At 33.7% G+C, this 144,179-nt stretch overlaps 1 protein-coding gene and 1 long non-coding RNA gene across 2 annotated transcripts; one reads left to right on the top strand and one right to left on the bottom strand.

The window, feature by feature from the left end:
* Nucleotides 1-37,342: 37,342 nt before the first annotated feature.
* On the top strand, nt 37,343-133,670 carry Dll (Distal-less). The gene is made up of 5 exons (XM_065360184.1): nt 37,343-38,085; nt 65,082-65,523; nt 118,994-119,178; nt 131,402-131,615; nt 131,742-133,670. The coding sequence occupies exons 2-5, from the start codon at nt 65,142-65,144 to the stop codon at nt 131,981-131,983; spliced, it is 1,023 nt and encodes a 340-aa protein (XP_065216256.1). The 5' UTR covers nt 37,343-38,085; nt 65,082-65,141; the 3' UTR covers nt 131,984-133,670.
* LOC135842636 (uncharacterized) lies at nt 41,027-129,366 on the bottom strand. Its single transcript, XR_010558162.1, has 3 exons — nt 128,864-129,366; nt 64,519-64,576; nt 41,027-41,595 (listed from the first exon to the last, which is right to left on the bottom strand). It is a non-coding gene; the product is annotated as an uncharacterized LOC135842636 (long non-coding RNA).
* Nucleotides 133,671-144,179: the final 10,509 nt, after the last annotated feature.

Here is a 144,179-nt window from a genome sequence, read left to right as displayed (position 1 = left end):
AAGAGTAAAAAATATATCTAGTCAGCAAATTGACGTAGAAAAATAATGTACAATTTTCCATTTTCTTTCAATTTTATGAATAGGTGTCTGAAGTCCTAAAGGATGATGAGATAACATAAGAAATTGCGAAAGATAATAAACAGCATAAATATAGGAACACTAGAATAAGAGTGCGAATTGGAAATAAACTCTCAATTAAAACAAGTAGAAATGAACAGAGGAGTTCGCCAGGGATGCCCACTGTCTTGTGTTTTATTCAACATGTACATGGGGGTCATTCCGCGTAAAGTGAGAAAATTCGATCCAAAATTTTTTGGAAATTTTTTTGGCCAAAATTGTTAATGTTGGGTAGGTGGAGACCACTGAGCATGTTTCCGGAGCAGGAGCCTCACTATTAGGGGCGAGGGGGCACTTTTTTCTACACGACGATGGACATGATTGACACTTTTTCAAATTTTCAAATTATTTTTTGGAAATTTTTTTGGCAAGAATTGTTAATGTTGGTTTGGTGGAGACCATTGAGCATGTTTCCGGAGCAGGAGCTCCATGGACATGCTTGACACGACAATGGACATGTTTGACACGACGAGAGCCTGTGATAACAGATAAAACAAGCAATCAACATCATGAGAATACTGGATGACTGTCAATGTCAAAAATGTCCGTCATTATGTCAATTCGGTCTTTTTTTGTGCCTAATTGCTTATTTAAAAAGTGGAAACACGACAATGGACAAAAAATGTTGGGCATGCCTATGGACAAAATTTCTCTTTTTCAGTAGAAAAGGGAGGGGATTAACTTTTTTTTGCAAACGTTGGTAGCTTATTAAACTTAGTGTACTTGAATACACTTCTGGTGTAAGTTATCAAAATTCTCAAATTAGGGAAGAAGGGGAAAAAATAACACATGACCAAGGACATTCAGAGTTGAAATTTCTGGTTTTAGAAAAATTTATTGCTGTGGCGTGAGTCCCTCTCACAATGACATTAAAAAAATACCTGGATCATGTAGGTATGATGAAATGTCATCAGGATTGCCATTTTAGAATTTCAAAAAATTCATATAAATACACCTCACGGCCAAAACAAAATCAAGCAAGACGACGGACAAATAAAAATAAAAACCATGTGACCGTTTTCTTAATTGGTTTTACTCAGACTGAGGAACCTCAAAAAAAATTTATGATTCATTAAGCGAATATTCAACTTATATCACATAGAATATTTCATTCATTCAAGTTGAACTTCAAATCAGTGGTCCAAAAACCCATAACAAGGCAACAGAAACATGACCTGGGACACACACGACGATGGATATTTCAGCTATAAGTATGTATTTTTGATTGGTATGGGAAAATGACCCACCCCCACCTGCCCGACCGGTACTAAAATGTAGGGGACAATGTCCCCTAACCACAGGCCCCCAAAAAATTATTGTCCCCCTTACAGTTTTGGAGATTTCCCATCTGGACACGACATTCTCACTTTACGCGGAATGACCCATGGATCACATGGTAAAAGAATGGCAGAAAACAAAGCCAAAAGGAATCAAAACAGACAGAAGCCAGGAAATATCAACAGTACTATTTGCAGATGATCAAGCAGTACTAGCCGAAACAGAAGATGACCTACAGAGATCAATGTACAATCTAACAAACACATCGGAAAAGTATGATATGAAAATATTGTCAGAGAAAACAAAAACAATGGCTTTCAAAGGAAAAGAACCAATAAGAAGCGAGATTGTAATAAATGGAAAAATCATTGAACAGTTCAATAATTTCACATACCTGGGAAACACGATATCATACCAGGGAGAAGTAGATATTGGTGGAAAGATTGCAAAGTTCCTGAGAGTCACTGGACTGATAAATAGGACCCTGAGAAGCAGTAAGGTGCGAAAAGAAACAAGATTGAAGGTGTACAATACTGTTGCAATACCGATGATGACTTATGGAAGCGAGTTATGAGCACTGAAGAAATCTGATAAAAGAAGAATAACGGCAGCGGAGATGAAATTCATGAGGAAAACGGCAGGGATGACTCAGAGACAGAGTCCCATCCGAGAAAATAACAGCAGATCTCGGAGTGAAGCCAGTTATGAAGAAGATAAAAAAGTATAGGAAAGATTGGAGAAATCATGCCGAAAGGATGGAGGAAATAAGATCGCCAAAACAGGCCCTCCAATATACACCAACAGGGAAAAGATGCAGAGGGAGACCAAGGAAGAAACTCACTGATACCTCAGGCTCATCCTCAGCAAGTTCCACACCATAGCAGACAGGCCAACAGGTCTACCACTTATAAGGAAACGACGACAACGACGACGAAATGAACATTCAACTTGGCCTAAAAAGTTAATCTGCATCGAAAAATTTCCAATTTTCAAACTTGTGCATCAAAAACGACATTTAAAAAATTACCGGCGATGAATCTGCGCGAAAAATTTACGATTTTTCCATCGATTTTATCTACTCAAGTTGAACTTCCAACTACAGAATAATGTTAGTAATCTGAAACAAAAAATTCGTGATTTTTCATCTCATGGATGGATGAAAAGTAAGTGCAATTGTAAAAATATCTATGATAAATGACGTAGAAAAATTTACAGTTTCTGATCGATTTCACGGGAGTTGAACTTTCGACTTCTTTTGTAAGTGAATTGCATCGAAAAATGCTCAATTGTTAATCGTAATGTAGGTAAAATTAGTCACACGTAAATATTCATTGATATACCACCGATGATTAAAAATTTTCAAAAAATACCCCCTCCCCACCCCACAAGGTTATCTTTGGTCTACGAGGAAAATGGTAGGTGAAATTGAAATCAGCGTTCTCAAAAACCTAAATTCGAGACCCATACATACTGCACTTTTCAACACTTTACTTTCAGGCCATTTTTTTGGGGGCAACCCTCTCCATAATATTTTCGAAAACGGGTAAAAACGAGCAAAAAACGACAATTGGAGGTGAGAGTACCCACATGCTTCATGCACAGCATTTCCGAGTCCTTTTTTTGAAGAATTTTAGAGAACTTTCTGATCTCCAGCTAAATTTTTCATCCAAATCATTGCGGGATTCCTCCAGCGATATGGAATCATTTCCTTTCCTTTCCAGGAGCTTGATTTTGTACAAAGCTCTCGACAAATGAGTGATCTGACTAGCATCGATGAAATTATAAATCACACAGGTACCAAATTTTCAAAATACAGGCCGACTGGCCGAATGATTTCAACTTTGATATTTTTAAAAATAAAAAATTATAATTGAATAAAACATTTCTTCATAGGAATGAATTTTTTCATGGAAAGAGAGAAAGAGCAAGATGACATTTTCTGCGGCTTGAATCTGGTTATTGACGGTTGCATTCACTTATTCAAACTAACGTGAATAGTTCAACTTCATTGGAATAAGAATCAAAGTATAAGAAAAATTGAAAGAGAATACGAAGTAACTACACAATGGACAATGATTGGTCAATTTGAGAAAATTTCTACGAAAAATACCCAACTTTGATCACACGAAGAACTCACAATAATCTCTTAATACGCCCACACATGTACTCAAGACACTCCAACCTCCTTAACCTAAAATTTAAACACCATTCCTGAATAGGACGCAGTTGGATAATAATCCCAGAAATCTAAAAATCTGAACATTTATCAAAAAAAAAAAAAATACCTACACCTGTTAAGGAAATTTTGATGCTAAATGAAAAAAAAAATGATATTGAAAAGGGTTAATTTTCTTCCATCAACTTGTATAATTTACTATTGAAACAGGATCTCAAAATTCACGGACAATTACGTTTTTAAATTCTAAAGCATTTCCAAAAATCTAAAAATAAACTGTAGCATTTGAAGTGAGGATTTTTAGTGCTTTTTTGGCATACTATTTTTTTTTATTTCGCACAGTTTTTTTCTTCTGTAGTTTTTTCAAGTAAGTGTCTACTTTATTCGTAGGTATAAACATAAAATAAACTTTGAAATGTAATTCAAAACAGAACAAATCAGATCACGTCCAACACACAAGTCATGTAATTTCCTTCAAAACACCTCTTCAAATTAAAAACACATAAAAGCTAAAAAAAAAAAAAAACACACATACACCCAAAAAAACCTACACCCTTCTCCAGCAAAACCAACCCATACAAAATCGATAATCGACCACTGTCTAGTATAGAACCTACACACCACCTATAATACGAATACAAGTAAACTATATCCATTCGTTTGATTTTCAGACATTCTCATCGGTACTCGTAAATCTATACATACTAATTCCATCATCGAACCACATAAATATTTTTCTCATGCGTCCATAAAAACGTAAAATTAAAAAAAAAAAACGAAAATATAAAACGAAAACGATAGATTTGTAGCTCAACACATAGGATTATTTCATGTTGGCGCTTTATAATGAATCATACGTCGTTGTTGGTTGAAAAAAAAAACACATTTTCCACGCGAACGTGTCAGGTATAAAGGTAAAATGTATGGCGCGTGATTCGTCCAACTGGGCGGAGTTATTCAACTTTATCCTTGTGAAAAAGAAGCAAGAAAATTTCACGTTTTGGTCTCGTATGTATCCAGTCTACGTACGAGTATACTGCCAGCGCATAGGTATAGAAAGATGCTGATGCTGTATAGCAACGTAGTACGTACCTATACTCTGACGTCGGCTGGCTAATTCAACTTTCAGATGATAGACGAAAAAAATTTCCACATTGTTTGATCTAAATTAGTGTGTGTGATGATGCTGCAGATGTACATAACTGAAGGTTATCTTATTCATGATATGGAACATCGTATGCACGTAACTCATCTGTTCATATAGGTATACCTAGGATTAGGTGCATCATCTTCCAAAATGAATTATTGTGGCGACCAAAAACACTACAGTCACACAAATGGACAGCATTTCCATTCCATATGAATGGAACATCAATGACACATCGTTCATTTATATCCGCTTTCGCATCGTCACAGCATCGCAGCAAAAAGCCATCGATGTAACACATGCGATAGGCCATGTAAGGTCCCCCGAATGCTATGTGTACCATGTAGATTTGCCACGATATCACGATCGCACCGTCAAATTATACGTTTATCACGTAAACTCGACGTATTGTGAAAATTATCACCTTCGAAGATCCCAACTATACGATCCATTAAATTCTATGTATAATCTGGCGTATGCGGCTAGTGGAATGGACCAACTGCAAAAACTGCCTACGTTTTATGCTGATACAGGAAATAGGTATACCTAATCCTAACTAGTACCTATTTGAGACTGTTGGAAGCCCTTCGATAACTCTAATACAGCTTCAAGAGCCACAGGAGGCTGGGCTTTTGAGGAATTATCAATCCCATTTTTTTTTTTAAATTCAAACGAAAGAATCTTGGTAGTATGACTAGGTAGGTACATATGAACATCAAAATATCTATAACCAAAAAAAAAAGCTATAACTGAAATTCGAAATACCTCACTTCCAGCCTTTTATGTATTTTTAAAAAAAGATTCTAGCCAAAAAGCCATTTTTTCCTGCTGAATTTGCGTTTGGAGCTAATAAATAGGAAACTGTTTACAGAAATAATCCAGAAAAATATCAGGTGAGAAAATGTTCACAAATTCTTTTTTGAGATGTAATATTATGACAATTCCATTGCAAAAGAGCACCTAATCATTTCCTGAAATTTACCACTCACTACTACGTAGAAAATGATCAGGGAAGCATGCACCGAAACTAACCTACTTCTTTTTAAGGGGGGGGACGCATTCCGAAAATTTACCAGCTGAATTTCGTGTTACCTACACGTAAAAAGTTTCACTTTTCCTTTTGCCCGACATTTTATAAAACTACGAGAAGTTTATTCTTTATTAATACTCTTTAGCATTTCATTTGATCCTGAATTTTTTATAAATCAGTAAATCTTTCTGAATTTTTGATAAATCAATTAATTTTTCTATCTTTGAAATTATGAAAGTTTGAACAATACTTGAGCATTGCTGAAAAATTGCCTTAAACGATGAGAAAGCAAAAGATCTTGAAAATTCATAATTCGAGAAGGTGAAAAATACTTTTTTTTTGACGATTGGACTTCCCTACCTAAGCTTTGGCATTTTCAAAAATTTGAATACCTACCTAAATGTTTTCAAAGGCTAGTAAATTTTTAAAAAGGAAAAATAATTTAGTTAAGAGGAAGCGAGGAAAAAAGGCTTTCAAAAATGTAGCTATTATGCTTTACTGACCACGACATTTTTCAAATTTTAACAATCGTTTTTCAGAAGTCTTAGTTCGGTTTTTTAATGGTTAAACGGGTTTCATGTGCTATTTTTGCAGAAAAAAAGAACTTGATTAACCAAAAAAGTTTCAAATAATTTTTAAAAAATCATCTGTACGAAAAATTCTTTTGAAAAAGTTACTGTAGAATTAAGTAAACAAATTATCAACTTATTAAAATAGGTATTAAAAAAAATGAAAATAAAATTCCTCAAAATAAAATACTAAATTGGAATATTGATATTATGTAATTAATTCAAAAAATATTTTCATTTAAAAATAAATAGAAGAAAATTATTCTGGTATAAAATTATTAAATTAGGGTAGGACATTTTATTTTCAATTTCACAAATTAATTTTTTTCTCAAGTAAGCAAAAATCAACTGAAAGCCATTAAAACAATTGAAAAAAGCGAGAGAAACATTTTGATGCAAAAATATCCCAAAAATTTAGAACATTTCAATTAAATTTGAGGTAAAAAATTCAAAGATTGGAACAATAATAAACACCTACTACTCAGAAATCACCTCTAATTTAAATCATGGTTCAAATTTTACTCAAGTAGAGAAGATGAAAATTACAAAATAAAACATTTAAGTAAATTAAAAATAATCTAATAACGAAACTCTGTCAAGATTTTGGTATGTACCTAATTCTTTACAAAAAAAAAGGTGAGAATTTTTAGCAATTTATGGTAAAAAAGCGGAACGTTTGGGTTAAATTTTAAAGAAGAAAGTGAAACTTGATGAAATTTTTTGCAGTTTTTGGCTAGAAATGAGATTTTTTGACAATTCGGTGAAAATGCAGGATTTTTGCGTTGTAAGTATAATTTTTGGCAGAAAAGCGAAACATTGACAGTTTTAGCAAAAGGCAGGTCTTTTAGAAATTTTTGGCAGGAAAGCAAAGGTTTTCAAGTAATTTTAAGTAAAAAAATGAAACTTCTTTTCAGTAATTTTTGGGTGAAATGCGAGCATTTTTGCCATCGCTAAAATAGCGAGACCTTTCAGCAAAAAATCACTACTTTTTCACTATTATTTTTCAACCAAATTTTCAGAAAACTATCCACTCAACCCCTCTCCCCCCACACACAAAAAATCGACAAAGTTTGATTTTTCACATGAAAATTTTCACAATTATTGAAAGAAAATTTGTATAGGCTACAATGTATTTTTCAATTTCAATCAAAATTATAAAAAAAAAACTGACATCACATATTCCAACACTGTTGCCAATTTCATCAAAAATAAACTTTTTTTTCAATGATTTGAAGTTTTTTGTGGCGCGTTTGAATTTTTTCATTTTTTTACTACCTACCTTTTTGACTAAATTCACTACGTTTTCACTACCCGTTAGCTCTCGGTACATAAAAAGAGAAAATTTTGTTATTTGGTAATTTTTCGGGAAAAAACGAGACTTTTTGTCAACTTTTGGTGAAAAAGTGACAGGTGCTTTGTGGCAGTTTTTGACGATAAAGTGAGACTTTTAGGTAACTGTTTGGTAAAAAAGCGAGACTTTTTGGTAATTTTCAGCAGAATGCAAAAAGGCTACAATTAAAGAGAATTTCTGGCAAAAACGCAAGACTTCTTGTAAATTTTCGGCAAAAAAGCCAAATTTGGATAATTTTAGCGAAAGGCACGGCTTTTTGATGTAAGAAAAATAAATAAATAGAAATGAAAAAACAATTTGGCGATAGGAGAATTTTACCCCGGGAAGAATTTTTCTGTTCGCCCTGAAAATGAATGCAACAGTGAAATTGTCGATTAAGTTTCTCAAAAGCGTGAGAGAACAAGTTCTTCTACGTAAATTTCCAAAAATCAATGCCTTTCCAGAAGTTTCCAAACGACTAAATGACGAGAAATGCTCATGTATTGAGGTTTCTAAAAAAAGGGGAAAGAAAACGAATCACGATTGTACTAGAGGGGAATTCTATGCATTTTTTTTCAATATATTTTTTTTTGAAAAAAAACTTGAAATTCTAGAAAAATTTCTTCATCATAAGAAACCCATTTTTAAAAAAAAATTAAAGGTTCAATCCACGAAAAAAATGAAAAAAAATTTATAGCATGAAATTTCTTATTTTAGATATTTTGAGTAAAAATTGGAAAGTTCAGTTTTATTGAACAATTGTTTTTACATGACTTTTTGAATGAGCCATTCAGAACATCTGCGTTAAAATGAAAAATTTAAATAGGTAAATTCAACAATACCTAATTTGGAAACAGTTTTAAATTTTAATAAACCATTTCACTTAACTTTTTTTTTTGCATCATCAAGCATGACTTTTTTTTTTCAAATTTTACCATTAGGATTTGAAAAATATCGATTCTCCTCCTCTCCTCCAGAATTCTTACCAACCATTAATAATTTTCACGAATACGAGTTTCTTTTTAAATATACAAGCAGTATGAGCACAGCACGTCATAATTATGTTCATCGTGACCTTGTTGGCTACTTTTCGTTCATCATCATCAGGAGCAAAAATCTTCGGCTTCGGTTGCCATTTACGCGGATAAAAATCGCATCTCTCCCACGCCGGCGGACAATTAGTATAGATACACGATCGTAAAATGTAAAAAAGAATATAATATCACGTCTTCAGAGGTGAAAAATTCTCGCATCTAGTCGCAGATGCAACGTCGCTGTTGTTATAATATGTAATAATATCGACGTCGCTGCTGAGGAGACTAGTAGAAGAACTGGCTACTGTGTTGAAATTTTTTCACTTCTCGGTGTACCACGATGACTATGAAGATAAGCGAAGCGCGATGTACTTTACCGCGTTGCATTAATGACCGCCTGGCGGCGTTTAAAATAAAGAAGCACAGACAACAAAGTGATAGAGAGAGAGCGAGATGGAGAAAAAAAGCGTTGAAGCATAAAATGCTTATCAAGGCTGATTGTTATAAGAGCTGCGTCCAGGGCACGTGTTGTTTCTTGGAACATTGTAACCTGCGAACGGTCTACGCTTCATACAACCATCCCCCTGTAGACCCCCATAGTTTCATTTGTGCTGCCCTGCTCTGTTCTCAAGTTCACGCTTTTAGGGGGGGTGTATATGGCTAATGTAGGGGTTGGTAGATTCGTCGCAGCGTACTGTGTATGTTCGCAGTGTAGACTGGATCGTTACGTGGATTGGATACCACTGCGCTAATGAAGTTCGTTTCATGAAGACTGGTGAAAAAAATTTCCCAAAGAAAACGTATTTGTACGTAGAGCAGTGACGAGCAAAAAAAGGCGTTTGGGCGTTTTCGAGTGAAAAATTAAATGTCTTGTGTTGGCGGCGATAATTTAAGTATTTAATTCGGGGCCCTGAATCGAATACCACGTTATCTCTAATTTGTGATTATTGTAACTGAGAATTCACCCTTAAAATGATTTACACACTTCAGTGCCAATATACAATATTGACTCGAGTCGAGCGTCTCTCTCTCTCCCTCTTTTTATTTCGTATACCTTCCTTTTCAAATCGAGGAATCGAATTCGCGATGCTGGTGACATTTTTTTTAACCAATACAGTATACAGACGAAAGGTTTTGAGGTTTTTCGTTCAGTATTCAGCATACAACTCTCCTGCAGCCTCAACTCTCATGGAAACTACATAAACCTCCATAAACTTGCAAGTTAAAAAAGGCCTAACGCGAGTTAAACGACCTCATGGTAGCAATCGAAATAAAAAAATTCCCAATCTTTCAACCATATAGCAGCCAGAACCTCGAACTTGGGTTTGTTTACTTTTGACGAAGGTACAGTTATTCGCGCGCATTCTCCATCGGCGCTTTAAATTACTATCATTATAAGCTACATATTACGCGTACCCTTTATCGTGTATGCACAGCGAAACCAGAAATGCTCATTTGCGCTCTTTTTTTCAATTCAAAAATTGCGTTTTATATTTCACTTTCTTTTAATTATCGTCCGCCATGGAAAATACTCGTACTATACCCATAGCGAAGAACGTACCGTTGTCGACGACCTGTTTATTCGTTTCATTTTTCTTATGTAGGTAGGTAGTAGGTACCTACATTTCTTAAATATTTATAGTAATACGAATTTTCGAGAAAATACCGCCATCATCGGGCAGTTTTTTTTTTCAACACACGATTTGGCTTTTTTCCCCAGTAGTACCTACACAACAGTTCAACGTAAAAAATATGGAAAAAATACGTTCGTGCTAGGCGAGCTGTTAAGCTGCAAATAACTAACTCTTCGATCACGCAACGTCAAGGACAATATTACTCCCTTGGTTAAACCATTTTTTTTCTCTCTATTTCTGTGTATGGTATTTTTTTTTAAACGCGTGCAAAAATTTTTATACATAATTTAACCGAGCGCGATACCTTGAAAAATGTTATCTCGTCGAATCCTACGAAACGTGGATCAGCAGAGAGATTCGTTTTTTTGTACGATTTTTACAAATGGCTGATCATTTTTTGGGAATTGAAAAATCATTAATTCGATCGTGATTTGATTCGAAGATCGGTTCCAATCAATTCGGGAAGATCTATTCGATGAAAATTCGTAACATATACCAGAGAATCCAACCGATAAGCACTGAACACCGATAATGAAAACGCATGGAATCTCGAAGGTGATGAAATGTTAATAAAATTGCATACCTGAACGCCGTGAATACGGTACTCTGCGTTTTCGCTCGTCGTTGCTACATTGCCCGGAAATTAGTCATTCCTAAATGTTTTTTTTTCATGTTCTCCAAGATAAAATTTTTCGAATGAATGTATTAATCGAAGATTTGAGGTATTTATTCCTGGAACACAGAGAAATAAATAAAACATAAAACGAGAGAAGTTATAACAAGGCAATTACAGAGTAAGTACATGAGTGATCCGGTGCTGGTCATTCGGATTTGACCAACAGTGGCCATTTTCAATTTAAATTCAATGACTCGGTGATATTCTGAGTTTTTAATTTTTAAAAATTCAAACCATTCTATTACCTCTTCGGTGAGTTGAAAAGCTTGATTTTTAAATTCACGATCGACTGATCACGCTAGTGTTTTTTTATAACACGTCAAAAAAGTCCTCAAGCTCAAAAAAAATATCCAAATACACATTTTGACTGAAAATGTCTAATTCAGGAACCTCAAGGAAAGCATATGAGAGAAGGGAACATGGAAGAGATTCAAATTTTGGGAGTAAAATCGCAGTTTTCGAAACATTCAAAAGCTAACCTCAAAATTTAAAAAACATGGAATTAATTATCACTTTCTTAATCCGTATTTATACCCATCAGAAGCACCTCTCCCCTTCACTACTTTGACCCCAATGACCCCAGAACACAAAAATAAATTCATAATTTTTGAAAAGTTGGCACTTTTTTGGCTAAAAGAATCGTCTGAAAAAATCCTTAAAAACTGAGAATACAATTTTTTTTGGCTTAATTTAAAATCAATTAAAAATTTAAATAGGTAAATAATGAAAATTCACAATCAAACCACAAAACCTTCTTCAACAATACTTACATGAAACAATTTCCAGTAAAATCGAGTATACCTATTACGTAAGTATAATATAGTCTTCTCTGTATTTGATTTAGTTCACAAAAAAAATCATATCATACATAGGTAAGAATTATATCATTCATTAAAACCGGATCATTACACAAATTACAGATTAACGAGTAAGACGCAAATCTTAACACTTCTCAGCGCCTAAGGTACCTTACCTATCCTACTATTTCATTTTCTGTTTGCGTGCTGCGTCGAATTTCTGCGCAGAAAACGAACGTGTACGAATTTTTTAATTAATCTAAAAGAGTAAATGAAATATAATAAATTATAGGCAAAAATTAAAATGATCAAAAATACAGTATTTTTATAATGTAATTTTTGGATTGGCGAATTCTTCAAAAATTCCGTCTTTGCTTCGTTCAAACAATTTATGGTTATTTTCGTTTATATCCTTTTCCTTTTTCTTCAAAATACATACAATGTACTGATTTTACTGGTATAAAAAATGAGGCGAATTCAATAAGTTTCTGGTTATTTTTCTCAATTTTTTGATTTTTTAGGCAGTTCAAACTTTTGAAATGTAAAATAATATTCACCAAAAAAAATTGTACCTAACACTGTAGCCTATTATGTACAAAAAATTCCGACCATAAATCTCAGAAATGATATATTTCGGTGGTTTGTTACGTACCTATAACGCGAGACTGATACAAAAAAAATTAAAAAAATAAAATGAACAATTTGCAAATTTTCAGAGCCCTGGCTTAAAAAGTGGTGTTCGATTTTGATGACAATGGCCTAAATCGAGTGGTCGACAGATTAAACAGTGATTAAAAGTGAGAACGCCAAGATTTTTATTGAAAAAAAAATGATGAATTCTAGTAAATTTTAAACATTAGGTAAGTGTGATACCTATTTAAGAATTTGGAAAAAATTCTAATGAATTTTTGACATTATGTCAGATTTTTAAAAACATTGAAAAAATGGTGAAATTTCTTTTTACATTAATTTAGACTTTTGGATATCAAATATGCCTTTTGAGAACTTCAAAAAAGAAAACACTAAATTAAAATTACGTCAAACTCTTAAAAATGACTTCATGTCATGACATTTTGTCAGACATTTTCTTTTTAGTTTGGAATTGTGTTTGGAAATTTTCCTTGGAAAACAGACAACCTAACCCAACCTAACCTAAATTGATTTCATCAAAATATTATTGTTCATTTTTTCAATTTGATAAGTAGATGCAATAATTTAGAGGTGGCAAAGTGCCTTATTCCTCAATCATCTCATTACAAGTAATAATTGGTTCTACGATTGAGTACGTCGTCGTTCGGAAACGATTTTTTTAAAACTGAGGCTTCAGTCGTTCGCGAACGATTCGTTTGAAAAGTAACTTGAGCATGGATGAGCACAAGGAATCATTATTTGTTTGATCAATGAGTCACTCATCTGTGAACGGTTTTTTTTCCTAAATGGTGATTCAGTCGTTCACGAACGATTGGTTCAAAAAGTGATTTGAGCTGGCTTGAGAATGATTCAGTCTCTTTCCAACTCTGTTCTTACAAAAGGATTGATGAGTTCTTCTCAATCGAGGATTATTTTTTCCATAAAAACGATACGATTCTTTTCAAGAGCTACGTATTCGGTCACTGATGAAAATCAAGAAATCATTATTTTGCCTTTTCCTGAAATGATTGATTCAAGAAGTGATTCGAACGGCTCATCATCAATAGATATAAATATCAAAATTTGTCAAAAAAAACTACCCCATTTTTGAATAGAAATTTCAAAAAAAAAAAATAATTACAATATTATTATTCAAATTTTGACTGATTCCTTTTTTAAAAAATCATATTCTTTGAACGTTGATCAGATTTGGTGAGCAATAATTTACACCAACAGTTTAAAATTTTCACACCTCAAATTTGATTAAAATAACTTGAGCCCACTTTATTTTGGTTTCTAATAAAATTTGATTTTCTCAATATTGTTGATTTTTCAAATTGATCTCCTAATTTTTCATTTGGGTACCTATACTTTGGATATTTTTCGGTATCAAAAAAAAGTTGATATGGAGAATAAAAGGTTAAATTAGTAGTTACTTAATCCAAGAATCATTCAAGATCATTAAAAACACTTCAGAATTTTCATAAATTATTCGGAGGCAATTCGAACAAATTCTTGGAGAGGTGGAAAGGGGGAGGGGATTTTGAAAACAGAAATTCAAAAAATTAAAATCGAACACAAAAAAACCGATAAATTTCGAACGACTTTAATAAATTTTTAAAAACGATGATGTTATACAAAAAAAATTTATTCGGTTAGGTTTAGCCTTAGCCCTAATATGAAATTTTTCAAGTCAGTTTTCCCATTTTTTGGAAATTTTCGAAAATTTGTATGTACTAGCTTAGATATAGCAAACAAAATTCAAGCACAAACATTCTTCATTTTAGTTTACAGGAGATTCTAATCCCTATTTTCAAAAATTCGCAATTCCCCACCATTGATACGAGAATATTTTGGATGTGGGAAATCAATTTTTTCTATTCTCAACATTTTTGAAAGTTTAAGCAAATATTTTTCAAATGTACAATACTTCGGTGAGAGAAAGGAGTACAACTCAAGGAGTAAAAAAGAATTGTTTTTGTGTTGCAAAATGGCTGGGGCTTTGCCGAATTCTACAAAATTTGTCTCGAGGGAATTCCGCCCAATCTTCCCGTTCATCCACCCCCCCCCCCCCCCGAAATCATTGAATAAAAATTCCACACCATGATTAGCGAATGTTGAGTTCATTTTGAAGTTTGAAAACCATTTTGACATGCTGACGGTTACAACGTTCAATTGCATGCGTACAACAGCTTTCATTTAAAACAGTAATTTTAAAATGTTTCAAATATTATTTTTTTAAAAAATGTTCTAAACATTTCAAACATGTTTCTTTCGACCAAAAAACTCCCCCTCTTTTTTTAGAAGAAAACCACTTAATTAATAGGTAACTAAACTTTCATAACGCGATTTAGTGACTTTGCTTTTTTCCTCGCTGATTCTCAATTCCATTTGATACTGTTCATGAGCAACACTGAACGAAAATTAGAATTAAGTAAAAATGTAGAAAGATTATTCAAGAATCATGAAAATTAAAAAAGAAGAAAATTGAATGAACGTGATGATGCATTTGAGGTTCGTTAACAGCGTTTTTTTTTTTTTTTTTTTGCAATGCTGGAAAATGCTTTCAATCTTCTTTTTTAATGTACTTACATACGTAAGTAAATAATACCAGGAAAGTTCCAATATGGGTACGAATAAACATATTTTTCTGATGTTTCAGCGAGGCATGACTTCATTTGGTAGCATTTTTTCAATTTTTATACCTACGTCGAAATTTACTCAAGTAGCCATAATTAAAGATACCTAGGCTATTATTTGTGATTAGCATGAATTACGTATAAGTCTGTTTAGCTTAATTGATCAGAATGTAATTACATTGAACCCATAACTGCTTATCCTAATCACCGAAAAAAAAAGGCTAATTTGTAGCCTATACAGAAGAATGCCATTTGGGCACAAATTTGAACCTCTAGACTTTATGTCGGGTTTCACAACTTATCGATGATATTAACCCAACATACCGAATACTTCGACCATCATTCCATCGTTTGAAATTTCTCCACATTCGTATAGTTTTTAGGTACCTATCCACCTATTCCTCCAAGCTATCTATGTCTCCTTTTCGGACAAAAATTTCCATACCGATCGAATTCGAATCCGTATCGTATGTTTTTTTCTCAATTTTCGAAATAAATTCGAATTTCGTTTGATTTATTATAGGCACGTAGAGAATTATGCTATACGTACGTCTCTATACTTTTAGGAGTGTAAACGTACACAGTACTATAGATTTTTCACAGAAAGGATGAAATACGGGCGAACCTGTTTCAGCTCCGGGGTAAAATGGGCTGCGCGTTGAGTTACCAACGCGCAGATGAACATTTTCTTGACGGCGGCGGGAATTTTCAGTAATATGAAACGCGGTACTACTTCTCTCTATAATTTAAGGCAGTTTATCGATACGATGGCGCCATATCAATTCCGACAGAAGACGTGTGGTTTAAAAAACTTCTCCAGATATTATTATTATTACTATTATTATTATTACTTTTATCATCATCATTATTGTTGTATGTAGTACGTATACACACATATAACCAATCCGAATGTACTACGGGGTCCTGGCTCTCGGATTGTACACACCATCGTCTCCACCTCGACGACGACTACAACGACGGCTGCCGCCACCAGAGAATCTCTTGGTTCTTCGGCACATCTTAGTTAATGCGATGAAGAGACTATACGTAAATGCGGTAATCACTAATTTGTGGGTCAGTAAGGAGAATAAAATGAACGTATTGTTATGTAATTATTATAACTTTGGGTGTTTTTTTTTTTGGTTTTTGTTTTACCAAAATGATACGAACGAAAAAAAAAACCAACCACTTTGTTTGCCTAACTGATACACACGATTTAAAATCTGATAGAATTTCAATACTTATGGGAAATGTTTCAACGCCCTTTGCTGGCTACTCCCTATATAGTCTGCCTCTCTGCCTATCTCGACTCTCGTAATGCATGATTTTCGTGATTTCGTCGAATCGTTCGTCTTATAGGTACGGTTGTATAGACGTAGGTATTTTTTTGATTGAATATGAAATTTTTATACATCTACGTGCATACCTATAGAAAAACGAGCCTATGCTATGGGTATAGGTATAACCTATACGATCTTGCGTAAATTTTTTCAACCTCTCAAAACCATATTAATTACGAACTCGTCTGTTGGAAACAACCTTCATTTTTCTCAGCTCATATAATACGTGTACGAAGCATTCTCGTCCAATTGGAACTTGTATTTATAAATAGAATTCATGACGAAATACTTATAACCTATAAACAAAATGGCCATCGAGGCCATCATTCGTTTCGAAGATGTTTGAATATTTTACCAGAATCGTATAAGTATCTCCGAATATCAGAGATTCTGTAAGAAAAAAAATGGCCTTTAGAAGCTCTAGCTGTAGCTCTAGGTAATAATCTTGTTTTTAGTTGATATTGGTATAGGTATGGTTGCTGCAGGTATTAGCTAGGAATAGGTAGGTGAAGTATAGGTACGTTCGAATGTGTTTTTTTGATTTTGGCAAAAAAAATACTTCAAAATTTTGACAGAAAAAAAAAGAAAATAAAGAACCAATATTTTGATCAATTTTTAACTACTTTTTAAAAAAATCATTTAAAATTACAAAAAAATTGATATCAAGAAGCAAAATTTGGTTTTTATAATTTTATTCAGACAAATTTGCTCAAAATCAAATCAGCCTTCTCTTGAAATATTTTTAGGGCTGAATCACTCATGAAAGTAAATTTATTGACGCCATTAGTTTTTTTTTTTTTAGGAAAACTTGAGGTCTCCTCTAACTGAGGCAATTCAATCTGATTTAAAAATATGCACATCTTTCAATTGCTATATGATGATGAATGAGAATAGTGGCTCCCTCAGATAATCAGTGTAGATATTTTTTGTAATAAAATGTGATTCTGTGTCACACTCGAAATATTTTCATCTCCACATCGTTTTCGCTTAATAAAGTCTCGATGTACTTGGGCAATTCCTTTTTCGAATATCACATATTTCTCAACCACACCGTATCCCATATCACCGTACAACTGACTCGTAAAATCCCATTATTTCATTTCTTAATCGTATAACGCCATTCGTATCAAAACAAAAATTCCATCTCAGAGAGACCGGAAATTTTTGCAAATTAGCCGCACATCTTCTAACACCACACCGCACGTGACCTGTGTCGATATATCGACGCGGTGCGGAAATATGTATAATTAGGGAAAAATTACCCAACGCATGATGAGGGCGCAATGTGGCGTACATTTTGAAATATGTAAATGAACATCTCCGCTATACGAGTAGAAAAAAAGATTATTATACGACCAACTCTATACCGCACGTAGCTTGCGCCGGGTATATTCAATTAAAGCGAAAAGAATACTATATACATTCGTCCTTGAGGATTTCCTCTTATAGTATTCTCTGATTCACGTATATAATGAAAAATTTTGAAATTTTATCACATGGCGGAATCAAATTGAAACCAGAGGCGAGAAAATGCAAATTAATTGACACGATTGCCGCCATGATGGTATATTTATGAAATTCAAACGTCAGAGAAAAGCTATACAGAAGGATATGAGGGAAAAATGAAAATCATATTAATGGAGTAGGTAACTCGTGTGGTGTTTTTTTTGCGATTATCGCACGCAGAGGTAGGTGTGTGCGCCAAAAAAATTATCTAATGGGTGAAAGGGTTAAATAGGTGGGTTTTGCGTGTTCAATACTATAGCGTATGTATATGGCTGGGCTGATAATAAAAAAGACCATCTGTTGAATGAAGCTCGTCAAATAAAGTACACGCGAATAGATAAAAAATTGATATCGTCATAAAAATAATTCGTTTTACGTGACATCTATTCCTTTCCTCCTAATACGTTTCATGAAAAAGCAGAGAGGTAGGGTGGAATTTTTCAGCAAACTAGATACACGAAGGAATGCCAATTTTAATGTAAAAGGGTATTCCCAGGTAGAATAGGTGAAATGAACCTGTTCCCAGATTTGGAAAATTATGACGGATTATTGTTGCGGGTATCCAAAAAAAAATTTCGAGCAGGATTTCCGTCCCTCAACCCACCTCCCTGGGACAGTATAGGCAAAAAGTGAGTTTTTTGTGGAAAAAAACCGATATCCAAGAGTAGTGAGGAGAAAATTCTGATACCACGGGGAATGTGTAGGGGAAGCATAGGCCTTTCAACACGATTTTTTTCAAAATTTTTTATCATAATGATAGGGGTAAAATTGACAAAAGAAAACTTTGAGCTGCCACAGCTCCGGATTTAGTGGTTGGACACAAAAACTGTTTTGCCAAAATGTGTCTTCTTACAAGTGCTTTCTTCCTACCAATCTATAAAATTAAAATTTTGTTTGCAATTGCAAAAGGTTCATACTCTTAGCAAAATTCAAAAACGTTGAAGAAAATCCCAAAGTTGTATTAAAAAGTCATCTAAAATTCGTTCTAGATCATAGATTGGTTCAGAATCAGATCATTGTCCCAAAATACAGAAGTTATCAGATCAACGTCTCATCAAAGTGAATGATTGTCAAATTTTTTTGAACATCATGAGCTTCAAATATCATTAATAGATGTACAGTTGTGCCCTTTTTTCCCAAGCATGACAGTGTGCTCAATAAGGTGGCCCTTATTTAAACTTGGTGGGAATTTTTTTTTTTGGTTTTTTAGTGAAAAAAATCAATGTTTTAACGTGCTGAACTCAATCGATGGTATCAAAATTTTTAAAAAGAGAGGCGTTCTGTTAAAAGAACAAAAATTGTATTAATAATTTGCATTCAAGCATAGACACAATGGAGGAACATCATTTTTCAAAAACTAACAAAGTCAAGTCTGTCAGAGTAGATTTTGCTCTGCGAAAGCATAGCTACTGCCCCACAACTATTGAAGGAAACCCAGTTCCTCTCACCTCTAGTGTGAGGTACCTTGGACTACATCTTGACTCCAAGCGAAACTGGCAGGAACACGTCAGAAAAAAGAGAACTCAACTAAACCTTCTTTTAAAGAACTTCCAGTGGCTCATTGGCAGGCGCTCCCCAGTGAGCCTGGCCAAAAAGAAACTCACCTACACATCTACATTCCTACCTATGTGGACCTATAGGTGTGAAATCTGGGGTACTACAAAGAAGTCCAACAGACTGGTCATTGAACGGTTCCAAAATATGTAAAATTATGAGAGAAATTACAAGTGCCCCATGGTACATTGCCAATGAGGATCTCCGTAGAGACCTTTGCCTGGACCCTGTGGACAGAATCATTGAAAGGAAAACTGAGGCATATTCAAAATGGCTGCACAACCACCCTGAAATAGAGGCCATTGTCCTGCTTGATGTTGCAGAGAACACTTGTCGCCTTAAAAGGCAACAAATTTTTGACATGTGAAGTTATTATATGAGTTACTGGTGATTAATTTGTTGCAAACTTATATGTATTGACGCAAGCCAGATAATATATCTAATAAATAATTTTTATTTCAACTCTCAAATATCTTTTATTAGAACTTGAAACGAATGATGAACTGGACAGAATACTGAACTGAAAACTGAACTGAACTGAATGCTAAACTAAATACATGTCTTTCCGTCTTTCCATCTGTCCATCTTTTTGTCTTTTTATCTTTTCATCTGTCCATTTTTTTTGTCATTTTGTCCTTTTGTCTTTTCGATTAGATGTTGAATGGCCCAAGCAAAGCGAGGGCAAAAGCTCTGGAAAATTTACAATTCCAAAAAAATCAAAATCAACAGTTTTTTGAAAATCCAGAGCTTCTACTTTTTTTTTTTTTTTGTGAAAAAAGTGACTTCAGTAACCTAAAGCGCTCAAAAAAGTAACCAAAAAGTAACCAAAAAAGTGACAAAACATAGACAATACATTTTTAATGCAAAAAAAGTTATTAAAAAAAACAGAACTTTTCATTTTTAATTAAAATCTAAAAATGAAACTGGATAGAAACCTGTTTAATTTCATCAAAAATCAGGACATTTTGGCAATTCCTTTTTCTAATTTTTGCAGAAAAAGTTGAACTACAAAATATTTGTCAAAAAAAAATTTAGGGATTTCTGGCAATGAATACGAGACTTTTGACAATTTCAGCAAAAGAAAAGTTTTTTTTTTTTTAGCAATTTCTGGCAAAAAAAACGGCACATTAGAACTATTAAGTATTGGAAAAGAGTGGGAGTTTTCGGATGCAGAAAACAACACAATTGAAGGACTTGGTGGAAGAAGGGCTCCCTCAGAAAAACATAGTTTTGAGAAAAACGTGTTTAAAGTTTTACTTTTGTTGCCAATTAAAAACTACTCAACGTATTGATTTGAGGTTGGTGTTTTTTTAAATTTGAAGTGTCAGCATTGACCATCACCTGCCAAATAATTTATCCAAATCTTTGAAAAAAATGAGATTTAAAAACTCGCGTAGGAGGCCCTTCTTCCATAAGTTGATTTTGATTTTCATCAACTTCATCTTTTAACATGATATAAATCAAAAACTAAGCATTTTAGGAAAAAAGTAACGACAGTATGTCGATTAGAAATTTAATTCTCTACAACTTTGTTCACTTGAAATTTTTGTAGGATGCTTCCTTTCGCCTCCAGATCAATTTTTATGAAACTGTAACATGTACCTACAGTATGGTGGAACGCTGATTGAGATGTTTTATTCAAAGAGATATGAATAAAACATCATGTAGTTTGCTCTAGGAACAAGATCATGAACTGAAACTCACACCTAAGGTAGCTAAGACTTCAAGGAACTCAAATCACCAAAGTGCGGAAAAAGGTCCTCCGGCTGAGGAGGCCCCTTTTCCATCAGGCCCTTCAATTCTTAGCATCTTTTTTGCAAAAAAAAAATCCTTGACAATTTAGGCTAAACGCAAGACTTCATACAATAATTTCAGTAAAAGGCAGGGCTTCTTAACAATTTTTATCAAAAAAGCGAAACATTTTAGCGCTAAAGAGCGAGATTTATTAATGATACTCATAACTCATAAGTTGATAAAATGCAAAACTTCAACAATTTTTGGAAAAAACAAGACTTTCTAGGAATTTGGCAATTCATGACAAAATCGACCAGCAAAAAAATTGCCTGAGCAAAGCGAAGGTGAATTTTTTCAATTATGAAAAATGGAAAAATCTGTTTGAAGTAACTTTTTACAAAATTCCCTGACTTTTAAGTAAAAAATGCTGTAAATTTCCAAAATTACCTGACTTTTCCCTGACTTTCCCAGACCGACCAAATTCCCTGACTTTTCCAGGTTTCCCAGGCTTTCCAGGCTTGTGGAACACCCTGTTTTTTGATAACGTCAGAAAAAAAATGTATTTTTCAACGACAATTAGGAGCAAAAACAGTAGGTGCTTCTTTGACAATTTCGACAAAAGTTGGGATTTTTTTATAATTTTGACAAAAATGAAACTTTTTTGATAATTTTGGCAAAAGCAGGAATTTTTGACAAGTTTGAAGTAGCGATTTTTCTTGCTGCAAAGACTCAGTGTGTGCGCACGCTTAGCTCAGTAGATGAGTGTTTTGACAACCATTTGAACACGTTTTCTAGAGTGAAATTCGACGTTCAACATTTTTTGTTCTGTACATTTTTCGCATATTTTGCATAATTTTGCAACAAACAAAAAAAAAATACGAAAACGCGTATTTTTCAGTTGTTTTTTTTTTTTGCAAATATGAGCCTTTTGCAGACGAAGATACTTTTCTGTCAATTTTACCCTCAGCACTATGATAAACTTTGGGAGGCTCCAAATGGATAAAAATGGCTTGTTGTGCCGGGGGAGGTTTTTTCTTCAAATGGGAATTATTTCAAAGAATTTTGACGAAGGACGTAGAAGTAGACAATCTTCAATAATAAATTCCATTTTCATTTTTTTTTTCAACTTAGTGGGCTTCTTAAGACAACTTGAACCTGTAAGTATGATTTTTCATAAAAAACAAAGACTAAGGGCAAAGGTGGGGTGAAAAAAAATTGAACAAGTTTTCATAATAATGCATAAATAAAAGAATCCCTAATAAACTCGATACAAGCAAATATTGAGCATTGACATGCAGTTTGTTTTCAAGGACCTTTTGATACCCTGGGTAAAGACGGATGAAATTTGAAAATCTAATCACATTTCTATTAGATTACAATTAACACAATAGAATCGCATGTGCTGCTGAGTCAACAATTTCGCTCATTTTTTTTTTTGAACCATAAAAGGGAGCTCGGCACAACCTTCTTCGAACTTACTGCAGGAACATTAAAAAATAGGGAATTACTTTCTCATTAAATTAAATGCAAGAACTCGAGGGAGTGAGAAAGCAAAAAAGTGAAACTTCTGAATGAAAACCATTCTGAAGTTTACTCGTATAGTCTCAACAAGGGATCCGAAAAAATCTTCAAAATAAACCACTGTGAGGTCATTCACTCATTTTCAACCGCAACTTTAAAATATATTGAAAAAAACACCACATTTGTATCAATTTGCGAAAAATTAAACAATTATGTAGGTGCCCAACTTCAGACCATCAAACCACACCTACATCAAATTTTGAAAAAATTTTTCTCTCGACTCTCGTCAACGTATAAGCTCATAAAATCTCCCCGAAAACTCGTCCATTAAACCAAACCATTACAGGTAGAAAAAAAACAACACCAAAGAAAAGAACAGCGCGCGGAAAAAATAGGCAGTTAGAGGTACTTGAGTCAACACTCCACAAGTGGTAATTAATTTCCTATAAAATCGATTCACCGATGGCACGCATTAAAGTATACGCTACACAGCCAGAAATATGATGGAATGCCGATAAAAATCGTTTGTTGATTATTGACACGATAATAAGCACCCGAAAACCGATAATTACTGTTTTGACGCGATATTTAATTATTTCACGGATACCTACTCTTATAAGCACGACCGGCTCGGCTTAATCACATAATTTGTCATATCGTTTAGTAGATTTTCCATATTATTTTTTTTTTAATCGAACCCCTGGCACGCTTCTCGTCAATCTCCAGGACCTCGTAATCGAGTAGATTTTCTTATACAGGCTGCACATGATGATGCACGTGGTTCTTTGTACGTAATTTTTCCCCTTTGGATGAGGATTTTCATTTCAAATTCGACGTATTCGTGCGAGGGTATACGTACGTAGAGACGTACAGACTTCGGCGTATTTCGCTCTTTCGTTTAATTTATTCCGAAGAAATATATATTTGGGGGCGCCGCTGTATGTAAATGAAGAACGGCGCGGTTGTCGATTATTCGTCGAGTTAATTCTAATAAAAGGAACAATTACGTGACATGGAACTCTAACAGCAGAAAAGTTACTTCAACTTGTCGTGACGGGATGTCGATGTCGATGTCGAAATAGTTGTACGTATATATAAAGCGCGCAGCGCGTTTCTGTTTCTACCCAACTTCCATCCAACTTGCCACGGTATAATAATTTTCAGAAGCGCTCCATCTTTCCATCTCATATACCAATTTAATGGCATCTCTGAGAAAAATTTTACCAAACACACCTCCTTTACCGCGACCCAACGCAAAAAAACATCTAATTACTATGAAAAATTGATCGAAATAGCCAACCGTATAATATTATGACGAATGAACGCATTGAATATGCCCGCGGAGAAACGAAGAGCCAAGATTTTTTTTGAGGGGGAAACCTTGAAGGGTACTAATTATCAGCCAATACTCGCATATCGAGAAAAAAAGAATAAGGTAACCGGGTTCCTATATGTCATACGATTCGCTTCGCTCCCTTTTTTCCTATTTTGCATTTTTCAATTCTCGATTCGAATCTCATCGTGAGTTGTATGGGTACGTTTACTTAATCGGTTTTTCAATTCATCGCATAGTAATGGTAAGTAGATAGATATGCTGATGTAGTTTCGTTTTCAAACTGGTTTCAGGTATTTTATTCGGTTTCGCCGAGAACAAAATGGAGACTCGATTGATAGGTATGTACAAAAACATTGGGTGTGATCAAAATGAAAATATTGATCATTTTTGTCCGAGTACCTGTTGTGGATAACGTTGTGGAAGGGATTGTTATATAATTTCATTCGCAATAACTGGTTTACTATTTCGATATTTTGGCGGGAAAAATAAATTGAGTGTATACGTTTGAAAGACTTTATTCGACGTAATTGAAAAATTAGTTCAAAATACTTTCATACTGCCGAACTCGAGAAACCTTTCAATTTTACCAAATATTTGATGGCAAATCCTTCAAGGAAACTGAAAAGGTCGATAAATAATAAAGGTCTGCTTTTGTGCTCTTTCTTATCTTGAGTAATGACATCTTATACAAGACTTTAAAATCAGACTCTTAATTTAGATTAAAACTTGATTACATAGCAAAAAGTCTTTAAAATTGATCAAAATTGGGTTTTTATACAGGAAAAAAAATTAATTTTGAAAAACAAAAATTTTTCAAATTTTATTTTTTGATAATAAAAAAAATCACACGCAATTCAAAAGAAATAATTCACTATACCTTTTACTTCATATTATGCAATAAGAATTGAGATGAAAGGGGAAGCTATATGGGGAAGGGGAGAGGGGATAAATTTTAGCTGCCAATTTTAAGTTTCAAGGCCAACAATAGAACAAGCATATACTTGATACGTTGAAAATTTTTAAAAACTGTGAAATGCAAAAATTTTTATTTTTAAGAGACTTGTAAAGAAAATTTTGGATTCCTCAAATTTGAATATTCAAAAAATGTTGCATCAATATTTTGCCAATCATCAAAATTGAAAGAGACAATAAAAGTATTATTTTATTTTCAACGCTCAGGGTAGTCAGGGTAGTGCCAAAATTTCCATCTTTTTTGTAATTTTCAGTTTCAAAATCCAAACCATAATTGAACTGGGCCACTTTTCATCAAAATCTCCAAAGAAATGTTCATAAATAAGTTTCCTAATTAATTTCCATATTGTTTATGGAAAGGAATTTAATTTTGGGTAGGGAAACGAATGAAAGAGTACAGAGTACTGGTTTATAAATTCGATTCCCAACACAAAAATGATTAAAAATTTTTAAAAAGTCAACACCAACCCCCTTATCTTTTCCCTTTTTTTTCGATAAGGTATTCCCAGTTGATTCTCTCAGCCTCGAATTAAATGTTCGTCGAAAATTTTGAAAACTAAAATTATTTAATTTTTGAAAAAAATAAAACGTGGCAATTTTGAAGAGCAGCAGATTTTTTTGAAAGGCTTAGCGAGCTGAGATTGTATTTTGGGAGTTTTCGGAACAAATGAATGACATTTCTAATGAAATGACAGCAAATTTTCAGCAGAAAAAGACCTTTTGTTGAATCATATATGAATGGGAATGCCTTTGAAATATCAAAGATTCACTTTCTAATCAATAAACAAATGAACTTTTCTCAATAAAGATTAGATAATGAAGTAGTGTAAATTGAAAATAAACAAAGAAGCAAAAGTTTGAAAACATGCAATCAGATATTAAAATATTGAAAAACTACGAAACAAAAATTAAGAATAAAAATAAAATCAGACTGACCATGACTCAAAATTCTTGTTAATAAAAAAAATGTGGCATAAGTAGGTACCTATTGACTTTTTGTTGGTAGGTTTTTTCCAATCTAGAACGAGAGAAAAAAATTACTGAAATTCACCGAATATTTCTGTTCACCAAAATTCAGAGAAACACTAAAAAAAAATTAATATTGTGAATAGTGAACATTGATGATTATGTACTTTTGTATTTTTTTCTTTTTTTTAGAAAACTGATTTTCCAGTAGTAATTTTGGCAAGCAATTCTATTTTACATGGTAAAATGTTTTTCATTCATTGATTTTTCTTATTTTTCTTTGCAAATCTTAGGAGGAAGAGATGAGGGAGGTTCACAATGTTCACTAATCTGTATTTTTTCTTACTATAAACTCCAAAAATCTGTCATCTCAGATCTTAAAGACTGGATAAATTTGGAACTAATCTGTTCCTGGAGTTTTCAAGTACATACCTACATTAAGTATACCTACTAAAATAAAATCAGTAATTTAAAATTTGAAAAACTTGATTTCGAACTTATTTAACTACGAGTAATTTGAAAAAAATCAGTGTGAAGACATATTTTCATCTTCTTCGGGGCAAGTCAAGGGATTTCAATACTCCTAATAGGCCTTAATGACACCAATTTAGGTCCAAATCTGAAAAAATTTTAAAAATGAAGTGAAATGTAAATTATTGTTAGAAACTTCAAGACTGCGAATTCGAATATCGACTCATTTTTTCGATCCAATTTCTCTGAGCCTTCTTCCCACTCTTCCCAAATTCAGGTCCCAATTTGAAAAAATTTCTATCGGCTCATATTTTTGATCCAATTTCTCTGAACCTTCTCCTCACTCTTCCCAAATTTAGGCCCAAATTTGAAATAGTTTCAAAAATGAAGTGAACATATAAATCTTTGGACATTTTTAGGCTCTGAGTTCAAATATCGGCTTATTTTTTCGATCCATTAACTTTTCTGAGCCTTCTGCCCACTCCGCCCTTAAATGTGGTCAATTGTTCAATTTTCAAGCATTGCCTTATTACTTTGACATGACCAATCAATACCCCCCCCCCCCATTTCAAATTTCGAAAAAATTCAAAAAATTATGAAAATATTGTACCAAGTACCATGTTTTGATTTTCATTAATTCTAGATCGCCGAGTTTGAATGTTACCTATTTTATTCATTTGAAAAAAAAATGAATTTACTCCTCGGAATCTATACCCAATCTCATATTTTTTTAACTTCAAAATTGTATCAGGAAAGTAAGAAATTTATAAATTTACCTAATTCAACAACTTTCTCTAGCAATGAGTGATACTGAAAGTCATTCCAATAACTGGAAACAATAATATGCATGATTGAAATATTATTAGGTAGGTTAGGTATCTAAAATTTATCAAGAAGTAGACGAAAAATGGAGTTCAATTTACAAATCATTTCAAAAGTTTTCAGTATTTCATCCAAAGCCATCAAGAGCTAAAATAGATCCAAAGTACACAGAATTTACTCCCCTCCTCTCCCTCTACTGGCGTTAAAACTTCTGAAGTCCCCAAAAAAATTATCTTGAATAAACATTAAATTAATAAACACTTTTAATGTTTTGAAATTTCATTGATTAATATTTTTTTTAATTTTTTAATTAGTTTAGGTAACTATAAGGTTTAAGTGATTTTCAGCAATTTTCATGACAACGAAGTAAACATTTGACGCTACACTCAACAAATTTCATCTTCCATTCAGAACTCATTATCTATCTAGCTGTTATTTTCTACATTAAATATTATCAAAGTAGGTGCTCTAGATAGTGCATACTTAAATGAAAATTATTTTTCCTCAAATTGCTCTCTCAACAAATTTTAAAATCTATCAAATAGTAATTAGGTGATCGAAATTCTCTTTCAAATACGAGAAAATATTCGTACCTTGAAGTACCTAATATCGAGTATTACTTATTATACAATTTATTTCTAGCAAAAGTTTTAAAAATTGTGACGATATCCTGACCTCATTTAATATCGAGTAATTAATCACGAAAAGTGAAAAAAAAAAAATACAATTCAAAGCAATTAACTCAGAAAAAAAACATTAAATTAATACAAAACATAAATGCATTATTTCAATTTTTTCTTTTCTATTCGTAATTTGTATCTACTAGGACAGTTGGAAAAAACTTTTTGAAACACATTAACTTCAATCAATAAGCATGAATTTTAAATGAAAAAAAAACTAGTTTTTTTCAGCGTTATTCAATTTCTTATAATTTTTATGACCCAGAAGTACCTACTTGTATAAGTACAAGTGTCGACAAGTAAGTAAGTATACTAATACATTCAATATTCATGATTTGAAACCTTTCTCCCCCTCCCCTCTCCTTCCACTTAATTACCCAAAATATTGATTTTTTACATTTCAAAAAACATCTCAAACATATACCAATATTCACTTCGAATATTTCCCTTTGAAATTGATTCGAATGTGAAAATAAAGAATTTTCCATCGCGACCTTTTTCCAAGCAACTTCAGCAACTCGATTAAATAACTCTCAGCAATCTTAATAAGATCAAAACGAACCGGAAATCGATGAGTAGTCAAGTCGGAAGCCCTCATAGAAAAAAAAATACATAAACCAGCCACCAGCTCGCGGATCAATTAAGAAAAAAGCCCGAGACTGGGCTACGCCCTATACTCGAATAACGCCACCTCGTATACGCCTGCAGCGGCTTAAAATGCTCAAGATGGTTCATTCATCTTTCCATCCGATTTATAATCAGTTTTATTACGATTTCACGCTGGAGAATGATAAAATTATGGAGCACATTTGCCATCGCAATGAGCAGCGGCAGGTATTACAAATGAGTGCGGATTTCCAATTAGTATCCCAAGTCGAATGGTACGCACACCAATGATGAGATCCTGCCACACGGAAGGATACCACCAACCGAATTAGCCAGTGTCTTTTTCGATCTTATCTACCCTGCTTGAAATTGGGACAATCATTTATGTATAGTTGGCAGATCTTTTACAGCAGCTGATTCCAATAGTTTGAAATTACACTTTCGCACATCAGCCATAACACTTCATCATAGGCCCAATAAGAGCATAAAATGCCACAGGATATCTGTATACAGATTCGTGAACTGCACCGTTTCCAATTACACCATCATCGCTACAGTGGCACGCCATTATAAGCTACACTGCTGCAGTGATGCCTTGTGCTTGTAAAGATGGGTACCTCGAAGTGTACTCGAAGGTACCCTGCACGTGGGATTTTATAAAATGAATTTTTCAACCGAGTCAATCTCAAGAAGGAGGATTGAATTTTAACATGCATCGCTACCCCGTACCACAAATCGTTCCGGTTCAGAGATTAGTTTTTAATTAGTTTCTATATACTCGTACTGGAAAATATGCTATTTGTAGAAGGAATAAAAAATCTCCGCGTATCATATGATGATGTGTCTTTGAGATGAGAAACAGAAAATGTTAATTTATCTAACACATATATAGGCACCTACGAGTTACGAGTCCGAGGTTAGTTAAAAATTTCAGCCTTTACCAATGGCAACATATTATACGAGTACGATACGCGTAATATGAATTTATAAATTTCCAGATTAAATTTACCAGCTGTATAATTGTCTCTGCGCTCACATACCTACACTAGTAATTCACTCCAACGAACGCACATACGTATATATACGTACGACTAGACGAATAATGGAATTGTAATTACCGAGAATCAGATACCATACCCTTGAATTTAGCTAATATGGAAATCGTGTCTACCTTTTTCCATGGATATTATAATTTACCTGACCGTATACTGTACCACTACTCTACAACACTCGAGTATTACAATGCAAGACGACGACGACGACGTAGTAAAACCAATGTAGATATATCATACACCTCACAATACACTTGCATAGATAATACATAACCATGCCAACATTTTTTTTTTTTAATTTTTACTTCTTTTATTATTATTTTAACGCAAGGATGAATCTCGTCGTATACTGTTGAAAACATCAATATAGCGGTTAACTAGCTTCTGACAGGTTGCAGTTCATGGGTAAAATAGGAAAATTGTTTCTCGAGTTTGGATGCATAATGTAATTACCTGTAGCGAGGTGTGCATGAGAGATGATGAAAGAGAAGATTAGACCATTTTGTGTGCATTTTCCTGGTAATGCAAAAGATGATATAGGTACGAGATTAAATACAGTTTTGAATGAGGAAAAGGGTGAATTAAAATTGACCATGGAATATCAATTGAAGGATGATATTTACCACTATACATCAAGAAGGTATAGATGGATTCTCCTTTCTCCATATATTGCTTGGGGGGGGGAAGAGCTATATAGATCTATGGGTGTCAAATGCTGATCACTTTACCAAAGTCCAAATGTTTCGAGTACATTTTCGGTCAATAATGAAAGATGATTAAATTTGGCATCCCTTGATCAAGATTTGGCACTTTGTTTTAACTGTCATCAAATTTGTCAATGCAACCAATTTTTGTCATGTTCCAAGTGAAACGCTGGGGAGTTGTTATCCGGGTCCAAGATTTTATCCTACTCACTTCCCTTTTCAAAAAGATGAAAATGATCTTGCTACAAAATTGCAGACATCTCAAATTCTAAAAAACAATAATCAACACATTGAAATAGAACTTCAAATTCTGACTCTCACGCCCTTATTTACTCTTCTCCCTTCCTAGTCTTATTATATTTCAATTTCTTCGATCAATTCTGGAGCATTCAAAGCAAGGAGCTTTCAATTTAAAAAAATATATATATAAAAATTCCGAAATCAAAAGGCAACGTTTCTTTAAAATTTTTCAAATGACTTTTGGCAAAATGCTACTCAAACCCTCCTCCCCCTTCAAAAAAATCCTTTCCAAAATTTACAGTATTTTCAAGCACCCCTTCCCCTCCTATTTCAGATTTCATGTACCACGAAATCCGAAATTTGGTTCCTTCGAGGAATGAATTAGAAAAAAAGTTAATTTGAAATGAATTTTTGTAAAAAATGAAGGACTGGATCATTAAGAAATCGACTTCAATTTCAGCAAATTTCAGTCAGAAAGCAGGAAAGTATTTTGTTGAAATATTTCCAAATTTTGTTGAGCATCAAAAATTTAAGAATCAAGCCTGTTCCGGATAGATTTGAAAATTTTTAGAAAAAAATAATCTCAAGTGGAGGCGCTAGAGTGAGCTGACTGTTGAAAATGTTGAAAAATTGCTTCAAAAGCCACATTGGAATTACCTAAGCAAGTTAGCTGTTCAAATTAATTTTTCATCATTTTCAGTTTTCTACAGAATGGTATAAAAATACATAAAAAGAAATTAAAATTTAGAGGAATGCTTCAGAACAATTGAAAAAATTAAAATGACGGGAACAGGATGAATTTAGAAGAGGAATCAAATTTTTGACATTTTTGGGTGAGAGGCATTCACTTTCCAAAATTTATTTTCGTCAGTAATTTCTAAGTACTTGATAAATTCAAAACTTGGAGAAAGGTCCAAGAATTAGTGGATTAGAGGAGCTGGAATTGAGATTCTAAAAGCCTATTTTTTTTTTTTTTTTTTTTTTTTTTTTGAAAACCCAACTGACAAGAAAATTTTTGAACCGACAAAGCTAAATCGGAAGAGCATGCAAAAATTCAAGGCTAGTCAAACATTTAGGTGCAAAGTACATTTTTTGATTTTCGGTGAATTTTTGAAAATCAAATTTCGGTCAAAAAAGAGAGAGAAATCAAAATTTGTAAATAGTAGGTACGCTGTAAATTGGCATGTGCTCTATTTTCGACCCTTTTTCTTCCTTTGAATCGATTGGAAACAGTTTCAAAGTGTTTTAAGCAGTTCTGATGTCTCTATACCAGATTTTCGAAAATTGAAATTTTCATAAATTTTACCCAAGGAAATTATAAATCTGAAATTTACTTCCACTTCGTACCTTGGAGACGGTTTCAAGCCGTTTAGGAGCCTCCAGTCATATTTTGGAAATTTCAAATTTTCAAAAAAAAAACATAAAAACTGTCCAAATTAATTTCAGCATTCATACCTTTGTGAATTTTACTCAACTAAAATCTCAATTTTCCACTCGTTTATAAATTTTATTATAATAATATCACAACTTTGAGCTCTATCCCTGATTTTTATCATTCGAACTTCTGTAACTTTGAATACATAAATAATTAATATAAAGCACACATTTTTTCAAAAATTTGTCCCATTTAGGCTATGTACATTGTGCATACATATTTACATAAACTTGGTTTTGTTTTAAGTACCTAACTAAATTCTTAAAATTTCGAGCTTCATGAAAATTGATGTTTTTCCCAAACTGATCAGCAAATACTTATGCTCGAAGAATTCATATCTCAAGTTATTTCATCACATTCCTATTTTTTTTTTTTTTTTTAAGAAAAAAATATTTATGTAAGTATTATAAGTATTTTATTTGGAAAATCAATTGCAAATCCATTACGACTGCAAAAGCTGACCTTTTTTTCACGTAGCCTGATAAAAAAGGTCACAAAGTTTATACCCAAGTATGCAAAATACATACAATTTCTAATTCTAACCATTCCATTTCCACGAAAAAAAATTCAACTCAAACCCACGACAGGAAAAATGAAAAATAAAACCATCGCAAGAGTATATAAAGCTTCGTGAAAAAAATGGCTGAATTGTGTAGTACGTAGGTAGGTAGTCTAGGTACTCGTATTATTCGTAGTAGTACATACCAACTTGTACAACACGTAAGCACGAGAAACCAAGGGGGTAATGTCGCGTTTACCGCAGTCGTGCCTTTTTACTATAATTTATACTCTGTTGATACCTGAATGGTCAGTTTGTGCCCAGTTGAATTCGTGTGGTGCAGTAAAAATAAAAATGGGTGAAGAGATATTTTCACGAAAGATCATACAAAGACTATGTAGGGTTTAATTCAAAGAGTTAAAGTGCTATTGTCACGAATCTACTCCCTTTAATGAATTCAACATGGCTCGACGCTGTTTGGTGGGTCATTTTTTTTCTCTCGACTCATACACCACACTAAATGAAGAGGGAGAATATATCGTACTTATGTATAGCCGCGTATATTGAAGGGTGCAAAAATAATGCACCGAATAACATGAGCTTTTATGTAGCCTATGCAACGAGTTCTCGTGAGTTGGGTGAATAAAAAATGGCTGCTTTTTGAGCCTAGTCACTCGTGCTGAGTGAGCGTTTAGTGAGTTTAATTTTTTTTTATACGAGTGCAGAGAGAGGGGTTTTCGAAAAAGGTGTTGTTGGTGATGGAGGATTTTCATTCAAAAAGGAAATTATGAAATGGGTTGATGAGAGGGATTTTTCGTCACATACCTACCTACCTACGTACGTAGAGAAAGCATGCTGGGTTCATTATGCGGAGGAGGGAGGAGGGGGGATGGATTGTCAGAACGTATCGATGAAGAAGCACAAAAGCATACAGAGTATTTTCAAATCTAATTCTCAACGTAGGTATAGTAGGGAAAGTTAACGTAATTTTCCATTTATTGTAACATTTGTTTATTTTTTTACCAAAGTTTGATTTCAGTGCACAAATTTTGGCGTTTTTTCCAACGAAAATTGATACGTTAACTTTTACCACCTACCCACCTGCCTATTAAATAATTCAAGTACCTATACCAGCTATACTACGTTCTTTTTTAGCCCTTCTGAAATATTTACAAGTACTATGCATCATGAATTATTTTTTTCCAAAACATTACTATAAGCACGATGGAAAAAAAGCACTAATAAATTTATAACATTCCTCATTGCTCTTCATTTTTTCAAGGTCGCAGCTAAAAATGTTGGGGAAGGAGAGAGAACATTACAGCAAGGAAGGAAGGAAGAGAAAAAGAAAGGAGCGAGGCGAAAAAAATTATGTAAGTTATATACGTACTCGTACTTACTCGTAAAACTCTCAGATTTCGATTTGATCAACTATATACCTATAGTTTTAGATTTTGGAAAAGTTATCCACGAGACTTTCTAGATCACTTGTTTTCCTTTTCGGATCGTTTTTTTTTAATAATCAAAAAAATTGGCTTTTGCAGACCGTCTAAATACTATCATCCACTAAAAATTCTTCAAAATCTAACGTAAGATCCACATTTTTTTTTGGATTTTTTCACTGTCAGCCTTCGAGAGAAATTTTTAAATTCAACATATTTTATTGGTAAGCAGCTCATTTTGGAAAGTAAGAGGTTACCAACGAATAGGAACATTTAAAATTTTATTTCTACGTAATACATCCCTCCCCCCCACCATCTCGATTCCTCTAGTCGTATGGACTCTACAGAAAAATTCAATTCCCATGCAATGTAGGTAGTTACGTTACATATTTTTAGAATTTTCAAAAAAGTTTTTTTTGTACCTACCTACCTAGTACCTACCTAACTATCCAAACATTCTAAAGTTGTAATTTTGGTAGAAGAGAAATGAGAGGGGTTGAAGTGAGCAATCTAAAAAAAATTTCAATATAATTTATGTAAGTAGGTATTATTTGAATGATTTTCAAGTTCAGCTATCGTGTTGATTTTTGTATGTATCACTGATTTTTTTATTTGAGCATTTGTAGAAGTACCAAAATCACTTTCAGAGCTACCCAAACAAGGCAGAACTGCCAATCAGAATATGCCCCAGAAATGGAGAAATGAAAAAAAATTTAATTATGCACCAAGTACATACATGCAAAAAGAAGTAAGTACAATGTACATATTTATTATGTTTAGCATGGCATAGAAAAATCCAATTGTGGCAGAAAAGTCATACATCACACCTCAAAATTCGCTTTCTTCAAAAAAAATCAAAGCCTTTTTTCTGACAATAACAATGAATCAAAGGTAACAATTCTTCAAGGTAAACAAAATTTACCCTTTAAAAATCAAAAAAAAATCAAAAAAAAATTGAAATAGCTACCAGTGTGTCTAACAGAACTCCCAAACAAAAAATCATGACTTTTTTATGACATATTTTTCACACTTTTACCGCATGAAAATACCCCCCCCCCCCCACAAAAAATTAAATAACTTGAAATGCGAGAACATTTCCGTTCATCGACGCAAACTGTCTATTTTTCGTATGGGTAATTGTCGTGTCTCTCAAACTCAGTAAATCAAATGAACTTTTGGAAGGCCACTTTCAAAATTGAAAATGTACTAATCCCCCCCCTCAATCATTTATTTTCACAAAATCGCCAAAAAAGGCTTCACAAAAAAATAATCAGGCCAACAGGCCTACCGCTTATAAGGAAACGACGACGACGAAAAAAATAATCAAGAAAATACATCAAACAATGGAAATTGTTAATCAATCGGTTTCCATTAACGAAATAGGTACATATTTAATTTTTTGCTCAGCATAAGTATTATATTTGATTATCATTTTCACGTATAAAAAAGGGGAAAATTCTGAAAAATCAAGTTTTCATTTTTCGCTCAATATTGATTGAAAGGTAGAATTATTTGAAAATTCGGAAAAAAGAAGCACCTTCGGATAAAAAGAATGACTTTTTCTGACTTTTTTCAATAGAAAGACCCATCGGCAAAATGACGAAACTTTTTCTGACTTTCTGGATCGGAAGGACCTGATACAGGGTGCCCAGAAATATCGAGTACCCCAAAGAAAGTTTTTCATTAAAAATATATAGGTTGACAACCTGAAATAGATGCATATGATTGGTGGAATGTTATCTCTCCAGTCCAACAACCAATCATGTGCTATCATTATTATCATTCACTGTGACCAACCAAAGTATTTAGTAGAAAACTTTTTTAGGTGTACTCGATATTTCTGAGCACCCTGTATGTAATGTATCTAGGTATAATAACACCTAGTTTACTTGTCGAACAGGGTTGCCAATTGCCATTTCTACAGGATCAAAAATCTGGTATTTCAGTTTTTTCATCTTTCTAATTTTTTAAACAAATTTCTTCTTTTTTAATTTTTTTTGATTTTATGGGCTTTCTAAAAAATTTTAAAGTGTGTTTCGAGCAAAATTCATGACTTATTTTCATGACTTTTATGACCATTATACGCCCAAAATTCCTGGATGACAAAATAATTTAATTGAATGAAAATGATATTTTGACAACTTTTCTGACAAATTGAAGAAAATTACCTACTCTGAAAAAAAAAAAAAAAAAAAAAATAGAAAATAAAATAGAAAAAATAAGGCAAAAAATAAAAAAACTTAAGGTAACTGAAAAATGAATTGATGGATATTATGACAAAAGTAATTTTATATTTCATATTGAAAAGTTGAAAAATTGAAAACGTTTTCTACAAAAATTTTTTAAAAATGAACAAAAAATTGAAAAAAATCATCAACAATAGAAACTTATTAATCAAAACATTTTTGTTAGAATGTTGAAGAATAAGCTAAATTCAATCATCCTAAATAAATTTTGCTATGGGATCATACTCACTTATTCTAAGATCAAAGTGGCCCTGTCTATCTGCAATTTTGCAACAAATTTCTGAAAATTTTGATTTTTTTTCACAAATATTTCTATGTACAAACGACAAAAATGGACTTGAATTTCTGAAATTCATTTTCATTAGCAAAAGTTAACCCGTGGCAACCACTTTTTAGGGAATTTTGTGGTTCTAGATTATCATCACACATCAGAGGACATGTACCTATTCTTTGGTGGGATTCTGATATCACAAACAACCCTCAGACAGAAATAAAAAGAAAAGGAAAGGCCTACATGAGCAATTACTGAGGTCTGAATGAATGAACCTTTCTCCAATCTCATTCATCTGCCCCTCCACGAACGTTTCCCCCAATTTTCCCTCTTCAGTTTCGGAAAAACTCCACATACCCCAGAATTTCCCAGCACAACCCCAAATTTCGACCTTTTTTTCCAATTTTTCTCACAAAAAACTACAAAACGCACCATACACGAACTATACCGTACTTCAGAAGACTGCTGCACACTGCATCACCATTCAATCCACACAGATTTCCTCTCCTTTCGATAACCTATTCCCATCGTGTTGGAAATCTTGGTCGGTATAGAGTAGCGAGGAAAAGAGCAGGAAAACTGTCGGAATATCGGGAAAAAACAGCTAAAAGCGGCACATTGCTCGTGTTTAAAGTAAGAATGGAGTTGATGCCATCGAGAGAGGAAAAAAAGGAGGAGTTTTTGTTTCGGCACATCCTTCCAAGTCGACCAATAATCGTCATCGATGTAGAGAACCGTACGAAGGCGTGTGTATCCACATAGGAAGGTTGGAAACACCATTACTTGAATTTGTTATGAGCATGAGAACCTGAACTGGGACGAGGTGACGAGGGGAGGGGGCGATCGCCGCGCAACTGCTCTCTTCGCTCTGCTCACGCTACGTCGAAAAGCGCGATCCGCGTTTTAGTATACGATTGTTTCGTGAACGCGGTTGGATTCGGCGAATGGTCGCGGGCGATACGTTTTTTTATCATAATATTGTTGTTGTTATTGTTATTGTTGTTTTTTGAACCCCCCCGAAAGAAATTTCGCATTACCCGCGGTGAAAATTTTCACAAATTTACTCGATCGCCTCGCGATTCACTAATACCACATTCGCTGAACCTATTTATAGTACGAATATCGATACCTATACCTTTTACGCGAAATTTTGCGATACATGGAATATGCGCCGGCGTGATTTGCGGCTTTTTGCGACGTTTCATCGGGTGAACTGTGCGAGTTTTCGGGTGAAATATTTGTAATCTTTGAAAAAAATAAAAGTTTTTGGTTCACCGAATCTATCTACCAATCCCAACGACGATAAAACAGCATCGAAGAAGGCCAATTTGCGCGGCGTTTATATAGTGTGGTTTTTTTCAATTTGTTTTTCTCAATACTTAATATCTAATTGATCGATTTCTTTTTGATAATATTCATAAAAGTAATACCATAGTTGCAACGACGACCGGATTTTAATACCTTTAATATAAGATATTAAACGTATAAATAGTTCTTTTATTATCATTTATTCGGTTTAAAAGTTTTTATAATATTTTAAAGTTGAAATCTATATGTGCGACCAGTGTTTTATACGGATATTGCTTGGATACATGACCTAACAGAGATTATAACACTTCAACTATTCGCAGGTAATTTGATATTTTAATTTTTAAATCATATTTATGAAACAATTCTAAGGTCTCTTCGTTCCTCATCCTGAGCTGTCATATGCTTGCCTACTCATTCAAACAAATGAATAAATCACCATGAAAAAGCTTTAAAGATATCAAACCTGAGATGTATTATTCTCATAATTCATCTCAAGATAGGTATACCTATAGGTACATTAGGTATCCCTTTTCCTCTAAATGTGTTTTCACTCAAACTGAACACGTTTTTAAATGAAAATGGGTTCAAGAGTACCAAGACATTTTCTATTTTAAAAATACCATACTCAAAAGCGTCTACGATTACCTATTCAGGCAATCACCTCAAATTTTACTCGTGGAAGAATTTCTTTATCACAAGAAGTAAAAAAATAGGTTATCAAAGAGAAAAATGATCAATTTATTCAAAAATCTGATAAATTGGAAATAAATCCTCAAAATCAAAAGCCCTTATTGAAAATTGAACTCTAATCAAGGCAACAAGGAAATCATTTCAGGATCAGGATGGATAAATTTCGATTTTTGTGATAATTTTTGAACAGCTGTCCAAAATGTTGGGAGAAGAACAACATGAAGGTCTTGATTTTGTATTCTTTTGATTGATCCCTGATAAATTTACAAGCTATTGTCTTATCTCTATGCTTTGCTCAAAAACATGCAGCTTTGAATTTCAATTTTTAGTGGTCTTTCTTTTATTCGTCTTGAGTCTTGGTAGAGGGTTCAATTCATTGATTTCATCCTCTACAATCTACATGCATGTCATTGTCATCTTTTACTCTCATTAATTATGCCTAATGCCTATGAATAGCCTAAATCACAGATTAAGTTATTGAGAGCCAAATTAGGCTCAAATTGATCATAAATTTGCACCCCCCCCTTCCAAAAATGCACTCGAGAAAAAATTATCAAATTATTATTCGTTTTTAACAATTCTTGGGGAGGAGGGGGACAACATTTTTCAATGAATTTCGAACTTGGACACTTCTACTTTTGAATTTTTTTTTTCATTACTCCGGCCCTACATTTATTTAGTCCTTTAAGAAATCAGGACCTGGAGCAAATGGCCCCTCTACTTCATTCTATGACTCTGATTGAAGATAGATATTTTACACATTCGCATGCAAATTATTACAGAATGACTTGAGCAACATTTATAGATACCAACAGATGGGAAGGTTTTCTGAAAATAACTCAGGAACCGTCAGATAAAATGTATTTGCATCAGAAGTGATTATTTATTTACCAATAAAGTAAAGATCTAAACTAAATCTTGATCAACATAAATATTGGTACCTGATCACCTTACCAACTGTTCCATATGGATCTCATAAGAGAATAATGAAGGGTGATCAACATTTTTGTCACCATACAATCAATCGAGATCAACTTATAGCACTTTGTCTTACTTAGTTATTGTTAAGATATACATACCTCGTATTTATTTACAGTCTATTCATCCAAAGAGGTATTTAATTACACTCTATTCATTTGAACAACAGCCCTATAGCATACTCAATATAAACAAAACGTTCATTAGCCAACGAGAAGTTTAGGACATCTTGCAATATACTTAACCACTTTTTTTTGAATTATTAGTAAACAAACATTGACAATTTCATATCAACACGATAAATTTGACAAAATTATAAAATTTTGAGGGTTCGAGTTGAAATGAATAGGCTGCAATTTTTTTCAGTGTCTGTCTATTTAAAAAATTATTTTTCAAACCAATTTTCTTAATTTACAAGATTGTAGATTTTTTTTCAAAAAAAATTTTTTGAATTTGCTTTCAAATTACTCAGTTTACTGCAACTCTTGGAATTTTTGGATACGAATGAAAAATTGATATAAGCTTTTTTATGGCATCAAACAATTTTTTGAATGATAAATATTTTCCTTATTGGCTCGCAGCCTTGCAGGGGGTTCTTCTGATTAGATTACCTTGCCATTTCCCTAATGTAGGAGGCCACAAGCAATTTTTCATTTCTGTTTTTTTTTTCAAAATGAGTTGGTTAAAGTTTTACCCATAGGCCTTTTTTTCACTGATAAATTTAATCAGCCCTTCAACTGCAGTTGTGCACATCGAAAACAATATACGTGGCATTTTGCCAGCAAAGGGCCCAAGTCGTCGAATCGAATAGAAGTGATTCGAGCTCGAAAGATGCACAAATTGCTGAGAAAGATCATTTTCAATTTCAAAAATGCAAAAATTTCATATTCAAAAACTTTGAAAAAAATGACGTCCAAGTTTTTTTAAACTAAAAATTTTTAAAATTCAGTATCTTTCTCAATTCACTCGAAAACCGCTACTGGAGACCCACAAAGAATTAAAAACCTCATTAGAAATGTTCATAGGAGAATTTTTCAATTGACTTTACCTAATATGTAACTACCTGCAGAGTTAAATAGATGATTTTAAATACCAGCAGGTGAAAGATTCAACACCTAATTAAGATTTCTAAACAGCAATCAGCGGGATATCGAGATAACCAGCATGGGAGCCGAAAAAGCTCACCATGCTACGTTTCTGCAACACCCTACAACATTAAAGACCACAACAAACCAATATCACCACATAGTGATTATTTGGATGCCGACGGCGTTTCGCTAAAATGCATTACAAAGAAGTTAAACGATTTAGGGAATTCCTTTTTTTTTTCTAAATTCGATCTAATTTTATTTTTATTCTTTATCTATGCAGTTTTTAATGAAGTTGGTGCGGTGTATAGAAGTCAAGATGATATAGTATCATAAAAATATTCACAACTTCGTACACTTTGAAAAACTCCAAAGTATACCTAGATAATTTTTCAATTCCAAAAATAGTCAAGTGTAGCTTCGTAATCGTAAGCATAGTCTCAAGTAGGTAAAAACCTCCTGCGAGTGTTTATTAAAAATTGTGGTTGATTGCGATGGATATTTGTTCACAATTTATAGGCGTATCTAGTTATTTTTCTTCCTAAAACCACATTTTGTACGTTTTAAATATCGCAAACTTGAGTAAAAATGTGCAGTCTTAATTTTGAAAAAACACCTGACAAATGTTCTTTCGTCTTCGAAGTTGATTTTCTATTAACTGAGACCATTTGTTTATTACAGGTAATTTTTGTTTTGAAAGAAGTTCGTAGTGAATGTCAAATGGAAGTTATTGTACAAAAATAACTTGAGTCTTAAACGTAGGAAAAATTTTCAAAAAATGTTCCACAATGACTAAAAAAAAGAAAAGAAGACGTCGTCGTGGATTCAAAATGAAGAGTTTGGTGTAATAAGATCACTCTTAAATGGTGAAGAGGGTCCTTAAAATTGATTAAAAAAATCAAAAATTGGTGTCTTCAAAAATAGAATCTTGATTTCAAAATACTGGCATATTTCATAAATCAAGATACTTGAGCATGACCCAAAAAATATGTATTTTTTCAACTTACCAAAAATCAAAATTGACAAGATCACTTCGATTGGAAACATCATCGTGAAAATCATCTCGAATGAATCCTGAAAGAAAAAAAATTCTACGGTTACAAATAAACATAAATATAACAGGGTAATTTTCTCACTCAATTCAGAATATAAATCGGACCCAATATAAAATCACCACCAGTTACCCACCCCACAAAACCTTCCAAACGAACACAATCGTGCCAAAAACATCAAAACCGCAACCAACCCAGCACACAAGAGACGAATTCATACATATGTGACTCAAGTTCGTTCATTCATACATGGTTAATTTTAAAATAAAAGAATACACAGACGAAACACAGGCATGGTATTCGTTGACCCTTTTATATACGTTTGAGAAAAAAAAATTCCCAATCCAGCTGCCCCATACCCCTGCCATTTCTCGATCACGTAACGGCAGTTCGTCGGCGTTCTGTTCAACTTCCCGAGTATACCCGAGACTCTTGTCACAGACAACTTTCCTTGTACTATGACCAACCTTTATACCATACGCACGAATCGTACGGAAAAAAAATGCAATAACCATTGGTAACATCGAATGAACGTGAATTAATAAAAGATTAACCAGACCCTATTACACGACCGGAAGAAACTCCCACTTTATTTCAAATACCTAATGTGAATTCAAACATACGTTCTGGAGTCCTTTATGTACACAATAAAAGGGTACATTTTCGTGAAATTTTCAACCCTCCGTATCTTACAACTTATACACATTTACCTACATCGACGCTTTACGTTCGGGTTATTCAAATGTATACAGAGAGCTAAGTGTACGTAGGTAAGTATACGAATGTAGGTGAAAGTGCTTATACTTGTAGATATTCGAAATTTTTACAACGGTTCGATTTTTTTCGGCATTTTAACCTTTTACGATTTTCTTAACATTATACAAAGTGCTAAGTATAAAAATCAAACCGTGAAAAAGATAATCTTTATATCGCGATTACATTCTTTAAACTAAACTAACACTTACAATAGACCATTAATCGATTTTTTTCATAACACTATGGTTGAAAATCGAACAATACAAATTAAGGTACTTTTGTGTAATGAAATGATACCTTGACCATCGATTAAAAATAATATACTTTTTGGTGCTTTATCTACCCCCCTCCCTCCCCCATCTTGTGGAATGTTGACTGAATAAGTCATGATGGTGCAAAGTTGATGCAGATGTTACATGTAAAATTGACGCAGATCATTTGAAGTAAGATTTTGAGATCACTGATATCGATTTTGAATCAATGAAAAATCATTGAATTTCACATGACTGCAGCGCAGAAGAAACAACAAAAATTTTATTCCTTCAATTTTTCAATCGTTGTTGAATTTTATTAGATTTTCCTTCTTCAATTTGAGGATATCAGTAAATAATTGAAAGAAGGGTATTTCAATCCAAAATGATCAATAGACCATCTGGACTCCAGTTTTTTGTCGCTGGAATTCTCTGGTATTCGATCAGCTTGAAGAAATGCAAACATTGCTAACTCTGGCTTTCAATTGATAAGGATTTTCAAAGTTTCAATAATACTACTGGCAAAGAATGAAATTATCAGTCTGTGAACAAAGTAAGCTCTACGTACACAACAAACAGCCAAAGTTTGATCATATTGACATTTTACATCAGTTACAAAGTCAATCTTCTAATGCTGAATTAGATTAGGTTTTCAATTACGAAGCTGGAGAATGATCATTAGGGTTTGGATCATCTGTGCTTTCATCATATTTATTCAAGTGATCAAGTGACAGATATTTTTTCGAATGATGTAGCCAGGTTTATTGACGTCTCCGAGCTCATAAACAATAAACATTCACAAACTTCTATTTGATGATCATGTATGGTCCTTTCCATTGGTTTGCCAATTTAGCAAAGATTCCTTTCCCTTTACTTGAGATCACACAATTCTTCACAAAGACGAGGTCATCAACCTTTAATCAAACAGGTTTGTGGAATCTGCTGAAGTACTCAATTTTTCGATCTCAATTTTTTCAATGATTTTTGGAGATGATTTGATTGAGATTTCAGGAAGTTTTCTTTTCATTACAATATCGACCAAACTGTCAGGAACCAATTTTTTTGAACTACTTCGTATGGTTTGCAGCCAGCAACTAAACTCACTGTAAAGTTGAGCTTTTCCCCTATATCAGGTAAGATTCGACACCAAGACTTCTGCTTATTACTTGCATACTTTCGAATACTGGAACCAATTGCTGAGATGATCCTTTCAGCAGGATTGGAATTCGGAGCATATCTCGAGGTATAACAAACAATTATGTTTTTCTCCTTCCAAAAAGAGGAGCTGGAAAATTTTCACATGAACATAAGTATTGTCTCATTTTCAAAAATTGATTTGCACGATGAAGCCAGGACCCTGTCGATTAAAAAAATACGTTTCAACCCTTTCAGATAAAATGCCTTTGCGACCTATCAGAAATTCAGAATAGATTAAAATTTAGCGTGGAATTCAAAAATAATGATTCAAAATATTGGCCCCTAAAACTGCGATTTTTAACCTCAGAATTAAAATTTTAAGCTCTAAAAATGGATTTTTTTTTGTGAATTTCTGCAACGCCGGCTAAAACTTATTTTATGACCCATTGAAATGTAATCAAAATTTGGCACACAAAACTCAAAAACAACAATCATTTTTATGTTGACAAACATAGGGTGTCCTGTTCACATCTGAAAAACCTGGAAAAGTCAAGGAATTTCGTAATTTTCACCCAAAATCTTTGGAATTTTGAAAAAAAAACGATCAATTGCAAATTTTGGATAAGGACCTGTGATGAAATGAGAACAATAAATTCAGAATTTGATCACAGGTGACAGATTGTTTAACATTTGAAAATTCAATTCATTGTTTTTTTGTTTTGTTTTGTTTTTTTTAATTGCATGAGTGAAGTACTCAGTGACAACCTATACTGATGAGCTGCAAGATGCCAAAACTGCACTCAAATTGAGTACCTAAATTAGCTTCGAGTCAAATTATGTTCCTCATTTTCAAATACTGTAAAACTTTTTTATGTAATTTTTTTCTTGTTATGTTTGCATGCTTCGTTTACTGTTCAGTACTCTCTTCTCCTTTCCTCTCCCAAGAAAATTCTAAGAGTTGAAAAACTATCTTGCCACTGATGGATAAAAGCTGAAAAAAGTGACTAGCATTATATAAATTCATTAATAAAATTTCAAGAGAAAATCCCCCTCCCCCTCCCAGAGAAAAAATTGGTGACAAATCTCCTCTTGAAGGGATAAGTTTTAAATCACGAATAATTGTTTTTTGCTTGAAACTGGATCAAGTTCTGAATTTTTGACATTTTGTTTGACTTTTGAAAAAAGAAAAAAATTCTTAGTAGGTATGAATTTCTGATATCATATTAATTTCTAAGAAAATTTTATTTTGTATGAAACTTTCCAAATTATGGCTGTCTTTTAAGAGAAAAAAAATCACGATTGGGCGATAAATTCTTAAAATCATGTCAGACTAATAAAAACTTAGGAAAAATTCACAATGAATTCTGACATTTTGTCAGACTTTTGAAACTTGGAAAAAATTGTGCATAATTCTCAATATCGAGTTATCAAAAATGCACACACATACTATGCTTCCCCGCAACTCTGCACAAATTGTGCCATTAAAATTGTAAAAAAACGATTAATAATATTCTTGCATAAACTTTCGTCCTTTACGGCTCATAAATCAACATTATTTCAGAATATTAAAAAAAATCTCAATGCATAGTAGCTTCTCATAATTTACCAAACTCCGCGGTGGGTCCAGATATAGAAAAAAAAATGCTTAAGGTGATGCAAAATTATTACGCATAATATGGGTACCATGTATAATGCATTCTGAATACACGAGAAGATATTTCAATGGAGAAGATACATTACATACACAATATATTGGAAAGTAAATAGTGAATATAGTCTTCGATATACCTACTATAGTTGTATACCGGAGCTATGAATGGTGTGCGGCGCATGACAGATACACATGTACCTATGGCATTTATGTGCGTATAGTCGAGTTAATGAGCCTAACAAGAATTCCACTAAGTGGATATAATTCACGATGATTGATACGTTTAAAAATGATTAATTATATACCGCTTCGGAATCATCCCTTTTTAACAACTATTCGACGATAACAAGTTTTTAATTCGTTTGTACTACTAATACAAATATTATTAACTCGCTATATGTACTCTTATACCATACGTATAGTATACATAGTTGAATGATGTATTTTACCATACGATATCTATTTATTTTCAATATTTATCCACGTGTGATCGCCTAGGTGGCGGGTAGGGTACCTACGTTTAAAAATCACGAAGTATTTTCCTGCACGTCTTCCTCTTGTTCATTGAAATATAGGCGATTTTCACATTGAAACAAATCGATGTTTTGTGCGAGGGCGTTTATGTATATGATTCGAGTATCCACTATATGTGCCACAGAGTGGGTATTATCGTAATCAAATATAAAATCCTGTTGCCTCCGCCACCACGTTATATTCAGTTTGAGGGATAGATATACGAGGTTTTTAGGTACCCATACGAAACGTGGTTTTTCGAAACATAAACTTTATAGCTTTTGTAGCTCCCTTTTTATTGGAAAGGAAACTGAAATATGCATGCGACCGTATGTGCATGTTTAGCTAAGTTAATCAATATTTTAGCGTCGTCCTCTGTTTGTTTTTATTTCCTGGTAACTGGTATAGGTTTAGGTATAAAGGCTCTACATTTACGTACGTATACGTATTATCTTGGTGATCGTTTTTCGGCCACGAGAACCACGACTATATATCTATGAACTATCGTGATGCCGTGTTGTCCATGTGTGATGGATCGATGCATCATCGTCGCTGGCTGGATTTGGATATTTCATGTGCTGTTTTTTTATTTCAACGAGTCAATTGAAAAATTGTACGTATGTATTATAATAAGGGTATTCGAGCAGGTAAAAGGAGTGCATCGATTTCAGAATGAATAATGGCTCAATTTTTATGTGTAATTGTGGCGTGATCGTTTTTCATTTTTTCACTTCTATATGGGCGAATAAAACGCGAATTTTTTTTTATTCCTATGTAGAATGGAAAAAAAGAATAGTCATGGGGTTGAATTTCTCGGCGAAAATAGGTTTATGTTGCTTGTGCTTTTGGTCAGTTGTGCACGCTATTTTGGATATGAGAAATAAGGTGCTGAAAAAATATCCAATGCAGTGGTATATGGTCCAGAGTTTGGATTAGTTGGGAAGTGTGGTCAGTTTAGATGATTAATAGGAAGTTGAAAGATTCAGAAATTGAGTATTTTATTTCAGATTTCTGTGATAGAGGAATTTAAGAAAATTTCAGCTAAAGGTGATCGTAAAAAGCATCTTTGGTATCTAGCTTTTTTTTCTGAGTGAAGTGATCTGTTTCCAAAATTTTGTTGCAAAAAACTTCATTATTGGCCTGAACCCAACTCGAGCCAGTCTAGAGACATGAATTTTGGCTCGAAGGGGTGATAGGAGGGGGTGGGCAGAGATTCTCAAAAAGACTCGAATAAATTTTTAAAACAAAATTATCAAAAATTGAAAAAATTGACTTTGGGCTGAATTCGTGTCAAAATGAGGCAGTTCAGCTCTTTTATGATAAATTATAGCAAGAAAAAAAATTGTTGACCTACAAAATTGACCATTTTTGGTTGGAAAAAATTGTTAATAAAATCAGATTTTTTTAATTCTGAAGGTCTTCCACCACTAAAATAAATTCTTAAACTTTAGGTAGCTTCTAATATCCCTTGTTTAAAAAAATTTGGTTGGAAGTTGTCAGGGAGAGAAATTTTCAGTGTTGATTCCGCAATTTCGCCTCTTTTGGAGAGGCTATATGGGCAATTGGGCAAGGTACAGCGATCTATCAAATCGACGCACAAAACAGGAAGCCTCCGACAATTTTCGATAAGAAAGATCTCATCATCGTTGCGAAATGGTTCAACGAAGGGAAGCTCGTATAGTACATGGTGAAATAATTCTCCCATCATTGTATTGTACAATCGCTACATTCAATCAGGCGCGATGTGGCTCGGTAGCGTCGGCATAAATCTAAACTGCAATTCAAAATTCAACAAAGGCTCGCAGCTCGGCCCGGGCTGCTCGTAAAATGACCTGAAAACTCACTATAGGTGTACCTACTACCTAGCTACGAGTAGTAGATCTACGAACGCAACATAGCGTTTTAAAGTTTTCAAGTTTTATCACCATTCCGCATCAACACTTTCACAAAATACGCCAAAGAACAATAACAAGCTAACAAGAATTTTGCATAACACGATAACTGCTGATAGAGCACCAAGCCCAACGTACTATAAGGTAGGCTACACTACAGCTTTTCGAAGTATTAAGTACTCACCTAGTGCTTATTCTAATCTAAACATAGGACACCTTTTACCTTCTTATGGTCTACCTGTGCTGTGCATTATTTTTGATGTCGATGTCTTATCTCTGAGATGTCTGAATTCAACATTCAATGACAACAAAAATGATACAACAGCTTGGATTGAGTTTTCATGTGGTATACCAACAGACAGATAGGTACAGTTGCGCAAAAGGGAGCTAAATTCTGATTTTTTTTCTCCTATAAAGCCATCGTCGGTCGTGCTCTGGAGTTTAATTCGTGATCGAGTTCGGATTACTTATGGATATCGTGCCAGGATCATAGAGCAAGTTGTAACAGTTCATTAGTTAATTACGTTACGCGGTATTGAATATTGACGCAATCGATGTCTGTATAAAGGTAATATGATGTAGGTTTATGGGTAGTACAGTATGCTCCAAAAGTCACGAAAAAATTATGAGATGATTTGAGCAACGATATTTTCAACGGAGGTGTCAAAAGTATGGTTCCATGAATTCACAATGGGTCTCTAAAGAGTACAAATCGCGTTAATTTGTAATAAAATTTAATTTGAACGGTTCTAATAGCGTTTTTTAAAAATCTAGAATTTTTGAAATGAGGCCGAAGGCTCCAGAACTGTTTAGAAACGCCCCAAATCGCCTCAGTATGTCGAAATTAGAGTTCAAAACCAATTCCAATTGATTCCAGTAGTCAAAAATAAGGCACATAGCAAATTTCAGCTTTCTACGTCATTTTTTTTTTGCTCAAATGTGATATTCAAAAATTCATCAAAAATCGAAAAATGCACTTCAGCACTTGAAATTTTAGCTGAATATGTATTTTTGCATAATTTTTTGATTTAGCTTCAATTTAAAATTTCTTAGCCGATTGGGATGCCTCCCAGGTTACTTTGAAGTAGATGGAACTTTTCTTTTACTATTTTAATTGCATGAGAATTTTTAATTTTAAAATGCAGACCAGCAAATAAATCACACTTAATGTGGTGAAAACTTTTTAAAAATTTTTTTTCATTTCCATCTTTATCAAGAATTTTCAAAAAGAATTATGACAGAAATCGAGCACATTCGTAAAATCGTAGAAAATCAGCATTTTTTGGAACCTATTTTTGAAAAATCTATCACCGAAGAGGAATAAAATTTATTGGTGGGGATGAAAACATAATTTTTTGAAACTTTTACTTTGCTTCCAATTCTTTATTCTTTTCAAATTCAAGGCATGAAAAAATCAAACAGACAAATAATGTTCATTTTTTGCTTAGAATTTATGCAGGGTTGGGTAAAATCTTTTTGAAAAGGAATTGGCTCTTCTGTCAATTCAACTCTTTTAAAAAAGAATCAAACTCGAAACTGATGACTTTTTTAAAGAGTTAGATTCATTTTTCAACTCTTTTGCCCAATTTCATAGCATACAAATGCATTTCTTAACCCTACTGTGAAGCATCATCTAAAAAAAGAGTCATCGAATTCGAAAATAAATTCAAAACTGTTGACGCTCGACGCTCTCAATGAAGTTTAAACGATTGAAAAAGAAAATTTGAATTTTTGAATTTTTTTTTTTTGACAACTTTGGCTATACTGATTAGGAAAAATTTTCACTTAAGAATTTTTGGAATTTGATTCTGAAAATTCCAAACTCTTAGCCTACACTGAAAAGAGATGCTTACCTACATCTCATTTTTCACTTCGAATTCCAAAATGAAATGAATAAATTTTCAAAATTTTTACGACTGCTCTCTACACAAATTTTTATTTTATCCAGAATGGAAATTTTTTGCAACTTAAAGACATGAGAATTTTCCTTTTTGTCAAAATTTTTAAAAAATATCAGTGTTTATCAATTTTTACTAATTAAGTAGCCTAATTTAAAATTCTTAATGAAATTTTTGAAACCTGAAACTCCTACAATATGGCCCGAAATGAGCAGTCGAAATTGTCAAAAAAAAATAATGCGTTCAATTTTTCCTTATAGTTAATGAGTCCCAAAAAATTTTTAAGAAAGAATTTGGAAAATTTTCTAGGTGATTTGGCTTTGAAGAAGAACAAAATATTTTAAGGAAATTGAGGGAATCCTCGATTTCCAAAAAAAGTGACGAATTGAATTCATTATTCATTTATTTTTTTTCAAAAATCATACCTATAGCACAATTATTTGATTCAACTTCTCGATTGGAAATTTTCGAAATCCATTTGCTGAGTTGAATAAGTATTTTTCTGATGATCAAATGCAAAAATATGAAATAGGTAACTATACCTTTGAAAAAAGAATTGAGAGGAGTTCAAGGAGTTTGACCAAACTTTTCGAAAAAAGACTGTGATTCATCAACGTTCTTTTCAATTCAATTTTGAAAAGAATCAAACGAAGAGTTCACACAGAGTTGAAGTTGAAAAAAAGTCTTTTGCCCAACCCTACCTAAATGAGCTCAGATGGTAGCCACCTTCACCTCACCAAAAGCACGAATGGATTTTATCTTCAGTGAAAGAAAATTTACATGGCTCTGACCTTTTCAAATCACCGGATTTCTTTTTATTTAGGATATATTTTTTTCTTCAAATTTTTGTTTCCTCACAAATCAACTCGAAAAATGTCAAAATTTCTGCACTCCAATTCACAAATGCAGCTGTGGTCCATATTAAGGAAATTTGTAGAAATTCTACTGCATTAACTGAGCTTGAAAATGGTGAATCATTTACTCAAGAACGTCTACGTACCTTTAGGTACCTATAGAAAAAATCCGAGCAAAACACGAAACTCATAAACATCTTTTCACACTTTAATTTCAGTTTTTTCAATTTTTTTGGGTTTTTTCGTCCAAGATGAAATTGTTTTGCACAAATGTTTTCTCTGTTACAAGACATTCATCTTACTTTTTTTCCCACCAGAAAGCACTGCAAATCATCGGGGAATGGTTTGTGGCCCATATTAGGCTACTGAACGTAATTTATTTCTTTCTAAATTCCTTGAAAAAATTACAATTTGTGATTTTCACAAACTGGCCCATTTACCAAATCACCTCAACTACATTAACAATATTCAGAAACCATTATCTATTTTCCATAGCACTTTAGGGACACACTGTACAAATAGATCTGCATAAAAACACACGTATAACGAGTACGTCTTATTCGCGAATTAATTATTTTTCCACATTCGAGACGAAGAAAAATTTCAAAACTGCATGCTTTAGAGATTTTCAACACACGTACAGGTCTCCAGGTAGGATGCTCGAGTGAGTCCAGTATACCTACTCTTACTTATCTCATTCAAGATATATCATACAATCTGTCACCTGCTTCTAGTCTATATAGGTATACTCGACGATTCCATAACTAGGTTGAAGCTGGCTGGCGGCGCTTAGTAGGATGATAAAATACCGACATACAGTATATATGTACTATGGTACTACAAAATTACTAGGTACGAGTTAACTCTTCCATGATTTATCGATATCGTTATACGACGTCTTGTTTATAGACATCGCACAAGACACGGCTTTGCTGCGACTATTTATGCTATTATAAGGTAGGTATAGGTAAACCTAGGCAAGCACCTCTACAAACTTTCAGACCTACGTATAGTATAGGCCATAGACTAGATTTCAATATCCACACAGACTTCTCTCGAAGACCAGTCGTGCGTTCGATTTACATCATGTCCCAGCGTCGCTGTTGCCTGTTGGAGTTGGGTTGTCGTTACACGTGAATTTATCACGCTGTAGTCCAGAATAAAATGGCGACTGTCGCGCCAACCGTACGATATTCGATTTTAAATACGGTGCTGTGGCATATCGCTCTAACTGCAGTTGGAGATTCTGTTACGCCCATGTTTTCTACAATTATACACCGTGTGCGATCTCTGGATGCGTTATTGTTGTTGTTGTTTCAGTTCATGGACTCGTAGCACACATACTGATATGCTCTGTCTATATCTCTATTCTATTCCCTATGTTTGTGTATATTGTTATAGGCTTAATGATTAATAAGTACATCGCATCAGCAGCGGTGCAGCAGCAGATACAATATAATGACATTATCCGCATCCCGTTACCGCGTCCTATGTGTGTATTTTTCGCTGCTCTGCTACCATCGGCGTCGTCGCAGTCGTCCTCATCGCTGGCTGTGGTCACCTTCTCCTCTTCGCCACCAACCCTGGCCTAGCTGCGTGTAACTTGTTATGCATCCAAGCGTAATTTGTTCTTGGCTCATGTCCTATATCGTGTACTATGAATGTACCTTCATGTACCTAACCCTTCCCATCACCTCTCATCTTCACATATAGGTACCTATACGCGCATACAAACACACCTATCCATCTATATGTATTATGATGCGAATATCCATCCATCGTTCTAGTACTCGTACATGGTACAATGCTCGTGGTCTATGTCTTTCTCTGTAGTCTTGTACAGTTTCTCGCGCACCCATCTTCTTCGTTCGTCTTCAATGTACTCGTATATGTATTCTTCTTCCACATACATTACATACGCACATAATAATATTATACGTGTCATTGTCGTTGAAGAAAGTAAACCTATATAAGCTCTCCAATACATAGTATAATACACGTATACGAGCCATTTTCTTGTCCAAAGCGAATAACAATGGTTGCTAAAAACCTACACCATCGCGAGTCGAATAACGTTATTTTGAGGGATTTGCCATCACCGCTGCAGAGAGGGGGGGGGTGTACGTGGACGAACACCGCACTCGAGGTACTTTTCGAATTAACATGTATTATCGATCAGTCGACGTACATTGTGAATTATTTAACATTTCGTGCGATTAAATAGACGACATATAAGTTGTAACGATTTGAGCTGTGCTTCCTCCTACAGCGGCCGTGCGAGTGCGGTGGGCGCTCATGAATTTTATATGTCTACCCTTCGGCTCACCCCACAGTCTCGGCTGCTGTCACCGATGTAATTGATACGTGTCATATTTCAACTCAGATTTTCCAACTTTTGCATATTAAATGGCGTCTCATATACCTACTAATATACGTGAAACGTGCGCGGATAAAACTCCAAGCCCGATGAATTCTTTTACAGCGAAATTCACTGTCTTGGTCGCCGTGCAAATGCCATTAATAATACACAACTTCCCGCCTACCTGAGAGATGCCCACTTCTCGTGGCACGATAAGTGTATAAATTTTTCATTATGGTCGTACTTTTTGGCATACTCGTATATCTGCCTGATGATGGGACCAGACTAGCCCAGCCTGACTTGAGCATAGGAAAAATGAGAAGAAAATCGTACACCTAATACGACATTACATATAGGTACCAGTGTACTATCTGGTATGGATAGTATGTAGGTGTGGGTACACTCTTATATGTGTATGTTGGACAGTCTGCGATAATATTTCAAAACTTTATTACTTGTTGAGATTTGTGTTCACTAGACCAAAGTAATTGGAACATTAAATATAATTGAGCTACGTGTTCCCTTTGCCCCTGGCTCGCTCCGTCTTCTCTATCTCTCTCAATTATACCCTCTCGTATTATATTGGCACTGTCCCAGCCCATGTATACCTTCATGGCACTATATACCTGTGTACATATACATAAGCTCTTGTGTAATTACAACCTGTAGCTCGCCGCTTTACCAGTATACATTCGCGCCAGTCTGTCGTTGTACAGCCATTTGGTTATGTATTATTTTTTTTTGCCAGCATGGTCCACATCGATACACAAGTGAAATAGGTGTAGGGTATAATAGGTAGGTATGTGTTACATTGTACTTCAAGTCGAGGGCGTCCATAAAAATGAAGCAAGTGTCTCTATTTTAACGAGCTTTTTTAGATGGCCAGTTTTCTGTACTTTTTCAGTCAGTTCTGAGTCCTGACTAAGCAACCTATAGGTATATAGGGCTCGTACTCCATTTCTTCAACAAAAAATAATAATAATAATAATAATAATAATAATTTTAGTGGCTATAAAAAGCACGAAAAAGTAACCAAAGACGTTAAAGGCCAAGATGCCGGACGTCATAAAATAAAACTTTTGATGATGACACTGACAAAACTCAATCAAACCATTTTGATGGGGGGAGGGGAGGCCAGAACATTCAAATTGAAATATTTGTAATGTTCTAGTTTTTGATTTTAAAAGGTTGAACTATTTTGACATTTGCATCTAGATTTTTAGATAATTTTTGGCGGCAATGCAAAAATGCATTTTTTGGCAACAAGGTGAAAACTTTTGAAATTTCTGTCAAAAAAAAAATAGAAGAAATAAAGCGAGCCCATGGCAATTCTAACCAAAAAAGGGGGTTTTGACAGTTTTTAGCAAAAAAACAACATATATTTATTTGAACAATTTTTGAAAAAAAGAAACTTTTTGGAATTTTTTGAAAGAACAACGATTTTTAGCAATTTTATTATAAAGCGAGGATTTTTTACAATTCTTGGCAAAAAGCATGACTTTGTGCAATTTTTAGAAAAAAGTGAGACTTTCTGAGGAATTATTGGTAAAAATTGACAATCTACTTTTTGGAAATTTCTGGCAAAAAAAAGAGACTATACCTAATTAAGTACTAAATAATTTTCAAAAAAAAAAAAAAAAAAAAAAACGGAAGTAAAATTTTTTAGCAGTTGCGTGAATTTTTTTAAAAAGAAAAAATTTGACAATTGAAAGGAAAAAATCAGCAAGAAATTATTGATAAAAAAAATTAATTTTTTCGTATTTTTTCCCCGATGCGAAGAGTAAGCCTTTTTTTGAATTTTTTAAGCAGAAGAACGACACTTTTTTGTAATTTTTGACAATTTTAAGGGGAAAAAACAAAAAACCAAGTGAATTTTTAGCAATTTTTATCCAAAAATAAGGCTGACAATTTAAGCAAAAAGCAAAACCTTTTTGGCAATTATTAACAAAAAAATGATACTTTTTCACAACTTTTATTGAAAATGAGAGAATATTTTCCAATTTTTTGGTTAAAAAGGGAAACTTTCAGCATTTTTTTTTGCGAAAAACCGGGACTCTCGAGTAATTTGTAAAAATCATGACTTTTCGAAATTTTTTTGTGAAAAAACGGCAACTTCTATAGCAAGAAATGAGACTATTTGGCAATTTTGACTATGAAAGGTAAATTTCTTTTGCTATTTTGGCAGAGAGCGAGAATTGAAAAGTTTTACCAAAAGGCAGGGCTTTTTAACGTAACTTTGAAAATGTACTGTAGCCAGTTATGAATAGAATAAAGTAGTGTAGGTATAGGTACACTTAATCGCAAATTATTCACTCATTGCTATTATAAATATTTTTTCCCTCGATGTGCTTGAAAAAGAAAATAAGGGACATGGCAAAGAAATAGTTCAATTGGAAGAGGGGGTGGGGTGGAGAGGGAGGAAATCAGAAAATTCTCAACTGACTAATCCAGGAATTTCCGAGTATCAGAAAAATGTTTATGAGAGGCACATTTGACATTTCAGAAATTTTAATGGCGAATTGCAATCATCTACTCGACTCGAAAGGTAAAATTTCAATTTTAGAAAAGGAAAGCAAATTGTTCCGAACGAAACAAAGGCAAAAGCTTTTAAAATTTCATAATTAAAGAAGTAGGTACCTATTAAAACAACTTTTTTTATATGAATTAATTTTTATATGGTTGAAATTTTTGAGAAAAATTTGTATGAATATTTACAAAATAAAATCCCAAGGCAATTAAAAAAATTTCGACAATTTAAAAAAATGTGAGTTTTAAAAGTTTTGACAATTTTGAAAAATTCAACTAAAAATATTCTAAAATAATTGTATAAGTAAAAATTGACAATTTTGAAAAAATTGAACAGTTTTGGAAAATTTAAATTTTGAAAAATTTGAAAATTTCAGAATACTTTTCAAAAACTTTGAAAATTTTGGAAAATTCTACCCCTAATTTTTTTTTAAAGGAGGAAGTTAGGTATTCTATTGATTCAAAACGTGAAAGGAAATTGTTTTTTTATACATGACAGGAAAATCTAATTCAACGTCCCATACCTAGTTACATTTTTAATAATATAGAGTTGAAAAATCTTCGAAAAATTAACGATTCAGATTGAGAAAAATCATGAATTCAGCTGTCAAAGCTGTTTCAAAATCCCGAATTAGAAAAGAATTCAGGTTTTTTGAACTATTCCACTTCTTCTCACTTATACGTAATTGAACAATCGAAGGCATCTGGTCCAGACTTTGGTAGGTAGACCAAAGTTACCAATTAGGACATCCTCCACCTAACATCGAGATTGTCCAAAAAAAAAAAAAGTTACTGCACCATGCACTTTAGTATGTACATACATCTACATACATACTCGTACATATAGTATTCTCGAAGTCTCCAAGAATACATCATCATTTGTATCGCAGGAAGGTGGCGGAGATTGCTCTCGTACAACCGGGAATGGTACATGTCGATGTCGGTCTCTGTATACTGCGGAAAATAAACTGGAGTAGGCAGGTTGCAAGTTGTTAAAATAAATGAGACATGAGAACGCCGCCAACCAAATGATAAAAGCAAACACGCCCAAATTTTTTAATTCTCATCATCGTATGGCGCCAATCATATATAACACTTTTGACGAGCTGTAGTAACACGCGGATATACGTTTGTTAAAAAAGTAATATAATATTCCGACTGTACCGTACACATTATACCTGCATGTATACTTGTACGTGGTGTGTCCAGCAGGTTGAATGAAAGGATTTTGGAAGATTGGTACTTACATTAATAGGCTACGCGGAATGGAAAACAAAATGCAAATTTTGATTCGATTTTTGGCTTAAATTGTTGGAAATTGTTTTCAGGATGGCTCCAATTTGTAGCCAGGGTGGAAACAGGGGGCCAATTAGTCTTGAGGACGTATTGGAACTTCTCTTCTTCCCTTTTCCTTCCCAAAGGTCAAGAATTTTTCACATTTTAACCCTCAAAAGCAAATCTTCTTTTCGAATCTTTTTTTATTCAATTCATAAATTATCATTTTTTGTAGGCATATCCAACAAAATTGTATGGAATTTTAAAGCCTTTGAGAAGATTTTGAAACAAAAATGCCAGTTTTCTCTATATTTCTCTGATTTATTGATCAATTTCAATTCTTACTCTAACGTTAGGTTGATCTTTTCTCGAACTCAAAAATTTTTCGTGAAAGCACAAAATTCTAAGAATTTTTTATCAATTTCTCCATCATTATGATAATACGTATTTCGAAAAAATTGTTTACCCCATTTCATCACAATGTTTCAAATATTCCCTTTAAATTCTGAAAAATGATCAAAGTTCAGAATTCTGAATTAAAATTCCAATCAACAGAATATCCTATTTTGGACCCTACCTCGTGTCAATTTCATAACCTCATTTCAACTCTACACACCGCATACAAAACCTCTTCCAAAATTTCAATCCACATACTTCCTACTCCTGAACACATTTTTATACTCGTACAATATCACACATGTGCCTAAATTTTAGAACCATTTTTCATGCCATGTAAAACCTCATTTCAGTCCAACAAACCCCTCGATAATGACAAGCGACCTAATACCGAGAGCTGCGTTCGTGGTGCGCGACCATAATATTTTTTAATTTCGAAAAAAATATACCTACGTACTCGGTTCAGCAATCACGATGTAATCTACGCGTATTACGGTACAAAATATTATTTATGCCACTTGTCGACGTGTATATACAAATTTACATATTAATTTATTTCGCCCAGCCTATGTAGTTAGTTATACTGGTGTAATTTTTAATTTAACACTAGTTTTGACATAACCTTATTACAAAAACCATACCTACACTTTTGTGGAAGAAAAGAGAGAAAAGTATTCGTGAACAGCAGCAAAATATATACCTACTCTCTATAGTCTATACGCATATGTAGTGTACTGCAGTGATCACCAAATTTGAGCCAAATTTTTCAAATCGAGTGAATTTTCAAGTCAGAAACCAACTGTTCATCTTTTTCCTACCAAAATGATCGATTTTATAATCTCTTATTCAGCTTATCATAACAAAACACGTGGATCATTCCACGTCAATTCGAACAAGAAGTGGTAAGAGGGGTCGGAGATTTTTGTGAAATGTTTCCTGTGAAACGACCTTTTGAAGGGGTGACCAATGGCGCAAATCGGAGCCCTCTAGCCCTTTTTTAAAAGCTGCTAGGGGATGTCAAAGTTTTCAGTGAACATAAAATACCATCCATTTCAGCAGTGGATAACTCGATAACCGCGATACCTACCAAAATGGAACTTTTTCCAACAGTTAGAAGTTTTGAGAGGCTTTTTGGTGATATCATAAAAATCAGTGTTGCCACTTTTTTTTCGTACGAAAAATTAGCTCGAAAAGTTTCAAAACGTAGTTTTCATATCGTCCCGACTCTCAAAAAATCTGAGAAAAATATATTATGGACAACTTTTCATGCTGAACAACATATTAAAAAATTGGGATGGCATTATTCCGTAAAATCGATTTAAAAAAATTGAAGAATTGCGAAAAAATGCGATTTTTTGATTTAAAACATGAAAAAAGTTCTGATTGGTCAAGTTGACTCATTTGGCCTCTATTTTTACGTATCCGTTGAAAAAGTTGAAAAACCCCCTTTCACTCGATAAAATGAACTCATCACAAAAAAATCAAAATTTGAAAAGATTCAAAAAATGAACAAATTTTAAATTTTTTTCCTATGATTGTAATTTTTATCAACTTTTTCATGAAATACGTCAGAAAAAAGTCAAAATAAGACAACTGCATGAATTTAAACTTTTTTTGATGTTTGGAATTGAAAATTGAATTTTTTTCGGATTTTGATTTTTTTGTGATGAGTTCATTTTATTGAGTGAAAGGGAGTTTTCGGTTTTTTCAATGGATACGTAAAAATAGGGGTCAAAAAAGTCAACTTCACCAATCAAAACTTTTTTTCATGTTTTAAATCAAAAAATCGCATTTTTTCGCAATTTTTCAATTTTTTTAAATCGAATTTACGAATCAATGCCATCCCAATTTTTTAATAATGTTGTTCAGCATGAAAAGTTATCCATAATATATTTTTTTCAGAATTTTTGACAGACGAAACGATATGAAAACTACGTTTTGAAACTTTTCGAGCTAATTTTTCGTACGAAAAAAAGTGGCAACACTGATTTTTATGATATCACCAAAAAGCCTTTCAAAACCTCTAACTATTGGGAAAAGTTCCATTTTGGTAGGTATCGCGATTATCGAGTAATGCACTGCTGAAATGGATGATATTTCAAGTTTACTGAAAACTTTGACACCCCCTAGCAGCTTTTAAAAAAGGGTTAGAGGGCTGCGATTTGCGCCATTGGTCATCCCTTCGGAAGGTCTTTCCGCAGGGAAAATTTCAGAAAAATAGCCGACCCCCTAACCACTTCTTGGTCGAATTGACGTGGAATCACTCACCTCATGGAAAGAAAACTATGAAGTTAAAGAAACAAGTTTCACTTTCAGATTTTCATTCAAAATTATAAACAAACTCACAGCAATAAATAAACTCAAAGTTTCTAAAATCCCCTCAATTTTTTTCGCTCTTCACGTCTTCAGAGATGAATTTTTAAAAAAAGCCAAAGATGATCTTTTACGAGTACACTAATTTTTTTGGTGATTTTGTTCGATTCTCCCAACAACCTAATCAATCACACAGTACCAAAAAAAAATCCAACTTCAACTTCAACAATAGGATACGAACAAAACCTCCCTATCGAGCTAGAAAATTTCAATTTACAGACTTCTTCAGAGACGCGGAATAAGCAAAGAGACTTGAAAATCCCCAGGATTGAATTCGTTTCGGTGGTGTACTCGAAAACTGGGTGATCCGAATGTCGATCCCTTTTATTTATCACGTATGGTGCATTATACACAGATACATAGGTAATGCTCATCTATAGGACTAAATATATAGGTACTTAACAAATAACTGGGCCAGACTGTAAACCTTTTCATGCGGCATCGTCGTCGGCATTTGTATAGTATACCACCTAGAGAGTTATTATTTCAGTGATAAATTGAACAACAGTAGGTATAGAGATAGGTGGTAGTAAACGTGTTAAGTGGTTAAGGGTCTTTCCTCGTATACGTATTATTGTAAATTAACTTCACACTTTTATCAAAAATATAAATACGACTACGTGGATCGGATATATAGAGCATTATGCATTTGACATTTTCCAAAATATGCGGCCAGAACGTTTCTCTAAATTAATTAATAATTCACCTTTCGAGGTTCCAGCAGGGATAGGGTTAGTGAAAATTAAATCTTTAATAAGAATCAGCCGGTTAATTACCTACATCGCAACGAACGACGGCGTATTAAATAATTACTCGTCGGTTTGTGTAAATATAGTGAATTTTACCAAGTAAGCCTATAAGGTGCAGATTATGACGTTGGTTACCATGTGTGCGGTATAATCGTAATTTACAATTTACACACGGTCATTTCTTCCATGTATACCGGGGTAATTTTCATATTAGCGATATAGGCTCTCGATTAAACGTTGCAAACTTCGGCGACATGGTCCACTTCTCTCCTCCTTCTCACTACCGTTCCTCACAATCAATTCATCTATTAAACTGTGAAAAGTGCTACTTTGTGTACCGGTACAAAAATTACTATTTAAAATTCACAATCGATCCGCAGCATAATATTTAGCTCAACACAGGCCACCTCTACCGGTGTAATTACGCTGCTTCCATCAATTTACAAATTACGTGACCATCTTTCGCGGGTCCATTCGCGTCCAGCAGCAAAAATACCTCTATAGGATGGCGAATTATACGCCACCGCCGTCGAATATTTAATATATAAACGATAAATTTACTCTCGTATAGTACGCGTTATCACCACCGTTATATCATATACAAAAAGGTAAAAAAATATATATAAAAATAAATAAATAAAAAAAAATTAAACGAACCACAGCTAGAGAGAAAAAAAAAGGGAAACCTATCGCATTCTTTCATCAATTATTGCTATTATTATCAGATTATGCGTTACTAATAACATTAGTACCATTACAATTAATATTTTCAACCTTGCACGCTACTCCACATATAACAATACAACAAGATACCTAACCCTACTCGTAAATATCCAACAAAAACGAGTTTCCCTTCCTTACGCACACACAAAAGGATCTAAACAACATTAACTTATGTATACCTGTTGCCATTGCCACCGTTCTTAATGCTGTTGTGGTGGCCCGCGTGTACCGTATGTACCTCTGTCTATCTATACTGAAAGAGTCGCTGTACTATAATTATTAATTATCACTTATAACTTATATAGTGTTAATATGGTATCTTCATATGTGTAAGACGTAAGAGTGCTTCACTAGTTACTCCTTCTTGGCGATGAAATAAATTTTTTCCCCATGTCATCGCAGCATCCCTCGGTCCCTTCTTATTCGTATTCAATGATTCCTTCAACACCGAACAACATCATTGAAGATTATCAAAACGGCACATCAATAATTGCGAATAGAGCTTCTGTGGCACGTACGAAAGACACGTGATTGATAATTGCGAAAATTGAAAAATAATTCGATCGAGGTGCTGATTTGATGACGATTTCATCATCTTGGGAGGTTTGATCCACTTTTTCAACCAAGGCGATCATTTTGTACGCATTGAAAAATAAACGGGCGTGTGAATCAGGACTAAGCCAAATGCGTACGAATTTCAATTTTGAGATTTGAAAATCCTTAAAAGCTGCATGATCTTTTGGATTCAAACTCATTAGTTATTACCAACATTAGAGTAATCGTAAGATATTGCACTCATTTTTTGAAAGGTGGCAAAATTTGAAAATCATTTGTTCTTCTTTACTTAAAAATTTCAAAAATTTCAAAAAAATGTTATAATCAAGAAAATGTAGCCCACTTTCTGTTTTTCATCAGTTAAGAAATTGAAAAAGATCTGATTAATGATGACTATGGGAAACTGGATTGATGAACTCTAACCCTTCAACTTTACCACTGCCATCCCAGATTTTCAAAATAAATTTAATCCCAATTTTTTTTGTGAGACAGATTTTTGAAAAAATGTATCATTCTTAAAGGCTTTAATTTTTGAGTTCTTTAAAAGAAATCATCATTTTTTTTAAACTTTTGAGTAGGAAAAATGTTAGATAATTGCAGAAAAGAGCTGAAAAATTGATCTGAAAATTCATTAGAAATGAATGATGAATCCAAAAATAATTCAATTATAATACTTTTCTGATAATTTCCATTTTCAAAAAATCGTATTTTTGATGACATTATAGAAGTGGTTCGTTTTAGTCACCCACTGATAGTCCAAATTTCATATTTTGAGAGAGAAAAATTCCAATTTTTGGAGTAAATTTTTTTCTACTTCAAGTAAATAATTTTTTCATTAAAATGTGATATACTTATTTTTTTTTTTGAATGATTTCAATACATTAAATACATTCCACAACATTTTTATTACCACGCAATTTCGAGTAAACGACTTTTTTACCAATTTTATTTAGTGATGGTACAAAATAAATATCGATAATTTTTCCCATCGATAATTTTGAGGTCAAGGAGGAAAAGGTGGAGGGGGGGCTTCCAAAATTTTTCTATTCACATCTGCTATCAACAGCTAAGAATTCTAAAAGCAAAACTTTTTAGCAATTATTTTTAGAAGAAACTTTTTTTGACAATTTTTTTTTGGAGGGGGGGTGAGATTTTCAAGAAATTTGAAATTTGGTAAGAAGCGAACATTTTTTTAAATTTTTGGAAAAAAGCAAGACTTTCTGGAAATTACTGACAAAAAGTGATACTTTTTTGCAGATTTTGTGAAAAAAGTGAGACTTTTACTCCAGCAAAAAAGTAAAGTTTTTGGAAATTTTGATAATGAATCGAAATTTTTGAGGATTTTTTTTGGAGTGGGGGGAGGATGAGGTCACGGAGGAAAAGGTGGAGGATGGTTTCCAAAATTTTTCTAGTCACATCTGCTATCAACAGCTAAAGAATTCTAAAAGTGAAACTTTTTAGCAATTATTTTTAGAAGAAAGAAACTCTTTTTGACAATTTTTTTTTGGGAGGGGGACGAGATTTTCAAGAAATTTGGTAAGAAGCGAACATTTTTTAAAATTTTTGGAAAAAAGCAAGACTTTCTGGAAATTATTGACAAAAAGTGATACTTTTTTGCAGATTTTGTAAAAAAAAGTGAGACTTTTACTCCAGCAAAAAAGTAACGTTTTTGGAAATTTTGATAATAAATCGAGATTTTTGAGGATTTTTTTGGAGTGGGGGGGGAGAGGAAGTAGGACATTTGGAACCTTTGGCAAGAAACAACACTTTTTGGAAATTCTGACAGAATTCTGAGCTATTTTGCTATTTTTAGCAGTAAGCGAGACTTCGTCGATTTTATACTCAAAGGCAGGGCTTTGTAACCGTAAAGTTGAAAAGGTAGTGTAATAAGTTGGAAAATGATACGAAAGTGAATATTTATGTAGGTACTTTCAAAATATAACGCCAAGATTGGGAAAAATTGAATTTTCAAATATTTAAAAAAAGTCCCTATACATTTGGTAACCAAAATTTTGAAAAAGTAACCTAAGTTACTTTTAATAGTAAGTATGTAGATGTACTTATCTAACTTTGATGGCTTGAAAAGTAACCGAGTACGAGTTCTGTATAGGCTTTACAGGACTTTTCACAAAAAGTCCACATCCCTCCTCCGACGGTTCTTTCCTCCTCAAATATTAAATTTGAATTTTTAAAATTATTTCATATTATGTACCCATGAAGATACGAATTCACAATTTTGGCTTTCAAAAGGGTTCGTACTCCATTGAAATCTAAAATATGGCATTTTAATGATTTTTTGATAATTTTTTTGAATTTTTCCTAGCTGTGGATTTTAGGAAAAGTTTTCTTCGTTTTGGAACATAAGTTTTCCAGGAAAATTCAAAAAATTCAATTAAAAAAAACAGCCTAAAAAAAGGGTTTTTTTCAACTTTTCAATTTTTTTTTACTATTTATGGGGAAAAAATTGAGAAAAATTAACGATTTTAGACGAATTGTTCATCTTTATCACAACTTCAGCAAACGACTTTTGAATAGGTAGGTACGTGAAAAGTTGCAGAAATTTTGCGATTTCAAAAGCGTGTTGCTGAAGTTGCGGAAAAAATGCACAATGCATCCAAAATGGCGAATTTCCTCCCAACCTGGACATCATAATAGCAGCTTTGATAATGGCTTCAATTTTTTTTTAAACTTTTGTACTTTTTGAAGAAATTTCGCTAGCATTTTGGACTATTTTCGTACCAAATTGCAATGAATAACCTAAAACATCCCCTCCCATCTTTAATCATTGTATCCCTCCCTCACCAGTTTCAATTTTACGAACCACAAGTTCATAAATTGTTAATTTTTCAGCATTTTTTGAATTAAATTGCATGAAAATTTTCAAGAGTTTCTTGACCCATCTAGTAGGTACCTTTGAAAAATAAGGCGTAACTGTAAACTGCAGGAGCCTGCTTTCATCAAATCATCGTTTTTATATTGTTTGTGCATCATTAATTTTCATTGATGTCATTTTAGTGAATTTGAATCAAATACTTACAGCATGAGCCATATCTACGTTAAGTTGGGATGCATTTCGAACAATTCTTTATGAAATCCTGAAAAAATAAAAATAAAAATCGGGATTAGCAAAACAGCTACATAAAAAATCCTTTCCCCATACTCATAAGCTCTTAGATTTTGAGATTTTACAACAAGGAGTTGCTTTGTTAATCCATCAAATTCAGTTTCATTGACTGTTCTGCATATACATAGCACATCATCCATTGATGTCAAATAATATAAATAGCTCATATTAGGAGTTGTATGTGCCTTTCATTCAATTCGCTTGCAACTTCAATGCAGATTGCGCACATCATTTTTATACCCATTCAAATTTCAATTTTAATTTCGATTTCGCAGCGTAGACTTATGTAGCTAAATGTACAATCAACATATGACAGCGAAGGCTCATCAACTAGCTCAATGAAACCGTACATCAGTACATATAATATAGAATATTCATACCTGATACATGCATGAGATATAGATATAGGCCTACACATGTAATACTGTTGTAGATTTCGACATGTAGATAACCCAATGTGTCTATTTTTATTACAGGAAAGCCTTGTGAAAAAAGGCAAACCACCGGCGAATATAAATCGAAATTGAAAAAATACAATGGCGGCCGGCGATTCGCTAGACGGTCAGCATGCTCATCATCAGCAACACCTCAGCGTTAACGGACCTCCGACCTCGCTGCATCAAGACGTCGATGGCAGCGGTTCGGTGGTAAATACTTCTAAGTCTGCATTCATAGAATTACAACACAATCCGTACAACACGAGTAGCGGAATAAGAACAGCATACCATCCGCATCACTTTAGCCACCAAAGTTTACAGCAGAACACAGCTTCCATACCTCATCATCATTCAGTCGATACGGGGGGATTTGTTAGTTCGAGAACGCCGCTGACAGCGTATTCGTTTTCGACGATGCACCAAAATTCGCAATCTGGTTATTTAGGTTCCTATACTCCGAATTGTCCGTCTCCCAAAGAAGGTGAGTTTTTTTTTACCATACTAGATATGTATTTAAGCATTACAGTTATATGTAGTTTCAAAGCAGAAGTAATATCTGCACATCGCGGTTTAGATATACGTATTATTACAGCTTAAGGGCACATACTATGTAGTATGTATCTCCCTATGCACTCTGTAAAGTTAGTATTCTCAGTTCTTTCTTCAATCGCAACCTATAAATCAACGAATTTTACGAAGTTGTTCTTATTTACGACCTGATATTAGAGTCGATATTCGATATCATTACTCGGAAATTATAGCCATTTCGTATCAATCATAATAATCATTGGAAAACACTTAAAAATTAATGGCAACATTCGAGAACTAGAAAAAAATTAACAGCAATAAATACCACACCACTATATTTTTAGACCTCCCTTCATTCTGACGTAGTGACGAGCAATTTACCTATTTTTTTTTGTTGCAAAGCTGCAGCTCGATTATTAGAAGTGATACAAATTAAACCATCTGGCTGAAACCAAATAGAAAATTGACACAGATACTGATAAAATTTCGGCAATTGCGACCGGGAATTTGAGCAATTAACGTACGAGGAAAATTAAAAATTGTTCGTAGAAGTTTTCAAAAAAATTTGTAAAATACCAAAGACCTCGTAATTTATTATCAGGTTTTTGAATGTTCATCTTTCTTTGAGGCATATGAAGCAGTAAAAATTACACAAAAAAGCAGAAAATCACAGCAGAATAAAATTATCAAAAAAAAAATTAATTAATAAAAACATTTTATTGATGTACTCATGCAAGGCTCACACTCAATTTTTTCAAAAAAAAAAGGTATCACTGAGAAAAATTTATGTTGGAATTTATACTATAAATCATGAGATTTTGGATGGAGTCTGAAAATTTGACAATTTTTACTATAAATCATAGTAATTTTTGCAATGCTTTTTGAGAAAAATTACTATATTTTATTAAAAAAAATCAAAAATTACCATAATTTATAGTAAAAATTGTCAAATTTTCAGACTCCATCCAAAATCTCATGATTTATAGTATAAATTCCAACATAAATTTTTCTCAGTGAGGTATAACTTTGGTAAGCAAAGAAGCTCGAAAAAGTAAACCAAAAAAATAGAAAAAGGGGAGCAAAACAATATTAATTTAATGCAGAAAAAAATCCTCAAACAAAAACAGAACATCACAAATTGAAATGTTCTGGTTTCCCATTATTTAAAAATTTGAAATATTTTGAAACTTTCTGGTGAAAAAGCAATACTTTTAATTGATTTCATTATTGCAATTTCTGGCAAAAAAAAAACACAATTTTTGACGAAAAGTCACAAAAAGTAGGACTATTTAGAATTTCTGGTAAAAAAAACAATGAGAAACATTTGTACATTTTTTAGAAAAAAGTATAACTTTTGTTTTTTTTGTGAAAAAAAAACGACAATTTTCAACAATTTTACCAAAAAGCGAGAATTTTTCACATTTTTTAGGCAAAAAGCAGGACTTTTGGAAGTCACTGACAACTTTTGAACAATTTTCGAAAAAAAAATCCTCAGCAATACAAACACGAGAATTTAAATTTTTTTCAATAAGCAAAAATCTGACAATTTTAGCGAAAAGCAGCAATTTCAGAGAATTATTGTCAAAGAAATATTAATATAGCAAGACATTTTTTGTATTTTTTAGGTAAAAAAAACTATTTGGTAATTTTTGGCAAAATGCAATACTTGGGATATTTGTGGAAAAAAGGTGATGCTTTCAAAATATTTTTTTAGCAAGAAACGAAAATTTCAGTGAATTTATAAAAAAGCGAGTATTTTTAACATTTTAAAAAGCAGCAATTTTTGGGAATTATTGTAGGAAAAACTGTAGCAAAACAGTTTTTTTTTGCATTTTTTAGGTTGAAAAAAAAACATTCGGGGAGTAAATTTTGGCAAAAAGCAATACTTTGGGATGTTTGTGGAAAAAAGTGAGACTTTCAAGAATTTTCTCGTAAGAAACGAAAATTTCGGTCAATTTATAAAAAAGCGAGTATTTTTTACATTTTTTGGCAAAAAGCAGCAATTTTTGGGAATTATTGTAAAAGAAATTATACCAAGACATTTTTTCACTTTTTAGGTAAAAAAAAAAACTATTTTTGGTAATTTTTGGCAAAAAGCAATACTTCGGGATATTTGTGGGAAAAGGTGAGACTTTCAAAAACATTATAGCAAGAAACGAAAATTTCGGTCAAATTTTGAAAAAGCGGGTATTTATGACAATTTTTGGAAAAAAGCAAGCCCAACAATTTTAACAAAAAGTAGGACTTCTTGTCGATTATTGAAAAAAAATGATATTCTTTCGCAATCTTTGTTGTAAAAGCGATACTTTTTTCAATTTTTCAGTTAAAATGCAAAACTTCATGGGTAATTTTTAGGAAAAAATTGAGACTTTTTGTAATTTTTAGCGAAAAAACGAGAATTTTTAGCAAGAAGCGAGACTACTCATACTTGGAAATTTTGACGAAAGGAGGAATTTTTTGTGTACTTTCACAAATTTTTAAACCAGCATTTTTTGAATTTTTGAAAATTTGAGGGAAAAAGTAATTTGAGAAACCAAAACATTAAAAAAGGAACCAATTAAAAAATGACTAAGAACAAGGTCTGCTCATGATGAGGGAATGAAGAAGGACAATAAAATCATCGAAAAAAGGAATCGAGTGAATCGAATACCTTATGCATGATTATCACATCTGTCTTCTTAAATCACGACAATGAATTTAGGTACTTTTGAAAATGATCATTTGAAATTGAACGAACCTCATTTTTCGACTCAACATGAAGGAAGAGGAAAGGAGACAAAAAATTGTAAAGAGAAATAAATTACCTGAAATTACCAAAATCCTGACAAGTGGCAGCTGATAATCAAAAATTGTATATCCAGTGTTATTTTTTATCACAACGAAGAGTCGAAGGGTCAAGGGAGGGGAGATGAGGAGATGACCAGAAAAATCATCAGGAAATGATTGAGTAGTAGTTGAAGATTAAGTTTTATTCTATTACTTCGGTTTCATTTGAAATCTTTCAAACGTAAAACGAATCAAGTTCAAATGGAGGATTTTCAATTTTTTGGGCTCAAAAAAATCAATTTTTTTGTCGTGACAATTTCTTCCTTTTCTTGATGAGTAGGTTAATAAGGTTTGGTTTGAACTTCGAGGTTCTCCAGTCCATCTTAATGATTGAAAATTTCAATTTCAATGCATAATTTTTCAATCCACACACTTTCTGTTCTCAATCTTTCCCAATCACAAAACCATATACATACAAACATTTCCCCTAAAATAAGTGCACAAATAACACAAACATTCTCTGCAATCACTTCAAACACGTACCTAAAATCACTTCTAACCCCTCTCCTCTCCTCTTATCTTTCATTCTTATGCACTTTTCACCATCGATCTGGTGGCCAGTTCACACAAAAGCAACTAAAACGTCACGTCTGTATAAAAATTGTTTAAAATCGCGAAGAAAATAGTCGATAATTGTATTGTGACCAAAACCTCCGGCAAGAATATTGACACTGCGAACGCCCCAGTCTAAATCTACTTATAATACACACCAAACGTACAGCTCGACTATTCGATAATTATACGAATTCGTGGCGCGAAAAAATACCATTTTTCCAGCCACGTAGGTATAAGGTACCTAGACGTATATAACCTGGACGAAATTACCAAACGGTTTACAGGGATAATTACCTGCAAAGCGAGAGGAAATATCAAATGAATACATCTTATTACAGCGTCGTCGTCGTAAAAAAAATCAGTAACCGTTCAATTGAAAAAAAAAAATACTAAATAATATTTGCGAATGGTGGCGAAAAATTATATTAAATTCGAATCGACACGCGTACTAATAATTTTCCGCCTTTTAGAGGGTTTTCCAAGCTGAGAAAAATTACAAATCGTTATCAGATTTAGAATCTAGCAAATTCGTCGAGATGGTAAAATCTTCTTCTAACGAATTAATCCCATCTTCGATATATTTTTTTTTTACCTCGATTCTAAAATTTATAAAAAAAACCTTCGCGATCAAGCAGGCATGGGAGAGTGGCTATGACTTTATATACCTTTAATTCATTTTTTTTTCATTTTATTTATTACTCGTACATACATAACGGATCTGTTCATTTTCTGTCCCTTGTTGTTGTGTATACCATGTTCACGCGTATAGCTCTATTATATTGTTGTGAGGTATTTTACGCCTACATAACTTCGTTATATTCCCACTATATTTCATCGCTTATTTCGTCACGTTCATTGTCAGAGTTAATTGTTCACTCGGTACACCTAGATTCATGTATCTTGGAAGAAAAAAAAAGGCAGAGAGAGGGGAAAAAACACGTATAGAATATCCTATAATACCTTTCTCCACGTACTTATAGCCTGGAATATTGATAGGTATGCTTTTAAAGTTGCGAAATTTCACGTCTCTAGCTAACTGAAAGGGCAAAGGGAGGAGTATTGGCTGGACGAAAATTCCAAAACATAAATTTTCCATCGTTTGTATATTGGATGGCTTCAGTTGGTTCGTCACATAAAAAAATGGAAATCCACCATGATGAAAGCACCTCGATCGTCGTCGTGTTAATATATTCAAGGCACACGATAACTACACCGTCGTCGGTCGCGAAACATCGAAACATAAATATTCATGTCATAAAGGGACAGCCCATGTTACTTAAAATTAGGTTGCCATATACATAAGATTAAAAATTCACAAGTAGGTTTACATTCGGATTTATGAAAACGTCGTCGCCAACTCATCATTATATGATCATCACCATTGCAAATATCAGATACTTTAAAATCTACACACACGTACAAATCTACCAGTCCAAAAATCTCTCTGCCAGAGAACTTAATTTTCATCTCGGTGTAGTCTACAGGTCTACACAGACAGATAAACCGGTTTCCATCAAATACACGTATAGGCAAAAGAAACACACCGAAAGGGATGTTCTTGAATCTAAATTACTGGTAACTAATCGGTTATCCGCGTGTAACTTATAAACTCGCAGTATTTCGATAAGGTAATAAGCCTTGTCTTTACAACAATATAAAAATATTACACGGAACCGATCGCGACCCAATGGAAGGATAAAAAGAAAGAAAAACTTGCCAGTGAACCAGAACGCCACCGAAAACATCTGTAGTAAAGGTATCGAGATCGAAGAAATACAACAAACCAAGAAGACAAGACCCGCGTACAACAAATCGTAGAAATTTGATCGGCGAGTTCCTTTGTACGTCTCTTTGTCTTCGATACATACACGCTGAGAGAGCATAATACATAATAAAATGTCGTACACATAACGTATGTGAGTGTATGTTTTGAATTCGTGGCAAAAAAAAAATACTGCGGAATGATGTGGAAAAAAACTCCTGCTCGAACACCTTTCGGTATTTCGTAGGTTTTTTTTCGCCAATCTATCGTCGTAGTATATATTGACGTCCTCTGTATTGAGTTCTTAGCCACAATTCATCGCCTGCGAACGTCTACAGCGTAAGTTAAAGTTCTACTAGAGGTATTTAGCGAAAAGTATGGGTTATAAGAGGATGCTGTGCGAATGAATTTACGACTAGATACCGGTTTTAAATTGTACGTATTGTATATATTTACAGGGTACTGGTAATAATACTACAAAGAGGTATATCGAAATTCACCATTATTCTTTATGACCATCAAAACACATCATTATTAACCTAAACTTGACCAATAAATAACGAATTTGCGGATAAATTACTGCGTACGAATCAAAACGAGATCTCGTACATGAAAATGCTGAAACCAAAACCTAAAATACCAATTTGATGGGTTGGTTTCTGGTTTAATGGTATTTAGATATAGTAAAATGGATATTTTTTCGTTTTGAAGTAAATTATGGGGCACGAAGAATATTTTTTGTATCTCATCAGGTTCGATTGTGAGCCCAAATTTTGCTCACTGAAAGAGCATTTAACACACACCTTGGAATCAAATTTTGAAAAACTGAAATTGATATCTCTATTTTTGACGAATTTTTAAAAATGGCAAAAATGACCTCTTGGTAAATTTTTTTCCCAAAAAAAGCAAATCTTGAGATGACATTTTTTAGAGCAAGTTTGGGATCCATAAAATACCTCTTTTTTGCCATCGAATACAGAAAATCTTCATCTCAAAAAATTACCAATTTAAACTTGAAAAAATTGAAGAAAAAAAATCGAGTAAAATACACCCATAAAATCAATCCCATCATTAAAACTCATCGTTATTCCGCAAAATATCACATCAAATCTCAAGAATACGATTCGTAAACTTGACGCCATGTCGTATATCGTCAATCGCCATGCAGTCAAGGCCCCAGGATATCTAGGCTATAATTAAAGTACGCACTGCAATACACAACTTTTCAGACTTCAGCGTACCATAACCTCCTTCATCAAGAATATATAAGGTAGAGAGGTACACTCGAGCGACGAGTTTTCCCAACTCATTCGCGTAACAAAGCTTAATACATACGATACGATATCAAATATCACTTAATAGCCCAGTAATGTGTCGTCTGAGAGCCTCTCTGAGCCATAGCCAACTGCCAAGCCATGTAGTGTGTGTGTGAGGAAAAACACCGGGGCGAAAAACTCTTCTTGCCTTCGTCAAGGCTTCAACGACGACGATAAATTAACCGTAGGTAGCATATCATGTTTGAAAAGCTTTAATTGAAGCAACAACAAACTTAATTGTCACATCGTATCGCATTGTTTCGCGCTTCTCGGAAGAGCATTAAAATTTTTTATAATTTTTAATTAAAGTATGAAAATGGTGCGTGCTGTGTGCGCATTGCATCGTATCTCTTACACTCTACATAATATTATAAGTGAGATGGCGATATATCGCTACAGTGCTTACTCATTCTATTTGCAGTGCAGTTATATTGCGACGTGTGAGTAATTTGTCGTTAAGGCGACGATATAAGGTACTTATCTTGGATTAATTTGAGCTCATTTGACAGCTCAAAGCCTTATCAGATCTAAAAAAAAGAGGCTTCTGGCTCTAATTACAAAACATTTTTTGAAAAGAGCACATTGTATTTTGAAACCTCTATAGCCAAACTTACAGCTGTGCAAATTTTGACGAATTTTTGAAAATAATGACCATCCCAGACAACTATATTGAAATCCAAAAATTCATAACCCCACTAAAAAACATCAATCTAATAAACCAAATCTAAAACGCTCTCTTCGCGGGTGTAATAATCCTGCAAATTATAACCCCCCCCCCTCCCTCCAATTGATCTCACAAAACGAGCCATCAAAGAAATTTTCATTTTCGATATAAATTTTCAAAATTTCTTTGAAGATGTAAAATTTCAAAAAGGCAGTTGAAAATATGATTTCCAGCAATTTTTGAGTACCTCAACTCAAAATTCAGTTGTTCTATAGCTAAATTCAATGAAAATTAAGAAATCAATCCTGCGAGTGGATGAAATCAAAAATCCACTCTTTGTTGAAAATCAGAAGCAGATTATCTCGACTGATTCTCTTGGGAGCATTTTCCCTCTAAACTAATTTTATATGCACTTGGAACTTTTTTGGATTACTTCTCACTTCAAGCCATTTTTTTCTAATTTCATTTTTTTTTGGCAAATTTCAAATTATTCCCCGAAGTTTTGTTTTATGGGAGGGAGGAGAGAGAGCCAGAGAGGTAAAATTTAGTACAGCATTTCCCTTTTTGAAAAAAACTCACCAAAAAATTAATTAAAATTTTTTCTTTCAAGTTGTGTGCGATCATCAACAAATCAGTAAAAATTGCTTTGCTTACATTTTTAGATATTCAAAAGTATTGCATTGAGTTGCTTTTCCTGTGCTGTAGCCTTCGTCAAAAATGTCAATTTCTGGTTAAAAAGCTTCAAAACTTTCGCTATTCTCTTCCCCTTCAAGTTGGCATGAATCAATCCCATTTTTACAACAGATTGTACACTACATACGTAGATGGATAATGGATATAATAATTATGATCATCAATTTTTTCCGAGAAAAATTACAAAAATGATTTATTTCAATAATGTGTTTTGAACATGTTTTAAAAGTTAAAGTGGGTGCAAAATTAGAGAATTGCCCATCAGAGAAAATTTGGACCCCCAACATCAAAAGAGGCAGAATAATGGAGTCTTTAAAGTTTTGTCATTTTCGAAAAAAAAGTGTTTTCAAATCTTTTACAACCTTAACCGCAGAGAAAATTTCTGAAACCATTCTAAAAAGGTGCGATTTGAGTTATTCGACCACCTGAACCATTTCTGGTTCGCTTCGAGACCAGTTTCTGTTTCCAAAAGAGGTTTCAAAAGTTGGGAAATCGAGAAATGTGCAATTTCTCATTGTTTTTTAAAACGTGGGAAAATGGATCGAACTATCAGCCAAACATTTTTATAAAAAATTCTGAAAAAAAATTGCCAAAAATTTTCAACTGCAGTGCTGTCAACATTTGAAAATTTCTATGAAAAAAAAAGTTGTTTTGTACTATTCAAAAATTGCAAGAATATAATATTTGTAAGCATTAATAAAAAAAAGTTGAAAAAGTAACCAAAAAAAGTCACAAGATGTAAGGAAAACATTTCAACACAGAAAAAAAATACCAATAAAAAATCTGAAAATTAATTTCAATAAAAATAATGTGAAAAAAATTGAAACAATACTGAACTTGAACATTCTGATTAAAATCAAATAATGAAGCTTGATTGAGACTTTGACATCTTTAGCAAAAAGCAAAAACATGATTCTTTCTCTAAATTTTTGTAAAAAAAGTGAGACTTTTTCGCAAGGCTTTTTGGTAATGACGTACTTAAAAGTGAGAATTTTTGACAGTTTCTGGCAAAAAAAAAGACATTTTGATAATTTTTACAAAAGGCAGAGCTTCGTAAGCAATTTTTAGAAAAAAAATGAGCTTTCTGGAACTTTTTGCAAAAAAAAAACTATTCAGTAATTTTTGGCATTTTTAGATTTAAAAAACGATTTTTTAGCAATTTAGTAAAAAGCAAGCATTTTTGGCAATTTTTGGCAAAATCAATACTTTTTAAATACTACTGGAAAAATCGAAAAAGTGAGACTTTTTTTTGCATTTTTAAAAAAATAAAATACTTGATACATTTAAAAAAAATTGACAAAATGTGAGACTTTGACAATGTTAGGTATTAAAAAGGTGAGACTTTTTGGAAATTTTTGGCAGCAAAACAAAAATTTCGGGCAATTTTTGAAAAAAATGCCATATTGGAATTTTTTGCCCACAGACGACAATTTTTCAGAAATTTTGGGCAAGAAACAACACCAACTTTCGAAACTTGGTTAGTGAGAGAGATTACATTGAAGAGTAAATACACGGAAAGAACCAGACGAGTCACTTTCTTAAGCATTTAAAAGTATCAAAATAATGTTCTAATTTTGTAGTGAATTTGAATTTCATAAAAGTAATGACTGGAAATATATCACATCACACAACATCCCACAAACACAACTCGAGGCGAAATATAAAAAAAATGAAGAGATACCAACTTGTGAGTTGAAAAATCACCCTTTTCGTAAAAAAATCAAGCAAAATACCGAAAAATTAGTATTTTGCAATAACTTGAATTCGATGAAAATCGATTATCATGATGACATGATGAAAAATTTCCGCATTCTAAATACTAATTAATGTTGAAATTTTCTTCCTTTTGCCTTAGATTTATTGGTCTCGGCTCATTTCTCATTCCTCCTCTTTTTTCTAAATGCCATTTTTACTACAAAAAATCAAATTTCTTCAAAATCCAAATGGACTACATTTTTTTTACTAGGTAGGTACTCAGTGTAAATTTAATTCAACCCTAAATTCATTTTTGAAAATTTTTGACTTGTCTGGTTCTTCCCATGTGGTCTTCACATTCCCTGAGTAGATGTGGATTGAACTGTTCAGATGAGTGGACAAATAATAAGATCTGCTTATTTACCTCAGATACATTCTATTTCCTGATCTGATCAGATCCGATCATTTCCCCTTTCAAGATCATCACGAATTTACTCTACTTCATACCTTGTTTATTGCAGTCATAATTTTCATACATGAAAATAAACACTCGACTTTTGAAATAGAAGACGTATGCCCTATATATAAACCAAATAATGAAAATTTCCAAACTATATCCGTTAGACTTTTCCTGTCCATAAAACTATGTTAATAATGTTTTGGGAAAAGATACACGACGATGTACAAAAGTACAGTAGATTTCATCAAGATACCATACTCTTGAGAAGGTCGATCTACGAGGTACGAGCTCAAGCTTCTGTTCCGTGGCACCCGAGTCAACATACATATTCCATATTATGTATATTAAAACCCAAGATACAGTTTCTACGCGCGCTTATCTCATACTCATACATGTAATTATAACATGGCATCGTATCGCATCGCGTATACAGCATCATCATCAACGCGCGATCATTTTTTCTTTCAATTTTAGCTCCTCTTAAGTGAAACTTTAAATGAGCTACGAACTTACACCGGTTAATATACTTGAGAAAAATGCTTGACAATTTACATAACTCGTTTTTTTTCCTCGACATTTGCATATTAAAACTATTCGAAAGAAAAATATGTTGCATATAATATGCATCACTAATTTGCATTGTTCGGTCCGACGAAACAATTCCTACGCAAAGGGGACGGCGAACAAGCTCGGAAGTCGACGGCGATCCGTTTCCTGCACTAAATTACGATCGTATAGTACCTACATTTACTCGCATCATACCGTGTGTACATAGTGTATGTGCGGCTTGTAGTCGTCGCTAGTTGCCTAAAATACTTACAAAATGTTTTATAGTCGTGCACACGTGTAGCTATTACATTTTTATCTATCCATACACTCGCCTATATCTCTATCGAATAAAAAATTCTATCGAACTTACGGTTAGGGAGAAAATTTCCTCCTCAGTCGGTTATATTTTCCGCTTTGAGTATTGCGGTGTGGTTGGCCATTAGATAATTCGACCTTCGCCGTTACACCGAGCTCTCGAGTTGTATTTTGTGGCTTACGAATTGCGCAAAATTGTGGGAGTATACGAAATTTCGTCTCACATACACATTCACACCAGTCTTGTAAAATGTACATAATCATTCGTCGTCGGCTGGTTCCACCACCAGTATCATGTTATTCTCAGAACGACTCCGATACAGTTCAATTGTCATCTGAAAGAAACCGCCGCCATCATCATGCCGACATCTCAATGAATCATACTCGTATACATGGAAACCTCTCTCGATCTCGCTGGAACCTACTGAGAAACTCGCGTCATCTTATAGGTCATTAGCTCTTCTAACAGTTCGAGGGGGTTCTCCATACACCATACACACATAAACACATACCATGCTAGTGAGTATAGTGATGGTGTTCGTGTAATTCACCGTGTAAATACAACATTATACCAAATTTATCGTCGTCTATCCCTTTTTCGGCTTTCCCCCTTCTTTTTTCACCGGCTGCTTGCTAGATTTTATCGGATGATTTTTATGATGTGTCTTTTGTAAACCTCGAAAACATGCTACTTAACCGGGTGCTATTGCCTTGTCCGTACCTTCTTACTCTGCTGCCGCATACCTGCGTCTATATACTCGACACGCGGCCACAAGCGTTTTATTTACTCGTTTATGCCACCTATATTATTCGTATTAATTAGCATTTTTTTTCCTTCTTTCATTTTTCTTATTTCTGCTTTACTTTCGATACGCTGATTTTTTTTTCAACACGATGCGAGCGCATGAATGGAAAAGTACCGAAGAGTGATGAGAGAGAGGAATTTATTTCAAGGCGATTTAGGTATGCAATTTTATAGGGAGGTTCTTCCAGCATGTTGGAATTATTGCATAATTAAAATGCCGTTAATCGGAAATGCGACGAGAGGTATTTTTCAGCTCGTGAAGAGAAGGGGTATTCCCCCCTCCTTCAGGAAACAGAAATGGAAAACGATAATTTTTCCAATTGGATTCTGAAGCTTGAGGTGTTGAACTCTGAGCTTTTTGTGGAACTTTTCCCCCTTATTTATTTTAGATTTTGAAAAACAGATCTTCTAGCAGACATTTTATCGAATACCTGTATTCAAGGAAGAGGGGGAGGGGGGGTCAAATATTTTTTAGGTGAAAAAATTTATTTAAAAATTTACAATTTTCAAACGAAAGCGAGAAAATGAAAAAAAAATACTGCAAAAGTGAGAACATGATAACATTAAAATTTTTTAATTTATCAATAAGTAAATTATTTAAAATTTTTTGGAAAAAACTAGTAAAAAGTTGTTACAGTTCGTCAGCCTCTGCTACACCAATTTCAATAATTTTTTATAATGTTCAATAATTATTTGTCCCCTATCTGAGCTAAAAAGTTGATTTTGTTCAAATCAAACGCTCTCAACGAGTCTTCAAAGGATTCATTTTGATTTGAAGGACCCAACATTGAAGGGAGAGAAGGCCGAAAATCAATACAAAAAGTTGAAAAAAAATTTCTCTAAATTGTATTTAAACCTCAAATTAAAAATTTGAACCGATTTAACGCCAAAAAGACCAACATATGCCTAAAAACCCAAACTTTTAAAATTTCTGAACTTTTCTTATCAAAATTGAAAAATAATTGAAATGTCGAAGTCCCCTAGTTTGATTTAAAAATAGAAAAAGCAGAACTTTTTGGGGATTTTAGCAAGAAAGCAAAATATAAGTAGGTAAGTAAAATAGTTGCAGTACACAAAAATCTAAAATAATAGAAGCAGAACTGTTCAACATTCTGTTGAAATAAAAATCGTTTGAATAAACAATACAGTCTTTGAAAAAAGACTTGAAAAATAAAAAACATTAAAAAACACCACAAATCACTAAAAAAATGAAGAAATTTCAGTAAAATTTGCAAAAAATCTATCAAAAAATGTTAACAATAAACACTCGAAAAGCATTAAAAACGCTGTAAAAACCCATAAAATTTTCATAAAAAATGTACCAAAACGTAATAAAATAGGGTGAAAATTTGAAAAAGTATTGAAACCACTTAAAATGGCCCATAAGAATGAAATGTTGCCAAAAATGCATCAGAACCTCGTCAAATTGATGCAAAAACACTGTAAAATATGTCAAAAAAATGTTTTGATAAAATTTGTCAAAAATCTAAAAATAGGTGTGATAGAATTTCAGCCAAATTGGACCAAAATACACGAAAAAAGTGTAGAAATCATGTTAAAATAATGTAAAAACACTAAAAAAAATATTTAAAAAATAGCTAAAAACACATCCATTCGAAAAGCCCAAAAAATTATTTTAAAATTTTAAAAAAACACTGTGGATTTTTACAAAATGATGAAACTTTGGTGAAATTTGTCGAAAGTGCTCAAAACAAGTGTTTGAATGATGCAAAAAATCAGAACAAAATGCAGCAGACACTAAAAATTACCAAAAAGTAATGAACTTCAACAAAATTTGCCCAAAATGCATGAATATTTGGATAAAAATAAAAACATTCAAAATCTGAACATTTTATTTAAAATATTGAAAAATTAGGAATAATAAAATTTCTAAAAGATTATTTTGTGAATGAATTTGAAAAAAAAATTTAGACCTGTGGATGCATCACAGAACGTGGTGAAGAAAGTTGAATGAAAATTAAAAAAAAAAAAAAAAAAAAACAATAATAATTGGAGTTTGATAAGATAGGTGAATTAGCCTAAGTTGATTTTTTCAGAAAGATGATTCCTGGGAGGGTCATGGCCTCAAAATATAGGATTTTGAGCTCATCCCGGAGATATGTTGATCGAAGGGTACGAAAATGGGCATGCAGGTAAATAAAAATTCTTCCAATCAGTACAAATGCTACCAAAACTTTTGAAATTTTTTCTAGCATTTTCAACAAATATAATCGATTTTGACATTTTGAAAATGAACGTATTGCCAGCGAGCATAATTTGATAAAAATATCACGTTTTGCGATAGAATTTTACACCCTAAGAATATCTCCTTTTCATCGCCAAATTTGAATTCAGAGAGTCTAACTATCTCAATTTTCACTTTCTTGTGATAATTCATAAAACATGTTTTTTAATGCTAGGTATACTCATCGAACAAATTTCAAATTCAGTCTCACAGACTGTTCGATTGTCCTCGTCTGGAATTACTCACTGGAACATACCGAGCCGTAAAACAATGCGAAAAAAAATCCACAAAAACTACGTCTCTCTTCTTCTTCATTCGCATATCTTATAAGTTATAATTCATAAACCTCAAATATCCCAAATCCCAATTGAGAAAGCCGTCGTCGCGTCGTCGCCACCCACCTGAAAAAAATCCCAGCAACTACGATCCAGTCGAATACTTGGTAAAAATATCAATCATATTTCACGCTAACTCGATCAGGATGTGATGAACTGATGATCTATGTATACTAGATACCTACAAGATCGATGGTCCGTTTCGTATAGGCAAATTTCCACGAAGAATAAGATCGAGATCTCTCGAGCTGCCCCATAAATCATCGTCATTCATCAGACAGAAGAAAAAACCCCGCCAAAATTGAAAAAATTCGGAAAAAACAAAACAACGTCACAGCACACAGAAGGAAACATCATCGAGTGTAACATATTTTTGAAATAGATAGTTATACTGTCTATCCTGAAGCAGCTGCAATGGGCGTGTATTACGTATGTTTACCGTTTGCTAATAGCAAAGAAGCTTTCATTTTTTCGTTCGTTTTTTTTTCGCTATTTTTTTTCTTCTTTTGTGTCGAAACCTTGTATTTGTGTGTGTCTTCTGCAGTGTACGCACGCGGGCACGAAGACTAAACAAGGATGGAGAATAGGTAATTACTAGTTGCGTTGTCGCTACGCCAGATCAACTTCCTACGGCTTTATAAATTTTTTCAATTCGCTCTAAATTAAAGTTGGATACAAATTTCTCGGTTGGTAACTTCCAAGAAAACGTGTGCGAGATGATGAAAAGCTCGAGTCTTTTTGATCTGGGATGGGCTGAGTATGGGCAGGGGGAAGCTTGCTGACTATATACGAGTAGAAGAGTAAATTTTCAAGCATGGAAAAATTGAATTCTAGTGAAAAAAACTTCAAAACTGACGAACTGAGCAGAAAATTGGCAATTTCATAGGAAAAATTGAGATAAATATTGTTTTCGAGTTGGAAACGAATTTATTGGAAAGGCATGAGAAAAAATTGCCGATCGAGTTCAAAAAATTGGAACAAAAATAAATTTTGTGCTGCAAAAATTGAAAATTGACGTTTCAGTTGCAAAAAATTCAAACTCACAAGGATTAATTTTCAGTAAAGAACCCCTTCTATGATTCTCCTTCGATTCGTCCTCGTCTACGATGGACATAGAGTTAACAGAGCAAGATACTCGGGATCAAGATTGGGAAAAGACTAACTCGAGAATACACACGATGCCAACTTCCGATGAGTAGTGTCCTTCGCTTCGTACAGCTCTCCGATAAGCGACTCTCGAGCCGAAAAAAAAATACTAAAAACAATGGCAATGCTATAATACCCAGCATTCTATACCATGGGAAGACATGCTCGGTAATGGTAATACAGAAAGGTTAGATTTTAACATTACGATAAACTGGAAGTGACGCCTTCCTCAGCGACGGACGCGTTGCTAGTAACGTTTTATTATCAATCGCGCCCTTTTCCTCTTTTTATTTTTTCATTTTATTTATTCCGCCGTAAAATGTGAAAACACGTGATAACGCCCCCTCGCCTTCCTTCTGCACCCATCCACACAGACCAATCGACACCAGCATTCGTACATACATATGTGTAGGTCTAGAGATGAGGTATATAAATTTTAATTAAATGTCGAATATGAGTAGATATGTGAACCACGTTTGCTATAGCCCATGTGAGTCCAAGTTCTCTATAGTGTATGTACGGGTACGCAGCTCCAGCACATAGGCTACACAACGACAGCCAGCAAGTTACATCGTAAAGAAGTCTAAAATGGGAACGCCTTTTTTTCCTTAAACAAAACGTTAATAAATAATCAAAATGAATTATTGGAAATTAGCCACGTTGAATTAGTCTCATCAAGCGAAACAGCCTTGTTAACGGATTAGCTCGCCGAATGCCGTGCAAATTAATTAATTTTCGGGTACCGATCGCGGTCTTTTGGCTTGAAAAGATGCCGATCGGTTCCAGTTTCAGGGAAATTGGTGTAGATAGGTTTAGGTACAGAGGTGACTACCTGTGTCAAGATTTCTTATATTTCTGAATCGCATTGATTTTCAATTTTTCAACGAATCGTTCTTGGGTCTATTTTTTTTTGGAGTAAAAGTTTTCAAAAGTTGGAATTTAAAGGAAGGAAAATGGTCAGAGGAGATTTTAATTTCGTTATAGAATTCTCAAACAGTGAGATCGATCAAATGTAAGATCAATGGCCATATTAATCAGTACATTGAGGTGAATCGAAAAAAAAACTTACTTGGATTTTGACCAAATTCAAGAAAGATAGTTTTTAGCTTGACTTATTGAAAATATCCATAAAAAATTTAATTTTCAGTTTAAAAAGATGTGGAGTTACTGGTCCTCAAAAATTCAAATTTTTGCAATTTCATCAAATATATATTCATGTGGGAAAACCTCCCTTTGAAAAATATGATTTGAATTTCTACATCTCCCCGATGCAAAAAAAAAATCCGAATGAGACCACTTAGAAAGGGAGGGAGGGAGGGGGGGGGGTCAAGCATCTTGCTGGGGAACCTCTCGAGGTGTTCCCTTTTGATTTGAAAAAGACTGCGATTTTTAGAAAGAGCATGATCCGAAACTCCCATCACCAAAATTTCAGCTGCCAAGTTTATTTTCTGATTTTGGGTGAATTTTTGAAAATTCAATATTGACCATTTTTGGCGATTCATACTTACTTTGAATAAGGCTCGAGTTGATTTTCAGATAGAAAAATTGCTTTCCACGCTCCTGAAGTAATTAATAGTCAAGTTGGAGGCTTCAGAATATCTCGAAAATGGAATGTCAAACCTAATATTTTCAAAACCACACGAACAGATTTGCTCCCAGCTCAATTAGTGTCGAGATGAGCCAGCGAAGTTCAACAGTTTTGCAAAAAATCACCAATACGTGAAAATTACACACCTTCCCTCGTCATAATGATTAGGACGAAAATAATGATTATTTTACAAAACCATCGAGGAGAATTTGAGACGAAAAAATTAGGCAAAATTGAAGGATCCTATGGAATTAAACCAATGCAAATTTTTCACTAAAAATTTCTGAATAATCCAAAGTAAAATCATTTTAAATTTTTACATTGATCAGTACTCTCAATGTGATCAACATATTCAAATTTCAGCTCCCTAGGTCATCCCCACTCCTTTTAAGGTGGAAAAACCTCATTTTTTCCTATTTTAATTACCCCTTAGGAGTGGAAATGACCTAAGATGCTGAAATTTGAATATCTTCATCACAATGTGGGTACTGACCAATGGTATGATTTTGGACCATTTTCATCCATTTGAGGCCGTATTATGACCCTCCCCAAAAATGACTTTTATGTAATTTTCAACTTCGACCCTCCCCACTCCAGGGGTCAACTATAGCTCCCAAAAGAATCCCATTCCCCAAGTTTGACTTCATTTCATCAATTAGAACTGGTTTCAAGTCCCAATTCATAAAACATAAATTTACTTAAAATCATGTCACTTTGAGGGGGTTGTAGCGCAGTCCCTCCCCCCTCCTTGGAGCCACGGAGTTGGTCAATAACATATTTGATAGGTATATGAGAGGAGATGAAATGATCACTAAGCTCATTCTACTCAAAAGTTGATATTTTTGGAGTTTTTGACAATAAACTGATTTTTTTTTTATTTAAAAAAAAAAGGGTATTTATGTTTTTGAATATTCTTTACATCTTATAGGTAGAGGTACCTAATTACTTATTCCTGCGAACATCATAATCTAATATTTCAGCACAACTTTTCTGATAAGATTTTTTTACAATTGAAAGATTTGGAAGAAAAATATGATCGGTGCAAAATTTAGTATCATACACTTGGCCACGTGGCAAAATTTTCCAAGCTCAAACAAAAACCATTTCTGACTACCTAATTTTCGAATAAAAATTTTCAACATGACCATTGAGTATTTGGCTTGACTTTTAGTCGACTTCTCTTCGGATCTCTTCGTCTTCCTCTTACAACACCCTCCAGCAGAAATCGACAATGACGTCAAACTTTTCCAAAATGACTCACATTTTTTCATCATTTTGACTCTAAATTTTGAAAAAGTGGAAAAAATTAGAGTCCAGTCCAAGTTCACAAAATAAACTTCTGATTTTTTCAATGAACTTTTGAAAGAGACAATCACCTTTATCACCTTTCCTCATCTCTTCTGTTAGCATGCACATCGCCAATAGCTCTACATTTGTCCACATCCACTCAGCAATATCAAAATCAGTGCGATACTCAAGCAAAATGCTAGGTCCACATCAAGACGAAACAGAAATAGGCCAATATTAGGCACTGAATCAGCCAAACATTGATTTAAATCATGCGACATTTTCATTATCCATTTCCATGGCTTAATCCGGCATCACTCATTCGTCCATTTCCTTGCAAGTGACAAACAGTTTAACCCAAATCAATCCAGCATGAATCTTCAATCCACCTGCCATAACCAAAACGTATTTCTTCAAAACAAGAATAAGGCAGAATTCCATCATCAACTCTTAGCTCTTCCCACAATCACCTTTCAGATTCGTCTTCGCCGACATCGTGGATCGCTTCGAGCCGGATTAATCGATCGCATTTGCGTGAAATTTCTCAAACGCGACATACACACCGAGACGAAGTACGAAGCGTAAAAATTCGCTTATTTTGCAGAATAGTATAGATACGCGTATCCGAGCATAGGCAGTTCGAATCTGGCCATATTAAAAGTCAGCATCGACGTGACCGAGCAGTAGCATTAAACGCGATATTGTTCACTCGACTAAACATCCATTTAGACATGCACAAGCAGCACAAGGTACCTGAGAGTACATTGACAGTTGGCTGCTAGAGCGTACTATGTACAAGAGACGCGACACGACGTTTTCCAAACATTCAGCATGGCCGGGGCTGGACGAATCACAGAGGTGGAAAACTCGTCCACCATGATTTATAGCAATACCTACCTAGTATTATTTTCCTTTCTGATTACAAATCCTACTTTAGTAAGTACTTCGATGCCGATAAGTTTCACTTTCGCTTTGAGAGACTGATGATGATGGCAATGGCGATGGCGACGAAGACATCGTGCGCAAAAATTATTGGGGTGTGAACGATCGTCTAGCTCGGTCTTATTTTTTGTTACGTTTTCGATATTTTATGCAAATTCTCCCGCATTTAGTTTAGTTTCCTTCCTCTTTCGTCGTATATATTGTAAATAGGTTAGCTAAGCCTGCATCGTTCGTTGAGAAAATTTTTACGCATATTTTGACGCAAAATTTCACGTATTCTGGTTCCCGAAATCACGATGACGATGATATCACATGTTCCTGTATTTTACCGCGAAAAAACACCGCTGCGGGATTTTATGGGGAAGTCTTATACCATCTCGTATAGGAACTTCATGCACTAACACAAACTTCTGTATTAGGATACATCTACATGTATAGAAACGATCTCCGCCTTGAGCGTACTTTCGACATGAAATTAATTACTCGCGTTGACCAAAACTATACCGGTATCCGGCGCAGCTACCCAGAAAAAAACTTATACATTTTTAATTAGAAATGAACTTTTTTTAATCAACAACATTTAAATAAAATGGGAGGATAACGAAGGGTGCCTTAAATGCCTCTGCGTATCGTCCACACCACGCAGCATCATCATCCACTTCCAGCACACAGAAGATCTCGCAGGTTCGAAAACTAATTTACTCATTTGTTAGTAAATCAACCATCTATACCTGAGTAGTGCGTTTTACAAGACGTAATATCGATAGGAAAATTGCTCGATAGGAAACTGTAAAAATCTTGAGATGTGTTCAAGATATTCAACAGGTATACGCTGAATTTTTAGATGCGCAGATCATATCGACGTAATCGATGGAGAATGTGAAACCTTAAGCGTACTTTTCGATAATCCCGCGATAACTTTTCAATTTTTTTCTGTTAATTCATTGCCTTGCCATATTTTACTCATTCACGATGAATAGGTAGATGACTTTTCAACTTGAAATCCATATCTAAAGAAACCAACTACTCGTAAAATTGTGGAGTGCTTAAAAGAACTGTTCATAATCACGAAAAATTGATCAAATATTATCGAAATGGAATAAAATAAAGGAAAAAAATCAAATAAATTACAACAAAACACACACAATTGGCATAAAAATGATTTGAAAATTACCAAAAATTGGCGAAATTTCGGTGGACAGAAAACATCCAAAAACGACCGAAACTGACCAAAACTTGATAAAATGCTTCGAAATTTACAAGTTCAAAATCGATCACAAATGGTCACTGCTTGGTGAATCTGTCAAGAAGTCACCAGATAGTCAATTATGAATTTTCAGTGTTTTGGTGACTTTTTGGTGACTGAGTCGCTAAGATTCACCAAAATTCACCAAATAAGTACAAAATCGATGAAAAATGGCCACTGCTTGATGAATTGGTCACCAAGAAGTCACCAGATATTCAATTATGAATTTTCTGTATTTCGGTGACTTTTTGGTGACTGATACGACAAGAATCACCAAGCACAAAATCGATTAAAACAGAACCACTGCTTGGTGAATCTATCACCAAGAAGTCACTAGATGGTAATATTATGAATTTTCTGTGCTCAGGTTACTTTTTGGTGACTGATTCACCAAACATTCACCAGAAACCACAAAGTTCAAAATTGATCACATGGTCACTTTTTGGCGAATTCGTCACCAAGAAGTCACCAGATTGACAAATATGAATTTTCTACGTTTTGGTGACTTTCTGGTGACTGATTCGACAAGAGTCACCAAGATTCACCAGAACTCACCAAGCACAAAATCGATTAAAAATGACCACTGCTTGATGAATTGGTCACCAAGAAGTCACTAGATAGTAAATTATGAATTTTCTGTGCTCAGGTGACTTTTTGGTGACTGATTCACCAAGAATCACCAAGATTCACCAGAAGCCACAAAGTTCAAAATCGATCACAAAGTCAGCAGACGGCCAAATATGAATTTTCTATGTTTCGGTGACTTTTTGGTGACTGATTCACCAAAAAGAGTCACCAAAATTACCCAGTACAAAATCGATTAAAAATGCTCACTGCTTGGCGAATCTGTCACCAAGAGTAACCAAGATTCACCAAAAATCACTCAGTACAAAATCGATCAGAAATGGTCACTGCTTGGTGAATGTCACCAAGAAGTCACCAGATAGTCAATTATGAATTTTTTGTGCTCAGGTGACTTTTTGGTGACTGATTCACCAAGAGTCGCCAAGATTCACCAAGTCACCATATGAGTGAAATCTGGCAAAAGTCATCTAGATTACTGAATTATTAATGAATATTGTCAAAATTGCAATTTTTACAAATTCAGAAAAAATTGCATAATATAAACGTTAAAACTTCTTGATTACGAAAACAATTGAAAAATTACCAAAAATTGATAAAATATCTCAGAATTTGAAAACGTCTGAAAATGGCCAAATTAGATATTTCAGTAAAATTGAGGTGACTTGACGACAATTTCTTGAATTCGTTTACTTAATTCTGATAAAATATCTCAAACTTTGAATAAGATCGTCTGATGAAGAGAACGAGTCGCAAGAAAAAGATTTGTGAACGAGCTTCATTGTCATGATTCTCGTGAATCATGAATCACAAGTCACAGCTAAAAAAACTTATTCAAATCACGATCCATGAGTTCCCATTCCCAACCCTGAATCTTCCAGCTTCTCGTCATTCATGAAGAACAAAACTGCTCTTGAATAATTTATGAGCTTCAGAAAAGAGTTGACATCAAAAATTTTCAATTGAAATATTTTCCAAAAAATTATGTTTGAATTTAAAAGTACCTATTTTTCAATTTCATTTCTTCATTGCTGAATCACTTTATTCTACGAAAAACCAACCAAGTGGGAAATTGTTCTCATCCTCGGCCATTTTTTTTACCCAGCTTTGGATGGTGACAGATTCCATGGTCTCTGCGACCTCTGATCATCGCAAACAGCCTCTCATCAACACCTATTTCCCAATTTGGTCTTCCTCTCCAACCAAGAGACTCTGAGCAACACCTCGATGAGCACTAAATGTTATTTCGTCGAGTAAATTGTAATCCATCAAGAATTCTCTCATGATTCGAGCCTCTTCACACCGACTAGAGTTGAATAAAAAATCATAATATTCTGTCGAGCTAACAAACAACACTGTAGAAAAAGCCTACATGTTGTTAGTAGCAATTTACATACGATATCTATCGATACACGTGAACTTTTTTCATTCATTTTTTATGAAACACTTCATCCTCATGTTTTCTGTCGACAAGGAAGAAAAAAATTATTTATCGAGGCGTGTATGTGTATTTTCCAACGCAAATAGTCTACAACAATTTACCAGGAACAACGTCGTTAGATCGTTATCAGTTTTCTTCCACATTTTTTTCACTCGAAAAAAAAATTACGTTGTAGAATGATTTTCACGATGTTTTTTACGTTGAAAAAAAAACCTAATCCGCGATTAGGTATTTTCACGTTTTACCAAAGTCTTCGATTATTGGCAAATAAAATTAGCGGTAGCTGCTTCTAATGAGACTATTTTAATGGTTGATTTCATGGGCAAAGCACGTCTTATCTACTGTAATGGGCCAAGAAAGAGGACCATTTTACATATTAGCAGATCGGATTACCCAGTGTATCTGAAGATTTTTAGATATTATAAAGGATACGTGCGCTTATAATCAAATGTCCAGTAGAGGAGTCTACAACATGTAGCTGTATAGAAAGGCGCTGATCAGTGTAATGTGTAATTGCAGCATGCAACAGTGCAATAACAACAACGGTGGCGCGATTAAACGCGTCGTTTGATGGAATACCGACATAAAAGGTTGTAGCAATCGTTGTGTAGAGCTGCGACTACGGTGGCAGTTGCAGCATCAAGCAAGCAAGCAAGCAAGCGTACGCCGTATCAAAGTTCATTTACACAGTGTAGCATATAATATACAAGTATCTGTAGCATAGGAAAAAAAATTTTCTCCTGTGTAAAAATGGCGGCCGTTATATGGTGTAACAGCTTACACATTTAGAGGCAGTAAAAAGCTTCATCGGATCGAAACGTTGCGCGTTATGCATGACTTGCTCGTATTAGTTTCGGTTACCGATTCGGATTGACTGGATGTCAGGTTCGATGTCTGCTTTCACGCAGCACCGTTGCCCGCCTTGTACCCCATTGGTGTGATTTCATCCCACGATTTACAATGAAAATTCACGGTTAATCGTTTTACGTTTTCGACACGAAAATATGGTAGGTAGGTAGGTAGGTAAGGAAGGAAAAAAAACGAAGAAAAAATCCAAGAAGAAAGAAAAATAACGTGAATACGACGACTAGCATAAATACCAATGCTGCGTCGCTGCATCATCGTCGTCCTCGTAGCCGCCAATGTACCATTGAAGTCGACCGAATCTTCTTGCAGAGTCTGACTGTGGTAGTGAAGCTGTAACGGAAGACGACGCACTGTGCACTGTGCACTGTGCAGTGCTGCAGTTCGATGAAAAATTTTCTAAACCGACGATTAAACGATATGTAGTCTGTTGCCGAACCGTACATCTATATCTGACTCTTGTTCACCTGCGCGTAAATCCGCCTTGTCTGCGAATTTTTCATTATTACAGACTTGAAATACGGGCTGAGCTGCCGAATAGCAGATGTACCCACGCTTGCGCCTTTCTTTTGCGCCACTTTTGCCCACCAACCTCGATGGGTTCAGTTGAATTTTAGTGTCATAGTACTCGAAAAACCATATTGAGCAGGCTGGACCAGGTATAGTACAACTGGCCCGCATATTTTTCGCCAATAACCAATGATTGTACATGGGGCACCACAGGTTGGTGAAGCGAAGAGTTGATGAATATGTATTCAAATACCTGGGTGCCTCAATAAAAATGGAATCAAACGAGACTCTCATCAGTGGATAGATAGGGAGGTATGGAGTATGAGTATATGACAGAATAATCGAGCAATTTTCGAAAGTTGAAATTGACGAAAAATTGAATACGATGAACTGTCAAGATGCCCCGAATATTTATAGAAAAATCTAGAGTTTACCAATCGAGATGCTTTCTAAGCTCAAATCAGTTCAGTTTATTCCTGAAGGATCTGGGAAATTTGATCATTACAATAATGAAATAAGTTTTTATTTAAAAAATCACTGAATCGGTCAGATAAGTGTAATTGGAGTGAGAGATTCAAGGTTCAGAGTCCATGTAGTTTTCAAACTTCTTCATTAAGAAAAGCTCCAATAATTTTCAAAAAAAAAAATCAAATTTCCAAATAAAAGGAGTTTAGTGGCTCTTTAGCAGCAACATGAGACTGAGCGGAGCTTTCTAGCATAAATTTGAAGTCGAGAATTTGCTCAAAATGTAGTGGCATATTTTTGTATTCCGATCAAAATTCTGATTGTCTGACCGTCCGGCCAATTATATGGGAACAGATCTAATCCAATGAAATCTCTGATTAGAAGGGATGTCTGAATTTGATCAGATCAGATCTGCTCAGATCTAATCAGGTTTCCTTTTTTGGATCCTATCAAGTCTGAACAGATCTAATTCTACTTATCAACGCTTTCATCCAACAGATCTGACCAGGTGCGATTAAGTCAAATTAGATCCTTGAGAATGTCCAAATCTGATGAGATCCGATTTTTTCGGATTACTTACTAACAAATCAGAGACATTTTACTGCTGAAAAAACAACCACTGCATCTTTTTCGATCATTTGTATTAATCACAGTCAAAAATAACTGATTTAGCAAACCAAAATATGGTGAGAGGCTCAGAATAAGATTGCCAATGTCAGTATTGGCAGATTTGCTCAGACCAGATCAGATCTAACCAGATCCAAACATTGCCCAAATCCAATTAGATCTGATCTGATCTAATCAAATCAGAGTTAGATGCATAGGGAAGACCTGATAAGATTTGAGCAGATCTGCATACCGAAATCTGATTAGACCAGACCGATTCTGATCACATCCGGAAATTCTCAGACCCAATCAAATTGGATGGGAATTTAGATCGGATTAGATTTGTTTCGATCTGATTATATCCAATTTTAGGGACCTGATGGGACCTGACCATATCAGATCTGATCAAATCCTGACATCCTCTATACATGGTATCCAACGGAATTTTTGTTGTTGAAAAAAATCACTACTTTTTCACTAATTTTTTCAACGAAATTTTCAGAAAGCTCTCTACTTGACCCCCCCCCCTCCACCCCCTACACACAAAAAAATTAACAAAGTCAAATTTTTCACAGGAAAACTTTCAAAAAAATTGAAATTAGAAGAAAAGTATACAAAGTATTTTTAAATCTCAATCAAAATTATTAAAAAAAAAACAATACAAATGAACGCATTAATGAATCTTTTCATTTTTTTCACTACTTTTTTGACCAAATTCACCACTTTTTCACTACTTTCATTACCTGTTAGATATCCTGCTAGACATTTGATCCGAAAGGGTGTCTAAAAAAACTACCAGACAAAAAGCCATGACTTTCTTATGACCTATTTTTTCACACGTTTACCGCATGAAAAAATCCCTCCCTCTACTCCTTAAAAAAGGAAATCGCACAGGGTTGCTCTTTTTTACAGGATCAAAAATTATGTATTTCAGTTTTTTTTTATTTTTCTGATTTTTTGAACAATTTTTTTTTCATTTTATGGGCTTTTAAAAAAAGTTTCAAGTGTGTTTCGAGCAAAATTCATACCTTTTTCAAGACTTTCATGACCACCTACCAAATAATTCATGACTTTTTCATGACTTTCATGACTTTTATGACCGTTAGACACCCTGTCCAATCTGCTCTGAAGTCTGAACAGATGTAATCAGATCAAAAATTTTGACGTGATTGGATGTATTCTGACGTGATCAGATGAAATCATTTTTCACCGGGTAGGAATAATTTTGTCAATTAAATGGGCTAAAATTCTATAATTCAAGTTCAGAGAATGTCAACACATCATCAATCGAAGCACCATCATCATCATGGAACTCTGGCCCAGTAAGTACTTCAGCCTTTCAGGGAGGGGTATGAAAAGATGAGGCTAAGGGGGAGCCGGAATCTCTAGCTCAGCTATCCATCAGCTTCTTCATAAATCTACCTCTTTCTTTTCTGCATACCTATTAGAAAAAGGCTTCAGATTCTTTGAGGCAACCTCTCGTTTGACATTCTACATAATTTATAAGTTTTTTCAAGTTTTTTAGTAGTTTTCGACTCGCATTTGGTGATTAGCTCGACTCCCACGCGTTGAATACAACTGTCTTACTATTCTGTCCGATGTTGATATTTTGATCTAAGTATAGGGACGCCAGAAAGTAATTCAAAAACCTATTTCTCTGATTTTTGTATTTTATGAACACCGAATTGTCAAAAGCTGAACCAACTTCATCAATAGAGGAATCTCTTATCACTGTCTCTGTCTGAATGAAATGAAAACATAATAATTTTTCAATGCTACGTATAAAAAATAAAAATCCAATATACATGTATCATACAACAACATCGTGGAATGTACATAGTACACACATATTTTTTTACATCAAAATGTACGTATAGTATATCGATAAACCGCCAGCAGCGTTGATCAACATCACTCTCAACATATCAACGCCTTGATACCGAACAACCCTGATTCATACCTGTCTGAAAGATAAGTTTGAATTTCGCAATATGTCGAATACCTTCGAAAAAAATGAAAAAAAGAACGCGCTTCTCATGAATAAATTAACAGCTCGATGAGATATTGCGATGAAAAAAAAAGTCAGATTTTAATCTGCACTTCATCGAAGAAGTACACTCGTATGATCGACGATCGCTAGTAACGAATTTCAACGTAATACGATACGAGGTCGATTTATTAATATATCGTGAATTACAGCACAGGCCCAAGCACAAGACAAGCACATACTACATATTATACACTGCATATGATACTATAAAACGTATGTATGTACCTACAGTGTATTCTGTACATGTAGGCATGAATGGGAAACGGTGTATACTACGATGAATGGAGAAAGGGACACGAAGGGCGGTGGGTCGAAAACGGACGAATTTAACGTTGCAATTACACGTGCACCGTGTACACTTTAAAAATATGAGCACATAGTATTATACTTGTGCCTATACGATCAACACTATAATATAGAGACTGAATAGTGAATGGCTATGGCGAGAGGCGAAATAATGCGTGTATACCATCGTGTATTAATTTCTTGTTTTTTAAATGAATATCTCTACGTCATAGAGTACAAGTACTAGTATACAGTAGGCACGTATTACACTTATGTTACTCGCAGCACACATGTAAAGCCATAATACATAAGCATGGGCGCTACATAGACAGACATACTCACTCCCTGTCCACTCACACAAATACTTATTACAACATAGCACAATAAGCTTACCTATACTGCGAGTAGATATACATAGCAATATCCGTAACCACCAGTCATGTATTGGTTGCTTTGCCACTAACGGTTAACTCTAAATATTCACCTCACTCTCTGTCTCTACGTATTTAGTTTTCATTACTCTTTTTTTTTTTAACCAATAACTATTGTACTCTGGGATATAAAGCATCACCTGAGTGACGAGCTGATGATGAAACATGATGTGTAGGATCATACTGTAACAGGAATCCGAATCCGTGTGGACAGCAGCGAACGGATATCGGACGGTGGTTTTTGAAACGTTTACCCACGGCGTGTCAGTCAAGTTTTCATTATTTTGACGAGATCGTTTTATTGTTTGTTGAAACGGGCTGTACGTAATACATGTATAGCCGAAAGGATACCCAGATACGATGTGAATTTGGTGACGGACTAGACATTGAATGATCGTTTTTCTTGTCTTGGGGTTTCTTTATTTCTTTTTTTTTCTGGAGCTCGACTGGCGCTCTGTTTTGTTGCTAGAGATCTGAATGGGTGCTCGTATTTCCTCAGGCTAATAACGAGATGAGTTCCATTGAGTGGAGTGTGATTGCGCGAATTTGAATGATTTTTAACGTCGAGTGCTCGTTGGGGTATCCTTGAGATGACCTTTTGACTGAAAATGAGCTTTTTATGCTGAATAGTTGAAATGTACCAACGATGGATAGGGGTAAAACTGGTTGAATTTTTTGGGATCAATGAGTTGTACATCATTGAATCGTCTCCTTTGAACTTCACTGTAATTTTGATACTTTTTGAGAGGGGGAAGGGAGGGAGTCAGAAGAAAAAAATGCTTCCTAACTGTAATGATTCAACATTTACAAACTCGTCATAAAATTTAAGCAATTTTTGATGTTTTTAGCAGAATTTTGTGATAGAAAAATTCTGGTTCAAACAGACCAGAGATGTGTAGATCAAAGAAGTACTTATGTAAGAATGCCCCACCACTCAAAAATTTCGATTCTCGAGTCTTTTTTTTTGAAAACTGAATTTGAATTGGCGATTAAAAAATTGAAGAATTTCCAAAAATGTGCTGGAAGACTCAAAATGAACCGAATTTTGGCAGAGTTGTAATTTCCAAAAATTTGTCAAGAAATTCAAAACTACTCTGCTGATTTCTGCTGATTTCGAGGATAAAAAAATAAGATACTTGATACGTACAAATTAAATTTCAGCTCTGCACCTACCTCAATAGTGAATTTTTTTTCACTTTCGACCTTTCAATTTCTAAAAATTTACCAAAATTTAAGAAATCAACAAAGGGCTAGATTTTTTGGGAGGGAGGGAGGGAGGGATGGATGGATGGAGGGAGAGGTAGCTTATTTAAAAAATGCTTTTTCGATCTTATTTTGTTTGTACCTACCCGAGATTTTTCTGCTGCTTTCAATACCTCCTTTATTTACATATTTGTCATCTTTTCAGCGAGATCTGAAATCTATACTCCAGAACAAAAGAGATGGAAGTTCATTTTTTTTTTCAATTTTTAGATTTTCACATCATTAGACAGCTTTTTAAAATCTCTTTCTAATGATGTAAAAATCTCAGAATCGAAAAAAATTGACTCCCATGGACACTTTTTGTTTGGGCACACTGTAAAGATAATTTTTTCTCATTTCTAGCACGATACTTTTTCAAGGGATTTTGAAAAAAATTAAATTGATACGTTCTCTTGAACTTTCATGAAAATTATCAACAAGCTCCAAAAATTTTAAAAAGTTGAAATGGGCAACACTTCATCAGATGAGATTAGTAATTTCAAAAAATTAAGAAAAAATATTATTCGTGCAAAAATATTGTGAAATTTATGAGAATTTCCAATAAAAAAATTAATAAAAAATTACTTTTAAGATCATAACAAAAAATTTTCATTTTTTCAAAACAAAAAGTATTTACCATCGGGAGTTTTTTCAGCTGCTCACAAATACCAACTTCTGATTAAAATGTCGACAAGATTCTGCATTTTTATTTTACATTTTTTATTACGTCTTGAGTAGATAACTTGAAAATGAGACTATTTATAATTTTCAAATTCAAACCACAATTTAAAAAAAAATAATCTGAAAGGAGAAAATTACTTTTAACCCTTAAAGACCCAGGCTAATCCTGAGATGTTGTGTGAAAATGCTTTCAATTTCCTGAATTAGATCATCACAAGCATCACTTTAACCCACAGTTTGCCCCCCAGCCCCTAAAAGCCGTCTCGTAAAAGCCGTACCGATTTATTTAATTTTCCTTGAAAACCGAGAAAGCAAAAACCCCAATGAGGTCAATCATGGAACTGAATGATATAGTATCATTAGGTGTACTGAATGAGTGAAAGCATATCCCCAAAGAACACCCCACCCCTTTTTGGGGGGCAAATTTTCAAAAAAGTTGGGATAAAAAAATTGGACCCATGCTCCATTTTTGGATAAACATATTGATGGTAGACCCTTCACAAAATGAAATCATGAAAGGTGTGAAAATGGTGGACCAGAGCGATTTTTTGAAAATTTGATTCGCTTGTCTCGATAAAAACCCGAAAAAACAGAGCATGAATACGCAAAGTACATAATATGGGAAATATTATCAAGTAGGCTTGAAATGACAGAAACAAGAATTGAAAGGAATACAGATGCTTTTAACAGCACATAAGTTCAGATAATATACAATCCACCCATCAAATCTGTTTATCACTCCGTGGATATTCTTTCTCGATATTTGTCACCAAATAGTTACATCCTACAAAGGTTAGCAGTACGATTGTTTTTCTGCAGAAATATCGAAATAGGTTTATCAACCACTTTGAAAAGCTTTACACAGTCAAATTGCAGCACTCCCTGGCATTTCATAATGTTCAAGCATTCATGAAGAAGTCACTATCCCTTCTCGATCATAGATAATGTAGTTCTACATCATGAAAATTGCACGAGCAGAAGTCGAGGTTTACAATCATGAAATTGTGTCCAGCTTATGACTACAGGATTCAGGGGATTTGAGATTCAGTAAAAAGCTTTCAACTGTTGTTCAACCACAACTCTGAACTTTTGAATGTTTTGAGAAATTCCTGCTGAAGTTGATATTCTTTCTCGATATTTGTCAACAAATAGTTACATCCCGCAAAAGGTTAGTGGTACGATTGTTTTTCTGCAGAAGTATCGAAATAGGCTTATCAACCACTTTGAAAAGCTTTACACTGTCAAATTGCAGCTGTCTCTGGCATTTCATAATGTTGAAGCATTCATGAAGAAGTCACTATCCCTCCTCGATCATTGATAGTGTAGTTCAACATCATGAAATATTATGATTGGAAACAACGAATTCTGCTCAAGCAATTTTCAAGATGTACAACTTCACTATCAATGATCGGGGAAGGATAGTGACTTCTTCATGAATGCTTCAACATTATGAAATGCCAGAGACAGCTGCAATTTGACAGTGTAAAGCTTTTCAAAGTGGTAGATAAGCCTATTTTGATACTTCTGCAGAAAAACAATCGTACCACTAACCTTTTGCGGGATGTAACTATTTGTTGACAAATATCGAGAAAGAATATCAACTTCAGCAGGAATTTCTCAAAACATTCAAAAGTTCAGAGTTGTGGTTGAACAACAGTTGAAAGCTTTTTACTGAATCTCAAATCCCCTGAATCCTGTAGTCATAAGCTGGACACAATTTCATGATTGTAAACCTCGACTTCTGCTCGTGCAATTTTCATGATGTAGAACTACATTATCTATGATCGAGAAGGGATAGTGACTTCTTCATGAATGCTTGAACATTATGAAATGCCAGGGAGTGCTGCAATTTGACTGTGTAAAGCTTTTCAAAGTGGTTGATAAACCTATTTCGATATTTCTGCAGAAAAACAATCGTACTGCTAACCTTTGTAGGATGTAACTATTTGGTGACAAATATCGAGAAAGAATATCCACGGAGTGATAAACAGATTTGATGGGTGGATTGTATATTATCTGAACTTATGTGCTGTTAAAAGCATCTGTATTCCTTTCAATTCTTGTTTCTGTCATTTCAAGCCTACTTGATAATATTTCCCATATTATGTACTTTGCGTATTCATGCTCTGTTTTTTCGGGTTTTTATCGAGACAAGCGAATCAAATTTTCAAAAAATCGCTCTGGTCCACCATTTTCACACCTTTCATGATTTCATTTTGTGAAGGGTCTACCATCAATATGTTTATCCAAAAATGGAGCATGGGTCCAATTTTTTTATCCCAACTTTTTTGAAAATTTGCCCCCCAAAAAGGGGTGGGGTGTTCTTTGGGGATATGCTTTCACTCATTCAGTACACCTAATGATACTATATCATTCAGTTCCATGATTGACCTCATTCGGGTTTTTGCTTTCTCGGTTTTCAAGGAAAATTAAATAAATCGGTACGGCTTTTACGAGACGGCTTTTAGGGGCTGGGGGGCAAACTGTGGGTTAAAGTGATGCTTGTGATGATCTAATTCAGGAAATTGAAAGCATTTTCACACAACATCTCAGGATTAGCCTGGGTCTTTAAGGGTTAAAGAAAACATGAACAAATTTGATCAATCTAGAAAAAAATTTCTTTTACAGGGGACACCAAAAAACCTATCTCACAAAGTTTCTCAATTTTGAGCATAATCTAAAAAAAAAATCAAAAATATACAAAACCCAAAAAAAACGAAAAAACATAAAAAAGATACTATTTTTGGAAATATCAAGTACCTAATGTCATAAAGATCCAAAAGATGAAAGTTATAACCAAAAAAATGTTGAAGAAAAGTAAAAAAAAAACGCAAAAAAAAGTTTTTCAACGAAATATTGTTTTCAGAGTCTTTGTAATAAATTCAAGGCCAGAGAGAAGGGGGATGGTTGGCATCAGGGGATAAAAAAATCTTGAGAGACTTTGCTGCTATAGAATTTTTTTCGAGATTTTCAACTGTAAAATGGTATTTTATCCTACTAGTAAAATAAAGTGATTTTTGACGATTTTTGAGGTTTATTTCCCGAGCAAAGCGAGGGAAGTAATTAGAAATCGTCGAAAATCACTTTATTTGACTAGTTGAATAACATATTTTATCCAAACGTGGGAAGAAAACGCACATTTGATCACTCGAGCGACTAGCGAGAGTGAATGAAGTAGCGTTTTATTGTACTAGTGGGATAAAATACTTTAGCTCGTAACCAGGGATCCATGCTTCCCTTTTTTCCAGAAAGTGTTCCCCATCGACTCGAAGGGGGCGGGGGAGGGATCAACTTTCGTGCAGAAACCAAATTTACAGATTTTTACCTCAATACCTTTATTAAAATTAGCCCTGATTAGATGCCATTTTGTTGAATTCCAAAAACTAATCCAAGTCCACTGCTTGTCATTAAAAGTCATTTCAAGGTACATTTGGCACATGTAAAATTTAGAAAGGGTGAAAATATTTTTTTAGAAAACAATCATTAAAAAAATAGGAAGAAAAGAGGGGAAGACACCTGAAAAGTCTTTTAGAATCTCACGGGGCTCTTATAATGGAGCAAACACAAGAAAAAACCAACCAAAACTATACCTTCCTTATCCACCATCCAACTTCATTATTCACAACTCCGCAGTTACATTGAGAACCATTTAGGCCTAGATCAATTTCAAGAAAGGCATCGGCACTCTCGGCATCGGCAATCGACAAACCAGAAAGAAACGACATGTTAACTTGAAAATAACAAGAACAGAAGCTTCGAACGTCAATTTGCATTTTCCATGCTTTATAAATCGTAAATTAATAAATGAACCAGCTTCCAGGTATTCTTATTACATATGAACTACATGTTCATAACCCGCGGACACGTCGACCTTACTAATGTTTATTTTATGAAATTTGATTTGTTTTTTATGTAAATGCCGGTCGCGTAATTTCGTCGCAGCGCGATGATTTAAAAAATGTTTTTAAATTGAAAATTATAGTAATAAAAGTGCATCGGTATGATATTATTTTCTACAGCGCCTTTCGTACAATCGCCCCCGTCGATACATTAGTTGTAATAATCCAATTCCCCTTTCCGCATTCTCTTCACACTGTCGCCATCGTGTACCATAAACACGAGTACCTAGTCTACATAGGTAGGTACTCAAGTATTAAAATGTTGTCGAGTCTTTTTGACCACCTTCAAGCGCCAGAAAAATTATACATTGGTTCAAAGATGGAGTAATTTTGCAAATGGGTGGGGGAGGGGAGGTATTTATTACATAAATTTCAATCCTATTCCGTCATGATTATGGAGTACTTTACATCGAAATATGCACAACGTACTACATGAATAACGTGCGATGAATAAAATATTCATTTAGAAGTTTCCTACACTTGGCTGATTTTCTCTCTCTTGAAAAAAAAAAGAAAAATCAACGCACGCGTTTGAAAATCTGTTTGACCTAATAAAAGGTTTCGACTTTCGACTGACGAAAATCAGAACGTTGACCTAAAACTCAAAGTACTAAGAAGCAAATAATTTAATATTAAATGATCAAATGTCAAATATCTTCATTCCGAACAAATAATTTAGATTTTGTCAGCAGATGAATCAGAAAGTTGAAAGTCACGTGGATGACTAAATCCTCGCAACAAAAAAATTTATTCCTTTTTATTTGGTCTTTCTCATTCTTAAACTAAAATTCTGCTCCATCATACTCAATTTTTGAGATCAATAAACTTCAAAGCTTCACAAAAACTTTATCCACTTGTTTCATTTCAACCCAAAAAAAAATCAATAAACGTTTCGTGCAAACATGAAAAAGAAAACAACAGCTGAATAAATTCAAATACAAAATTACCAAAATTCGACAATTCCCACTCAAAATACGAGCACATATTTTCAAGTATAAAATTCAACATTTCTGTCCCTCCTTTCTTTTGCGAATCGCAACGGAACCCTTTAAAAATGGAATTGGAAATCTGACATGTTTATCGAACTATTTTTGTGCTCCGTTAGACATATTATTAACTTGTTGAATAAGTAGCGTAGGATAAGTTACACTTGTGTAATTAATTATTTATGAAGTCTGCGGGCAATATTTCAAGCAGTTGGTCACGAATGTAAATATATTCTTCACTTGTATATACAAATACGTACATAGGTACGCTGGGACGTACGCTATAAAATATTTATAATTCATTTTTTTTTTTTTTTACCTCAAGCCCACATTTGATGTGAATTTTTGAATAGTGAAAATGACACATGCTTGCTCGAATCATTTCATCTAATGGGGAGATTCGTTCGCTAGAAATTCTTGAGATTTTTTTTTCAAAGTGTTTAACAAGCTGAACTTCAATGCAGGAGTAGGACTTTCTTTAGTGGCCGAGAGGGTAGTAGGAGAGGGGCAAAATTGTCTACCAAGTAAGATGATGAAAAAAAATTCTAAATTCTAAAAAAGTGAGAGTGATGAGACAATGAATGGAAAGGTTCAAAAATTTAATTGAAAAAAGGGGGAAAATTCAACCTTTTCAGAATTTTGTTAAATAATCGGGGGGAGGGGGAAGGGGAAGGGGATAGGGATACAAACCCAATTAGATTTTGGTCTTGACTTTCCCCTCTCTTCAAACTGAAAAATATGTTCTGAAGGCAGAAAAGTTCTAATTTTTTCAAAAACAGATGCAAAATGAGCAATTACTGCAAAAAAATGATGAAAAATGCATTGTTTTTTGTTTTGAATTTCGATTGAAATTGAAAAATCCTTTATATACAAACTTTCTTCCAATTTCATTTTTTTTTTACAGAAAAATTTCACTTCGTAAATTTTTTTCATGTGTGTCATGTGTGGGGAGAGGGGGTCGAAAAAAGAGCTTTCTGAAAATTAGGTTGAAAAAAGGTATAATTATAGTGATTTTTTCAACAAAAAAAAATCCGTTAGATAGCATGATCAACTTCTGGTAATTTTTAATTGGGAGGGGGGGGAGTCAATTCGACAAATTTTATGACACTTTCTGCAGTTTTGTCAAATCATTATTCAATTTTGAGAATTTCCGATCAATTTTTGGTACCTATTTTTCAATAATCCAAGCACTTGAATGAGACATTTTTTCAAATTTTGGTCGTTTTTTGATGGTTCATCAATTTTTGATATTTTTGAGTGATTTTCACAATCAATTTTACAATTATTTTTATGATACTTTCTATGTGAATATTCATTTCTGGCTCTTTATTGAACGTCGAGAGAGTCAGAATTTATTCTTTGGCGTTCGACCATTATTACCTATTTCATATATTTATCTGTTGATTGATCAATAATTTTATAGCTAATCCACCTTCATTTTTCTTTGTTTCAGGTGAGTACAAATTTTCTTCCAAAAATGATAGAATACGAACTCGAGTACGAGAATAAGTAAGTAATTTTATAATCCTTATGAAAAAAGTTACATAAGTTACTTCTACACCAGATTTTCAATGGCAAATCGAGAAAAAAATTCTAAAATCACGGAATTTGGAAATCAGCTGAAATAAATTGTCCGTCAGACTTGAATCCGGGTGATCTCATTTTCTGAATACGAATTTAGAAACAGTAGTTCAAATTTTTGAGTTCACAAACGATTTTGATTTTTAATGAATTTTAAAGAAATGAAACTTGGGTCAAAAATGAAAAAAAAATCAAAATTTTACCAAATGGATCAAAAAAGCTGAAATTTGGCGTGTGCTCTGTTTTTGACCCTCCAAATCGATTGGAAACGGCTTCGGACCATTCTGAGAGAGTAGTTTCTGAGCACCCTAGCAGATTTTTGAAAATTGAAATTTCCACAATATTTTACACGCAATTGAATTGTTGAAATGAAATTTACTTATAGTACCCCATTTTCAATATGCTTAGTCGATTGGAGGTGATTTCAGGCTGTTCTGGAGACTTCGGGTATATTTTGGAAATTTTAGATTTTCTAAAAAGTGGTCTAAGAACTGTCTAAATTAACTTTGGCGTCATTTTTTTTGTCCAAAATTACGAGGTATCTAACAGGTAGTAAAAAGTAGTGATTTTAAAAATGGGTAGTGAGAGTAATAAAAAAGTAGTGAATTTGGTCAAAAAGGCAGTAAAAAAATGAAAAAATTGAAAAAAACAACAAAAATCTTCAAATTTTTGAAAAATTGATTATTGTTTTCCCAATTTCAATTTTTTGAAAATTATTACATTGATAGATTTTGATGTCATCTTGAAAGATGATCAAACTAGGTTTTCCAACAAAGTTCCAGAGAGCCATAAAATTTCAATATTTTTACTGTTCATGCTTTTTTCAATATTTAAAGTTCAAAATTTAAAAAAAAACATCTTCCTATTATCAAAATTCAACGAGTTGAAATTTTTTTCTATGCATAATTTTTCAATTTCAACTATTTGTAATTTTAATAATTTTGAAGATAGAAAGGTCGTTTTCGAGGAGAAATTTTTTTTCTTTCTTTAAAAAGCCAAGTGAGGACTCATTTTGGTTTTTACCTCCCCCCCCCCGTGGCGAAGCCAGGATTTTCTCAAGGAGGGGGCAAAACCAGATTTTTAGCCACGAAAAATCGAAATGAGGGGTAATTTTCTGGAAACCTATCGTAATGTGTGGTGATTTCACGAAAAGGAAGGCAAAATTACTGCTCGAGCGAAAATTTGTAGAAAAAATTGGTTCAAACAACACAAAAACGTCCACATTTTTGCATGTTTTCTTTCAAATTTTCGCTCGCAAGGGGGGAATGGCCCCCTTCGCCCCCCTTGACTACGCCACTACCCCCCCCCCCCCACACAATTTTGCTCAAGAATTATCTCTCTGCGTTTTGGTTAACAACAGAAAAACCAAACCAAACCAAGAAATTGACATTTCAGTGATTCTCAAATAATTTTTTCAAATTGACAGGAGAACCTAAATTCGTCACTTTCATATTTCCATATTTTGAGAAATTCTGTAAGATACAAATTTTCTCTCCACTGCAGGAACCAAAAAATTATTTTCAAACAGAACTGGTAAATACTCAATAGGTATAGGTATTCATTAAAATTTTTCAAACAGTTTTGCTCATTTTTTTTCTTTCTTATAACTAACAATAACGTAAGTTCATAAGTTCAAAACATTATTATGTTGGTTGTCGGCATTTTGGTTTTGTTTCAACTTTACCCCCTAACTCGAATATTTTTAAAACCACTACACCGCCTCCTTCGTCGAGACATTTATGACAACAAAAAACTCGACATTCGACATTTCCGAGCCAATGCTCATTTTAAAATCCACCCCATTCGATACCAAACTGCTATTTCGCAACGATGACGACTGACGAGGAACTCGATACACGCCATATGTTCCACGAGGACAGTAGGGTATAAAAAATTCCCATGTAAGAAGAAATGCGATGACAGTACGACATGGACGAAAGGCTTGCTTGGTAGCTGGTACATCGACACAGTTGTACCTTTAATGTACGAAGTAAGTCTAAGTATACTTCATACTCTTCGTAAATCGAATATAAAGTATACCGACACGTAAAGGTAAGGTAGTAATTCGTGCACGTAGCACGTAACTTTAGTAATACCGCATTGGCGCGTTCTTCTTCGATACTTCGCGATGAGCAGCTTTTTTCCACGAGTCGAGTTCTCCGGACCAAAATGTTAATTACGCCGGGTCTCTTGCTTTTTCTTTAGCGTTAGCGCGTCAAACGGCGGGCGAATAGAGAAAAAAATACACAGAGAAAGCGCGCTTGCGTCGATTCAATCCAATCAAATATCTTCTTCTCACAAGTCGTCGGCGGCATCCGATGTGATAGAGCTCGCGACACGTGAGAATATTCCCGCATCTTCTTCTTACGATATATCGGCATCGCCTTTTGCTCGTCGGTCTCAGAAGGTACCTTATGGGATTTTTTTCTTTTCGGAAATAGGGAGGGTTTTTCCACTCTGCAGCTGTATAAAAATCACTTCGTGTTCGGGTTCGCCTTTGCCTACCAGTAGTTTGGTCACTTGGACTATTTCGTAATTCGTTAAAGTTGTAAACTTTTACATATACAACACATTCTACAACATTATAATAACATAGTCGGCAGCTTTTTCCAACAAACACAACTCTATAGCACAGGTACATACATATACAGCCATTATAGAAGGCAACAACAACATTAGTTAATAAAAGTAAAATTAATAGTTTCCGGGCACGCTACGACGAATTAACGTCGTCAAAATGCCCTGCCTTTTCTGTATACTCTCTTACCCTTATTTAATAAAATAACCTTATAGCTTCCTTTTCTTCAATGTACTAATTACCCAACATCTATAAATCTGACCACCCTCCATGTACTATATGAGCAACAATTTTTCCACGCTGTGCGTTCCCTGCCCTCTTTCCCCTGCTGCCTTAAAACGTACTTTTCCTATTTAGCGTAAAATTATGTGTTTTAAGATTATCGTATGGTTGTGTGCGAATACTATAGGTTCTGTGAACGAACAAATGATGTGTGCATAATATAATGTTTGTATAAACATCATTATTCAGATTGCAGAGTAATTAAAAGGCTAATAAGCATACAAAGAACCAAATCAATAGAACAATTGAAATAACTCGGGAAGTTATTTTTGAAAAGTTGTATTTTCACGCGAATTGATTTATTTACGTTCAGAAAAACTATTATAGTTGTATTATTGAAAGGTAAGAGTATTGGTGCCCCATAAAGCTCATGCGAGTGATGCTTGAAAATTGGGGTTTTCACACTTCCAATTTCTTCACCCCCCCCCCCCACAATAATCTCAAGAACTCTGTATGAAAGTCAAGTATGATTAGTATTTTTTTGATTCCCTGAGAAGCACTCAAATAAATCCAAAAAAATCGTAATTTTTGCCTGGTTCAATCAAACAGTTCTGGTTTGAACATGATAGTGAAATTTTTGTTAATTTTTGGCCAAAAAATTAGATTTTGGAGCAATTTTGGAAAAAATTGACGTCTGGATTTTTTTTTTCGTAAAAAAAAAAATTTTTTTTAGTAATTTCTAGCATGACAAAAAAGCGAAACTATTTAGTAAATTTTAGCAAAAATGTGAGGCTTTTTGGCATTTGTGGACAAAAAAGCAAAATTTTTAGCAATTTGGTTGGAAGTGAAAATTTTTGATAATTTTTAGCAAAAAGCAAATTTTTTGGAGATTATTGACAAAAAAGTGATACTTTTTGAATCTTTTTGATAAAAAAGTGACTGTTTAAAAAAAATGATAACCAAAAAGTGAGGCATCGAGAATTTTAGCGTAAAAGCAAGTATTTTTGGCAATTTTTGGGAAATAGGACAATGAATTTTTGAAAAATTAAAAAATAAAGTAACTTTAGTAACCAAAACAGTTCAACAAAGTAACCAAAATGTAGCCCAAAAAGTTACAAGACGTGAGAAAAACGTTTTAACATACGAAAAAAAAAACAAAAAAAGCCAGAACATTTCATTAAAAATATAATTCACAATACCTATACATAAAAGGATGTTTTAGCAACTACTGGCAAAAAATGATAGTTTTCCAGAATTTTCGTCAGAAAAGTAACACTATCTATTTCACAACTCTTTTTAATGACAATAAAGTAAAACTTTTTCTGCAATTTTTGACATAAAAGTTGAATTTTTGTTAATTTTTGGCCAAAAAACTAGATTTTGGAGCAGCTTTTGGAAAAAATTGACGTCTTGGAATTTTTTTTGTAAAAATAAAACAACTTTTAGTAAATTTCTGGCAAACACAAAAGACGAAACTATTTAGTAAATTTTAGCAAAAATTTGAAGCTTTTCGACCATTTTTGGCATTTGTAGAAAAAAAGCAAAATTTTTAGCAATTTGGTAGGAATCAAAAATTTTTGATGATTTTTAGCAAATAGCAAATTTTTTGGAGATTACTGACCGAAAAGTGATACTTTTTTAAATCTTTGTGATAAAAACGTAACCTTTTTTTTTGGAAAAATATTAAAAGCAAGTATTTTAAGCAATTTTTGGGAAAAAATTAGATTTGTAAAACTTTTTGCATACTTATACAAATTTTTAATAATTATTAACATCTTGTTTCTTTTTTTTCAAAAAATAGGAGTAATATTTGGAAAAATCGAATTTTTGAAAATTAAAAAAAAAATAGCTTTAGTAACCAAAATTTGTGGGAAGTAACCAAAAGTTACTTTTTTAGCAATTTTATCAACTAGGTACTTGAAAAGTAATAAAAATAACCGATTACGAGCCCTACAAGACTTGAAATGTTGGGAAAATCACTGATGGATAATTTTGTAGCTCTGTGAATAAATTTTGGATTTTTTTTCACTATCAACTGAATTTTGACGATTTCGAGAAATTATCACCGGATTCGGAGGAAAAGCCTGAAAATTTCTCAGGAAATTTTCCATATTCAAATAAAAGAAAAACCATGCAGATTCATCTGATTTTACGAAATCAGATCCAGCCAATTTTTTTGAGTCATGCCTGTATTGTAAAAGCTTCAAACAAAAATTTCTGGAAATTGCACAAATTATTTGCAAAAACATACATAATGAGTTCAGCATTGCACCTCTCCCTCTCCACCAGAACCAAAACGTGCCCGAAGAAAATAAATTTTAGTCCCCCTCCAGGCCTTCATCTCTCTTCCTCAAAAAATCAAATTGTGAAAAAATTGGTTTGATCAATTGTTAATCTATCAGAAGCATAAAAATTGCAACTTGTAAGGAAATTTTTGTAAGTCCAAAATCTATATAAAATATGATCGATCAAGTATTAATTATTTATCTCAGTCTCTTTAATTTTTCAGGCCTGCTAGAAAATCAAAGCTCGAGGCGAATTTCTGACATAGATCTCCCTCTCGATGGCCTTACTCATCCAATTCTTATCATTTCTGATAAGTCTTGCTGTACATAAAAGGATGTGTAGCTCCTTTAATTTCTTGAATGGACATTTTTTTGCAAAGACCTACTTAGAGGTTTTTATTTGTTCTGAAGAACCAACTCAGAGTTATTTTAAAACCAATAAATCAGCTTATAAAATATTAAATAAAATTCATTGAAAAAGTTACCATTCAAGATGTCATCGAGTGAAGGAAAAAACACGATTTGAAAGCTTACCTGCAACAAAACAAAATAAAAACACATTTAAAAATCAAAATTTTTACAAAAATTAAATCACAATTCCAATTAAGAATAGGGTAATTAAGATTAAAAAGGATGTTCAAAATTATATTTTCAAAATTCATCATCATCAGCTCCGTATCATTTCAATTTTCTCAGTTGAAAATATCCAAGTTGAAAAGAAAAAAGGAACTAATGGGCCTATAGGTATCCTTGTTGATCAAACACAATGAAGTTAACATTGTGATCTGAACTCATCGAGGACTCGACTGGTGAGAAGGCAGCATTTTATCCTTTTGCCAAATTCGGAGCCCAAGTTTAAATATCTGTGGTTTCCAGAAAAATTTGAAAAAAAGATTGGTAGGGTACATAAATTTCGCAAAAATTGAAGTTCACATTGATTAGTTCCAATTTTGGATCCTGCCTGTACCTACAGAATTCCCCCCCCCCATGTCTCAATTCCTAAGAACCAGAAACCGTAACCATAACCCCGTCCCCTCTGGAACCCCTTCGTGTATTTTTTTCATTTTTCTCGAATTCTACCAGAATCTGCGCACATACTCGTAGCTCACAGTACAAAGAGGTACACCTTAGATCTTTTTCGTCATAAGAACGGTTAGTTGTACATAGCTGAAGGTCGGAATCTTTGGTATGTGTACATGATTGCCGCATGTTTTTGTAGTATATATGCTGCGTAAACTGTTATATTATATTATAGTATAGTATATACGTATAGTGGTGCCATTCTAGTTACGATAGTTGTTTCAAATTCCCTGGCTATACGTTTACTTCCTTCTTTTGTCTTTTTTACTCGAATACTACGCTATACCATACCTTTAGGTATAGGTCGGTCTCCGTACTCACTACACACATCCACCTGCTATGCCTTCGGTCTATGTATAGTATTCTTTTTATACGTGTTTTTTAATTCTTATAATCCGCGATGAAGCGCAGGTACGAGTATACTGTATCTTGTGTACGACGACATGGTGCGCGCAGAAAAAAAAAACTAGTACAAATTGAAAGAATACTTGTACATAGGCGTTTTTACAGCGGCAATAAAATCTGGTTCGTGCTGACTGCTGCGGACTGCGGTATACTCGTAGGGTATAAGCTGCAGTACAGATCCCCGCGTCTGTACCTATGCTTTTTTCTCATATTTTTTTTTCTCACACACGCGGTTTTACAATCATACCGTATTGAACTTTGCGTACTTTTCCGTTTTTTTTTCTTTTTCTTTACGTACATAGCGAATCAATTAAGCCCGCTAGTATACGTATATAAATGATGCCTTCTCGTCATAAATTCATGTACGAGTACCTACGTAAACCTAGATGCATAGGTCTAGGTCTCACGTCAGTATAAAAATGCAATTTTTATGCACCTATAGTCTCATAGAGTACAGCTATAATACGAACAGACGCACCCACCCCAGAACTTAATCTTGGCGACGCCGACTGAACTAGTCCGACGCGGACGTATAAATTCTATATGGCCGAAATAGCCCTTCTTTAAAGCAATTCACAATAATATAGTCTCTGTGGTACTACTATAGGTGCGCGGTATTTATGTCAGCGACCTATTAAACGCATGTGTAAGTTGTCAAGGCGACGTGTGTACTACGCGTGTACATAGTATTGTCCCTCATAATGGCCCTTTATGTACACATTTGCATAACTTCGACCTATTGTCTTTTCAAATATGCCATAGTACGTATGAACAGTGCTATAAATCTATAACTTATGTATAGTAACATATTGGAAAGACAGCAGGTGATCGAATTCGTTCGATGGATTAATTTGAGGAAATATTTTTGGGGAGTAGGAAAATTAAATGAGATGGGGGAAGATTATCGATTAAAATGCAAATTACTCATTTCAAGTTTGCATTTTTTCCCGCCAAAATTGTACAAAAAATCTTCGAGCTGGCCATTTTTTTTGGTGGAAATATTCGGATAGTAATAAAAATCACCTCATCTTAAAACTCCATTTGAAAAAAAAAGTTAACCATCACTGATAATTTTGGAGTGCTTTCTCGCTCAGAATCAACAAAAAATGGCTGAAATTTAACAAAAATAATTACAAGACAGAAAGAATGAAAAAATTTAGCTAAAACAAAATCAAAAGTTCAGAAAATTAGAAATTCAACAGAAATTTTGAAAAATTATGTAGTGAAATTCGATATTTTTCAGAGCAAGTTTTCAGATTTTTTCAGTTGATTGGAGCATGATGAAAATGGGAAAATGTCACTCAAATAAAATAGGAAATCAAGTTACTATAAAAATCATCAAAAATTTTGAAAAAATCGGTAAAATTCACTGATTTTGTGGAAAATTTTACAAGTCATGTACATTTTTTATCTGATTAGAGTACAATGAGAATGAAAAAATTTCACTAAAAAGAAATTTAAGATCCAAGTCACCCAAGTCCCTAAAAATTAAAAAAAAATTAAAAAATTGGCCAAATTACATACATCGATGATTTAGCAAACGTTATTGATTTCTCGATATTCAAAATCGTGAGAGAAGAAAAAATTTTACATTTTTTTTTTGTTAAAACGCCGAAAAGAAACGTTAATACTCGTAAAAAAATGAGAAAACAAAAATAAAATTGACCAAATGCTCGTTTTCGTTCCGAAAATTAGATTTTTTTTCTCGCCTCAAACCATCATAATCTACCAGAAAAACGGTAAAGAATAATAAAGTTTTTGAGATTTTTTACAGTGAAGAAAAATGAAAAATTTTACCCATGGCAAACTTTCCAAACTGATTTTTCGAGTAATTTGAAGAAAAAAAAATTGCACATCAACCTGATGAAATTGATGAAAGAACAGAGTCGGGAGGGGAAGTTCATGGCCCTGCCTGATTCAAAACCCTTACGTACAAATACCTCAAGTCATGTATTTTTATACTGAAAAAAAATCAAAAAGTTTAGACCTAGTTACTGTCTCCAAGTCAATTTTTTTTCAATTCTCCATTTCATATTCTGATTTAATGAAAATTTACATTTTTTTTTTTTTGCACAAAGTTGGGTATCAATGATGGGTCCAGGATGAATTTTATCAGCGATTTCGGCTCAGTTTGACATTTTTTCAAGAAGTTTAACAAAATGTCAAAATTAGAAGGCAGGACTTTGACAGGACATGTTTCAAATTTGTACTTCATTTTTTGATTCAGGAGGGAGGGGAGGGGGTCAACACCTGGTATGTCCTTTTTTTGCGTTTCCAACATATTTACATATTCCACGATTTTGTTGATAGGGGGGGGGGGGGAGTAGAGCGTATCAAGCATAATATCCTTACAACTGCAATTTTTTGCTTGGAAAGACATTTTGCAAACACTTGGAGTTAAACATTTCTTTTTTTCCTGAGGGGAGGGGAGGGGAGGGGAGGGAGGACGCCAACATTTTACATGCCGATTTCTCGTTTTTTTAATGTTATCGGATATTCGTATTTTTCGGTGGGAGAGAGGTGGGGTATAATGACAACACCTTTATACTACTTAAATTTTCGCTTTTCGAATTTTCAAACTTTTTATGTGCGTTTTAAATGAAATTTTCCTCATGTTTTAAACTTTTTTTTTCTGTAAAGATCTACCAGCAAATTGATTTTTAGAATATTACTTTTCAAAAAATATCGGTTTAGAACATCGATACAACGTTTCTATCATACTTTTTCAATGGATTTATTCATTTTTTAAAAATGCAATCTTGCTCTTTGAAATAAATTTATTTTTAGAGAATTTTTGTAATTTTCCCATTTGCGAAATGGAAAGTTTCAAAGAGTTGGCTAATTTTGAAAGCAAATGAATTTTTCAAAATTCTAGGAGGATAAAAATTGAAAAATTTGAAGTTCGGTTGAAAAAACCAAAGATAAGGGCCCTTGTGGTGATATTTCGATTTTTTCAGGAGAGAGAAAACATCGAATCGCTTCGATTTTTTCGATTTTTTTTTTTTTTTGATTTTCGGGTGCAGTGTTGTCTTGCGCATAGGTTGGAGGGGAAATTTTTACGAAATTCGTTTATCATCGCCTGATATGCGTGATTTAGAAAAGGGACCTTGTGGTGAACAGTCGAATTTACACAACGTTACAGACTACCCCGCAAAAAAATACCGAGAAATTCGGATTCCCCATGAAATTTTACATAGGTAACAACAATAAAACAATTTTTCCATCGACCTTTTTTTATTTTTTTTTTTAAATCAAAAACAAACAAAAACTTTTTTTTCAATTTCCCAAAAATGTGAGTTTTTGAGTATTCATGTTCAAGTAATTTTTAAAACGAGAAGTTGATGAGATAGGCGAAATCTGATTGCAGCATTCGATTTCTCGTGAAAAAGTAAGTCGGAATCACCAATAAAAAAAAAAACATCGAATCACCACAAGGACCCATATCGCAAAACGCCTCTCAATTAATTTTTTGATAAAAAGCAGGAAAAAAGCGGAACTTATACCATAGTAGAATTAGCCAGACTGATGGATACCTTGCATTTTTACTCGACTGTGAAAGGTCCTCAATAACATCGATTTTTTGCGCTTTTCTACTATTGAAAAATCTTTAATTGAAAAAAAAAACTGGAATTGTGTTCAGAGGGTCAAAATACCCCGATGCATGTACATCCTTTACACGGTCGTCCTCCTCCCTCCTCACCCTACTTTGTGTGTAGGTATTGATACTTGAAAGATCTGGAAAAATGAAAAAATTGGTCTGGAAAACCGGAAAAGTCATGGAAAATGATTTCTTTGAAAAATCAAACAATCTGATACGAAAGTTTACAGTGAAAATTCAATTGCTTCATTACAAGAAATAAATTTTTCAAAAATGACCAGGATTCTGCGAATGAAGAATAAAATTGTGAAGCATAAAATTTCCTGCCTAAATAAAATATTCCTATTTTTCTGTTGATTTACCTACTCTTACAAAGTTACAAGAATCCTGAAATACATACTGGCTCCAAAATAATACTGACAAAATTCCAAATAGCGGTGTCAGATTGCCTTACAAGTATTCTCGTAAAAACTTCACTTCATTCGAAGTATCAAAACACTTCGAGGGAGGAAGGTGAACAGGAGGGAATAAAACATTCCCCCGAGGGCACCGGCATGAACATTTTCTCGCTGCTCATACCGCAAACAAGACACCTCAAACTCCAAAATATTTCTACATCACACGCCTCCATCTCACCACCCCCTGAAAAACCTCACCTTCAAGCTCGAGCTTTCAACTGTGTATAGATAAAAAACCCACCGTCGTCGCATCACGTTGATCAAAAAAAAAATGAAAAAATAAATCAATATGGGTTCGAAGAAACACCTACACCGTTGTATCTAGAAGGCATCCCGTACCTCTCTATATACAAATACGTTAAAAAGTAACATCATCCGAGTCATAAATAAAAAACGGATCGCGTCAAAAAATGAACCTATAAATTCAAATTCAACCGCGACAATAATCAATCAAAATAAAATACGAAATTTCTGTAGGGCGTGAGTAGTTTACCTTGGTAAAATTGCCTGCGTTGAAAAAACTTACACCTGTGTAGTGGAGACTTTTACTGAGAACTTCTCATTCTCAGTTCTCAAACAAGCATGTATTCCGGGAGCCATACATATTACAGGAGAAAAAACATACTAGGTACCTACATAATATTATTACACGTACCTATATACCTTAACCGCCTAAATATTCTCGAATTACACAACGTGTATATAGAGGAATAAGGTACCTACGATATCGTTGAATCGCGTATGTTGTAGAACAAAAGACCTGCCAATATCACTTCGATAGATCAACATTGAAAATTTTATAACCACGTGATCGGAACCCGGGGCTTGGGCTAGATTTCGGTGGCCCTGAAACGGGACGACGTTCATTATGCACTAAATATTTAAACCTTCGGGCATCCACGTTCTTCGATAGGTACTACCAGTAGTTGATTTTTTTTTTTTGTAATAACTTCTTTTATGATTAAAAGATATATATTAATATGATCCGTAGGTATACAGCATACATACTACATAGATACATATAAACTAGTTCTGTTTAAACGAAACCTGTTTCTTTTTTTTTTCACCGAGATATACATTTTTTTTTTTGCGTAATCTCAATTATTGAAGTACACGCGTATTCTTCGCACATAAAACATTGTAGGTAACACAATTTTAGACTAATGACGTTATTTTGGCGAAAAAAAAATTTACGAGTATCTAGTTTTCCATTTCCACATTGGTAATATACGAGTACGTGAAAGACTCAATAACCAGCAGATGATAGCCTGTTACCTGGGGCCAAAAGCTGCATTGGTTCTGTTTTTCCCAACCTGCGTGTATGGTTGAACAATAAGGTAACATTACTCACGATGAGGTGTATGTAACATGAAGGTAACTGCTTTAACATATGTTTCCTTTTTATACACCAAATGCTTCGACTTGGAAATTTGTGCACGTAAAGAACTAGGTAATCCTTGTGGTATGGTATGCAAGAACATCGCGTTTTCATTTGTTATCAGTTGTTGTTTCGAGTACGAGTACTGTAGGCAACGAAGAGTACGAGTACATTTCCAAACCATTCAATGATAATTAGTCGAAAAATATTCGTCTTTATAGGCGTTCACCAATACTTACGAAATATTCGATGTAGGAGGATATACGAGGCGCGAATGCATACTAAGTACACACACAGTACAGCCAACGTATGTACGAGTTGGGAATACTCGTATATACCTTTCACATTAGATAACTGGTAAAAAAAAAAGAGAGAAATATTAACCTACGTACTCGTGTAGTTTTTTCGTATACGTACATAAAATTAATAGTGAAATGATTCAAAATTGAGTACTTTCTAGACATCAAGGTGAGCCAAAATCTCACATTACACCCAAGGATTGACAAATTTTTCAAAAAATTATTGGAATTTCGATTCATTTTGAAAAATTCTACTGTTGAAATGTGCAATTGAACATGATTTGAAATTTCAAAATAATCCCTGAAATAAAACATATGCACACAAAATCTCGGATTCTATTCTAGGACAAGACTTTTACCATGTTCATCGACAAAATTTATCAATTTCAAGATTTTAATATCTAGCACGTTCCACGAGATATCATACAAAAATCCAAAACGAAGAAAACAGTACTTCAGCAGATCATTCTCCAGATATTTCACATTGGTTTGAAGGTGAAGGGAAGGGGTGGTCAGAATTTTAAAAGACTTTCGTTCTTTTCAAGTCATCATAATTACGTATATTTCATTTTTGGGAGAGAGGATGGGGGGGGGGAGAAAGGTGCCAAAAAAATTTTATCATTCAAATGTTTCAACTTTCTAATAGTAATACAGTGGCGTCGCGATAAGTGAAAATTCAAGGGAAGAAAATTTTTGTTTCACTTATCGAGTTTTTCACATACAAAGGTTTCAGTTAGAGAGTTTTTTTTTTGGTCAATTTTCACTTATTGAAGTTCGGATAACAAAACGAAAAAAAATGAATTGAACAATAAAATTTTCCGATTTTCATTGATCATTTTCGAATTTAGTTTGATCAGCCAGTCTTTAAACAGCTCACAGGTCATCCATGCCTTCTTGTTCGACACATAATCCATTGGAAATGGTTTAACTTTAGCAAAACATCGAGGCTCTCTTTCACTTATAGAGGCTGAAAAAGTCAGTACCTTTACAGTTAAAGAGGTATTTTCACTTATAGAGGTAAAACGCAGACAACATTTCGCTTGTAGAGGTAAACGCGATAATTTTTGGATAAATCCTAGTATCAGTTAACGAGGTAGCCTTTTTTCACTTATTGAGGTTGATTCACACGTAAAATTGATCCAAGGTGAAGGGAAGGAGGTTTTTATTTCACTTATTGAGTTTTTTCACATATCGAGGTTTCACTTATCGCGACGCCACTGTAATACGTTTTTCTAACTTGTGAATTTATTTTTAAAAAATGCATGCTGAATTAATTATTCGAAAACTACTTTTCAAAAGGGAAGAAGAACACATGAGTACTTCAGTCTGGGATAAGCAAGGATCAATGATGTAAATATTTTAGTAAATTTCAGTCATTTTCAAGCAAAAATTTGAACAAAAATTTTCAATGCCTAAAATTGAGGAGTCAGCCTGCAAAGTGACCTAACTGCAAAAAAATGATTTTTGAGATAGCAACGCTATCTGATAGTTCAGGACATGCCCTACAAAAGGAATATATCACCTTCATCCAGTTTCACTCGTAACACCCCTTCCCCTCCCCTTGAAAATGATAAAATTAAAAGCATGGCCTGCAAAGTGACCTTATTTTTACGATTTTCCGAAAATGTGTTTCATAGGGTACTGTTTGTTGAAATCAAAATTAATTTTAACCCCTTCTGAAGAAATTCAAAAATTTTGGAGACATCGAAAATCGCACTGGAGGCTCCAGAGTGATTCGAAATGGTAAAATCGTAAGTTGCGAATAAGCCACAACTCCAGTTTTAGCTACCCAGCTTCCTGTACATAAAAAAATCTTAAATGAATGAATAAATCTTTGCTTTCATAAAAAATAACATACGCAATGAAAAACCGGAGAAAATTGCGTACATATCACTAAAAAACAAAAAAAAACGTATGTGCGGCCTGCAAAGTGACCTAACTGCAGCATTTTTCATTTTTGTTGCACCCTGTAGCGAACCAGTGTTCATATTTTTCAGAAACGAAAAGGTGATTAAGTGAGTGAGGGTTGACCCTTTCGATTCCCGAAAACAGATTTCGAAAATGTGACTTCATTTTCCTAGGACACGTTTTTCTCATTTATCTCGAAATCAATTTTTTGCAGTTAGGTCACTTTGCAGGCCGACTCCTCAATTTAAATTTTTTGAAAAAAAAATTAGCCTAGGTACTCTTTAAAAGAATTTTTTTCAATTAAGTGAAAAATACCTACCCACCTAAATCAAATTTTAATTTTGTTTAAAATAATTTTTAGTTTATTCTACTTCTATTTATGTAGTTCTGAAAAATGATCTAAAAACCAAAAAACCAAGAATTAATCCAATTTAAAAATTTTAACAAACCAAAAAAACAACACATATTTGCGAATTCCTCCTAACATGATGAATTACCCTACATATTGTACCTAATTAGCTAAATTTCTCACTACCAAAAAAAAAACAATACGTTCGATTTTGGTTCATTTTTGAATTTTTTCATACTTACGAATAAAGCATTAAAATAAAATATGAATCAGCAAAAAGTGAAAAAATTCCAGTAAAATTTATTAAAAATTGCATGAAATATCGATGAAACCTCTTCTATACTGAAATAAAAGCATTAAAATCAATGTACGGGTAAATCACCAAAACGACTAAAATTTCAACGAAACTTGGTAGAAAAGTTGAAAATTGTTCTAAAAATATTTAAAATGAAATTTAAATAACCAAAAAACCAGTAACTAAAACCCAAGTACCTATAAGCTTAAATTGTGAAGGTCAAATACCAAAGAATCCCCCCCCCCTCTGCTGCCCTATTCACAAGAAATGAGAATGGCTCAGGAAAAATATGGAAAACAAAAGGGAAAAAGGGTCTACATCGTTGAGATTTCCCAGCAGAGTTTAATGTTTATGATTTCTTTTTTTTTTAATTCTGAAATTTGACTGAAAAGAAGTTTGAATGATGAATTTTCACTATCCAGTTGTTTCTTCCAAGAAGGAGGAGAAAATAGCTCTCAAATGGGGTGGAGAAGGATGCGATGGTTTATGGTACCTAATTATTGAATTTGAAAAATGAAAACCAAATTTTGGAATTTAATGGACATCAAAAGCGGAAAAAAATTCATTTCAAAGCGATTACCTATGTCTAAAATCCTTGATTTCCCTCTTCAAAAAATTCAAATCTAAATAAATTCCATAACTAAATTTTGAAGAATGCACAGAAAAAAATGAGCAAAATTGCAACAATTTTTTTTTAGAGTACCTACTTTGAAAACTCATTTTTTTCAATTCTTAACAAAATCTGCAAAAATTGTTTTTTTTTTCATGAAATGATTGTATTGTAATGTGTTTAGAGTAATATTTTCATCCATAAAATCATCAACACTTATTTTTCATCTTCAGCTGCCCTTTTCATCAGCATCAATCAATAAAAAATCAAGGATGACGAAAAAGTATTAAATTGTTTGCGAGGGGAGGGGAAATGGTGATTCTCTCCCACCAAAAGAAATTTCCTCATCTTTGAGGTCATCTCATCAGTACTGCATGGAAAAAAATTTAGTTGACTTTCTGACCATCATGTCAGACTTTTTAAAAACTTGGAATAAATTCGATCGATTTCCAATATTTAGTTAGAGCTTAAGTACATACCTATCTGATTTTGAAATATATTTTGACCTAAAAATTCCGATGAATTCCTGATATTATGTCAGAATTAAAGAGACTAAAAAATGATAAATTTTTGATATTTTGAATTTTGATACTTCGATATTGTTTAGACTTCTACAAGCAGAAAAAAGTGGTAGATTTTCAATATTCAGAATAGATTCTATTTTATACAAATTGTACCTATTTTGATTGCCTTTCAAAAACTTGAGAAAAATTTGAATGAATTCTCGACATTCAGTCAAGACTTTTGAAACGAAAAATTTGGTCAATAATTTTCATTATTTAAAGTGTTTTTTAACGTCACAATACAAAATTAGCCCGACTCTGACTTTAAAAAACTTTGAAAAAATTCCAAAGAATTCTTGATATTCTAAACATTGAGTTGACTAAAGCAAAAAACATATCCATGATTCAAAGCTTTCCTTGAAGAGGAGACTTTACACCCTTTTTTTATTCGGTTAATCACTCGAATTAATTTTAAATTAATTTTTCTAACACACATTCCATCAAGTTCAATTCACTAACTGCCTCATCTGTTCAATTTCACACTAGGTCACGTCTACCCAGACTTCATTAAAAATCTATTTTTAACCCAGGAAAATTCACTCCGTACAGCAACAAGTACATATTCTCGTCTGTTTACTAAAAACAGTAAAAACACCTTCAACAACAATAATCATCGAAAAACTAAACCTCTACATGAAGCAGGGGGGAAAAACACATAATTCTCGTGCTTTTGTAAAACAATAATAATTCAAAGACAAAGTCCACAGTACACGCGAAACAACAGCGTGAAATTAATTCGCAATAACAAACACGACGATTCCGACTACGAGTATAGTGAGTTGCTGGCAGACAACTCGTATCAATTCCACCAGAAAATCCTCGCGTAGGCTCGAAGTTTCTAATCTAAGCCGTTAATCTGTGAAAAAAAATTTTTCAGAGCTAATTACGTCTCATGCTTGGTTACCTACACGCAGGTATGCGTCTGTGTAAGTGTGTAGTATTGCATTTACACCTGTTCGCATTCGTGAGTGTGGTCTTGAAGAAAGACATTGCGTAGTCATAAGTAGCAACACCTTCTATACTACTTTTTTTCTTAATAAGTACTACATTTATAGGCTCGAGGCGTTACTAGGCGATAAGACAAAATAATGTATACCTGCGTTTTTTTTTTCACTCTTATATTGCGAAATCTGCTTATAATATGATAGATCATACAGTAGATGTATGTTTCAAAGTCTTCATGCATATATATCATCGTGTAGACTTGTCATCGTGTAATGATAATGAATGATCTCTATCATTGATGTATATTTTTGAAATAAATCTTTGCTCATTTTTTTTCTTCAAAATGATATTTCGCAGCTGGTTAATAATTTTGTGTCCATATTGTTTGTCTGTTGCAGAAAAATGTTGTTTGGACGATACTTCGTTACGAGTCAATGGTAAAGGCAAAAAAATGCGTAAACCAAGAACCATCTATTCGAGTCTTCAATTGCAACAGTTGAATAAACGATTCACAAGGACGCAATATTTAGCATTACCAGAACGAGCTGAATTAGCTGCATCATTAGGTCTAACGCAGACTCAGGTAAGCGCTGCAAAAGTCATCATTTCACACACTTTGGTGGCGTTAGCGCCGCCGCCACCGATGTCAAAATCCATCTCTCGGGTCGATATAAAAAGGTTAATTGTCGAAAGTCGAAATACATAGCATAGGAGAACAGGTTTTTAAAAAACCATTAATCCTCGCTCGCTTTCCATTACCATCATTGAGTTGTCAATACGAAATGCGACGTTCAACAGTAGCAGGATGACTTAGCATTTCAGTTGACATAACAGCACAACAAAGTGAACAGTTTATCCGGTCTTCATCATCATCGGGGATTATGCGTGTAACGGCAACAAAAAACTAATTAAATTTTCCGGCATCGTTGATTCGATTTATATTGAACCAACCGAGGGGTTGGTTGTTTAGCTTGGCAACTTGGGCTCGGTTTTAAGCGCCTCTAGGGCTCTCGGGCAGGTCGGAAATCAAATGGTTCCGCGATTACGTTATACATCCGCCGCTAGTTAGCCGTCAAAAAAACACACCATACAGAGAGAGAATAAGAAAACGGCGAGACCGAGCTTCGTAGAGATGATGCGCCTGAACGCCTAAGCAGCAAAGTAACCAAACAAGCGAAACTATTATATTGTCATTATTTCAAAGGAGGGATGTCCAACACCTGTTGTTCTGCGTGGAAAGTCCTCGGTGTTTTTTTTCTCCTTTTTTTTTCCAACTCCTCTCTGTATGCTGTTCTGCTGTGCGTTCTTTTCTTTTCTACATTATTGTTGTGTGTTGCTCTTCTTCTTGGCGTTTTTTTTTCGTCTCTCTTTTTTTTGTTGTTGTTGCTATTGCTTGGTTGGATAGGTGCTTCGCGTTACAATCAGTACGTCCGTGTACATGTCTGGTGTGCTTTTCTCTCCGTCTATCTGTCTACCTGTCTTGGTAACATCATTCTCTTCATTGACAGAACAATGAACTACCGTCAACCGAATGCTGCGATGTAGTTTCCGCTATATACCTAGGTACACTGCTACCCACCTCCACCGTCACAGCCGCCGCTGCATCGTTCTATCCATGATCCAACCACCTGTTGATTATCAAAGTATATTAAAAACTGCGCGTATTATTTCTATTATCGTGTATTTTTTCAATATTGGCGGTTTTTGTAATACTTACACGAGGGTCATTCCACGTAAATTCGACCAACAAGTGGAAGAGGGGGGGGGGGAGGTCGGCGATTTTTTTGAAATTTTTCCTGCGGAAAGACCTTCCAAAGGGATGGCCAATGGCGCAAATTGCAGCCCTCTAGCGCTTTTTTGATGCTAGGGGTGTCAAAGTTTTCAGTGAACTTGAAGTATCATCCATTTCAGCAGTGCATTAGATCGATAACCGCGATACCTATCAAAATTGAATTTTTTCCAATAGTTAGAGGTTTTGAAAGGCCTTTTGATGATATCATAAAAATCAGTGTTGCCATTTTTTTTCGTACGAAAAATTAGCTCGAAAAGTTTCAAAACGTAGTTCTCACATCGTTCCGATTCTCAAACCATCTGAAAAAAATATATTATGAACAACTTTTCATGCTGAACAACATAATATTAAAAAATGGGGATGGCATTACTTCGTAAAGTCGATTTAGAAAAATTGAAAAATTGCGAAAAAATTCGGTTTTTTGATTTAAAATACGAAAAAAAAGTTTTGATAGGTAAAGTTGCGTAGCCAAGGGGGGGGGGGTGTCTCGAACTCCCCTTCAGCTCAGGGTCGCCGTTAAAATTTGAAGATTAAAATTTCTCCACTGTACATGCATTCAAAAACTCCCATTTTTTGACCCCTTAAAGGGTCCATTAGTCAATTTGTGCTTAAAATTGGTTGAAATGAAAATCCCGAAACTGGAACCTATAAAAATTTTTCCAATCCCGCAACTGAAATAAAAATTTAGAAGAACAAAACTAAAACAAATCCAATCCCGAAATAAATAAATTTTGATCCCAAAACCGAAACCCGTTCCCAAAATCGTTTCGGACCCACAGCTCTGGAAAAATATGAGGTTATTGATAAATTTTGAAAATTTTCAGTCTAGAAAGAGACTTATAATATGCAGACTTTTTTGAAAGTTAATAGCACATTTTTGAAATATTTTGCCCCCGCTTTGCTCAAGCTAAGTACAGTTTTTCCTGCACCTGTTCAAGGTAGAGGTACCTAAGTATAAGTAACTCTTAAAAATGTCGAATGGAATTACGAAATTTACTTCTATGTAGTTAAAAAAATCATTTACTGGCTAACTACATGGGTTATAATTAATTTTCAAAAACTTCGGCCCTCGCTTCGCTCAGCTCTGTTGATTTTTTTTTTTCAAAATAAAACTTTCTGGAAAATCCATTATTCAAACTCAAAAAAATGTGCATGTAAATCCAAAAATAAACTCCTCAAATCGAAAAAAATGTTTTTTTTTTTTTACTGCTCAAAACACGAAATTTTGAGAGCTGTTGCCCTCACTTTGTTTGGGCTTTTTGTCTTTTCTATTTCAGACTTGAAAATTAAAAAAAAATCATTCAAATTCTGAAATTTTGAAGCCAAAACAATCAACCCCTCTTATAAAAAAACACTGTTTTTTCACATATTAAAAGCTTTTGCCCTTGCTTCGCCCAGGCTAATTTTTTTTTCTTCCTAGGATAATAAGATGGACCTTTCTCACGAAATCAACCCCCCCCCCCCTTAAGATATGCTCTGGCTACGCCACTGTCCATTTGATTGAAATCATCACAAAAAAAATTCAAAATTCAAAAAAATTCAATTTCCAAGTCCAAACATCAAAAAAAGTTTAAATTTATTCAGTTGCCTTATTTTGACCTCTTTCTGACGTACTTCGTAAAAAAGTTGATAAAAATCACACTCATGCAAAAAAATTAAAATTCGTTTATTTTTTGAATTTTAATTTTTTTGTGATGAGTTTATTTCATCGAGTGAAATGGTTTTTTCAACTTTTTCAACGGATACGTAAAAATATGGGTCAAATGGATCAACTTCACCAATCAAAACTTTTTTTCATGTTTTAAATCAAAAAATCACATTTTTTCGCAATTTTTCAATTTTTTAAAATCGACTTTACGAAATAATGTCATCCCAATTTTTTAATTATGATATTCAGCATGAAAAGTTGTCCATAATATATTTTTTTCAGCACTTTTTGAGAATCAGAACGATGTGAAAACTACGTTTTGAAACTTTCGAGCTAATTTTTCGTATGAAAAAAAGTGGCAACACAGATTTTTATGATATCACCAAACGGCCTTTCAAAATCCCTAACTATTGGAAAAAATTCCATTTCGGTAGGTATCGCGGTTATCGAGTTATGCACTGCTGAAATGAATGATATTTCAAGTTCACTGAAAACTTTGACACCCCCTAGCAGCCTTTAAAAAAGGACTAGAGGGCTGCGATTTGCACCATTGGTCATCCCTTCGGAAGGTCTTTCCACAGGAAAATTTTCAAAAAATCCCCGACCTCCCCCCCCCCCTTCCACTTGTTGGTCGAATCGACGTGGACTGACCCACGAGTATAGTTGGTCGATCAATTTACATCGATATGGATTTGGACACACATTTCCCTTTCGACGAAGCGAGTCCAGCATCCTATACGATGGATAATCTGTTTTTGTATATCTGTATTCTGTATGCCTATCTCGGCTGGGTTGGCCACCAAGTCATACAGAAGTTGATTTTCGATTAGACGTATTCCTTCGAATCGTGCTACACACGTATCTATCGCATCGTGACCGGTGGAGATTTCCTTTGGACGCCCAATATCGTGTATGTACCGCAGTCTCCTCGATCGTACCATTCTGGTGCTTTTTTTCTTCTCTCGACTCGTACTCGTATAGGTATATTTCTATGGATTTCAATTCGTATCACTTGCTAAATGTGTGGCCTGCTCAAGGTTCGGTTTGGTGCGGTTCTCTCCAGTCAGTCTCACAAGCAATCTATCCTAGAGTGATCCTATAGACACCTGGAGCACTTGGTCATCGTTACCTTGTACCATCTACAATATAGCTTCGATCATCTTCAAACGTCATTATGAAGATACATATATGAAGAAGCATGATGAAGTATACCATGAATATTTCAAAAACGTGCCCAAGATAGAAAAATTCTATTTTTACGACCATTTCCCGCGTTTTTTTCTTCCCTTATTACCTTACGAAGGTAAAGCACTGGCGAAATCGACTCTCGTCTATAATTTCAGATCGCTTCAGTGGGTATTATACGAACGTACAGAAAAACAATCGAGTCTCGCTATTCGAATCTATGTTTCTGTGTCTCGCGAAGTTGTTTGTAAATAAGCAATTCGTGATTATAGAGAACAACGCAATCTTTATAGTACGATATTAATTCGAGACGAACGCGAAAACCTTACAGCTAGGTTAATTAAAGAATATACAACGATGAAGGGAGCTGGCGCAGGAGTCGTGTCTCGTATTCGTAAATTTAAAACGAGCGTGTTTTTTTCACAAAGAAATACAATAATCGGACTGTTTGCGAAATCTAACCTAATACGAAAAACGAAACGAAAAATTATTCCAAAAAACCTACTGCTTCGCTTGTGGGATAGGCAGCGTAGAATCAAAATATAAATGTTACGACGAGATCAATTATTGCTGAAGCAGAGGATAATCATTCGACTGGAAAAGTAAAGAAGAAAGCCCTCTTTGAAATGATTATCCCACAATGTGACACGTTTTAGGGATTACGTCGGATTAAAATTAGCAATATTTGTTCGAAGCTGATATGAGGTCAAGTTACCCCTTTAATCGACCAACATCCCTTTACCTTTACCGGAGCGAAAGGGATCGAGATGCACGAGTGCGGATGCTTTTTTCTTTACAACTTACATACTTGAATGTCTAGATCGTTGGGAACATTTTGTAAAGGGTTAGCTTTTGTTTTGGAATAAATAGGATGATCAAAATTGAAACATAATAAAAAAGAAAGAAAACTGCAGTCTTTTTGAAAAAGGTTTGAGGTAGGTGTTCAAAGGGTGAGAATTTGAAAGAAAACAGACAATTTGATTCATTTTTGGTCTTTTCACAGAGATCTGAAATTTCTGGAGAAAATCGAAAAATTGCTGTAGGCTCTAAAATGGCTCAAAACTAGTAGTTGTTGAACGAAACATTCACATTGGTTCACTTTATAATCGTCCTTAAAATAAATGTTTTTTTGAATTTTTAAAATTTTCAAAAATTCGCTAAAAATCTAAGTGAATAACTTTAGGACCTGAAATTTTGATTACAAGGGTATTAGAACATGCTTCTTTGATCTAGCTTATTTTTGTTCGAATCAGAGTAACTCAGCCCAAAAACATCCCTCGTAAGAATCCAACAAAAATTTACCTGCAATTATAGAAAATGGGATACTGTAAGCTCTACATAGATAATTTCAGTTTTTAGCAGAAGTATCACGATTCGAACTAAATTCAATAAATTATTGATCCAATTTCAACTCACATTCCTCCTATCTTCTCATCGAATCAATCAAGGGCAGCAGCACACGCCTTCTTTCCTCTTGGACATTGGACTTATCTCGAATCACTTCCACAAAAACTCACACCACCACATCGAATCTATAAGTTTAATGCTTTTCCTAAAATTCAGAAACACACCGCACCGTATAGGTACGTCATGAAAAAATATTTTTCAACTCACACACATACACTCGCACGGTGACGTAAGTCAATACCGAACGAAGGTCATCCTCAAGGTAGGATTCGCAACCGTAGTATTTTGACCACAAAATAATAATAACGAATATAAGATTTACAAACCGTGAAAGGTAATCCGAACTGACCAAACGACATATTTTTTAATTTTTTTCTCTCTTATATTCGTCTTCCTTGATTGATTTTTTTTCTTATTCTTCTTATACAGTAATATCCTACCTATCAATTTTTTTCCGCCATAAAATCTATACCTACACGGTTATTATCTCTGGTAAATTTCAGATATAAGAACAACGCAGAAGAAAATCCTTTTTCCTCAAATTGTAACGTTCACGATCACACTATCGTGTTCAACGTATACGCAATTACTTGATATATACGCTATAATTCCATGAAGGATACTTATGCGAGCTTTCAAGGAAACAATAGGGCAATAAGTACATACCTAGGTACACAAACACTGTGTTGTTTCAGTTGTAGCTATATTGGATGTTGCAATCTAATGAAAATGTCTCATATTTCCTACTCGTATATTTGAAAATAGAATTGTAACTTTTTCAAGCATTTATTTGGGCATATGTACTTTGATAAGAATAATACCACTTTAGACTTTTTTCGTGGTTCGAAAGAATCTCCATCAAAAAACTGATAATTTATCATAATCGAGATGGGGAAAAGTAATATTGAAAATTATCAAAAGTTGATCAAATCTCCTCAAAGTTGTCAAAAACTGCAAAAAGTACAGTAAAAATTTCAAAATTAATCTCCCAGTTATTGAAAGTTGCCATTATATTGATGAAAAATTAGCATTACTGCGAAAATGTTGCAAAAACATAGCTTCAAAATTAGTTAAAATGTCAAAAAATTGTGTAAACCAATCGATAGTTGATAAAACATTGCAGAAATTGAGTAAAATATCGTAAAAATGCTTAAATATGAAAAAAAAAATATTGAAAATGATGAAAAATCTATCAAAATATCATCAAAATGAAATGAAAAGATGAAAAAAGGTCGCAAAAAGTATTATTAAAATTGGCATGTAATCACTTGAAAATTACCAAAAATTGAGAGGTTCCATAAAAAAGGGACTTTCGTCAATTTGTTTTTGTTTTTTTGATTTTTACAATGAGAAAAAATCAAAATTCGAAAAAATTCAATTTTCAATTTCAAACATCAAAAAAAGTTTAAATTTATTCAGTTCTCTTATTTTGACCTCTTTCTGACGTATTTCATGAAAAAGTTGATAAAAATATTACACTCACAACAAAAAAATAAAAATTCATTCATTTTTTGAATCTTTTCGAATTTTGATTTTTTTGTGAGGAGTTCATTTCATCGAGTGAAAGGGTTTTTTCAAGTTTTTCAACAGATACGTAAAAATAGGGGTCAAATGGGTCAACTTCACCTATCAAAACTTTTTTTCATGTTTTAAAACAAAAAATCGCATTTTTTTGCAATTTTTCAATTTTTTTAAATCGACTTTACGAAATAATGTCATCCCAATTTTTTAATATGTTGTTCAGTATGAAAAGTTATCCATAATATATTTTTTTCAGAATTTCTGAGAGTCGGAACGATATGAAAACTACGTTTCGAAACTTTTTGAGCTAATTTTTTGTACGAAAAAAAGTGGCAACACTGATTTTTATGATATCACCAAAAAGCCTTCAAAACAACTAACTATGGGAACATGTTCCATTTTGGTACGTATCGCGGTTATCGAGCAATCCACTGCTGAAATGGATGATATTTTCAAGTTCACTGAAAACTTTGACACCTCCTGGCTGCCTTTAAAAATGGGCTAGAGGGCTGTGATTTGCGCTATTGGTCATTCCTTCGGAACGTCTTTCCACAGGAAAAATTTCAAAAAAATCGCCAAACCCCCTCTACCACTTCTTGGTTCAATTGACGTGGAACGACCCTTTATGAAAAAACGAATTGGAAAATGTTTGCTCATAGAAAAATGTTTTCAGTCTATTTAAAGTTGTAAAAATCAGAGAGAAAAAAATTAACTACCGCCCCTTTTCCATGAAGCCCCTCAATTGAGAGGATTTCTGTTAAATTCCGCAAAACTTGATGACAATTTCTCAAAATATCGTTAAAAACTTTGTAAGAATTACATAAAAACATCTGAAAATGACCAAAACTTGATGAAATTCTTTAAAATTTGAATAAGTTTAGCAAAAGTCGCAATACTCCCAAAATTGGATGAAAATTAATCAAATTGAGTTTTCAATTACCCATCGAAAATTACCCTCAGCTCAATTGAACTACATATTAACTTTGTGAAAATTTCTAGAATAAAATGCCAAAAAAATAGTTAAAAATGACCGAAATTTCATAAAATATCGCAGAAATGTGCAAAATATCGAACGAATTGTAGGAAATTTCAAAAAATTAATCATACAAGACAAGTATTATAAAAATTAGGTGAAAATTTTTCAAAAATTACACAAATTATCCCAGAAAAACTGTAGAATTGGCATAAAAATTGCTGAAAATCACCAAAAAAGAGGATGAAATTTTGAAAAATTCAGCAGAAATTCTGTAAAACGACGTTAAAATTTTTAAAAATTAAAATGCAAACCGTTAAAAATTACCAAAAATTGATAAAATTACCCAGAATTTGAGCGAAGCTGTGTTCGTTTTGACTCTGCTTCTTGAAAAGCATTTTTTATGACAATAAGAAGCAACCCTTGAGCTCCTTCCTCCTTTTGAAACCTTCTTCTAGATTCTGTTATCAATTGTAACAAAAGAACACTTCTAACGTTTTGAAAATCAACCAAGGAATCTTGATTCACCTTTTTTTTAAAATCGATTTTCAAAAACGTCCAAGCCAAGCAGCAGATTCTCAGAAGTTTCATGAGAAACAGGACTAAACGAACAAAGCTGAATACCGCGGATGGACACTGATAACGACTGATAAGAGCATCAAAAAACGGAAACCGGAACGATTCTTATTCATCATCAATCATCATTCATCACAAACAAAAACAACATCAATCACCTAAAATATCCAAATAGTTTGGATTGGAGTTGTTAAGGGCAGAACCACCTCTTACATTCCCAATCCCATACCATGGTATCGATCTTCGGCAGCAACTTATGAACTTAACCATAAAGTTTCAAAAGAAGTTCATCTCTCTGCAATCTACACACTCGTATAGTTCAAAATACAATAATTTTTCATCGAACTCGGTATAAAGTGGCTGCACATGCGGCAAAATACACAAAACGTGCAGTTAAATACCCTGTTAGCGAGCATAAAAAACAAATATTAAACCGCATGTGTAAGTATCAGGTACATCCATAAGCATACACACGGATGAGCATAAATTACTTCATATACTCGTACTACATGTACCTTCCTAGCTATAAGTAATAAATTTCGCGCTTACTAATATTTTATGTGAACAGTATCTACTTGAGTAACGATAACATCGTTAATTATGTCCACATATAACCCATCTTCTGGTGTTTTTTTTCCACTTTGAAACACAAACGTTGATTCTTCCAACAAACACCTCTCGGCCGCAGAATAAAGTAACGTGTAAGACCCTAAAATGTTACTACTTCAACAACAGGTTATTACTTGTTTTTATAGCTGTCAGCTTTAAATTTTCAACTTCTTGTTCATTGTTTTTTGTCAGCTTTGTTGTAAATGACGGCGCCACAAAAGCCTTAGCAGTGGTAAAATGAACTATGGAGGGAAATAGCAGCATCTATTGTATTCGGTAACTCGCAAATTTCGTACAAATTGCATTCATCGGACACCCTGGGTTCGGTTTCTCTTTCGTTGGTAAATACTACTCGTTATGTGTATCGAGAAATAAGACATCAATGAATCCATGAGAATGCATTTTTGTATCTACCGGTGAAGATGGATGGAAGGAGTTGGTGCTGGTGCTGGAGCTTCGTTGGACGCAGAGCTGATACCAAATCTTGTTCGCTGATATCTTACGACATGAGAATACGATGTACGAGTAATATGCATAGATACTCTAACTGTACGTACCTGATTGCAAGATGTTCAATAAAAAGATAGAATCTTTCATCGTTCAAGTCTCTGGACAGCGAAGATACCGAAGGCATACGATGAGATGTGTTCATTCAGTCGTACGTGTGTAAAAAAAGTCTTCGTTCTTCGGATAACATTACACATTCGTGTTATGTAGGAACAACATATAATAACATCGCGTTTAATGTAGTAATTACCGCACACCGAAACAATATTTGGGAATTTATATGCAAATGAATTCGAAATAAAATAATCAAGATACAGAAAACACCATTTTTTACATTGTTTTGATAGCGTGAGGGGGAAGGAGAAACAATTTTTTGTGACATACGCGACGACATCTGGCGGAATTCGCATAAAACTCGTCTCCAGCAAATTAATTTTTTTTTTTTTCGTAAATAAATCCGGATCATTGAAAACGTCGTTCTTGCTGGGCAAATTACGCTCATTCAACGAGTTCATAATTTAGTAAGAAGTAATTTTTTCACGCCTGTAGCCTACGAAGCAGAAAAAATTCACAACTATCAAATAACATATTACGAATTAATTATGTTCAGCTGTCTACGAAACTACATATAAAGGAAACATAACTAATGATAACTTCGCACCGCGTCTATCATCAAAACGATTACTTAAAATAAAATCAATTATAATTATGTCTTATCAATTTCACCCAAATTAACTACGTAAATATAAATTATATTCACACTACGAGCTTTTCATCTTTACCGACACGTGTTTTAATAGTCGCTGCTTACAAATTGTCGTTGCTCGAGGGGGGTAATTGGCACAATTAAATGTGAATTCGATACACGAATGACAAGTTTTTTTTTTCTTTTTCTCTCTTACTAACTTGTCTCGTTTGTTCGGAGTGTTAATAAGGTTGCTTTGTAGACGTATAGATTTACTTTGTAGGTAATTGATCGAATTAAATTCATATCTGTATCGATGAATGAGAATGAATGAAATGAAAAGGACTTAACTAGATAATATAGATAAGATACCTAATGTGTTGAAACAAGTTGCCCAGGTATTAATCTATTAATGCCAATGTACCTACTCGAAGTATTATGGATCAATGAATTCGATAATAGTGGAATTATTTATCTGCATTAGAATTCAGAATTCCTAATCTGTTTTCAGTAGATATCTCATTATCTACACTATATCACGATGATTTAGGTATACCTGTTAGGGCAAAAAAGGAACTAAAAGGACCTAGCCCTTCAAGTTCAAAATAGATGATATTATGATTGATTTTAAAAATAATTCAATGTGAGTAACACTTCAGTTCAACGATGAATCATCAGTAATTTATGCAACGTTTTCAAAATCATTCGCTCAAGTTACTTACTCACATGAACAAAGTACCTACCTACCTACAAGTTTGATTCGTCATTTTCAATTCTATACAATCTGAGCATATATTCATGTGAGCTTTCCTCACAACTAAGTAAAATAATTTACGAAGTCAATGACGAATAATTTTATATTTTCGTGATCGTAGCTCAGAATCTACTCCTAGGTACCTATATTTGAACATTGCAACAACATTTGTATGGGAATCTCATTCGAAAAATTCTCCAGCATTGTTCTAAATCATCGATTTCTCTCTATATAAAACATCTACACCGCATAAGTAAGCAAGTGGAAAAAAAATCATGGAATCGACACCGAACGATTTTGAAGCAGATGAAAAAAAAAACACTTGGAAGAAGAAACACAGCTCTGGAAAATCATAGCTGCAATAAGTTTTCATTGAACAGAACAGACATCGCCTAGATATACTGTTTCGTTCGCATGGTTTTTCTTGGTCGATTTTACGGGCATGTTAAATACGAAGGTTCCACTTTAATAAACCGAGACTCTCCATTTTCAAGCTTACTGTTTTTCTCGCATCTCGGTTCCAGTTGAATAGCAAACGCCTATCCGAGCTAAGGTTTTCCTCGTCGCTTGTCCTGCGCTCTGCTCTGCGCATTTTCTTCCATGAAACTCTATCTGATTGATTCTCCACATCTTCGTCTTTTAACACCGCGATTCTCCGGCTTCTCTTTCCGAACAGCGACGATGTAATAGTCAACGTGTAACACGAAAAAAAAAAAACTAAAAAGAGAGACCTGCTAGAAAAAAAAAGACAAAAAGAAACTACCGTTTTTTTCCTTCATTATTTCACGGAGTTTTAAAAGTAAAAGAAGTAAAATACTTTGTACATAGTTGGTATATCTATGTATACCTACCAAGGAGCGATGATGTTGGTATCTCTGTGTGTATACCGATGTAAATTTCATTTTAGCCTATGGACACGATTATTACGCTTACCGTAACTTTTCGACAATTAATCGATTTACTCGTACTTGTGTTTTTTCCTCTTCTTCTTCTTCTTCTGCTGCTTGTTCTGTGTGTACCGGAAATGGCGGAAAAGAGGTAGAGAAAAAAAAACTAGAGAGATGGAGTATATTATAATATGTATAGGTATTCTAGAAGTATAGAAGCTAAGATATATGTGGTTAACATTTTGACTTTTTCATTTCGCAGGTAAAAATATGGTTCCAAAATAGACGCAGCAAGTTTAAAAAAATGATGAAAGCGGCTCAAGTGACCGGTACCCCTAACAACAATAGTAATAACAATAATAATAATATCAGCGGCGGCGGGCCACACTCGCACTTGGATACAACACACGGTAGCAAAGATCTCTCAAATACTTCTAGTATGACAGATAGTCCCGAATCATCTGTCAGAATATTGGGTCAGTACCATATCATTTGTTTCTCTCACTTTAGATGAGTTAAAACGCGCAGGTATAATGTAGACCTGCGTGGCGCCTACACCATGATTTTTTTTTACCTAATCGAGTACTTGTTTCAAATTGCAGATAATAATATGTCAAGAAACCATTTAAGCCCGAAATTAGGCTGTGCACAATTAGAAGACAGACACCAAAGTCCAAGTCCTAGCCCAGACTGTGACATAGGACCATCTCAAAACCATCAAGTCTGGGATATGAAACCAAATCTTTCGATATCGCCTCATCTAGCTCCTAGATATCATACCGGTCACATGGTACCTCAGTATGGCTGGTATCAACCAGACACCAACCACGGACTATTAACGTAAATTTATTTTTACAACTTTCATCGCGTCTGTTTGATAAATTTTTTTCTACTTAACAGCCTTTTCTTTCTTTTTCTTTTCTTTACACGAACGGACGCTTATATTTTTTTTAAATGTTGTTTGTTTTATTTGTTTTTATTTTTTGTTTTTTCTTCTCGTTTTTTTCCCTCTCTCTCTCTCCCTCTGTCTCTCGAAACCTAAAAGTAGTTTTTAGTTAATTGCTTACACTATCTACGAGCAGTAAATTTGTAATTCGCTGAAATTATATCGTTAACGTGAAAGCTGTGGTGGTAATGAGCTTAATAATTACTGTTCTTTGATAAAGTTTGTTTCATAAACAAATTAATCAATATTCATTTCTGTAAAAAAAAAAAAAAAAAAAAAAAAGGTGCTTATGAGAGGACATCAGAAGTTAAAACTGTTTTGTATGAATTTGGAATTATCAAGGTTGGGATTTTTATTTATTTTTTCAGGGTTGAGGTGCAACTCAGGATCTCTTTTTAGATTACATCTCATCGTCGATTATAGTTTACTGCTTTGGCGATTGTTCTAAGGCCTATTTTATAAATAAATTGCGACGACTACCTAATAAAACTGTTTTTCCTTCAGGCAATTGGCGTAAAGTAAAATATTTTCTAAAATTAACCAAGACAGAAGTTCCTCGACGTCTTCGAAAAAAACTGTACGAACTCGAGCACCTCCACAGCTATTTTTTTTACATATTTTTACTCGATGAAATGAAATCGCAATTCCATCATCATTCAGATCTCCACTTTATCAAACACCATTTAAGCTTGTTACGGTACACGAGACAAAATTTTATCAGTGGGATGAAAGCTGTTTTTTTTTCAACCATACCACAAGCTTTCATTCTATACATGGCTGTGAAGATAAAACACCAGGCTTTGATAAGGTGTTTAACCTATACTATAGGCGTTCACGCGGCTCTGAAACTGAAATCCGACACAAAATAAATACAACAAAATATTTAAAGAGCTTACAAACGCCTATAGAAAATATTATGTAAAATATCGCGTTGTAAAATTAAGGCTATACCTATACCTATAGTATCTAGCTACCTTATAAACAAGATAAAAAATCACCAACTCTTTTTCATAGACAGCGATTTTACAAATACTGCTAACTCTGGTAACTTGATAAACAAACGTAATCATTTTTTCTCTCTCGTTGACCCAATTTTTATAGGCTAATTAGTAGCAAGTCTTTCCATCCTTTTTTTCGAGGTTTTCCGTATTTTCTACGTGGTTTTGTAAAAAAAAAATAAACAAATGGAATTCCCCATAATAAATTTTGTGTCGTTGAAGCTTATTATACTACGTGTTATTTATTGTACATTATTTTCAAATAAGCTTGTCCCTTGTGTTTTTTTTTTCTCTCTTTTCTATTAAAGCAATGTTGATATCGAGTAAAGTGTAGTATTAAGTTGTGTATTTAAGGAATTTTTTTTTCTTTCTTTTTTGTGTATTATAAAAATTTTATTGTTATTGTACTTATTGTTCGACGGACCGTTTTGATCTACCCTAAATGTGTTATAGTGTAAAACGTAGAACATTATAGACAATTTTTGAACAGTGTAAAAATATGATTATTTTTTATTATAGTTTTTCAGCTGATTATTTAATATATATTCGGGATTGTAATTGTTACCTTAATAAAACGTATAAATATATGTTACTTTTTTTTCAACGAATTTTTTTTAATGCATCTGAAACAACCTATAGATATGTAGCTAGGTATATGAATGTATTTAATTACACAAATACGAAGGATTTTCTATTGCCAATTTGACAAATACCAAACGAAATTTCGATGAAGATGGCAAGTAGCAATTATTATTAAAACCCACAAACAGTTTTTACTTTTTTTTTTTTTTTTTTTTTTAATAAAAATGTTAAATACAGTATTTTAGCTTTATTGTCATCCAAGAAATTAGAAGGCATACACTACTTGAATTGGGATGAAGTTTTTAGAAGATATCACAGAGGTAAGTAAGATTCCTGTTATAATACCTATTTTTAACAAAACAAAGTTGGGGTTTTAATCTTTTATTTCAATGTTGATTTTTTGAAAACAAGTTGGCACATTGAAAAAATTACAATACTTTTTTGAGAATGCATTTTATTTTCTTATTCGACTGGACCTCGAAATATACAATTCTGTCTTCAGCTGACCAACTCAAAGAGCTCGAATAAATTCTGTTCTATCTCGATTCGAATATACCTACTTATTGTATAAGACTCGAGCCACTACAATCTCCTCCTACGAAATATATACCTACCTACTTATACGAGGATCGTACCTAGACCTAGGCTGGAAAACACTTCGTGACATATTTCAGAACAATACCTCCTATTCCTATACGCATGCTTGATGTAAAATCAAGCACCAAGAAATCAGTGACCATATCTATGGTCCTTTACCCAAATAACATTAAGTAAGCTTCAAGGTTTATGGTTATCACGAACATTTTTTTTTTCTTAGGCTTAAGGTTACAGTTTTAAACTGCATGAAAGCGAGTTCACAAGTTCACCACAAATCGATTTATTTCGTTAACCACACTTTTTTTTCCTCTGATGGAACAAAACGTTTTGGTAATTATCGTGGTCTGTAAAAATTATGCAATATTTATCATATTTATCGTTAGTGACGATTTTTTGAATGATGAACTGGGTACCTATTGAAACAATGTATGAAATATGCTTTGCTTCCAAGTAGGTACCTATAATAAAATCCTCACAAATTTGATTTTTTACCATTTCTCATTTTCAAACTGCTTTACTCAAGACGTTTTTGGGAAGGGAAAAATAAGATTTTATATTCCCTGATTTTGAAAAAAATCTTCGTTTTTTTAAAACCTTATTTTGAAAGTAAATTGCCACAAAATTATTAGAAAAAATATTCGCAATTTCTAAGTAGGTACATATTGTTCAGAATTTTGAAGCTGTAGATCGTAATCCCTTTTTCAGAACGTTCATTCAAATCGATTTGGTCACATACAGAGACTTCTACTCTTTGAAATTTGAAGAAGTACAAAAAAATCGACCTACCTAGACTGAAAAATTAAATTCCAAATTTTTTTCTCATCACAGAAATTTTTTGATTAGGAAGTGTGAGTGGTGAGGGAACTAAGGGCTCTTAAAATAAAATAATGATGGAGAACATTTCAGTACAAAAAATTGTCGTTTTTAGAGGGCCAACTTTTTTTTCTGAGAAATATTATTTTTGAGATATTTTAAGCTGATATTGAGAAAAGAAATTCAACTTGAATTAATCACTTGGGATAAAAAATTTGAATTTTCCTCAATTTTTCTATCATAAAAAATGAAATCATGAAGTATAAATTTTTTTTACCTGAGTGACCTGAGTGATTAGTTTTTTTTTCAAGTTTCTTTTTCTTCTCTTTCTAAAAAAAAAAAACACATCTATAGGTTCCAGTCATCAAGTTAATTTTTTCAAATTCATTCTTTGAAACTACATGATGGAAAAATCTGGATAAATAAGCCTATAAACCTTTAACACAAAATTTAAAAAAATAAATAAATAACATAAAATTGATTGCTTTTTGGACAAAAATTGAAACCTAAGCTGAATCTGAAACTGAGACTTATAATTATCAGAAAAACTTTGAATTAAAAAATTTGAAAAGACATCGGTGTCGTCTTGCAAAAACAATTTCCCAAAAATTTACTCACAACGAATAGGCCTACTATTGAATATTTTTGTTATGAATATTGAAAAAGTGTTGAAAATGTATCAAAATGATGTAAGATCACTCAAAACAGCATGTAAAACAAATGAAAAATGTCAAAACTTGAATCACTGAAAATCGCTAAAAAGCAATGAAATTTCGGTGAAATTTGCCAAAAAAAAAACTAAAAAAAGTTATAAAAATGTAAATATTAAAATAATGAGGTTTAAAGCTAAAAAAAAAACATCAAAATTACTGAAAAAAACAAACAGAAATGAAAAAAAAGTCGCTAAAATTAATTTAAAAATCACCGAAATTGATTTAATTTTAACTAAATTTGACGAAAATTGCATGAAAAAGTGTAAAAAATATTCCAAGCCATATTACGAATAATTTCAGAATTTCTTAATGCGAATCGAACTGCTCACAAATCATCAGTTTTACGATTCGTTCATGAAAAGTCATGTTCACTCTTGACTCTTGAAACTACTTCAGATATTTTGTGCAAGTAACTGTTTCTGTTTTTGTTTCTATACCTACCTTCAGTAAAAATAGAGCCTCTCAGTTCCCTTCCTCTCTCTAATGTCCTGTTTCAAAACCTTTGAGTAGTGACGGTTGCAGACATTTTTTTTTTTTTAAATCTAAAAAATGAACACAAAAACGAAGGCAAAAAAAACAAATCCTCCAGTTGCTATCTACCCTCTATAAAAGTAAATTAAAACATAAAAAACAAGTAAAAATATTTATAAACTATAAAAACATTTTCCTCCTAAAATTTACGACATTCTCTCGGCAAGTACCCGTTTAATAATTTAGGAAAAAAAATAATATATTATATACTTATATAGGCGCAACACCATACTCTAAAATTAGGTAGGTACTCGCGTTAAACTGAAAACTTGCAGCATAATATACGTAATACGTATAAGTATAAATTATGGAACACAAAAGCGAGCAGTAAAACAAACACCTTAGGTATCTACATTCTTCAAGAACTGTAATTCTATTCAATTCTTATATGTACCTACGTTGGAATTTGTCTCATCACTAGTCTGTTATACGAATAAGCAAGCACATCATCTAAAGGCAAATTAGTTTTGATACGTTCATAAGGCTGACAAGAAGTAAACAAATCTTCAAAATTAAAATACAAGTGGGTAGTTAGTTTACATTTAAATTGAGTCATTATTAGTTTATAAGTAAGCTAATATTCTGTTCAATTCCGTTTAATAATGGGTTAAACACGCTTCGCCGTATAATAACTACGCCCATAGTAAAGTCGTTATTTATATTGTTGCAAAGCTAAAGAGCTTATGGATGAACTGCACCTCACCGTCGTCGTAGAGGTAGGTAGTAGGTACCTATAGGTAATGCACAAGTGATTTAGAAAAAAAAAAAAAAAATGTACCTATAACCGATGAACTCGAACGACAAAATATAAAAACAGCACACAACACAAAAGAACAACGTGAATTTTTATTTGAAAATTATACATCCTGCCAGAATATAACTACACATCAACCTGTCGACAAAACAATTAGATTAAACAATTAGTCAAATTATACTATGAAATCTATTAGAAAAGTACCTATTCTAGCCAACGCAGTTAATTACCCTATACCGAAACGTACGTTCGTTTACCAATTTACTCTTTTATGTATTACTACACCTCTTGAAAAAAAAAAGAAAAAAAAATCGCCGAAAAGAAAAATAATATCAATTTTAATTACGTTATTTACAAAATTCCAAGACCGTCTTTTATCATCGGGGAAGTTAATTTGTATTTATGAATTATGCATATTATGCAGATGAGTGAAAACGACGTAAGGGGTGATGCTATTTGCGTCGCGCCGTTAACTTTGGGTTATTTATGAAAAAAATGGAAATTTCACAAACAATCATCACCTGTTTAATTTATTCTATAACATAAATGTAATTATTACATCGGTTAGCTAACTGAAAAATAAAAATGGACAAATCTAGGTAGCAATATACGATATAAATTCATCAGCAGCGATAATAAAATTTAACGTCTTGGGATGGGGACAATATTTTTTTTTACAAAATGATTTTCGCTGATGAAGTTTTTATTTTTTAATCAATAAGCCCTTTTACGATGATTTTCCATCTTCGATGGTTTTTTCAGGGGTGCTTATTATTTTATTTATTTTTTTACTTGTTTTATGACTTTTTTATGTGAAAAAAAATCAATGAGATTTTAATGGGGCCATCAGTACAGTTTCCTATTTATCGATGGATGTGAAATTTTGAAAGAATGTTTCTAAGTATTTATTTAATGTGAAATAAAGAATTTTGGAATCCCTGAAAAAAAAAACTTTAAATGTGAAAATGTTCTAACTCAGAATAAAATGCTCAGGATTTCATAGAATAGATGTAAATTTTTCAGAAATTGACAGACACAATCTTATTTTCTCTCTGAAAAAAAAAAGATTATCAATATTGAAATTAAAATGACTGAAATCGTGTTAAGTAACTTTTTAAAGATGACTAAAAAAATCGAAAAAAATTACTAAACGAACAGTACAAATAGGCTGAGAGGTCTTCAAAAATGGTCGGAAAATTGCTAAATTGTGCAAAATGAAGCAAAGACATCCGAATAATATCTTTCAAGTAAATCAGAATCAAATTATTTTTTACTCAAAAGAACCCTTTAATGACTCTTTATTGCAAACATAAATGCCCATTTATTCAATTTTGGCGATTTTTGAGCAGTTTTTTCATTATTTTACATAATTTTGAAAACATCAAAATATATTTTCAAAAAATGAAAAATGTGAAAAATTGTTATGTAATTTTTTATAATTTTAAACAATTTTCATCACAATTCAGCTTATTCTTCTGTGAATTTCGGACTTCCGAGTTGTTTCTGAAGGCTATGTAACTTCAACTAACCACGGCCCCCAACAATTTTTTTAGACTTTTACCTATTGGGGGAGGTTCTGGGGGCCATGGGTGAAGTCGATTCAAAAAACTATGGCTATATTCGTGTTCATAGCGATATCGAAAACATACTATTTCAAGTGTCACACGAATGTAACCATTTTTTTTAGGGGTTACTCCCTTTGGGGAGGTGCTGGGGGCCGTGGACGGGTCCAATCAAAAATCTGACGTCATATTCGTGTTCAGCGTCACAAAAAACATACTACTGCATGTGTCGCACTAACAAAACACTTTTTTGAACTTTTACCCCCTTTGGGGAGGTGCTGGGGGACGCGGATAGGGTATTATCAAAAATCTGACATCATATTCGTGTTCAACGTCACCAAAAACATAGAATTCGATATATCACATGCCCCAGATTTTCTTTCGAAAGTTTCGCCCCAAATTGGCGGTGGGGGTGATCCCCTTCCATTAAAAAATCCCATCTCGAAACTTGAATATTTCAAAAAAACATCAAAAGGTACATCTATAGAAATTTTTTCAAAATTTTAAATGGTAGCTCCCACTTACAGCGCCATTTTGAAATTTGAACTTTCAATTTGAAAGTTCAACTTTCAACTTTTGAAAATTTCAAAATGCTTAAAAAGTTCTAAATGCAATGCCCTTTTGAGCTGTGAAATCAGTTTTGATCAAAATATCATAGTTTTGGAGGAATGGGCTGCTGAAGTTGAGTACATTCGAGACAATGTGAAAACAATGGAAGCGCCCCCACCCACCCCCTGAGGGGGCTGGGACCAAACTAATTGCGGGGTTCTTACTTACTGGATGGGTATTGTATTGTAAAAAAAATTTGAGCGAAATCGAAAGACATAACTCAAAAACGTTGGTTGAGTTGATATGGAATGACCCAGGTGCCTCAGGTGACATTCACCGATTTCAACGATTCTTGCACCACTGGATGGAGGACATCGAATATAGTCTAACTCCAAATTTTCAGCTGTTGAAGATATTTAGATTTTTGAGAGTGATTTTTCGATTTTCCTATGGCAATTTTGAAAAACTGACAAGAAAAGTGTCCTAACTTGACATAAAAATTTTTGAACTAGACAGAGGGGAATCGAAAGAGAATCTCAAAATATACCACCAGACAAAATTTCAGATGCTGGAATTTATTTTTTGATTATTGGCAAATTTTTAAAAATTCGAATTCGTACAAAAATTGGGGAAAAATCAAAATTTTAGCAAATTGGCCTCGAGAGCAGAAATGTGGGTTATACCGCATTCTTGACGTTCCTAGTCAATTGGTGCCGGTTTCAAACCATTCTGGAGCCTCAAAATCCAAAATTTTCTCCGGCGATAACCAAATTTCAGCTTGTTTGTTCACGCACGATGATGTTTGCATTTTTTTTTTCAAAAATAATCACTGCATTGGAGAAAATTTTGAATTTGAACGCCACAAACAGGTTTTTATAACCGAATTTCATTTTCATCCTATTCACAGCGCTTTTTCGAATAGGTACTGGAGACACCGAAAATCTGCTGGAGGGTATAAAACAATTCGAAACCGTCACCAATCGACTCGATAGGTCGAAAATATGATATAAACCAAATTTCAGCTCTCTCTAGGCCGATTTGCTGAAATTTTGATTTTTCCCCCATTTTTTCCCAAATACGAATTTTTAAAAATTCGCCAAAAATCAAAATGAATTTCAGTACCTGAAATTTTGGCTGATTCCTCTTGCGATTCTCCTTTGTCCGGTTCAAAAATTTTGATGTGATTTGAGATATGTACTTCCTTTGTCAGTCTCTGCCGAGGATGGTCAATCTGCTGGTCCATTACTGTTTTGGCTGACCTCCTCCTCAAACCAAAAACCTTTATTTTTACTACCTATTTGATTCAGACTTGATCAATTGAAGCAGCATATAAGTTTGATAATTTATTTAAATCAATTACTTACTCAATATTAACTAGTTGTTTGGCACTAAAAAGCGATGAATTTTGAAAGAGTTGAAAATGAGTTTTCAATCACAATGATTCTCCTTTTGAGCCGAGAAAAAGTGCCTCCCCCCTCGCCTCGTGGAACATTTTATTTATCTAACATGGAAATAATTATGTGAGAATTTCAATAAAATCAAGTCAACTGTAGCATCTTGAGGATCAGCTGGAGAAATGTTCTTAATTATTTAGGGACACGTTATTTACGTACGAGTTTTGACATACGTAGATACCTACCTTCTGCCAATTGTCATTTTGACATTCTTATTGATTTGCTATAGGTTAATTTTACATTTAATCGAGTTGAAAATTCATCAAGAAAAACAACACATAATTAGCTCATGAAACCGGTTCCATATCGAAATATGACAAATAATGCACGCTCAAAGTGTGAACAAAAATAACAAAACCTAATTCACCAACCTAAAAAAAATCGCAAACGACTTTTAAAATTCGCAGAATTCCTAACTGTATTAAAGCGTACATCCGAAAGTGAAGAAATAAATACATTGCATTGTACAGGCTATTGATTCTTCTCGACAGCGTTATGCTTTGTAGCTGCAGCCGACGACGATTGGAATCACACATAACATTTCTTTTATCATCCGCCGTGGTATTGTTTGTCAAAAAGAGTAAAAAACTTGAAATGGAATTCTCAATTAAAAAGCATTTCTTTATCGCAGAATTAGTATTCCACTGGGTAGTGTACAATTAGAACATCATAGGAGTTGAAAAATTAGATCGATTCGTGCTTTCTCCGAGGCTTGCATTTTGCTGAAAACACAGCGACCTTAGAGAGCATTTCGCGATTAAATACAAAGTAGACGAGTAAAGAAAGAAAAAAAAAAGGCTAAGAATGTAGAGGCGGGGAAAAAACTCGTACCTATGCGGAAGAATGACACAGGCGGTAAAATAAGAAAGAAATCCGCGAAAGTGTAAACGACAATAAATCTGAGTAAGTAACGTTTTACAAAAAAATGAAATAAAAATTGAAGAAAAAAAGAGTGGAAATTATGAAGAAAAAAAAAATAACACACAATCGCATTCTTATATACCTATGTACTGTGGAATAAAAATCGTAAGACTTGGTTTAACTATAACTGGAGTGATTTTTTTGAAACCGCTTTATATATGTAATGTAATAAAATATGTTTAAGCAACGAAAGAAATACACCGATATAATGTAACAGAGTGTTGCCAACAAGACGGGAAGGGTGTGGTAAGCGGGTTATCAAACGACCAGGTCGGATCGGATTTTATCCTCCGAAGGCATATTTCTTGTTTTTATTACTTTTTCCGCCTCCTTTTTACCTGTAGAGGCGTCACTGTTTTCTTGTGTATTAAGCATTTAGAAAGGCGCACACAGCTAAAGAAGAAGTGTAGAGAAGAGAAGAAGAAAAAAAAACCAAGAGACCTTCGATTATTTGTACGAGAGTTGGAAATGAGCATTTTGTTTCAAGTGGGCCGAATTCTATCTCACGTTCATTAATTTATAATAATTAAGTTCTTCCCCAAAATCGGTTAAAAGAGCCGTGTTTCGTTTACCTGGTCTTATTGGTTGGTGAAAACTGTCTGTTTACGAAGTGACACCGACCTGATGTAATTTCCAGTTCTAAGGTATCGATAGGTACGTTTGATATACTGCTCCCTATAGAGTCTCTCTCCCTGGTAAGACTTTGGATGTTGATGTTACGGTCGCTCGCCGACGACGACGATAGAGGTACACAAACCGACTTTTATGTAGCTCGAAGCAGAAAGGGCGCCGAATTTTTCGGAAACGCCTGCATCCTTTGGTCTGTTCCGGTCTTTTATTTCTCGCGGATAGGTTACCTTTGATGATAATCGATTTGGAAATATATTGCGGTTAACCGTTACACTTTTCAAAAAAAGACAACCATCGTAGCTCGCAGCTCATTCTTGACAAGTGTCTTTTCAAACCGACTGCGCTCGGGTTTTCTCATTTAACTACTAATTTTACTCTTCGTTGGTAGTTTTACACCTGTAGATAGGTACCTATGGGTTCCTTTGGCCGGGTATTGTTAGTTTTTGGGGAGGTTCGACTCGGGTGTAGTAATTAATTTTTTCCTTTGGCCGGAGGAGAGATGAAATTTTTCGTGTTGGAAGATGGAAAACACAGTCTATTTTTGGTCTGAAATATGGCAAATTATGATTGACGAGAGATGGCTGATGGAACGATGTATGATAAAGTGTAGGTGGATGGTATAGATGTAAATTCGAGGAAATTTTTTCCCTCTTATTTTTCAAAATTGCTTCTTTTTTGAGAAAATTTCAACGAGAAAACAAATAAAATATGTTTGCTCGTTCGTCCATTCATTTGTTCATTAGCCTCCTCTTCCCTAATAAAATGCAAATTCTTGAATCTATTTTCCTAAAAAGTACAATTTTTCGAATTGAATTTTGAACTTTGAAGTGGTCAGGGGTGTTCTTGAGCGTTCAGGGGTGTGCACAGGTGGTCAGAGGTGTTCTTGAGTGTTCGGAGGATTTTGAAAATTCAGGTGACGACGACGGAAAGTGAATAACATGGGCTTGTTTTGAAAATTGGGCCTACCTAATGCAAAATATTTACATTTTTTTCTAGAGTTGGCAACACTGCAAAAAATTTTGAAAAAAATTCAAGCTGAAAATTTGGATAGGGGACCATACAATGACGGAAAAATTGCTTCAGTGAACTTTTTTTTTTTGGGGGGGGGAGCGGTTGAACACAAAAATAGTAAAAGTAGCACCAAATGGTGAAATTGACGCAAAAATGGTAAAATTTGCTCACAAAAATGACCAGATTAGCACCAAAGTGAAATTGGCGCAATAAAAGTTTAAATTGATGGGTAGGACTAAAATGGACACAAAAAATGGTAAAATTGGCTCAAGAATCGTGAATGTAAGTATCATAAAATTATTGATGAAAATACATAATACTAAATTTTGGGAATATTTTATGCAATTATGTCTTGGAATTTTTACAAAACTGTCTGGTAGATATCAAAAATTGAGCGAAAACATTCAAAAAATACTTTTGCTGATGATTTTACAATATTTGCATCCTCAAAAAATCCAACACTGGCTGAAGCTGCTCTTCAACAATCAACAAATAAAATAGTTACTTGGGCAAAAGACAAAGGGCTTCAGCTGTCTGAGAGTATAAATCTACAGTAGTTCACTTTTGCCGTGTTAGAGGGTGCAATCACCAAAGCATATAATTAAATTAAAGGATACTCCACTACCTTGCAAAAGCCACCTTAAAACTGTTGACAGTCTCCCTCTCACCATAGACTCAAAAATTGATCCCAATCTTCCATATGCTTATGACTCATATCTCCATAAAGCCTCTTCCATTCTAAACTCCATTCAGATATATCCTCTACTACCATTCTATCCAGAAAATCCTATAAAAACTAAGAATAATATTCTCTCATTTGATACATCATTGCTCGAACATGCTCAACTAAATACTCAAATCATCAATAACTTTATTGCTCAGTATAATGATTTCATTTCGTTTTACACCAATTGGTCGAAATCCGTGGATCACTGTGGTTGTTCAGTCGTTCGTGATTGTGAGGTTTCGCGATTTCCAC

Source organism: Planococcus citri, chromosome 4, assembly GCF_950023065.1.
Source record: "Planococcus citri chromosome 4, ihPlaCitr1.1, whole genome shotgun sequence".
Classification (NCBI taxonomy): Eukaryota; Metazoa; Arthropoda; class Insecta; order Hemiptera; family Pseudococcidae; genus Planococcus; species Planococcus citri.
Note: the sequence above shows the minus strand (reverse complement) of the source record. Positions and strands in the feature narration are given on the sequence as shown.

Excerpts from the sequence above, each read along its gene's own strand:
- Dll (XM_065360184.1), top strand. The coding sequence starts at position 65,142 with ATGGCGGCCGGCGATTCGCTAGACGGTCAGCATGCTCATCATCAGCAA. Across the intron at positions 119,179-131,401 it reads TAGGTCTAACGCAGACTCAG|GTAAAAATATGGTTCCAAAA; the intron begins GTAAGCGCTGCA and ends TTCATTTCGCAG. Across the intron at positions 131,616-131,741 it reads ATCATCTGTCAGAATATTGG|ATAATAATATGTCAAGAAAC; the intron begins GTCAGTACCATA and ends TTCAAATTGCAG.